The sequence below is a fragment of the Phyllostomus discolor genome, chromosome 13 (genome assembly GCF_004126475.2).
Source record: "Phyllostomus discolor isolate MPI-MPIP mPhyDis1 chromosome 13, mPhyDis1.pri.v3, whole genome shotgun sequence".
Lineage (NCBI taxonomy): Eukaryota > Metazoa > Chordata > Mammalia > Chiroptera > Phyllostomidae > Phyllostomus > Phyllostomus discolor.
Window position 1 is genome coordinate 51,790,952 of NC_040915.2, and position 114,352 is coordinate 51,905,303.

At 45.4% G+C, this 114,352-nt stretch overlaps 1 protein-coding gene and 2 pseudogenes across 1 annotated transcript; 1 reads left to right on the plus strand and 2 right to left on the minus strand.

Moving 5' to 3' along the window:
* Positions 1-21,613: 21,613 nt before the first annotated feature.
* Positions 21,614-93,844, minus strand: SPPL3 (signal peptide peptidase like 3). Its single transcript, XM_028528636.2, has 11 exons — positions 93,305-93,844; positions 59,425-59,502; positions 49,254-49,342; positions 40,917-41,036; positions 40,109-40,187; positions 39,120-39,232; positions 31,226-31,332; positions 30,709-30,872; positions 29,821-30,020; positions 28,444-28,553; positions 21,614-22,805 (listed from the first exon to the last, which is right to left on the minus strand). The coding sequence occupies exons 1-11, from the start codon at positions 93,325-93,327 to the stop codon at positions 22,734-22,736; spliced, it is 1,155 nt and encodes a 384-aa protein (XP_028384437.2). The 5' UTR covers positions 93,328-93,844; the 3' UTR covers positions 21,614-22,733.
* On the minus strand, positions 49,352-51,735 carry LOC114509388 (annotated as a pseudogene).
* Positions 60,781-75,901, plus strand: LOC114509391 (annotated as a pseudogene).
* Positions 93,845-114,352: the final 20,508 nt, after the last annotated feature.

Sequence of the window (114,352 nt, forward strand, 5' to 3'; positions counted from 1 at the left end):
TGCGCACAGTGGGCCAGCGCCGTGTCTGTGAGCGAGGGCCCGTGCGGGAGGGCTGGCTTTGCGCCGTGGCGCCTCTGCAGCCGCAGCCCTCGCGCTTCATCTCTGTGGCCCAGAGAGGCGAGTGCAGAGAAGACAGGACAAAGAGAGCAAGCCCAGATTCCCAAGGAGGTGGGCACTGCCCTCTACGGAGCAGGAAGGGCAGGGTCATTGACCTGTCGTTGCTGTGAGGTCTCTGGAGGGGAAGACAATGGAGAGGTGACCCTTGTGGAGCCACCACCCAATGGGCACTGAACACCAGCCCTCACTGCGTGTGGGTTTCCGTGCCCGGCCTGGTGCTGCCGCCCCTCGTCCCCCTTACTCCCACCCCCACCCCCTGGGGCCTTGGCCGACTCCTCTGAGGTCAGCCATTTGCCCTGGAGGTCCGGAGTGGCTCCTGTGGGCTGCTGCCATTGGCCCCTCAAGGCCCAGGAGCTTTCCAAAAGGATGGTGGGCCTGAAGCCTTCTGGACCACCAAGCCAGGAGAGGCCTGGCCCTGAGCAGGGAGAGCTGGGTTCCAGCCTGGCTGTGTCCTGCCTGGGACTAAAGCTCAGTTTGGGCTCCCTCTGCTTCCCTCTGCGCCTCAAAGTCCCCTCCCGCTCCACGCTACCGGAAAGAATGCCCCAAAGGTGGCTGCAGCCTCGCACCTGTTCCCTCACCTTCCTCGGGGCCAGGGGGCCCCATGGAGCCACCTGGACACTCCCTCTCCGACGTTTTTGGGGTCAGGCACTCAGGAAGTGACCTTCATCTGCTCCCAGGTGAGGTGGGTCAAACCTGGCTGCTCCTGGGGAGAAGCTCTGAAGGCCTCCCAGCTTACCTGGAGCGGGAGGAGGCTCGGTTCACCCAGCCTCCAGCTGCCCACTCCACCCGCTCAGGGCTGCACGCTGCAAGGCTGCCCTTGACCTCGGCGGGACCAGAAACCCCGGCAGGCAGTGCCCCCACGCCTAAGCAAAGGCCCCCTTGCAAGAGGCTCCCTTGGCACAAACTCCGGGGCCAGCACCTGGCCTTGGGAGCCCTGGAGGGGGCATGGAGGGCGGAGGGCCCCGCAGGGCAGAGAGGAGCTCCTTGCGGGAACTGAGGTCCTGATTTCCACCACCTGCAGGCAGGCAGGCGCCCACGAGCTGGTGGAGCGGGGCACCGTGCACAGGTGAGGTAGTTTGAGAATGAGACACGGCCCTGTGGTCGGACGGACTTAGCTCCCTGCTGGCTCCAGAGGTCCGGCGGCGCCAGGGCAGCAGGCCAAAGGCTGTGCCTCCTCCCGCTCCAGGTAAGCACCTTGCTGACACCCTCTGTGGGGCTCCTGGGGTCCCCTGTCCCCGCCCTGGGCTCAGGTGCTAGCGGAAGGGGCAGGGAGCTGGGTGGGCTTCAGGGCTTCCTCGCCACCCCCCCACCCCGGGCAGCAACCAGGTTTGACCCACCTCACCTGGGAGCAAATGGAGGCCTGTCGCTGCCCGGGTCCCTGACAGGTGGCTCCGTGAGGCCTGCGGGCCCAGAGGAGGGTGAGGGGGGGGGTTGTATGCAAGGATGCCAGGAAGAAACAGAGGGGTTTGTGAACTTTGCCTTGATTCCCACTTCTCCTTGAGAAGAAGGAGGTTGAGGTGGGGGTGGGGCTCTCATGTGGAAGAACGCAGGTTATAAAAATGGGACCGCGGAGTCTGAGGAAGGCCCTGTGTCGGGGTGCAGGGACACAGGGATAGAGACCGCTTTTCTGAGACTTGAAGCTTATACCGTTTTGGAGGTTCTCTCTGCTGCGAGGGGGAAAAGGAGCTCCGGGCAACGCCACCAGGCGCAGGAGCTGCAGCCACAATAGCGGGCTTGACCCCCGCTTCTGCGAGCACTTCAGTGATCCCCCCCCCCCACCCCGCACCCCGCACTGTCGCTTCTTCGCAAACCGGAAGTCTGTGCCCGTTTGACCTTGACTCTCCATGCGCCCCCCGCCCCGCCATCCCTAGGCCTTGGCAACCGCCCCGCCTCCGTCCGTCGCTACGCAGCTGACGCCTGGGAACCTCCTGTAAGTGACGACTCGACATTTTTCCTTTTGTGATTGGTTTATTGCACTCGGCATCGAGTCCTCAGCGTTCGTCCATATTGTTGCTTGTCTCAGAATTTCCTCCTTTTTTAGGGCTGAATAATATATCTTTAGAAACATATAACACATTTTGTTTATTCACTCATCTGTCGGATTTTTGGCTTGTTTCTGCTTTTTCAGTATTGTGAATAACGCTGCCATGAACACGGGTGTATGAATATCTGTTTGAACCCTGTCTTCCCATTCTTTGGGGTTTATACCCAGAGGTAAAATTGCTGGATCACATAGCAATTCTATAGTTAACTTTTTGAGGAATCGCTGTCCTGTTTTCCATAGCGGCTACACCGTGTTACATTCCTACCAGGAATGTACAAGGGTTCCAGTTTCTCGACATCCTCTCCAACACTGGTTATTTTGTCTGTTTGTTTTTTAATAATAGCCATCCTACTTGTGGTTTATCGCTATGGTTTGGATTCACATTTCCTTAATGACTGAGGATATTGATCATCTTTTCATGTGCTTATTGGTCGTTTGTATATCTTCTTTGCAGAAATGCCTATTCAGGTCCTTTGCTTATTTTTGAATTTGGTTGCTTGGGTTTTGGGTGTTTTGTTTTTTTTTTCAATTGAGTTATAAGAGTGATTTGTATATTCTGGGTATTAACTCATAATCAGAGATGTGATTTGTAAATATTTTCTTCCATTCTGTGGGGTGTCTTTTTGCTCTGTTGATAATTAGCTTGTTAATATTCAAGTAGGATTTGTGCATATGCATTCCTGAGTATGATTGATCTATAAAGTTCTCATGTTTTATTCTGTCCTGGTGTCAGGGTTATGTCATCGTTGGAGAAGAGTTAAGCCATTTCCAACTTTTTACGTGCTCTGGAATAGTTTATTTAGCAATAGAATTTCTTTAAAGAACTTTCAATAAAACCATCTGGGCTTGATACCGTATTTTTCCGTTGAAAAAACGAACTATAACCAGTATGGTCCACACATTTGAAGTGTACAGCTCTCTGCATTTTTCCACACGACTACGCTCAAATAACCAGCATCCAGGTAAGAGTCCAGAACATCCCCAGCGCGCCCCAGGGCTCCCTGGTGCCTCCAGAGCTGTCAGTAGCCTCCCAGGCAACCACCATTCTCATCCCTATCGTCACGGATTGGTTCTGTCTGCTTTCAAGGTGCGTAGAATTCAGTGGTTCGATATGAACCCCCTGGAGTCTAACTCTTTCCACTCAGTGTGTATGTGTCTCTGAGATTTACTTGTGATATTGAATTATGGTCAGTAGTTCATTCTTTCTTTATGGCTATATATTCATTTTAATAATATGCCATGGTCCTGGCCAGCAGCTTAGCTGGTTAGAGTGTCATCCCAATATGGTAAGGTTGTAGGTTCGATCCCTGCCTGGTCAGGCCACATACAAGAGCCAACCAGTGGATGCATGCATACGTGGAAAAACAAATTGCTGTTCTCTCTCTCTCTCTCCAGTAAATAAAATAATAATAATAATAGCGTGCCACAATCTATTTACCCATTCTACTGTTGCTGGGTTTGGGGGTTGTTTCCAGCCTTTGTGTGTGTTGTAACTGAAGCCAAAGCAAATGTCCTTGCCTGAGCCACGCGTGGGACACAAGTGCTCAGTTCTGTTGGGTGCAGGCCGGGGACTGGAACCACCGGCCACAGGGTGCACGACACTCAGTAGCTGCCGCCCAGCATCCCCCCCAGCGGCCGCACCATTCACCCTCCTGCCCACTGTGACAGAGGGCTCCGGCCGCTCCGCAGCCTCACAGACACTTGTTGTAAGATGCCTTTTTTTTAAGGATGGGGGCAGGTCATCTTTTTAAACTCAGTTTTAAAACATTTTTTTTTTTGCCTGGGGGCAGGTCATTTTTTTAAACTCAGTTTTAAAACTTTTTTTTTTTTTTTTGCCCTGACTGGTGTGGCTCAGTGTGTTGTGCATCGTCCCACAAAGCAAAAGGTCACTGGCTTGATTCCCGGTCAGGGCCCATGTCTGAGTTGTGGGTTCGGTCCCCGGTCAGGGCGTGTATGATGAGAAGCAAGACTGATGTTTCTCTCTCATGTTACAGTTTCTCTCCCTCTCTCTCTGCCCCCAAAAGCCCATCATTTACATTAGGGCTCATTCACTCTTGGTGGTGTACATTCTGTGGGTTTGGACAGATGTATAACAGCATGTGTCCACCATTATAGTCTCATTCAGAGTACTTTCATGCACGGCAGATTCTCAACTGCTTTTTCTATTCGTTCTAGACGTAGTGGTCTGTTCCGGTTCCTTTTTTTCTGCCTTCTCTAGGATCAAGTGTGTTAATTTATGTCTTCCTAGAAAACAGACCCCTTAAGTGTGATCTTAAATTTCATCAGCACAGGCCTTCTAGGTTTTTGGATGTAATGCTTTTATTTTATATTCATTTTCCCCTCAATTTAAGATGTACAAAGATGAAATAGTGTTGCAAGGCTGTAACCAAACCCCCAGTCCCCTGCCTCCTCCTTCTCGCTTCCCCAGACTCTTCCAGTTTTTACACATTTTCGCTCTTTAAAAATAAGTTAGTGCCGAGATTATATATGTATGTTATTTATTCTGTTTCTTTACTTACAACTTTTAGGTTCTGTATGTTTATGTCCCAGTTAAAAATGCTGAGATGCGCCCTGGCTGGCGTAGCTCAGTGGATTGAGCATGGGCTGCGAATCAAAGTGTCGCAGGTTCGATTCCCAGTCAGGGCACATGTCTGGGTTGCAGGCCACGGCCCCCAGCAACCACACATTGATGTTTCTCTCTCTCTCTTTCTCTCCCTTCCCTCTCTAAAAATAAATAAATAAAATCTTAAAATAAAAAAAAAAAGGCTGAGATGCTAGCGTTCCTTCCCCAGCCCGTTCTCCCACCTCCTCTCCCTCCACAGGCTCAGTCTAGCTGTGTCACCATTTCCGTCCTGGTCAGGATTTGGTGTTGACCTTATTGTGACGATGTCCCTATTGTCACAGCTGAGGCATGAGTAGTTCCCCCCCCCCCCCGCCACGATGTTTTCTTTCCTGGACTTGGGTGAGTGCCTCATCTTCTGTTTAGTTCCGAGTGCCTACCACTTGTTCCCCCAGTCTCGCCGAACAGTGAAGAAAAACTCTTCTGATTCCATTTTCTGCCTGTTCACGCACACACATGCCCTGTAGGTTCCGCCCCTCCGGAAGGCTGCCTGTCGGTCCCGGACCTTCAAGAAGCAGCACCCCAAGATGAGATTAAAGGTGCAAGGCTTTTTTTAGGGGGAAACACCTGTGCAAGGGAACGTGAGGGAGCCACTTCAGGCTGGGAGGGCCGTCAGACTGAGATGTGACGGCACCTGTGGAACAGAGCAGAGGTCAAGGTCGGAGGGAAGCGCCCTAGTCGGCCGTGCTGCCTAAGGAAGTTTTTGCCAAGGCGTCAGGGACTCCTCAAGCCCCCTTGGCGGTCAGAGGAGTCCTGGGCCTCCCAGGAACCGGCCTGCCTCAGTGTCCCCATTTCTTGTGCCCTCGGCTGGGAGACACTGTGACTTACCAAGCCCAGCAGCCCGGGGCTCTGGGTCAATTACAGGCTGAGATGCTGGAGGTCAGCCAGGCACGTTTTCCGTTCTGTCTCTCCACACAGGTTTGGGGAGCAGGGACCCCCAAGGGCACTTAGGAGGTTAAAAGGACAGGGGCCAAGGAGGGCCTGACAGGGTGGGCGTGGGGTGGAGGACTCGGTGGGCTGGAGCACGGGCAGTGTCATTCACATGGAGAGGGACAGGATCGATCATTAGAGGTGGTGGTCAGGGAGAGCACCAGACGGGTCTCAGCAGGAAGGAGCTTTTTTTTTTTTACTCACATCTCCCCCCGCAACCGACCTCATGGTTAGGGGCTGAAAGGAAACGCGCGGTTATTCAATAACATTTCTGTTTCTGTCAGTTTCCTGTCTTGCGTTTTTGCTTATACAGTTCCATGTGTTTGTCCCTGAAGGCTCCTAACAAGGCCAGATCTTAATATTTTAATTTCTAGTGACCGAAGTGACGACTGAAGACGTTGTCACGAAGTGTTCAAAATTTCTGGCGGGCCCTGTGTTTGGCCCTGAGCTGCGCTCCCCTCTCTGAAAGGAACCCCAGGTCGCAGTCGGGGTTGGATCCGTAAAAAAACTCAGTGGGGACTGGGCTCCTCAACTTCACAAAACTTTCGTTGTGCTTCCTACTTTTTACCAAAGTTGGGCTTGGTTGGATGCGGAATATCATGTCCTTGTTTCTTATAGTGCACATCTTCTTCGTGTATCTTTCCTCAAGCATTTACTTGGGAAGTTCCCGCATCACTTCTAAGTGGTTGGATTCATCGCCTCTTTCACACGATCCATTTTTACACTTCCTTCTCGTTTTCCGTACTCCTCACCTTTGGCTGTGATGTCTTCCCCTGGGTAACTTGGAAAACTAAGACATTCTTCGTTCTTCCAGTTGCTGTCTTTACCTTTAAATAATATGCTTAGGCCCCTGTCTCCAGTTTCTGCTCCCCAGAAATGGGGGGCTGGGAGGGGCTATGACCGTCTCCCAGAAGGGGGCACAGAGCATGAGCTTCTGCTTCTCGCCTCGCCTTCCGCGCACGCCTCCGCGGGCCTGTCCCTGGATTTTGTCCCCGCCGATTGTTACGGCATCACGTATCCTCCTTCGGGAGTGATGACAAGCTACCCCGTTTCAGGACCTTAACCCCCTTCCGAGGGAAAGAGGAGCAGGTGCGGCTGTCTCGCTCCCCTTCACCGCAGGAGGGCGTGTCTGGGGCGCGGAGCGCTCGCCCGGCCTGGCCCGCCCCGGGGAAGCACGGCCCGGGAGCCCGGCTGTCGGCGGCCCGGAGTCGGTGGTCACCAACCGCAGGGACTTCCCTGGGGACAGGACCCCACCTGGTGTACACGCAGTGGCCCCGGGGGCTGTTTCCCACTGCTTGGCAAAATTTTCTTTTAGTAAAGTTTTTTTTTTTTTTAATTACTTCATGCAGACACAAATTTAAAAACACACACAGAAAAGAAGCGCCCGTGCCCTGACCGTGAGCTGACTGCGTTCCACGAAGTGAAAGGCCGCGGGTTCCATTCCCGATCGGGGCACATGCCTGGGGGCAGTCCCTGGTCGGGGGCTGTGCGAGAGGCAACCGCCGGATCTTTCTTTCTCCCTCCCTGCCCCTCTCTCTAAAACCAAATAAATAAAACCTGAAAAGAAAAGCAAGGCCGTGCTCACAGTGACATCAGTCTAACTTCCTGCCCTGCTTCCCCGCGGAGCGGCGACGGTCACCCGTCCCTCTACCTCCCCACAGACGCCTGGGCGAGGGCCGTGGCTTCTGTTGGCGTCACGCTCCCATAAACAGGCCCATCTGTCCCGCCTGTGCGGCACGCACTCGCCCGTGAACGCGGATCTGCAGGGACACCTGATCTCACTTCTTACAGATCTGCCTCCTGCTCGTGAATAGCCTCCCGGTGTTTGCTGGCGTGGGTGTGCCACCCTGGACCGCCACACACGGCACCCTTGGCCCCAGGTGAACACGCCGTGTGTGGGTTTCATTGCCCTTCTTCTCTTCCGGGCCCCAGAGCAAGCCCGAGTGGCTGGCGCGGGCAGCTCTGCCTGGAATTCTCAGCAGATGCAAGTCAGACCTTATTCTATCTTCCACGTTTCTTAGCTTCTTTTTTTAAAATTAAATATTTCCATCTCTTGTCTCTATGCACTACACTTTGGATAATTTCCTCAGCTCTCTGCAGGTGTAGTAATTCAGCTCCATTTAGTGAGTCCATTATTTACAGTCTTTTGTCATTATTGTTTTAGAATTTGTGAATTTATTTTTATAGCTAAAAGACTTTAAGGAGAATTACAAGCACAGACATATATAAGATAAAAAATCTGACAGTGTCGCTTACACAGTTGATTAAAGCAATAGTTTGAAGCATCATGAGCAAAATTCATCCCTGCACGCTCCGGAACATGGATTTCTGAATCACCATTTTTTCCCCTCAAATTCCTGTTTTCTGCTGATTTCTTTCGATATTAAGTAGGATGCTGGTTTTAGGGTTTTTTTGGAAAGGCACATCATCCTATTGAGTTCCTTTCTGTTGCTCATTTGCTGATTTTTATGATGAATGGATATTAGATTTTATGAAATGCCTTTTCTGCATGTTTTTTTTCTTTTCTATTCTGTTAATATGAATGACATTGATTGGTGTTTAAAAGTTAATCCAAACTTGTATTCATGAAACAAACCCCATTTGGCAATGATGTATTATCCTTCTTATATGTTGTTGGGCTCAATTTGCTAAAATTTTGAGATTTTCTGTGTCTGCATTCACGAGGGTACTGTACTGGTCTGTGGTTTTCTTATACCGTCTGTCCAGCCTGGGCGTCAGAAATGCTGCCCCCTACAGGAAGCATTTTCGTTTTTCTGGGAAAAACTTGGAGATTCAGTAATATTTCCCAAGTATCTGGCAGCATTCACCACTGAAGACATCTAGGCCCGGAGTTCTCTTTGTGGGAGGGTTTTAAACTGTAAATCCAATTTAATAGATCTAGGACTGTTTGGGTTATCTGCTACCTCTTCATTGAACTTTGGGAGTTTTTGTCTTTCAAGGAATTTTCCCATTTCAATTAAATTCCCATATGTATTGGTATAAGGTTTTTCATAATATTCTACTATGGATATTATATATACACACGTGCAGATTCTGTATGTATAGCTTTCTATACATACAGTGATTCTGTATGTATAGCTTTCTATACATACAGAATCTGTGGTGCATCCCTACTCTAATTCCTGATATTGGTAATATGTCTTTTCCCTCTTAATCAGTTTGGTTAAATGTTTATGAATTTTATCAATCTCAGAGAATCAGCTTTTGGTCTAATTAACTTTTCTCTAGTATATTCCTATATTTGATTTCATTGCTATTGGCTGTTACCTTTGTTATTTCCTCTTGTGCTTACTCGGTGTTGATCTGGCTTCCCTAGTCTAGTTTATTAAGGTAGAAAGCTAGGTAATTTATTTGAGACTTTTCTGCATTTCAAACATGAGCAATTAATATTACAAATTCCCACTTGGCCCTGCCTTGGCAGGACCCCACACATTTGACAAGACTTGTTTCCATTTTCTTTCCATTCAGAACAGTTTTCTTCCAGGGGGGTGGGGTGTGTGTGTGTGTGTGTGTGTGTGTGTGTGTGTGTGTGATTTCCCCCCTTGTGATCCAATGGGTTATTTACAAGTTCCTTGTTTAGTTTCCAAATATTGGAGGACTTTTTGGATCTTTGTGACTTTTAATTTAATTTCACTGTGGTAGAAGACGTACTTTCTATTATTTAAGTCCTTTTTCATTTAGTGACTTGTTTTATGGCTCAGAATATGGTCTATCTTGGTAAATGTTCTTTGTGCCCTCAAAAGGAATATGTATTCTGTTGTTGGTTGAAATGTCCTATAAATATTCATTAGGGTCAAGGTGGTTGATTATGTTATTTAAATCTCCTATGTCCTTGTTTTCTAGTTATTTGGTCTGTAAGTTCCTGAGAGAGGGATACTGAAATCTCAAATATAATTGTAGGTTGGACTATTTTTCTCTTGTATCTATCAGTTTCTGCTTCATGTACTTAGAAGTTTATTGTTAGCTACATAGACATTTAGGATTAATGTGTACTTCTGATAAATCATCCATTTTATTATTATTGCTGAATGATCTGTTTTATTCTCGGTAATCATCCTTGCTCTGAAATCTACTCTGATATTAACACGGCCACTGCAGGAGCAGGACCTATCCCCCCCACCCCCACCGTTACTCTGTTACTCTTCATCTCTCACTTAACCCTTGCAGTCTGTTTCTCATAATTGGGCCTCGATTTAAAAGTCCCACCTGAGAATCTCTGCCTTGCAGCTGGGGTGTTTGGAGCATTTCAATTCAACGTGGTCGTGGATACGTTTGGTTTTAACTCTCCCATCTCCTGCAGTTTGTTTTCGGTTTCTCTCCTCTCTTCTTTGTTTCCTTCCTTCTCCTGAGTCATTTTTATAATTCCATTTTATCTCCTTCCTTGGCTTGTTTTCTTATTTTAGTGGTTACTCTAGGATTCACAGTATACTTCTTTCACTTGTCACAGTTCACGTTCAAGTAATATTGCACCTCTTCACACACACACACACGAATGTTAAAACGACGTATCGATATGCCCGCCCCTCCAGACTGTGTGTGATCACTGCCGGACATTTTACTTCTATATATTATGGGGCCCACATCTCATTGCTTTTACTTAAAACAGTCAGTTACCTTTAAAAAAGATGTAAAGTATAAAAGTTTTAAAATACTTACTTAAATATTTGTGGTTTCTGGTGTCCCTCGTTCCCGGGGAAGCAGATACCACTTCTGTCTGGTGTCATCATCCTGCCCGAAGACATTCCTTTAACATCTCTTATAGTGCCAGCCTAAAAATGATGAATTCCCTCCGCTTTTGCGTGTCTGAGCCGAAGATGCCTTTATTTCACCTTCCATTTTCTTATTTTTAATTTTTGTCTATGTAGAGTATGCATGGCATCATATTTATCATTGTCACTATTCCTAAGTATACAGCTCATCGGCATTAAGTATACTCACAACGTTGTGTCATCATCACCTCTGCACACACCCAGAACTTTTCCATCACCCCAGAAAAAATCTGTCCTCGTTAAAAATACCCTTTCTCCTGTCCCTCCTCCCACCACTGATGGCCTCCGGTCCACTTTCCGTCTCTATGAACTGGCCTATTTCGGGTCCCTCATGTAAGTGAAATCACACACTGTGTGTCTTCTTCTGTCTGGCTCATTTCATTTAGTATGTTTTCAAGGTTCATCCGTGTTGTAGCATGTATTAAAATTTCATTCCTTTCTATGGATGAGTAATATTCCATTGTGTGTATTGGGTTGGCCAAAAAGTCCATTTAGTTTTTCCCATAAAATAATAGACACGTTTTTCATTTTCACCAATAACTTTATCGATTTGGATATTTTGGGTATGTTGGCCACCTCCTGCTATTGGCTTCCAGTGGGTAGAGGCCAGGGCTGCTGCTAAACATCTTCCAGTGCATCAGACAGCCCCACAACAAAGGATTATTTGGCCAAAATGTCAACAGCACCAAGAAACTTTGCAAACTACTTTTGACACATTAGATCAGCCATCGCATCTTCTCCCTACACTGAGCAAATCATTTTTTGCATTTCAGTTGTGTTTTTATCTTTTAAAAATAATAAACATAATATGCTGAAAATGTGGAATATCTTCTTCCATCTTCAATATTAAAATGGCTGCACAAAAATTCACCAATTTTTAAAAAAGATTTTATTTATTTATTTTTAGAGAGGGAAGGGAGGGAGATAGAGAAACATCAATGTGCGGTTGCTGGGGGTCATGGCCTGCAACCCAGGCATGTACCCTGACTGGGAATCGAACCTGCGACACTTTTGTTCGCAGCCCACGCTCAAAACTCACCAATTTTGGTAAGTTTTTTTAAAATGCACGCTGATACGTCAGCTGTCACAATACAATCTAACAAAGTAGTTTCTGATGATGTTTAAGACAACTAAGTGCTAGAAGAGCCGTCTTACAGAAAAAAAAATGAAATTTTTGGCTAACTCAACACATTCTTAACTTGAAAAATACACTTTGTTTATGGGAAGGGAGGGAGAAAGGGAGAGGGAGGGGAACACAGATAGGCTGCCTCTTGCCCCCAGTGGGGGATCCAACCTGCAGCTCAGGCATGTGCCCTGACTGGGAGTCGAACGGGCGACCTTTCTGTTTGCAGGATAACACCCAGCCCCCTGAGCCACACCAGTCAGGGCCACATCCTTAACTTTGATAGCCCACCTGGAGTCAGTATTTTACCGCATCACAAAAATACAAAAATATTGCAACTGTGTAAGTCCACTCACCCCACCCACCCACGTTTTATACCATAGTTGTTGTTACAGGAATCACATCTTCATATGTTACCAGCCCCACTACGCAATGTTAACATTTTTGCTCAGTGATAGGTACATTAAAGAAATTAAGAGAAAAGTCTTTCATATTGGATCTACGGATTCACTGTTGCCAGCTGTATTAGTTACCTATTGCTACATAACAAACTACCCTGTAACTCAGTGACTTGAAAGAACAACGAGCATTTATCGTCTTCCACAGTTTCTGTGAAGCAGGGATCAGCACTGGCCTAGCTGGGTGGTCCTGGCTTGTGGTGTCTTGTGAGATTTCTGTCAAAATATTGGCTGGGGCTGCAGTCATTTGAAGGCTTGACTTGGGGGTTCTGCTTCCAAGAACTCCCACATGGCAGCAATTTGATGCTGGCTGTTGGTTGGCAAGAGACCTCAGTTCCTCCCCACGTGAGCCTCTCCATACGGCAGCTTGAGTGTCCACATGATGTGGCGTTTAACTCCCCCCCTGCTGTGAGTGGTCCACAAAATTAAGATGGAAATGCCATTTTCCTTTTTGTAAATTGAGATACAATTCACATACCCCAAAAATTCAGCCTTAAAAAGTATACAGTTCAGGCCCTGGCTGGTGTGGCTCAGTGGATTGAGCGCCAGCCTGCAAACCAAAGGGTCACTGGTTTCATTCCCAGTCTAGAGCACATGCCTGGGTTGCAGGCCAGGTCTCCAGTAGGGGGCGCACGAGAGGCAACCACACACTGATGTTTCTCTCCCTCTCTTTCTCACTCCCTTCCCCTCTGTCTATAAATAAATAAATAAAATCTTTTAAAAAAAGTATACAGTTCAGTGGTTCTTTTTAAATATCCACCAAGTTGTGAAACCATTTAATTCCCAAGTACTTTCATCATTCCCCCAAAAACTGCATGATTTTCATTGACATTTCCCCGATGACTAACGTTGCAAAGCATCTTTTCATGTGCTTACTGACCACTTACATATCTACTCTGGAAAAATATTACAATCTTTTGCCTATTTAAACCAGCGAGTTATTGTTGAGTCGTAAGAGTTCTTCATGTATTCTAGATTGTAAATCCTCATCAGATACATGACTTACAAATAATTTCTCCCCTTCTTTGGGCTGTCTTTTCACTTTCTTGATTGTGGTCTTTGATGGAGTCTAGTGGATGACTAGACTTCAAACCTTGGTTTGAATATCCAACCTAGGATATCCAACCTAGTTGGATAACTAGACTTTCTTCTTTGGTTGCTTGTGCCTTAGGTGTTATAGCTAAGAAACTTTGGCATGACCGACGGTTACGAAGATGTCACACACCTACGGCAGTATCTGCTGTAACGTGGCCTTGGGAACCACGCGCTGTCCCTTCAGACTCCCGTGGCCACTCAGACCAGTCTGAGGCAGGGTGGGAGGGCGCCGCCTGCAGGGCATAACAAGTGTTGGAAGGCGTCACCGAGGACCATTTCCAAACGACTTCTTCTTCGCTGGTCGTCTTACCGCTTCCTGTAAATCCGAATTCCCGTTTGGTGTCCCTTCCCTTGGGCCTGAAGAACTTTCAGCAAGGCCCGTCCTGCCAGTCCGCAGCTGGCGGGTCCTGTTGAGTTCATGTGAGCACGGCGCTCGGAGGATGTGTGCACCGGAGGCAGAGTTCTGGGTCGACATGTTTTACTTCCACGCCTCTAGGGATGTCATTACCTTGTCTCCTAGTCTCTCTGCTTTCTGATGAGGAGCTTGCCGTATTCATACAATTATGTTGTCATTCTCCTATGTAATGTGTCACTTTTACCTTGCTGCTTTCCAGGTTTGCTATTTTTAGTTTCTCCTAGTTTGCCTATGGAGTTCCAGGGTGTGGTTCTCTTTGTGTTTATCCTGCTTGCAGTTTGCTGTGATTCTTGACCTTCTCCCGACTTCGGAAACATGCGGCCATTATTCTCCCCACGCCCCTAAAAAATGCCTTCCTAATTCTTTCCCTCCCCTCTTTCTGGGATTATAATTATGTACATTAGACGGTTTGACATTGTCCCACAAGTCAATGAAGCTCTGATAATTTTTCAATCTTTTTTTCCTCCCCATTCTTCAGTGGAGGTGGTTATTGCTGTATTTCAGGGCTTGGGAAACTCTGGTTGCCCCTCCCCCCACCCCTGCCCCCACTGAATCCGCCAATGCCCCAGCGTTTCCATCTGCTCTCAGGGGGCAGTGGCAGCGCCAATGGGTCGTGAGGAGACCCATGACCCATAAGGCCAGGGGTATTTACTGATTCTTTACTGAGGAGGATTTCAACCCCGTTTTTCAAGCTTAGTTATTCTTTAATCTGTCACCTTCCAAGTGCTATTAACCCATCTATCGAGTTTACTTCGGGTATTGTTTTTTTCAGTTCTAGAATATTTTTTTAATAGAGATCATTTTTTAAAAGATTTTATTTATTTTTAGAGAGGGAAGGGAGGGAGAAAAAGAGAAACATCAATGTGCAGTTGCTGGGGGCTGTGACCTGCAGCCCAGGCACGTGCCCTGACTGGGAATCGAACCTGCGACACTTTGGTTCGCAGCCCCCGCTCAATCCACTGAGCTACACCAGCCAGGGCTTCAGTTCTAGAATCTTTATTTCATTCTTTCAGTTACTGTTTCTCTGCTGCCAATTCGGATGTGTTCTTTCGTGCTAAGCAGTTTTCCTTTATGGTCTTGGAGCATAATGTAATAGTTGCTTTAAAATCCTGAGCGTTGATTCTAACATCAGGGTCATTTCAAAGTCAGCTTCCATTACTTGCCTTTTCTTTCGAGTATGGATCAGGTTTTCTTGCCAGCAGTTAATTTGGCTGCACTCAGACCTAAAACCTATTCCCTATGGTGGGTGGCAGCTGAAATTTATTTATTTTTAAATCTGGTTGAACTCTGACCTGTGTATTTAGGGACCACAGATTTGAGCTGAGCTTATCTACAGAAGGTAGGGTCCCCTCTTTTTTTTCTGGGATTTATCCTCTTACTTTTTAGGTGCTGGGGTCATTCCGAACCCTTCCCTGTGGCTTTTGAAGCCAGTACGGTTGCAGGTCTAAGAGCTCCGTCTGGGGCCACATGGGGCCTGTCCTCAGGCAAAAGCCATGAAACCGAGCACTCATTGGTGCCCTCCCGTCCAACTGTTGGCTCCCCTCGGCCTCCTCCTCGGGACTCTGGCCGCTCTCTCCACCGTAACACAGTTGTCTTACGTGTTTTGTTGAGAATTTGCAGTTGTCACTTGTGGACTGGCCGGCGGGTGGGGCTCCCTTCCCCAGGAGCTGCAGAACCCTCTCTCCGTTGCCTTTCAGGAGACATTTTTATCTATCGAGTTGCTTTTTAGCAGGAGGGCTGCTCTGACTCTCAGCCCATCGTTGCTGGAGGTCAGAACGGGCGTTGACAGCTGATTTCACGGCGCGCTGCTTTGTGACAACAGTGGGGGGTCATGATTTTGACACTGACATCTGGTCGCTGCGAGCACCTCAGGGAGAGTCTGTTTGGTCTTGGCCGGCCAGGAGGCGTGAGTCCCGGTGAGCAGTCCCATTGCCACAGTGTCACCAGGACGAGGGTCTCTGTGTGCACCTCTGGACAGCCGGGCCAGCATGGGGCTCAGGCAGCCAAACTCCAGCGCTCCCCTGCCTCCCAACCCAGTCGGCTGGCCCCCATGTCCCAAGGGACAGCGTGGTCCTCCCCTGAGTGCGCAGACTCCCTCCCTGCCGGTTAAGCTGACTGAGTCATGTTTACAAAACCCGGGTGTGGTGACTGGCTTCTGACAACCTGGGCAGTAAGCTCGGGCTCTGGAGGCAGGCAGACCTGGGGCGAGCGAGCTGACCTTGAAACTTGGCTTTCTGGTCGCCTGTACAACGATCCTGCGTGGACCATCCCAGGAACTTTTGTTACTGACCCGAGATGACTGACCACCGCTTTGGCCCACCACGGGGATGCCCACTGGGCCTGGCAAGACCAGGGTTGAGGCTGTGCCAACCCCCTTTATCTGCTCTGGGCAGTGACCGGACTTCAAACGTTTTGGCGCTCGCAGGCCGGTGGTGAGCCATCCCGGAGTGCTTAACGGCTGTGCTCTGAGGGTGAGGTCTGCCTGTGACTCCGTGGTGAGCAGGAAGTACAGTGGTCAAGGTCGCAGGCCAGTTGGTTTCGGGGCCCAGGGAGCGCTTCGGCAAACTGGTAATGGTAGCACCTGGGTGAGGTGTGCCGACACCCGGGCACCACCGCGGAGGCTCTCTCCGCCAGCTTCCCCCGGACGGGCCGCCCATCCTAGCCCCCTGAGCTCTCTTCGGGTCCTAGCTGTTCGCTCCTTCCCCTTGCTCGGTGTTATCCTCAAATATAAGCGTGGCGGTCAAGTTCTCAGCTGTGTTGTCAAGAGGAAGGGCTGGGCCATGGGCAAAGGCCAGGGCTGTACTTCCTAGTAACTGTGAGACCATATCCACCCCCCCCCCCCACCCTGCCCCTCTGGGGTGGGGCCGTTCAAGCAATTATCAGTCTGCTTCATCAGCAATGACAGCAGCTCGGAGCCCGCATTCCCCTCCGCCCCGTCGGGCTCCCGTCTGGCTCCCGCCCCTCTCCCGTCCAGCGGGCTGACCTGGGCCAGGAGGCCGAGAACGCCCCTGCTCTCTGTTTTAACCTGTGCTGGGAGTCCGGCCCACTGGGTCTTTGGATCCGACAGTACCCGAGAAAAACCCGAAGGCTGAGAACGTAGGCCCTTGGATGGCCCACAGGCAGCAGGCCATGACCGGCAGCAGGCAGGCCTCTCACGTGCACAGGGTGAAGGGAGGCCGAGGTGGCACTCATCACGGAAGAGACGCGAACGCATGGAAGTGTCGTCACTCGTCCACCTGTGAAACCGGGTCGGAGGCTGATGTGGCGCTGAGCGAGCTGTTCAGGATCCACCAGGTGGGACCTGCTCCGGCCCAGTGACCCTCAAGGGCACCTCCGGGGCCTCTCTGCCTTGTTCTGGGGTCAGTGCTTGCTGCGAGCACTCTGCTCGCTCCCAGCTGCAAACCGTCGTCACTGGCCCAAGCAGGCCTGCGGACGCCGGCTGGAGGAAGGCCCTCGGGGCACTGGGAGGTGGCTGCTGGGACCTGGCCAGGGCGAGGCCCCAGCGGCCGGGCCCTTCCCCGAGGGTCTGCGGCAGTGGGGGTGGACGTGCAGACACGGGAAACCCCTGCACAGGCTTGCCCACCATTCATTCCCCCTTCGTACCAAGTCCTTCAAGTGTGTGAGGACAAGGTCAGGACCCTGGACTGGCCGAGGCTTATGGTGAAAGATCCTGGTCTGACTGAAGACCCACTTGCTTTGGAAGCCTGGACGGGGATTCAGGTGCCAGCCCTCCCTCCCTTCGGCCCTGAGGGGTGGGACGACCACCACGGCCCTCAGGGAGGAACTGGAGGTATTACAGAAGCTGTGGTCCTCTGACCAAGGCGAGTGTGCACATCTGCTTAAACCGGATTATTTTCATTGTACTCCGACTCCGTGGAGACCGGCAGACAGTGTGCAGAGCACTCGGAGATGCAGACGACCAGTCAGTGCAATGTGGGCAGGACCTAACCTTCACTTAGTGCTTTGGATAAGCCTCCTTCATCCCCACTCCAGAGCAAGAAATTAAGGCTCCGAAGGGCTCTGTCACTAAGGCCAGGTCACACGGGGCTACAGGAGGTGTAAGTGCTGCCCGATGCCTTCATGCTAGACCACCCTGTTTCCCCAGGCTTCAGACCCTGCCCCGTTCTGTGGTGCGGGCTGCTCTGCTGGCCGGAACACAACTCGTCCATATTCTCCTCTTGGACCGCTCAGGTCCCAGCCCCTGGGGCCGACCCCACTCCACCGTCTGTGTCCAACGCAGCGATTCCCATCCGCTCTCCTTCCACCGGCCCAGGCCCCTCTGGCCTGCAGGTCACATCAGCAAGGCAGGGTCTGTTGGGTAAACAGCTCAGAGGCCATGGTGAGAGCCAGGCGGCAGCAGGGAGACCCACCAGGTGACAGCTAACGGCGCGGGCCTCGAGGGTGTGAGCGAGGACAGTCGGAAGGGCCAAAGCAGTGGGAAGAGGCGGGCGGGAAAGGAGGGCAGGGCGAGTGGGGTGCGGGTGTTGTCCGTCTACAGAGTCTGGGTGGGGCGGGGCCCGATGCGCTCACAGCCTCAGGGAGGGTGGCACTGCCCCCAGGGTCAAGCTGGGAGACTGGGACTCACCCCTGGGATGCTCTGTCACCTGAGAGGTCAGGGCTGGCCCTCCCAGTATGAACAAGGCCTCAGGCTCTTTTACAAAATACATAATCTCTGTTATCTTCTTTTCCATGACCAGTTACCCCCTGCATACCCACTGCCCCCAGGAAGCACCCCTCTGTGGTCTGTGCCCACAGGTCCTTTTCCTTTTTCGCTCAGTCCCTCTTCCCCCACTCCCTGCCCACTACATCACCTGTTCTCCATCTGAGTCTGTCCAGCCTTCCTTTTGAAATCTAGTTTCTCCTTCCACCACAAAGGCTGACACTTAGGCTCATGCTTTGCCCCCCCCACCCCCCCGTACAATGCTGGCACGTGGCCCCCCTCGCTGCGCTCTCCCCACCCCTGCCCTCTGGACACCCACCTCCCGTCCCGCATTCCTCACAGGGCAGCAGCCACGGCCCACAGCCTCAGCTCTCGCTCCCATTCCTTTGTCGCCCCGGGTCTCCCGAGAACCCAGGGCTCTGTGTGTCCAGCCAGCCCTCAACCTCCGCTACTTCTGGACTCTGTCCCCACTGATGGCTGGCAAGCTTTAAGGGTCTACCCAGCAGGGAACAGTCTTTTTGGAATTTAAGAGACTCCCTAGGAAAGATCCCAATTAAAGGAGCCATAAATGGAGGCTGCGCCTGCCACATGAACTTTTACCACCTCGACTGAGAACCCTGCAGCACATGCATGTGGCCGCCGCTGCAGGGCGCCTCGCCTGCTAACCCCGGGCTCTGAGCAGCGAGAGACTCCCGGTCTGTGTGACGCAGGCGTGTGTGCTTGCATATCAGTGCCGGCCTGAGTCCTCCACGGGCACCGGGCTGGCCCTGCACCAAGGGTCCGGGAACCTCGCTCTCCTGAGACACAGCATTCCCAGCCCTGCTGCTTACAGGCGGGCCGAGGCGTGGGGACAAAGCTCCGGCAACTCTCAAGTTCGATGTGGCGTCACCCAGTGACCTGGTGTGTGGGGACAACTGCCGGCTCCTCCCCACAGATCTCGAGCGTTCGTTACAGCACCTCCCGCACCGGAGCGCCGGAGCAGGGTCAGGACGGCTGGCTGTGCCGCCGGGAGCACCTGGGCCCGACACAGCTGCAGCTGGAAGGTGACCAATGACCTCAAATGGACAGGAAAGGGCTTTGAATCCCTGGGGAAAAGTCGAGGAGGAAGCAGATTCTGGCTGACGGTCAAACGGAGCGGGGAAGGTGTGCTGTGCTGGGGCAGGCTCCGCACACGTGGAGGTCAAGAGTTCAGTCCTGCAAACAGAGAGCGGTCCGCCAACTACGCAGAAATAATTTCGGGATTGGAAAGCTCTTACCTGGCTCGTCCCTCGCAGCAGAGGGCAGTGGCCCAACTTCCACGATCGGACGTGAGCCCTGCAGTACAGACCCCCCTCCTGCCCGCTGTGTCAGGGGCCGTTGTTCCGGAAGACAGCCCACTGTGGCTCTGGCATTCTTGACGGGCTCCCTTCACGCAAACACAGAACTGCGACATTCCGAGGCCGTGACGTCAGCGTCAGGCTCCACAAAACACAAGTGTCCGCGCCCAGCACTGCGTGTGGCTGGCAGCCGTGCGAGAGCTGCTGTGCACACACAGCGGATTCTATTTTTAACTTTATTGGCCAAACAGAACTCCCCTCCCTCACAGAGAACCAGGCTGCCGCCGCCTCCTCCTTTTCCGGTGCCCAGCATCCTTACCTGTGTAACCAAAGCCTGCACCGGCAGGCTCCGAAGGCGGTGCAGGCAGAGCCTGCCCTTCCCCAAGGCCCCCCCTCCCCATGCCAGTCTGAGCTGTCCCTGCACAGGGAGCCGAGATGCGCTCTTGCCCAGAAAAGGCATGAGCCGTGATAACGGCAACAGAACTGGCTTGGCTTTGGATGAACTTTGCTGTCATGTCTTCATTAGCTCAGATTAGCAAGAAGAAAGTCACTATGAACAAGAGTTCCAACATGCAGTGACTCTGGGGGAAGGACCACCTCAGACCGGAGAGGGGAGGGAGGGAGGGAGGGAGGGAGTCCATGCTGGAACTTGGTCAACGCGCCTCTCCTAATGCAAAAGACTTCTCAGAAAACCCCAATGTCGGAGTACCCGAGGAACCAGGAAAAGGAGGAGGAGGACACGGTGTCTCAGGCAGTGGAGTGGAGAGGGAAGGGGATATGGAAAGCACACACTCTCACCATGGCCCCGCCCCCCATCCCCCCCAAACAACAGGGCATGAATTCCAGAACTGGGGGCGGTTCCCGGGCGTCAGCTGGCTGCAGTTAACTTAAAAGGGGATGTTTGCAGTTCCTCTGCCCAAGTTGCAAGGACTCTGAAGACCAGCAACTTGAACCCCAGTTACATGTAGGAGCCCTTGGTGTGGGTATTTCCCACCCCCAAACCTGCACAGAAGTGAGAATAACACCAAATTATACTACTTCTGTCTGGAAACTTCGTTTTTGTATGAGAAGTCAGAACAATGAAAACAACCAACTGCAGGATGGTACTGCTGGCCATCACCACCACGCGCCTTTAATCCGAGTCCTTCCAGAAGACTCCCGCGCCGCCCCCATCGGCCATCTGCACCCTGGGGGGCCGAGGAAGCGCCGAGTGGCCAGGGAGGAGCACACCCACGTGCCTCCGGTCTCCAGCAACCCCGGAGGCTGCCTGCAGTTCTGTGGACGACAGCAGCCTCAGCTCTCCGGCATCTCGAGGGCCGACCCAGAGCTGCAGGGGGCCTGGCCCGGGGGACAGGCAGGGTCTTCTGGTGCAGACGGCAGGCAGGCGGTGACGGAAGTTCTGGTACCAACCACCAAAAGTGAAGATGAAGTGACAAAGTCTAGGAAAGTCATTTATTAAAAAACAAAAACAACCAAACAACAACAAAAAAAAACTGAACAGCCCTCAGCAGGATTTGGAGACACACAGAGGTTTGAAGAGCGCACCGTCCTGGTCGCTTGACACTCCCGATGGCGCCACGCGCACAGCCGTGAGCTCCAGCCTCCGCACCTTCTTCCAGCGACAGGAGCCGCGGCACACCCGTTTACCGCACGGGACAAGGCAGAGGCAGGCCACCGGTGTGCGGGGGAAGCCGGGACAGGGGTCCCCCTCCAGCCTCTGCTGTCGGGCGTGCGGGCCAACCCCAGGCATCTCTCTGCCTCCGAGCAGCGGGCCGCTCCCCCCCAGGCCGGGGCTGCCAGCGGACGCCACCCCCACCGGGCACCCCCAGCACACGGGCTCTGCGGCAGGGACCGAGCACGCGGTCAGACTCTGCAAGCGCCGAGCAGCTTGCTCTTCCCGCAATCCCTGCAATGCGGGGTGCATCTCAGGGGACACTTGACATTTGTCCCCTATCCCCGGGTGTCACCACAGGTAAACCAAGACTATAATCACAAGAGCAAGGACAGGATTGTGTTGTTTTTTCCTTTTTTTTTTCTTAAAGGGGTGAGGGCATGGAAAATACAGCACACCGATGAAACAAAAATGCCAAAAAAATACAAAAAAATAGAAAATAGAAAAATGTATTTACAAGTAGTACATTACTATGATCGGAAAGCACGAAGACGCCCGCTGCTATAGTACATGCATCAGCTCGAGAGGGAAGCACTCACACCCCTGCCGGGAGAAGCCTGTGCGCACGAGAGGAAGGGGCCGGGGAGGTGTCTCTCTCCATCCCTAATTTGCTACACTGATCAGAACCGAGTGGGAGTCCCCCAGAGGCCATGAGTATATCGGTACAAACACGGCACTGGCTGTTGACCGCGTGTTCGTCGTGGAGGGGGGGACGGCAGCGTATCCATACACAGGGAAGCCCGAGGGAACGGCTCTACATGCTAACGGTTACAGCAAGCCCGTCTGCTACACAGCATGATCTGAGCAGGTGGTGGGGTCTGTTTATTCATACCTATCTATGTGCGTGTGTGTGGACGTATAAAACCCGTGCCCTCGTTCACTGCCAACACAACATCTGGTGGACACGGACTCTTGACAGCAAGTCTCATGTGTACGTTGTAAGAAGTCACTCAATGTCTGTGGATTTAATAAGTCACTTCACACCACAGAAAATATTTAATAAATCCAAAAAAGGAAAGAAGAATATAACGACAGAAGAGCTTCTGTCTCAGTTCTCTGAAACTGAGTCCCCCACAGGAAACTGGTCCCAAAGTTCTTGAGGGTTCACTGAAGAAACTTCGGCTGCTAACGTTTTCCATCCTTGTAGTGTTCAAAGGCAGAGAGCGGTCCTTGCCGCTGTCAGTTTGCAGGGGCCCACCTCCGTCCCTCTCCGGTGACAGTCCGGGGCAGATCCAGAAATGCGGGGAGGGAGGAGCGCCGGGGAGGGCCCGTCCCTCCGGCGGGGGCTCCCCCTCGGCAGGGCAGGAGAGAAGGGTCCGAGCGGGTCCAGCACCTCGCTCCTGCCAACGAGCTCCCCGCACAGGCAAATGCAGTCACTCGTCAGTTCCTTAAACAGGTACGTCTCCGAGTGGCAGGCCAACTCTAGAGGAAACAAAACCAGGCGCGGACAGAACAGGACTACGACGGCCACTCCGGTCGCGCTCTGCGGCCCATCATACCTCCAGGAACCGGGAGCTGCTGGACTTGGAGTGGAAGGGCTCCGACCACATCCGCCGCAGGTCGCCCTGGGAAAGAAGGGGCTTTCCTAAGTTACGGGCTTAAACACGGGACGCGCGTACCTGCGAGTCTTCTCTGACTCTCGACCTCAGGCTGCTGCTGCAGAAAATCAAAGAACACTCAGTTTACCCCCTGAACGGCAGCCCACCGGCCTCTGAGGTCCTGACCGGAAGAGCTCGTAGGCCCCTTGAGCAGGGAAGGGCCCCTACCGGCTCTGTCCTGGTACAGGTTCTGTCGCTCACGGGTCAGGGGATCTAGGCAAGTAAACGTTCCCCTGTGTGTGTTCCCTCCTTTGTAAAATGGGAGTTGAAAACAGAAATCTTTAGAGAAGAGAATGCTCTAAGTCTAGATTTTTTATCATTCCTATTTCCAAATGTTATTTCGCTTTTTTAGATTCCACATAGAAGTGAGATTATATGGTATTTGTCCTGGTCTTATTTCACTTAACATTAACACCCCCTAGGTTCATTTTTGTTGTTGCAAATGACAAGATTTCACTTTTTTATTGCTTAATACTATCCCATTATCACACAGTTTTCTATACATTGATATACATCTTTAATCCATTTATCTATCTGTGGACACTGAGGTCGCTTCCCCGTCCTGCTGCGATGAACACAGTGGTGCACATATCTTTTTGAGTTAGGGTTTCTGTTTGCTTCAGATAAACGCACTGAAGTGGAACCACTAGACTGTATGGCAGTTCTATTTTCAATTTTTTGAGAAATCTCCACACTGTTCTGCACAGCGGCTGCACCGATTTTCGTTAGTGCCCGCAGTGTGCACTACGAGGGTTCCCTTTTCTCTGCATCCTCCCCAGCACTCGGTGTTTCCTGGGGACAGACAGCCATTCCGACGCGTGTGAGGAATTATGTCGCTGTGGCTTTAATCTGCATTTCCCCGACGATCAGTGGTGCCGAGCACCTCTGCGTATGTCTGTTGGCCACCCGTACATTTTCCCGGGAGAAACGTGTACTCAAGCCCTCAGCCTGTTTTTCAGCTGGGTTGTTAGTCGTACGAGTTCTGTATTTTGGATATTAACCCCTTATCAGGCATCTAACTGGTGACGATCTTCCCTCTTTCAGTGAGTTGTCTTTTCACTTTGTGGGTGTCCTTTGCTGTGCAAAGACATTTTAGTTTGATGTAGTCCCATCTGTTTTTTTCTTTTGTTCCTCTTGCTCAAGGACATGTATCAAAAAAAGATATTATTAAGACCAATGTCAGAGTTCACTGCCTATGTTTCTTCTAGGAGTTTTATGGTTTCAGGTCTAACATTCAAGTCTTTAATCCAGTTTGAGTTTATTTTTGTGTATGATGTAAGACAGTGGTCCAGGCCCTGGCTGGCGTAGCTCAGTGGATTGAGCACGGGCTGCGAACCAAAGTGTCACAGGTTTGATTCCCAGTCAGGGTACATGCCTGGGTTGCAGGCCATGACCCCCAGCAACCGCACATTGATGTTTTTCTCTCTCTCTCATCTCCCTCTCTAAAAATAAATAAATAAAATCTAAAAAATATATATTAAAAAAAAAGTGGTCCAATTTCACTTTGTTGCATCTATCTGTCCAGTTCACCACTTCTTTAAAGAGACTGTCTTTACCCCATTGTATATCCTTGTGTTGTTGTAGATTAAGTGACCACATAAATGGGGATTTCTGCGATCTATATAGTTCACTGGTCTGTGTTTTAAATGCCAGTACCGCGCTGTTTTGATTATTGTAGCTTTGTAATAAAATCTGATATCAGGATGCACAATACCTCCCACTTTTTCTTTCTCAAGATTTCTTTGGCTATTTGGGGTCTTTTGTGGCTCCATGTAAACTTCAGGATTAGTTCTAATTGTGAGAAGAATGTCTTTGATATTTTAATAAGGACTGCACTGAATCTGTGTGCTACTTTAGGTGGTAAGGGCATTTTAACAATATTAACCTTTTCCATCCAAAAGCAAAGTATATTATTCCATTTATTTGTACCTTGTTTAGTTTTTTTCTTCAATGCCTTATAGTTTCAGAGCATAGGTCTTTCACTTTTGTTTTTCTTTACTCTTGCTGATGCAGTTGCGAACAGGCTCTTTTCTTCCCGTGGTTCAGTGCTGATGCACAGAAGCGCAACCACTTCTGTGCACGGACTCTACATCCCGCAACACACGAAGTCACCTGTCAGTTCAGGTAGTTTCCTGGTGGAGTCTTCAGGCTCTTCTATACACAGTATCATGTCATCTGCAAACACGGAGTTTGATGTCTTCCTTCCCAATCCGGATGTCTTTCGTTTCTTCATTTTGTCTGACTGCTGTGGCTAGGACTTCCAATACTTTGTGGAACAGAGGTAATGGTGGGCATCCTGGTCTTGTTCCTGATCGCAGAGGAAAGGCTCTCAGCTTTTCACCATTGAGCATGACGTTAGCTGTCAGTCTGTATGGCCTTCATTATATTGAGAGAGACACCTATTCCTTCTTTACCCACTCTGTTGAGAGTTTTATCATCAAAGGATGTTGAATTTCGTCCAACGCACCTACTGAGATGGTCATATGGTTTTTATCCCGTATTTTGTTAACGTGATGTGGTACACTGATTTATGGATATTCAACCATCCTTGGGATGAATCTGTGTTGGTCACGATATATAATCCCTTTAATGTATTGCTGAATTTGGTTTGCTAATACTTTGTTGAAAATTTTTGTATTTGTTTACAGAGCATAATGAGCTACCATTTTATTTTGCCTTTTTTGGGGCGGGGGGGGGGGTTGTCCATGTCTTTATCTGGTTTTGGTATCAAGGTAATGCTGGCCTATAAAACGAGTTTGTAAGCATCCCCTCCTCTTCAATCTTCTGAAATAGTTTAACAAGGATAAGTATTCATTTTCTTCTCTGAATGTTTGGTACAATTCACCTCCTAAAGCCCTCTGGTTCTGGACTTTTATTTTTTTAATTACTGCTTCAATTTTATTGCTAATATTTCATAGTCCATTCAGAGCTTGCATTTCTTCCTGGTTCAGTCTTGGGAGGTTATATACTTGTGGAAATTTATCCATTTCTTTTAGATTGTCACATCTGCTGGCATAACTGTTCACAGTATTCTTTAATGGTTCTTTCTATTTCTGTGGTATCAGTTGTAACTTCTCTTTCATTTATGATTTATTTATTGAGCTTTCTTTTCGGCTTATAAACAGTTTATTTCCATGAGCTCTGGACGTCGGAAGTCTGGCACCTGGGTGCCGGCACAGCCAGGTTCTGGTGTGAACCCACATCCTGCTTCTTTTTGTCTTGGTGAGTTTGGCTAAACATTTACCTGTCTTTTCAAAGGACCAGCTCTTAGTTTTACTGATCTTTTCTACTGTGTTTTAATTTCTATTTATTTCCACCCTGGTCTTAAATTATTTCTTCTACTCACTGGGTTTTGTTTTGTCTAGTTCCTTCAGGTGTTGAGTTTAGACTGAGATTTTTGGTTTCCTGAGGAAGACCTGTATATCGCTATGAACTTCCCTCTTAGAAGTGCTCTTGGTGCACCCCATAAATTTTGAAAAACGGTTTTTATTTTCACCTTTTCCCTGTAGTTGATTTCTTGTGTTGTGCCACTGTGGTCAGAAAAGATGCTTGCTATGATTCCAGTCTTGTATTGAGACTTGATTTGTGACCTAACGTGTCATCTGTCCTGGAGAAGGTTCTATGTGCGCCTAAAAAAAAGTGTCTCTTGCAGTTCTTGGGTGAAACGTTCTATAAATGTCTACTAAGTAATCTTGTCTATGACATTTAAGGTCATTATTTCATTACTAATTTTCTGTCTGAACAATCTATCCATCGATATGAATGGGGTATTAAAATCTCCTGCCAGCCCTGATTGGTGCAGCTCAGTGGGCTGGGCGTCATCCTGCAAATGGAAGGGTCGCTGGTTTGATACCCAGTCAGGGCTCATGCCTGGGTTGTAGCCGTGCCCCCAGCCAGGATGCGCGTGCAAGAGGCAACCCACTGATGTACCTCTTTCTCTTGCTCCCCTCGCTAAAATTAAATGAAATCTTTAAAAAATCCCCTACTGTATTTTATTAATGTGAATTTCTCCCTTTATACCCACTGATAATTGCTTTGTAGGCTTAGGTGCTCCTGTGTTAGGTGCACAGATATTTACACTTATTGTATCTTCTTGGGTTACTCCTTAGTTATGTAATGTCCTTCTTTGTCTTTTCTCACCTTTTTGTTTTAAAGTTGATTTAGTCTGATGTTAAGTGTTGCTACTCCAGCTTTCTTTCAGTTTCTGTGTGCATGGAGTACCTTCCCTTTCAGTCCGCCTGCAAGTTGGAACGAGTCTCCTGTAAGCAGCACACAGATGTTTGTCTTCTGCTAAACACACTCAGCCACCCTGTGTCTTTCAACTGGAGCATTTACTCCATTTCTATTTATTGATATGTACTTATTGCCACTTTGTTAACTTTCATAGTTTGTCCTCTGTTCCTTTCTTCTTTTCTTGATCTCTTCTCTTGTGTTTTGCTGTTTTTGTTTTTTTAAGTTCCCTTCTCTTGGTTCTTTGTATATCTTTTGTAGGTCTTTGGTTACCATGAGGTTTACGTATACAGCAGTGTAGTTTAGGCTGATGGGTGTTTTAAGTTCAAGTGCATCATAACAAGACTGCGTTTTCACTCCCCTCTCCATGCTGAATGTTCTTGATGTCACATTTTAGATCTTTCTGTGTTGTGTATCTCTACACTACTTATTGTAGTTTTAATACTTTTTTTAAACCTGCATAGTGGCTTTTGTCTAATTTGCTGTATTCATTGACTACCTGGCAACACTGAGGTTTCCCCCCTTCTCCTATTGGTATTTCTGGTTATAGCCTTTCCTTTTCTACTTAAAGTCAACTCGAACATTTCTTGTAAGGCTGGTTTAATGGTGATGAAGTCCTATAGTGTTTTGCTTGTCTGGGAAACTTTTTCGCTCTCCTTCAATTCAGAATAATTTTGCCAGGTAAATTATTCTAGGTTATTGGTTCCTTTCTTGTTTTTCTGTTGCTTCCTTTAAGATCATCCCCGTAACCTCTGCCACTTTAACTGCAATGCCTTTGTGTGGGCCCCCGTGGTTCCCTGTGCTGGGAGCTCCACCTGGTTTTCTGTGCCGAGAGGGGCCCTGTGCAGAAGCGACCTCTGGGCGGGCTTTATGTGCCAGGTAGTTTTGGAAAGCCACTTGGCGGAGCAGCTACTTACAGCGCCTGCGGCCCGGAGCCCGCCTGGCAGAGCAGCCCGCCGCAGAAAGGCCAGGAGGGCGTGCCGACACCGTGCTGTTTCTGCCCGCCCCTATTCCCACTCCTATTCCCAAACTTTGATGCAGTTTAAAGAAGCTGTTAGGTGGCAACAGGGCACTGTTTTTAAGAGGAGCAGGGAGTCTCTGGAGCTGGGTTCTAGGGATTTCAGCTAATCACCCATGAGCAGGTGGTGTAGTAGCCTAACTCATTAGCATTTTCTGCCAGTGGCTGCAAGAATCTGGAAGTGCTGGAAGCAGATATATCTGCTAATATCAGGTTAGTAGAACCAAAAAACAAAACCCCAACTTCAAGATCAAGAGCTCAGGGGCTTCAGAACCACCTCCAGCAAGAAGAATACATACCAAGTCCCGGATCAATGCCAAGTTATTGCTTTCACAGGTTTATAATCCCTTCTCTCACCTTTAAATAGGCCATTGTGAGGAGTGGCAATAAGGTAAATGGCACCAAGTAGAGAAGGGCAGGCTGGGCTGCTCGGTGAATGCGAGACGCCACAGTAGCCGTGAGCAGACCTACGAGGGCAGAGAAGCGTTCGTGAGTAACTCCACGGGGCCAGCTCTGACAGAGGCTGTGTCTGCTTCCTGGACGCCTGTGCTGGCAGTCTCCACACTGTACAGATCTAATGTGACACACCCATCCAATGGGCAGGGTATAAAATGCCCAGCAAAGGACCTTTAAACATGAAACAGCACAGTTTAAAAAAGGACAAAAAAAGGACAAAAACAACCCTGACTGGTGTGGCTCAGTGGATTGAGTACAGGCCCTCGAACCAAAGGCTCGCCAGTTCAATTCCCAGTCAGGGCACATGCCTGGGTTGCGGGCCAGGTCCCCAGCTGGGGGTGCGCAAAAGGCAACCACAAATTAATGTTTCTCTCCTTTTCCCTCCCCCTCTCTAAAAATAAATGAATAAAAATCTTTATTAAAAAAAGACAAAAACACAAAACTCTAGAATTCCAAGGACCCGCGCCTGGCCCAACTCCCACCCTGTGCTCTGGTTCCCGGGTCAAGCCCCCCGCCTCAGCCCCGAGTGTGCCCGGTCTCCCTCTGTCTGCTGTCGAGTGCAATATGTGATGTCAGACGTGGAGGCAAAAGACCTGGGTTCAGCTTCAGTTCTGCTGCTTGCAGGAGCTATGTAGCCTTGGCTAAGGCATTTCTCCTTTCGGAGCCTCCCCACCTACCTGGCGGGGATTATCACCATTTGCCCGCACCACCCCCCTCCCAGTCCCGGGACTGAAATGGCCCCGTGCCTGTGACAGCGCTACGGAGTTAGGGAAGAGCTGATGTGGAGCGAGGGGCCCCTCTGCCACTCCCTTCACCACGCCCACTGCAGCTGCAGACAGGCTACCGCTAGGCCCAGCCCAACTACCGCCGTCTCTGCCTGTCAGCGAGCTGGCTAGAGAGAAAACAGCCTAAGGCGAGTCTGAGGTGACAGAACAAATGAAGGCAAACACACACAACAGCCATTCAACCCAAGCTGAAGACTGTTAATTAAGCACACAGACTGACCCACAATTATCACGTGGTAGGAGTTCTCGAATTTGGGGCCAAACCGCACTCTTACTACAACGTCCTTCGGACCGGGAACTGGGCTGGCCGGCGCAGGCAGCACCTGTCATTTCATGGGCTTGGGAAGCGCTGCCCTTTGTGGCCGGCTGTCCATCGACAGCAGCCAGTCACTGCTCCCCTTCCATCCAGCGCCTGCCGCCGGAAGACCTGGCTTAATTCCAGGGGTGGAGGGCAGCCGGAGAGGGGCCCGGACACAGGTTCTGGCTCTCTTACCTACGAAGTATCCAATGAGGGTGCAGTGAAAGTAGGAGACCTTCTGCATGCGTCCGGAGATGTTGGCGGGTCCGGAGGCGCTGCAGGAGTCGCCACTGGCCTGCTTTTTGTAGTTGTCGTAACGGAGGACGAAGCACAACAGGAGTCCGGGCATCACGATGTCTCCGATGCCCAACATGGAGAAGTGGCTGCCTGTGGAGCTGGGAGGCAGGGTCACAGGTCAGGGCTGCCGCACTCTACAGTCCCGTCCTACTCCTCCTGGGCAAGGTCTGTCAGCTCTTTGGGACGCCAAGGAACTTACCTGAATGGCAGATGGGGCTCTCTACTGGCTGAACACCAGTGTGTAAGAGTCAGACTGAAAACCACAGCGCGCTAGCAACAGAGGTCTCCCACCCAGCCCCGCCGTGCTCCGGGAGAGCACTCTCGGACGACTGCACGTGACCTGCGTAAGCACTGCCACCTCTAAGAAACGTCAAGCAATTCACTGTCACCCATTCACTGCCGAGACTTCAAATAAGCACCTAATTACTACCAGGAGTAAGAGATTAAAGCAGCATATTAATCTTTCCAAGACTATATTACTAGGGACTGTGCAATTTAGGCATTAGGACATATTTTTGCAAGTGTCTTAGAAGTACAAAGCTCCACAATCTCCTGTTATTCTCTCCAGCCAACTTCAGAGTATGTCAACAGTAGTAACGTGCTTGCTTGATAGTGTTAATCACTAATAAAGCAGCACCCGTATCACTTAGTGATAAAACTTTGCAAGCCAACATTCTCTGTAAGATACAGCTGCTGACTCCCAACCCTGCCCTGAGGCGCTGATGACAGAGACAGGTAACCAAGGCACAGGAGGGCAGTGTGTCTGGCCCGAGGCCCGGGTCCTACCTCGGGAACACCAGCTTTCCAGGCAGGGACAGGCGAGGAACGTCGCGTCCCACGTTGGGCCCCAAGTGGAGCTTCCGGGAAAGAACATCGAGAGGATTGTCAGCCGGCTGGGTGGCCACCTTCACCATGACGTTGCTGTTGAAGATGTAGGCGGAGAAAAACACCTGCCAAGTGGAGAGTCACCTTTAACAGAGGGAGCTGGAGGCAGCGTGATTTCAGCACCAGCTCTCCTGGCTCTGGAGCGCGGAGTCTCAGCATACCGCATGCTTTGAGGAGGGAATCTTCACTCCCAGGGCAGAGAACTCCGTCTGCCCGCTCCCTCTTCCGCCCTACCTGTCACACACGTCTCCCCTGTAGCACGTCTCCAGAAACGAAGGCTCAACCGCCCGCTCACCCTCTCACAAGCCAGCTGAGGGGAGTGCTCCCAGATGGGAGGCGCCCCGCTAGCCAGACGCCAGCCACTCAGACTCCAGTTCAACACGAGGGAGAGCGGCGGCTTCGGGGCAGCAGACCTTACCCAAAAGACATCGTAGATCAGGAGCCCTGAGAGAAGCAGGCAGGAGACCTTGAGGCTGGGCAGGCGGACGAAGGCGATCATGGCGACACAGAGGCCCATGGCCAGGGCTGGGGAGGAGACGGCAGTCAGTGAGCAGTGCAGGGGCATCCCCTTTCCACCAGCCACGCAGCTTATAACCCCGACGCAGTGGTTAGGTCCCCTTGAAAACCAGGCCTGTGCTCCAGTCTAAGGCCGCACATCCTAAGTACGAAGGGCCCACTTGAGCCCAGCCTGACCTCCCGGTATTTGGGGAAGTTCCTTGTCTCACACTAAGTGCTCGGCTGTGTAAGACCCAGGGGATTTTCTGTTCTGATAAAGTTCCAGACAGGCGCAGCAGGGCCTCCTGGCCTCAGTCCTCTGCGGCCCCTCATCACTGCGGATGCATCATCCCTGCTCCTTCCTTTAGTCTTAACTCACCTCCATCACATGCTCTTTTATTTACTCAGGGACACTGGTCCGACATTCATTCCTCTATCTTGCCTTATTATTTTTTTCTTGTACCTCTCAAAATCTGAGACATGATGTATCCTTTTAAACAATTTTCTCTCCTTACAACTCAAATGGAAAGTCCTCGAGGGCATGGCTGCTACACTCTGCGGCCGCTCAGATACGATCACTCTGCCTGATACAAGCTCACGTTCCTTTACGCTCTACCCAGAGGCCCTGCCCTGGGCTCCTTTCCCTGGAAAATTCATCTTCATTCTCTCTCTTTTTTAAAAAGATTTTATTTATTTATTTTTAGAGAGGGAAGGGAGGGAGAGAGAAAGAGAGAGAAAGGAACATCAATGTGCAGTTGCTGGGGGCTGTGGCCTGCAACCCAGGCATGTGCCCTGACTGGGAATCGAACCTGCGATGCTTTGGTTCGCAGCCCGCGCTCAATCCACTGAGCTATGCCAGCCAGGCTCATTCTCTTTTTTTAATAAATATTTTGTTTATTTTTAGAGAGGAGAAGGGAGAGAGAAAGAGAGGGAGAGAAACATCAATCGGTTGCCTCTCATACGCTCCCCTACTGGGGACTGAACCCGCAACCCAGGCACATGCCCTGACCAGCAATCAAACTGGCAGCCTTTCACTTTGCAGAGCAACACCCAGCCAACTGAGCCACAGCAGTCAGGACAGAAAGCCCTTCCTTAGGGAGTCTCTCCTGGCCTAACCAGATTAAGTTGTTTTCTCTGCATCCACTTATGTAACAATGTGATTATCTATATTCAAGCACTTATTCCCTAAACCAGCTGTTCCTAGTCGACAGAAACCATGGCTTGTTTTTCCTGTGGACTCCCAGCACTTGACAGAGTAGACAGTATTTGCTGAATAAATAAAAATTACGTTCTCTCAACTTCGAATTCCAAATTAGTCTAAGGAAAGTAAGAAAAGCAAGTAAAGCCACATTACAGATGTGTATCATTTTACCAGGTTTGGCAAAACGCCAAATGTATGTAACAAACCGGGAAGATACAGGCACATTTAAGAGATGGGGGTTTGGTTCCGGACCACCGCAAGGAAGTATCGCAATAAAGTTATATTCTTTTTGCTGGTGGAAGGTCCTGCTTTCAATTTGTAAAAAATGTGCCATCTGTGAAGCCCAGTAAAGCAAAGCATAATAAAACGGAGGCTATGCCTGTGTAGCAGCCTGGCACGCCCTGGGTACCTACCTGGATACATACATTCAACTAACATCTAATGAGTTCCTACCGCAGGAACTCGAACGGAAGAGAACAATAACTCCCATCCTACAACACGGGAGGACTGGAAAGACAGCAGTGGAACCACGAAGAAAGCCTGCCTCTATTCCTTCTGACCCTGTCATCAGGCGCTCACTGGGCTCTGGGGTGTGCACTTTGGAGAGATGTGGTGAAGACGTGATTCTTAACTCCACAATGATCTAGGGATGCTCCTTTTACTAGGGTCACCTTGAATTTTTTTAAATAAACTTATAAAAACAAACTGGTAAAACAAATGCAAGCCCACGTCATTTCAAATGAATATAATGAACTGTATTACTGTGTTAACGAGTTAGGGCCAATTAGGCTTTGCAAAGACAAACATCCCAGGGTGCAAAGGGATGACTGAAGCACGCTGAAGGTGTGAAGAAATGTACACTTAAGGCCGATGGTACAACCAACCCACACTTGTGTTTTAAATAACGAACTTCCCAGTATAATCGTGAGACACACGTCTGGGCACAAACACTGGCTGGGTAATGGTGTAACAAGAGGTGACCTGTTCAGTAACTTACAAGTGAACACAGAGAGTGCAAAGCACAAGGAAACAGGAAGAAATGAAAACCTGAGGTGGACAGACAAGAGGCAGGAGTGGGGGGGCAGCGGGGGTCCGAGGACTGACTGACGCTAACTGAGAGGGGTGTGGAAACCCACTGGACAGACCAGCAGAAGGGCGGGCTCCCAAGGGTCAATGCATATGCCTGCAACACATGCAGGTGACTGGTCCACGTCAGAACTTTCGTGTTCGGTCAATCCGAAACCAGCGGGAACCTTTACAGGTCCTACGGTCTGAGCATCCACTCACTGCTGTATCACCTGTCTCGTGCTCATTCTGCACACCCGGGTAGAACCCAAACATAGACAACAAACTGCCCAGTGACAGAATTTTCTGACTCTAGGCCAGCGACTCTCAACCCTTTTCACCTCATGGCACACACGAACTACTAAAATTCTGCAGCACACCAAAAAATGTCTTCTGCCTACCTGACAGACAAAATAGGTGTAATTTTGATTCATTCACACCAGAAAGCCATTGTTGTGTTGGCTGTTGTCATTTTTTTATTTGACAATGCCAGGGAACAGGGGCCAGTGCCCCTGACTAAACAGGTGTTGTGTTTTGAAAACTCTTGTTGCGGCGGATCGTTATGCCTGCTGTGGCACGCTGGCTGGAAATCACTGCTCTGGACCATGTCATTCTATTCCTAAGCTTTATTTTTATTTTTAAAAGATTTTGTTAATTTTTAGAGAAGAAAAGGGTGGGGGGAAGAGAGGAAGAGAAACATCCATGTGTGGCTGCGTCTCGCATGCCCCGCACCGGGGGACCTGGCTCACAACCCAGGAATGTGCCCTGACTGGGAATCGAACCAGCGACCCCTTTGTTCACAGGCTAGCACTCAATCCACTGAGCCACACCAGCCAGGGCTATTCCTAACCTTCCAAACAAAAACTCTGGGTTCATTTTCAACTTACCACAGTCTGTCATTATGTACACTCAACCGCGGCCATTTTGGGGCGCTAGTCTTTACTGTCACCACCTCGGTCGTGCTGGCCCACCTCCTCCCCACTGCCCTCGTGAAACGCCGTTTTGGCCTTACCCCGGGCCCCCACTCTGAGATGGATCCAGTCTGTTGTAAAGCCTCGCACCGAAGAGCGCTGAGCCCACAGGCTCGGCCTCTGCCCTCTCGCTTTGTCCTCAATTCTTCAGCCTACTGCTCTCTCCAGCCAAGTGGAGCAGCAACCTCTGTCCAAGCCAACCCGGTCTCCCCACTGTCCTCGAAGCTGTGAGACTGGACAGGCAGAATGCACGCCTTCGGCCACTTCAGAGAAGGTTCTTAATGTAAGTCTGCAGAATGGATATCCCAGATGAATACTGCCACAAGCTATGTTTTATTCCTGAAAACACTCAACTGCTCATCTAGCGTTCCTCTCTTTTTCATTCTTTCATTCATGTAACCCTGAAAAAAAAACCAAACCAAACCCTTATCTTCTCTTAGCCAAAATCAAAGGGAGACAGTAACTCTCCCTTGCTCCGTGCTGCTTGAGAAACTGCCAAGACTCTCTAACAGCTTTATTAACAATCTTACCTTTTGGTTAGATGTAAATTAAGCAACAGCGTTAGGGAAGTAAATTATTAATCTTAGCCACTTAGCTGTAGTTACTTGCAATTTATTATTGATATGATCTCCGTATCACCTTGTCTTCCACAAGCAGCAGGGCCAAGGACAAAGACAAAGACACCAAACTGAGCTTAAATGTTCTTGAAAAGGGCTATGTAACCTGCGAGGTGTTTGTTGGCTTCTAAGACCTCTAGACAGCTAAGCCCTATGGGACTAAGCACCAGAGTCTACAATTTTATAACAAAAATATCAATTGCTCAATTTCTGGCACTGAACATTTTCTAATCACAGCTTTTTCTAAGCAAGTGCTATAGAGTGAAGGGCTGGGCTAGACATCTGTTAAGACTCTTCTATTCCCCGAAATGGTCAGGGAATGCTGACTGTGAACTTGTTGGAACCATCCTTGAACATCAGGTGTGTGTGCACAAGATTCATCAGCTTTTGGCCTAATACAGCCCACCACCTATTAGTCAAAGCCTCTCAAGCAGGGGTGTCCAACCTGCAGCCCACGGGGCTGCATGCATCCCAGGATGGCTACGAACGCAGCCCAACACAAGAGTCACAAACTTACTTAAAACATTGAGATTTTTTGTGATTACACGTCGCAATGTATTTAATGTGTGGCCCAAGGCAACTCTTGTTCCAGTGCGGCCCAGAGCGCCAAAAGGTTGGACACCCCTGTAAAACTTTCCCAAATGTAAAAGGTTAATTTACCAGATGAAACAGAATAGATTTTAAAAAGCTCTAGATTGAGTTCAAGAAAACTCTGAAGCTCCTTCTTAATGTCAATGCTTCTTGTTATAACCTTGAAAATATACTTCACGCCTAGCCCTAAAACCACCGCATGCATTGTTTCCACACTAAATGAACCTCAAAGAATAGGCTTTCATTAAGAAACACTCATTTAAAAATACCCTTCCGCTCCCAAGTCCCTGCCGACCAGATGACTTCCGACTCTGCAGAGAACTCTGGTGAGACAGTCTCTCCGTCAGAGCAGTGCGCATTCAGAACATTCAAGACCGCAGCCAGAACGCCACACGTTTTGTAACAGCAGAAAACGAGTCCAACGCACGCCAGCCAGCACCCGCCAACAAACAGCAGGAAAGCTCAAAGGCTCGCTCGCTCCTTTCTCTGAGCGAGGGCTCTGCTTGTTCACTAGGTCAGCTTGCCAGTGCAAACCGGTAGGAGGAAGCTATTCTTGGACAAATAAACACTGGGAAACGACGACAGAAAATGAGGTAAAAGTCTCCTAGTTAGGGACCAGTTAAGGTTTATGGGAACCTCATCGAACAGTCAAGAAAACTTTATCATGAGGTGAATTTCACAATGGAAATGTATTTCTGGTGGCGGTCCCTGGGAAAACAGTCTGTCCTTCCCTGCCAATTTTCTACCGACTCAACAGTTCACGTAAAGAATGCTGTGGCGGAAGGCACCCTTCGGGGTGTCTTACGGAGAGCTGCCCATCCCACTTTTCCTCTAGTGAGTCTGATTAGCATATGCCCACCCTCTACCTGCAGAAGTACAATGGAGAAAATTCTGACTTGTGCTAAAATATGTTTCTGACAGCTGTTGTGAATCAGTGTACCTCGAAAAGAATGTCATCTTCCACATGCCAACCTTTTCTTTTTCAGTGACACGCTACTAGTAAATGGGTATTTTTTCTCTACACAATGCTTGGGGAGGGTAGAGATAAGAGTATCAAGAACGGACTGCTTGCTGTTTTGAGAGATACCGGATCCCCTTTTTTCGGCCAGCAGTTAGTAAACTTAAAACCCTTAGCAAAACCTGTACACAGTGATGTGTGTCTGGACACGAGTAGAGTTCCATGGAAGGAGAGCCACCGCAGTCAGCAGCAGGGTAGAGGGAACCTCGGAGCACCAGGGACTAAGAGACTTCAAGGTCCTTTAAGCATCTTCTGCCATCATGTGGGCTCAGAGTCCGCTAGCATGGAAACGAAACAGTCCTGGTCTGGTGATTATTGTTTTATATTTATTCTAGTTAAATACGTAGCACCATGTCTCATTTCACACAACATTTGCGTAGGTGAAATTAAGTGTGCCCAGTTTATATCTGTGCTATTTTTAGTTAAATCATTCTGCTGCAAAACCCAATAGTTCATCTCAGGAGAAGTCAAGCACACACACCTACCACTTTATCACTCTCAATAGCGAGTATATATAAAATAGGCCTTCCCCTTCTACCACAAGCTGGGCAAGCAACTTGTGTGACTTCAGATGTAATGTCTTGTTTCAAGTTTTTATCAATCTCCAGAAGCACTGAGGTATCAAACACTAATTCATAAGTACTGAAAGCATTGATACTCGATGTAGAAAATTTAGCAGTACAACCACTTAAAAATTTTAAATACTGTACTTCAACATACTTATTTACACAGTGTATACTCAAGTATTAAAGTGAACCATCACAGTAAATTTTATAAGGCAATGTATGACGCTACAATAAGACCAAAGCTGTCAGATCAGCAAAGGTGAGTCACTGCAGGGTCCAGACACTGGTGATCTGGACGCTGCCTCCCGTTCCGAGTCATTAAAGGTCAGTACGCGTCTACAGGACGCCCAGATCTGCAGCCACAAGGAACTGCTTTTGACTTTGAATATTTTGTACATGGCAGGCACTCCAAAAAAAAAAAAAAACCCCAAAAAACCCCACAACTATGACAACAAATGTATAAAAACAAAAGACATATTCGAAATGAATACGTTTCAAATTTTTAAGATGGTCAAATAGTAAAATCAAGAGTTGTTCTGTAAATGTCCAGTTCTATGAATTGTGACAGATCTGTGGAGCCGCCCCCCCCCCCCCCCCCCCCCCCCAGTATATGGACAAGCTGGATCGCCCCATAAAATCCCAGTGCCATTTCTTTAGAGTCACACCCCCCTCTCCATGTGGCCACTGGTGTATCTGTTCTTCACTGAAAAATATATTTAAAAACAAGTACATCATGTCTCGTATGTTAAGTGCTTTTCCTGTATGTGTTACCTTTGGTTAAAATGACATATACCACCTCGGCTGGTGTGGCTTGGGTGGAACTTCGTCCCGCAAACCAAAAGGCTGCAGGTTAGATTCCCGGTCAGGGCACACGCCTGGGTTGCAGGTTTGGTCCTTGGTCAGGGCGTATATAGGAGGCAACCAATAGATGTTTCTCTCTCACATCAATGTTTTGATGGTTTTCTCCCCCTCTCTCTCCCTACCTTCCCCTCTTTCTGGGGTCAATGAGCATGTCCTCGGGTTAAGACTAAAAGAAAGAAACAAGTTAAATATAATTTTACAGAGCTCGCGATGCATTCTACAGTTTGTTCCCTAGTAACATGCAGCTTCTTAGAGTTTTTCAATAACTATCTTGATGCGTATAAATGTCAAATTCTTCCACTGGTTAAAGTAACTTAATGAGAAAAAGAATCTCTTGAAACAGAAGGATAAGGTTTTAGCTTTCCTTAGGGTTTAAAATTTCTTTATTAATCCTATGTTATTGATTCCGGTTTGCAGGAAAAAAAGTTTAAAATCCTTTTGGTTAAACTCTATCCAATCTGACCGTGAGCAGAACATCCTTGGTTTTACACTGTCCAGAAGAGGCAAGTTCAGAGACAGTAGATTAAAGGACGACTGGGCCTGGGTGGGGGGGGAAGGGGTAGTGACTGTTAATGGGTGTGAGTTTCAGAGGGCGGGGGGTGGGGAGGGTAGAAACGCACTACAACTGATCGTGGCGATGGCTGTGCAGCTCTGTGACCATGCGAACGCCCTCTGAGGTGTGCACTTTAAGTAGGTAAGTTGTATGTGGTATGTGAACTGTATCTCAAAAAAGCTTTTATTAAAAAATATCTTAAAATGTGAGTGAAAATAATAAAAAAAACTCAATGGTACATAACACCATCTATGGATGCCTAATATGGTAATCAGAAGCAGCACGACTAACGCAGAGAGAGGAGAGGGAGGACAGAAATGTAACTCCTTACAGACGACATTAGAATTCTGACCTTTCCCACAGCAGTTACTCACCGTCCATGAGGAGCCAGTGGCCCGTGAGAACCCAGATGAGGACGAGCATGACGGACAGAGAGAACGACAGCAGCTCCGCAGCAGTGAAACGCCCACAGCAACCAAAGGAGATCCTGGAAAACACGTGACACTTACTGGACCAACAGGCAACCAAACTCGCCTGTGGCTCGTCATGACGGAGTTCATCAGGGCCCGGTTAGAGCAGCAGGCAACCATCTAGGTACCGGGACGTGAAAAACACCCAAACCTCTTCTCAGTAAACTACACAGAGCTCAGATAATTATATTTCTGAACCCATTTGATAATGTACTTTTTATCCCAAATTATCCACATAGGTATTTAGAAGTTTGAAGTGGCAATATCAATCTTCAGAGATTCTAAGTATAGGGGAAATCCTTTTCTGATGAGGAAAATTAATAATTCATTTAGCAAAGAAGAATAAATGCTTAGAAGATGTAAATCCATTTGCTTATCACTAATTCCTGGGAAAATCAGCTGCCCCAGGGCCTGGCCTCCTAAGTGCATGCAGCCTCTCCGGTGGCAAGAGACTGGTTTCCACGGAGCGACAGCTTTTGGAGGTGAGGTGTGAGCACTGGGCTTAAACCTAAGCGATTTGTTTACGTTCCGGGTTACCCAAGATGAAAGGCAAACAATGTCTGAGGCAACCACTACTTTCATACCCGATTAACTCACTACTAAAGGAACGAAAGCCTTGCTTTCAAAGGAAACTTCTCATCTTTCAATAATCTAAGTAGGAAGCAAATACAATGACTCTGACTTCCTAAGATCGGTTTATATTTCGTCTGCTATGAAAAGGTACAAAAGGAAATACTACCTTCTAGTTTTAAAAATCAAACATCTAATTTCCCAGTTTTCTGGCATTTTTTGTGCTCCAGTCAAAACAGGAAGTTCAGACTCCTAATAATGCTAGCAAGCATGAAAGAAAAACATACAAGTTTATAATTTAGAGGAAATTGCCAACTCCTTACTTGTTCTGAGGTGAACAGGGTCTTGTTAAATACTGGCACATCGGGAGAAGAAGAAAAGCAAAAGCTATCGTTGCAAGAACTACAGAGAGAAAATGTATGGTTAAACTTTGTTGTTGTGGCTTCCTGTTTAACATTATTAAAAAAATGACATAACTTATGGAACAAATCATTTCCTAGAATACTTTTCTCGACAAGTGGATACGCTCTAATTAACCAGAGAAGAAAACCATCTTCCTTTAGCACTCCAGACCACCTCTTAAAGAAACTGATTTGAAGTAGGAGGAAGCATAGGTGGTTTTCCTCCTTCTCTTCTACGGCAACAAGGAAAGACTGACAGCGGGCCAGGGGTTGTCTCCCACGGCGTCTAGCAGTCTGTCCACCTATTATACATTTCCGTCACTGCTTAGCTTCAGAACTGAGCAGAGAGCTGAGAGTGGAATCATCTCCGTTAGCTACCAATGTTTCTATTGGTGGAAACACCAGTAGAGTTTCCAATGACCACTCTGCCCAACTGGACTTCCGGTGACCTACAGCCAAAGTGACCCTATGTTGGTGTCACAGAGCTCCTGAGCTCTCAAGCCCCTGGCCCCCGGCTCTGATTACGCTGGCATGTGTGCCAGTGGTTCAAGGGTGTGGGGAGGAGAAGCCAGACTTGTGGAAAAAAAAAACAAAAACAAAAACAAAACAACAACAACAAAAAAAACTTGACAGATGGCATGATGTACAAATCTTAATTTTTAAATGATGATAAAAAAAGGTGAACATGTTTCCTTTTAGGTTAATGTTAAAAACAGAGGAATTCATTTACCTGCTGTACATATTGTAAAAACTACTTGAACTGAGTCAAAGAAGAAGAACATTACTAGGAGAGAGACAGACGCTCCAATCGGAAGGAACAGGGCCTGGGTAGAGTCAATCGTTTGGATACCTGAAAGAGAGAAAGGCACATAACTGCTTACGTAACAAGCACCACGCCATACACTGTAGATACATGAACTCATCAGAATTGGACGGTTCTGGGGAGTAGAATGTGAGATACAGATTAACGAGGCCCCCTAAATCTTTCTTTCCCAATGAGATTATGAACTCCGTGCTCTCGGTGCCTTCATTATAGTAGCTGCTCAAAGAATACTTGAATTGAGGTGCTAACCATCTGGGTAATGGGGGGCCAAAACCAAAAACAAAATCAAGAACATTCAAAGTTAGCAAAACTTCAGATTCATCTATCCGAGTGCATTTGTGGTCTTGTGTATAGGCCTGGTAAAAGAGGTAGTTTAAAGCCACGGACTAAAATTGCTGCTCACCATCTGGGGATTTACTGTACTCACGTTCCCTCTTCCCCACTGTGGCGAAGAGCTGAGGACTGACTTTGGGGGTGGGGGAAGGGGAAGAACAAAAGCATTTGAACACAGCAAATCAGAAAAACTGTGGGAACATCTTAAGGAATGAATAGGATTTAGCGTGGTGGCTCTCCATTCTCGACTGCTCATCAGAATCACCCCGGGGAGCTTAAAAAATTACAATGCCCAGGCCCAACCCCACATTAATTAAAATAAAATCTCTGGGGATTAACAGGCCCAGCTAAAAGCTCTCCATACAATTTTTATTTTGCATTCAATGCTGAGAAACATTAATAGAATATTTGGTGGAAAAGGTAAACATAACCACTGAATGAACAGATCACTAATTTTATCTTGTACGTGACCTGCTTCCAATGAACCCTGCTGAGATATCATTATGTGCATGAGAGGAACTAAAGAAGAAATTTTCATTAGCTCTGTGTGTGTCTATTTTCCCCCAATACCATACTGTTTTGATTATTGTAGCTTTGTAGAATCATCTGAAGACAGGAAGTATGTGTGATACCTCTGGGGTTTTTCTTCCCCGCTCAGGATTGCTTTGGCTGTTTGGGGCCTTTTGACACATAGACCAATGAAACAGAATGCAGAGCCCAGAAATAAACTCACATGTATATGGGCAACAAATGTGACAAAGGTGCCAAAAATATACAATGGAGAATGAACAGCTTCTTTAATCAATGGTGTTGGGAAAACTGGAAAGTTAACAAGCAACACAGAGAAACTAGACTGCTGACAGTAACACAAAAATTAACTAAAAATTAATTAAATACTTGAATATAAGACCCCAAACAATAAAATACAAAGAAGAAAACATAGGCACTAAACTTATGGATGTTGGCCTCAGGTTCTGTGAACCTGACCCCAAAGGTAAGGGAAATAAAAGGGAAAATGAATGAGTGGGACTACATCAAGCTGAAAGGTTTAAGCACAGCAAAAGAAGCCATCAACAGAAAGGCAAACAACCGAATGGGAGAAGATATTTGTAAATAATACCTATGATAAGGGGCAAATATCCAAATTATACGAAGAACTCACACAATTCATTAACAAAAAAGTAAACAACTTAACTCTGATTAAAACATGGCAGACAACCTGAACATTTTTTACAAGGAGGACAAAGATGGCCAACAGATACACAAGAAGATGCTTAACTTCACTAGCTAGAAGGGAATTGCAAATCAAAACCGCAATGAGATGCCTACCACTGCACACTTGTTAGAATGCCTGTTATCAATAAGACAAGAAATAGCCCTGGCTGGTGTGGCTCAGTGGACTAAGTGCCAGCCGGTGAACCAAAGGGTCGCCGGTTCGATTCCCAGTCAGGGCACATGCCTGGGTTGTGGGCCAGGTCCCCAGCAGGGGTGCATGAGAGGCAACCACACATTGATGTATCTCTCCCTCTCTTTCTCCCTCTTTTTCTCTCTGTCTAAAAATAAATAAATAAAATCTTTAAAATAAAAAAAAGACAAGAAATAATAAATACTGGAGAGGATGTGGAGAAAAAGGAACCCTCATACACCACTGGTGGGAATGTAAACTGCTACAGCCACTACGGAAAACTTTATGGAGGTCCCTCAAAATATTCAGACTGGAGCTACTGTAGTACCCAGCAATTCCTCTTCTGGCTAACTGCCTGAAAATTTTGAAAACATTTACTGTAAAGATATATGTACCCCTGTTGACTGCATCACTATGCACAACAGCCAGGACACGGAGACAACTGAAATGTCCCCCGAGGGATGGCTGGGTAAAGAAGATGTGGCACTAATATACAGCCATAAGAAAGGAGTAAACACTGCCATTTGTGACAACATGGACAGATCTTGAGTACTATGTATGCTACGTGAAATAAGTCAGAGAAGGACGAGAACCCAATGATTTTACTCATACGTGGGACATAAAGCAGAAAGCAACAAGTGAACAAACGGAAATGACACACTCCTGGACACAGACACCAGTATGGTGCTTACCGGCGGGGAAGAAGGGTGGGGGGAGGAGGAAGAGGGTGAATGGGTCACAGGTACGGTGACGGAAGGAGACCCGGCTGTGTGATGAGTACGCAGTGCAGTACACAGATGATGTACTACAGAGCTGGACCCCGAAGCTTATCAATTATTTACCTTAATAAGTGTATTTTTATTATAAAGAAATATTAGTAAAAGCCTCTCCACTAAATGAAGGCTATGAATAAAATATGCAACCAAGATGAACACAACCAGACACAAAAGGCTATGCAATCATGAACCAACATTTAAAACTTGCTCTTCAGCATTTAAACTTACCTGTTCCCAAGTAAGCTATTTAGAAATTTTGGTGAAATAACATATTAAATATTTTTACAAAACAAAAGTTGCTTCTCATTGGCTGGGTAGATGAGTTGAATCACTCAGGAGTGGAGCAATTCGATTCAGGAGCAACGATCTCCAGGTCAAGACAGACAAATGATCGAGACAAGGTCTGTCCCGAATCACAGAGATCCCCATTCAGCATGGCCATGAATTTGGGGGGGGGGGGGGGGGGGGGGGCGGTTTTCGTACCTTAAAGAGTGTCATGGATATTTATGAGACAAAACTATGAAATCTCTCAATTTCTCTTAGTTGTTTTTTTTTTTAAGATTTTACTTATTTTAGAAGAGGAGAGAGGGAGGGAGATAAGAGAGGGAGAAAAACATCGATCGGTTGCCTCTCACACATGCCTTATGTACCCCAACTGAGGCATGTGCCCTGACCAGGAATTGAACCGGTGACCCTTCTCTTTTCAGTACGACACCTAACCAACTGAGCTACACTGATCAGGGCTCATTTAGTTTTTGAGTGTTCTACAGCGGTTCAAAGAAGAACTAGAGGAAACTACAGAATTTCAGGTGCTTTTCACAACAGAAAACGATTTTTAAAATGAATGATTTTTATAATATGGTAAGAAACAAAGCTTTTAAAAATCTTTAAATGTTCCCTGGCTGGTGTAGCTCAGTGGATTGAACGCAGGCTGCAAACCAAAGTGTCGCAGGTTCAATTCCCAGTCAGGGCACATGCCTGGGTTGCAGGCCATGGCCCCCAGCAACCACACATTGATGTTTCTCTCTCTCTCCCTCCCTTCCCTCTCTAAAAATAAATAAATAAAATCTTTAAAAAAATCTTTAAATGTTAAAATACACCCTCTTCTCCTGTAAAGTGAAGCATCATAGTCTGCAGATTAACTACTGTATTTGTTTATAATAAATCTAAATGTTAGAAATTCATTCTGCAACCAAAGTGCAGAATGGAATACAAAGAACCCTCCCAGAGCACGAGATAGAATGCACAGACTTGTTTTTTTTTTTGAAAGCACAGGTTGTAAAGCAGGGGTACTGCACACCGGTTCAGCTAGTTTTGTAGAACAGTGCCGGGGAGAGCTTACCGGATGGCGATGTCACGAGGCCCGTTAAGCTCCTTTAGTTGCTCGCAATGTGCTACCTAAACCAAGGCACACCACTTCCACACTGCCCTCCCTAAGGGTCTGGGGGAAATGGCCCTGAAGGGGAGGAACTATTACTTAGAAATGTTAGCTAAAATCCAGTGACTTCAGAAAAAAACAGAGCAAACAGAGCAGCCATAACTGGGAGAGCTTAAATGCAGCTGCATGATCTTTAAAGCCAGAATCAACATAAGGAAAAGGCATCATGACGGAATTACAAATAATGCACAGAGACATTATTTTCAGCATTCACTGAACATGGCTACGGGCTAATCATATGTATGGCCATAAAACAGACACTGGGCAATACACCAGTGTTGCTGATAATTGTTAAGAAAGTTACTGATTTTGTACCCTCATGAGAGCAGCTTGCTTTTAAACAAAGGTTTTGACTGAACACCTATTATACAGTTGGCAACATGAGGAATTTTTAAAAGTCACTTCCAGATCTTACAAAGTTTAGAATCTAGGTGGGGAGAGAAAGATGTATATACTGCATCTCTATTAATGAAGAGAACTGCAGTAAAGGACTTCCAAATGTTATGTAATGAGGGGTGGGGGAGCTTTAACAAAACCACTTAACACAAATTAAATGAAGGACTGATGTGCCAGGGTTAAAATCTCTGTATGTGGACTTCTTGGGTCAGATGTGGTGATGAAACAGAAGTCAGAGCAAGATCAGAGAAAACCAAAGAGGCCTCTGAGGGACCCCTCTCCGTCCGAACTCTTTCCACTGTGAAACACAGCACCCGTGCGGAGAAGCGCGGAGCACAGTGAATCGTAACATAGCCAACACCGCCCAGGTAGAGAAATAGAACCTTGCTAACCTCAGGCATGTCTGTTGTGTCCCTCCTAGCCACGACTTCCTTTCTCTTTCCTCCAAAGCAGTGGTCCCCCCCAACCTTTTTGGCACCAGGGACCGGTTTGCATGGAAGACAATCTTTCCATGGACAGGGTGGGGGTGGGTGGATGGTTCGGCCATGATTCAACCGCATTACACTCAAGCTCACCTCCTGCTGCGCAGCCCCATTCCTGACAGGCCCGGACCAGTACCGGTCCACGCCCTGCTCCACAGGGTTAGCTGCCTTTTATTACACTTTCTTCTTCGCTTTACTTTATGTTTTCTATCTGAGCATGCACTTTAATAAAGTACTAATACGTGTTTATTTTGCCTGTTTTTTTAACTTACTATGGCCATGAAATTATGTAATTTTTTTTTTTTTTCCTGTCTGGTGTCTTTCACTCAACAATGCGCCACTGTGCACAGCTGTAGTTCACTCATTTTCACATCCTGATTCTTATTTATTTCGGGAGCAAGCAACTGCAGCCTTTAAGAGATCTCTCTCTCCTACTCACTTTCTCCTTCAATCAGGTCAAAACATTCTCGCCAAAGTCTTAACACTAAATTCATACCTCCCTTTTCTTAGAACTTTCCCCCTATTCCTACAATGTGATCGTCGAGGACTTCAATCTCTTTAGCCACCTACACAATCTCTTGTATTTCTCTGTTCATCTTTCAGGCTATTGTTTCTTTGATTTTTGATAAATGCATCCCCTTCTCCATGCCATCCCTTCAATCTGGAATGGTGCCTTGCTCCCTAATCAAGTACTATACTGACCTTCTCTGCAAAGGCCTTTCCTTTTGTTATGTTGATCCTGATTCTATGGGAGTGAACTGCATTCTAGTCTAATCTGTGCTTATCTTTTTGGTATCCGTGGCCCAGATTAGACACTGAAGAAATAGATTTGTTGAGGATAATTCAGCAAGCATGGGAGGGAGATTTTAGAAAATAACCATTTAAATAATCACACATTACTCTTTTAAAAATTATTTATTTTTAGTGAGAGGAAAAGGGAGGAAGAGAGGGAGAGAAACACTGATGTATGAAAGATACATCAATCAGTTGCCTCTCACGTGCCCCCAACTGGGGACCTGGCCCAAAACCCAGGCATGTGCCCTGACTGGGAACCAAACTAGTAACCCTTCCATTCGCAGGCCAGGGCTCAATCCACACCAGCCAGAACTACTATTCTTTATACACTGATTAAGAACGAGAAATTTAAAAAGTGATGTTCCAGGTAACTTCCTTCTACTTCATTGACTGACTCAACCACTTATTTGAGGATAAAAACTGTACTTATTTTTATTTCTCTTCAGTTTTTGTGATGCAATATATATAACAGATTTATAATCTGGTTTAAGTACATCATTTGTGCACATGCTATATAACACAGAACTTTTAAAGGAGTTTCAAGACTAGAAATATAAAGTGATTTGCCCTGACTGGTGTGGCTCAGTGGGTTGGGCTTCATCCCACAAACCAAAAGGTCACAGGTTCAATTCCTGGTCAGGGCACATGCCTGGGTTGCAGACCAGGTCTCTGGTTGGGGATGTTCGAGAGACAGCAGATCAATGTGTTTCTCTCACACATTGATGTTTCTCTCTCTCTCTCTTTCTCCCTCTGTTCCCTTCTCTCTAGAAATAAATAAATAAAATCTTTTTTAAAAAAAGAGTATAAAGTGATTTGGCTTAAAATGTTGATAGATGGTGAGCTGCTATGCAATAATTTAACCTGAAAATCAGATCTTGACACTGGGTTTTACCTGGTGCTGGTAATCCACTAGTACAGTGTTTTACCTCATACGAGGGCCTATGTCATAAGAAAAAACTTGTATTTAACTGATTCAACTTACTGTATTTATCATGCCCACTTACACTGCTGGAGACAACACATTTAACGGGGTGAAAGCTGGGCAAGTACAATTTCATTGATGGGATAATACAATAACTAGAGAAAATGAAACAGATATTAAGTGATCACCAATTTAACCTCCAAGATCCTCCATGATATTCTATCTAATTCTACATTAGATCCCTAGTACTTCCTCCCTGTTCAGTGGAGATGCTAACTCTGAAAGTCATGCTCGCTCTCCCTTCCGTGTGTGTTACTACGTTCCTCCCACCTGGAATGCCGAATTCTCCACCAACCCAAGTCCACTGTCTCCAGTCAAACTCAACCCTCTCTAGGAAACACAGTCCCTTACTAACCCGACCCTCTGTTGCTCACCCCCGACTTGCCTTTTTCTTTCCTCTTTGTACACGGAAGTGATGTCAAAATGACTTCCTCTCTAGTGCTGACTCTGACCTACTGATAGTAGATGTTGTTCAGAAGGATTCTGAGGCTATGCTAAAGTATCTCCTGTAGGAACAGGACGAGAATATTTTTTATGTCTGTCTTAGCATTTATGAACACCTTGGAAAGTATTTTGGTTACAATGCCCATGTGACAGCTTGGGAACTAGCTCTTACACTTTTCCATCTTTCAATATACCTACTAGATTGCCAAGTGCATGGTAAGTATCCAATATCAATTTAATTCAAAGCAATTCTCCTTGTTTCTAATTTAATTCTCTTTTTATAATAAGCATTACCAGCTTTTTATAACTATATTGAGGTACAATTTATAAAATTCACCCATTTTAAGTGGATAGCTCAATAGTTTTTTGGTGGCAAATTTACCAAGTGTGAAGCCATCACCTCAAAAAGATCCCCTCATGCCAGTTTATAGTTAATTCTTCTTCCCACCCCTGGGCCCAGGCAACCACTAATCTCCTCTCTTTCTCTATGTATTCGCCTTTTTGGACATTTTCTATAAATGGATTCCTACAACATGTATTCTTCCCTGTCTGCCTTCTTTTACTTAACACAATATTTTGAGGTTCATCCATGGCATGTACTTCATTCTTTTTAATGCTGAGTAGCATTCCATACACAGATAGACTGTATTTGTTTATTGGTTCACTAGCTTATGCATCTTTGAGTTGCTTCTACTTTTTGGCTATTATGAATAATGCTGCTGAATGTTTGCCATATAGTACACTTTTGTTTTTTTAAACGTATTCTTGTAAATTCTAAATATCAGAAGAGATACTGTGCTTAGTTTTGAAAGTACTTCAAGCAGTTATCTTTAAGAGTCAATGAATGAATTTATGATCAACACATATAAAATGATCAGCCTCAACAAAGTATTTAAATGAAGTCATAAACAAGCAGATACTAACCTATCTTGCTTATCTTTAAGAAGATAAAGAACCCTCAGTAGCAAGCTTTTAAGGCATGAGTTAAAAGCATTACACAAGGAATCAGCAGTTCAAGGAATCAGTAGTACAGATTAAAAACAAAGAATTTAACAAATTATACCAGACAGATTAGATTCTGTTACAGCACGTAAATTTTGAACCCAGCGAATTAACTGGGGTTATAGAAAGAGTCAAATTATAACAATTACATGTATGAAAGTTAATAGACATAAAGTGATAAAGTGACTTACTATTATTGCTGCTGTTGCCATTGAAAGACCCAGAAGAATTGCTACTGTCTTTCTCTTTATCTTGATTTTCGAAGTCCATATTAAGGGACCTGTGGAAAAAATTGTATAGGTTAAGTTTTAGTTTTGTTTAAGAAAAGTTAGTTAGAAAAGTCAGTAACAAAACTATTTTAAAATGCTAAGGTATCAGGAAAGAAACGAAGATCATTTTTGAACAACTCTGCAAAATAGGTCTTGCCACATTTCAAAAACAATCTACATTCCTTCCAATATGTCAGAGTTCAAGAGTTTTAAAAGCATTCCACTGTGGCTGAATCTTCCAGCACATCCTTAATTACTTCCTTATGTTATAAATACCTAGAAGGAGAAATGCTGGGTCAAAGGGCAAGCACGATTTGAGACTGTTACATACTGCACAACTGCTTCCAGAAGGGCTGGGCCAATTCTCTCGGACAGCAGTGTGTGACAGTACCTGTTCCTCTGCACCCTGCCGGCCTTCCTTCAACAACAAATGTCCATCTGCATTTCTACTCTACCTAGACTGTTCCAGGTCCAGGGGACGCAATGAAGAGTGAATTAATTTTTCAACAGGCCTGATGTTGAAAAAGAGGGAGACTGACAATAAACAAGAAAAAGTGAGTTAAATATATAGTTTATTAATAGAAAGAACTAAGGGAAAAGGGCAGGAAATGAAGAAATTAGGTGTGAAATTTTAAATAGGGTGGGCAGGGAAGGCCTCACTGGGTGTGACTTCTCAGTTAAGACCTGAAGGAAGTCGTTATTGTCAAGCTGGGGGATTATAAATGCTGTTTCATTTCAGAATTCTTCAACTCTGAACAATTTTATGAACATGAACTTGCCCACTTATTTACATAACAAATCAGTTAATTAGGTTCTTTGTAAGAAATGTAGAACACCAGTTTGTCAAGACAAAGCCCATCTGTGAGAGCAAATGGAGTGGAAGTGGCCCTGGGGCTGAGGAACAGCTTTGACTTCTGGCAGAACTGGCGATTCCACAGCCTTCCGACCACCTTTGCAGTGCTCTGTAACCTCGTGTTTCTCTTCCCTGGTGCGGAGGATCTCCCCCTCCTGGCGTCTGGGCTTGCGCAGCTGCTGCTGCTGAAGCAAGCATCAGTGAGATGCTTGGGGATTTTCACACCGCTGACACCAATTTCGGTGGAGGCTGCAATGACAAATTGCTGATGTGTTCTACACGGAGGAACTCGATGAAGGGACAGAGGTCCAGTCGCAAGCAGCAAGGCACTAATCAGCCCCTCCGGGAAAACCGGTGAGGACGATCAGAATGGTCCCGGGAGTGAGGCTGGCCCGCAGTTCTCCACATGCTGACTGAAGGGCTTCTTGCCACAGCTCGACAGCTTTTGAGGAACATCTTTAGTAGGATGGTATCTAGGCATTTTGCAAAGTTTAACCACTCAAGTACCACCATGTGGTTTTGTAACACTAGCAAGAACGTTTTCCTTTTTCTTTTCAATCCTGGATTTAGCTATGGAATACTTCCTCTTGTGCATGGCCTTTCGGGAATACATAGTTGAAGGGGAATACCTGCCAGTTCCTCTGAGGAGGACAGGGTTTTGGCTGCGGTGCGGCTTCCCCTTCTCAGGCATCTTGGCCTCGAAGTGACCCTTCTTAACCTTGCCACCAGCATCAGCCTTCCTGGCTTCAGGTTGTTTCTCCTTAGTATCCGGCTTCTCGGTTTTTTCACACGTCATCTTGCAAGATGGGAAGGAATTCATTTATTTTTTTCTTTGTGAACTACCTGTTCAAGTCCTTAGTGCAGTTCCTACATTCCTTTAAAGGAGGGGTTTGTGGGAGTCCGTATGGCGAAAAGACCTTCCTGGATGATGGAAACGCGCTGTCTCTGCAGTGACCAATGTGGTGGACATCAGCCACATGAACGCTCAAAAAAGGGGGAATACAACCGAGGCACTGAATTCTACGTTATTTAATTTTAACTAATTTGAATTTAAATAATTTGAGAGCTAAAACTATAAAACTCTTAACATGAAAACAAAGGTAAATCTTTGTGACCTTGGATTTGTTCAAGCCATTATATCATTGCTGATTTCCATTTTTATTGAGGGGGGGCACTGAAATCTTCAGCTACATTTGTGGATTTATTTCTCTTTGAAGTTCTGTCAGCTTTTGTTTCAAGCATTTTCAAGATCTTTTAATAGATGCATAAACATTTGGGATTATTGTATTTTGTTCCTTAACTGACCCCTGTTATCATTATGAAACAACCTTCTTTGTAGTAGTATTTCTTGCTCTGGAAGTTGCTTTGTCTGATATTAATACAGCCACTCCAGCTTTCTTTTCACGAGTACACGTGAAAAGATCATCTTTCCCCAATCTTTCACTTTACGTCTTTTTTTCTGGCTTTATATCTATAATATGTAATTGGATCTTGCTTTAAAAAAATCCTCACCTGGGGATATATTTATTGCTTTTGGGGGGGAAAGAGGGGTGGAAAGAGAGAAATATCAACCAGTTGCCTCTCACACACACCCTGACTGGGGACAGAACCAGCAACCTTTTGGTGTATGGGACAACCGTCCAACTGACTGACACCCAATCAGGGCTGAATCTTGCTTTTTATTTCAATCTGAAAAATCACCTTTTAATTGGGGGATATTTAAACCCATTTCATTTATGAGATTACTGCTACGATTAGGTTTGATGCTATCGTGTTGCTATTTGTTTTGTATTTGTCATGTATTTTGGGGGGTTCCCATTTATCTGCCTTTTTTGATACTGACACAGAATTTATGAATCTGTTATCTTCTTTGTTGTCTTGTTAGTTATAACTCTTAATTTCAAATGGTTGTTTGTTACAGAGTTTACAGCGTACATTTTTAACCCACACAGTCTACCTCCAAGTTACAGTATACTACTTCATGTACAGTTGAAAACTTTATAGTAGTTACATTTATTTTTCCCTCTTAACCTCTGTACTACTATTGCCATGCATTTTACCTGTTACACTGTAAACTCCATGATTTTATTTTTGTTTATACAATTATTTTAAACAGTGTTAAATAAGAAAAAAATCTTATGTTTATCAGTGTAATACCATTTCTTGATCTTCATTCCTTTGTGCAGCTCCAGACTTCCAACTGACACCATTTTTAATCTGCTTGAAGTACGCATGTGCTTTAACATTTCTCACAGTGCAAGTCAGCTGGTGATGAATTCTGCCAGGTCTTGTGTGTCTGAGTACATCTCTACCTTGTGGTCATGTTTGGAAGGTGTTTTGGCTATGGAACTCCATGTTGACAGTTTTCTTTCTGTGCCGTAAAGCTGCTGTTCCATTGTCTTGTCACTTGTACTGTGGTCAACGAGAAATCTGATGTCCATCCTTATCTTTGTCCCTGTGCACAGAATACACCTGGCCCCTGCCTCTTCTTTCCCTGGCTGCTTTTCAGATTTTCAATTTTATCACTGGTTTTGAGTAATCCGCTTATGAAGTGCCTTGGTATAGTTTTCTTCATGTTTCTTGTGCCTGGAGGTTATAGCGCTTCTTAGGTCTGTGGTTTATAGTTTCCCTTTCAAGCATGAAAAAATTTTGGCCCTTCTTTCTTCAAGGATTTTCCTGTCCCTCCCTTTTTTCTCCTTTCAGTGACTCCAGTTACCCACACATTAGGCCACTGGAGGTTGCTGTGTGATGTCTGATAGCTCAAGAATACTCTTTTCATTACCGTTTTTTGTCTTTATTTCACTTCATATAGTTTCTACTGTTATGCCTTCAACTTCATGAATCTTTTCTTCTGCAATGTCTACTTGATAATTCCATCCTGTGTATTTTTTTAATCTCAGATATTATTTTCATCTCCAGAAGTCTGATCTGGATATGGTATTTTAAAATATCTACCTCCTTTTCTGTACACGTGTAATACAATTACACTATCTGTTTTGATGTACTTCTCTGCTGATTCTAACAACTGTGTCAACTCTGGGTTGGTTTTAATTGATTATGCTCATCACTGGTTACATTTTCCTTCCTCTTTGTTTGCCAGACATTTTGAGTTTTACTCTGTCTCAATATTTTTATGTGTCTTGGCCTGGTAGCTCAGTTGTTTGGAGTGTTGTCCTGACACGCCAAGGTTGTGGGCTCAGCCGAGTCAGGGCACACAGAGGAATCAATGAATGAATGAATGAATGCACAAGTAAGTGCAACGACAAATCCATGTTTCTTTCTCTCCCTCTGCCTCCCCCTCTGCCTCCCCCTCTCCTGCCCCCTTCCTCTTTCTAAAATCAATAAAAAATAAGTTTAGGAAAATATTTTAATATTGCCACTGGCTGCTTGATTTTTAAAAAAATTTATTTATTTCTAGAGAGAGAGGGAGGGAGGGAGAAAGAGAGGGAGAGAAACATCAACGTGTGGTTGACTCTCATGTGGTCCCCATTGGGGACCTGGTCTGCAACCCAGGTATGTGCCCTGACTGGGGACTGAACCTGTAACCTTTAAGTTCACAGGCTGGCACTCAATCCACTGAGCCATACCAGCCGGGGGGATATTTTTATAATGCTATAAATCTTCCTGAGCTTTGTTCTGGGATGCTGTAAGTTATTTGGAAATAGTTTAATTTGTTCAAGCTTTGCTTCTATGATTTATTAGGCAGGTCTGAAACAGTGTTCAGTCTCAGGTAATTATTCTCTACCACTGAAGCAGGACCTTTCTGAACACCTTCCCCAATGCCACATGAATTATAAGCCTTTTCCATGCTGGCTGCTGGGAACAGGTACTTCCCCTTCAATACTCACCTTATTCTTCCCTCAGTCCTCAGTCATTCCCTCACATGCACGCACTGACCCACACTGACCAACACCCAAGGGCCCGCAGGCAGGCCTCTTTCGTATTCTACTGGATTCTAGCTGCCTCAGTCTCTCCAGACCCTCAGCTCTGTCTCCTTGACTTAGGCAATCCTTCTCCCTGTACCACAACCCAAAAACAATCTTTAATATTTAAGTTTATTTTTGACCAAAACAAAACAAAACAAAACCCTGTACAGAGATGGTTTCCAATTTTATGGCAGTTCAACTTACAATTTTCCGACTTTACAATGGTGCAAAAGTGAAACATTCAATAAAAACCAGCTGCTCTCCAGCCTCATCAGAAGACAGATATTGCTGGGCCTGTTGCTGTCACATCCCCATCAACCAGCAATGAAGTTCAAGGCTTCAACCACTCTTCAGGCCCACATTTTCAACTGTGTCTATTAATGGCACATACCCATACAAACATCCTGTTTTCACTTTCAGTACAATACTCAATAAATTACGTGAGATATTCAATGCCTGTTATAAAACAGGCTCTGTATTAGATTAGTCTGCCTCACTGCAGACTAAGTGTTCTGAGCACATTTCAGGCAGGCTAGGTAAGCTACGGGATTTGGTAGCTAGGTGCATTCATTTGTGACTTACAATGTTTTCAACTTACAATGGGGTTATCAGGATGTAACCCCATCATAAGTCAAAAAGAGTCTCTATATTTAAGGTATACAACATGATGTTTTCATACATGTATACACTGTAAAATGATCACCACAATCAAACTAATTTACATATCCACTACCTCCCGTAGTTGCCTTAGCAAATATCAAGTATACGAGACATTATTAACAACTATAGTCACTATGCTGTACATCAGGTCTCCAGAACTTATTGCTCTCATAACTGAAAGTGCGTACCGTCCCCTTTAATCCTGCATACCAGCCTTTGTTAACCACTCTTCTATTTTCTGTTACTATAAAGTGGCCTTGGGGCCCTGGTCAGTGTGGCTCAGTTGGCTGGAGTGTCATCCCGTAATGGAAAGGCTGCAGATCTGATTTCCAGTCAGGGCACATGCCTAGGCAGCCGGTTCGATCCCTGGTCCAAGCACAGAAGCAACCAATCGATGCTTCTCTCTCGAATCGATGTTTGTCTCTTTCCCCACCTCTCTCTCAAAAAGCAATTACAAGTGTTCTTGGGTAAGAACAGGAAAGGAAGGAATGGAAAGAAAGAGGGTGGACTTGGGGCAGAGGGACTGGGGACCATCTTAAGACAGCTTGAACTGTTTGCCATTTCTCAGGGTCACTGTCCTTTTCTGTCTGATTAACAGTGTCCTGCAAATCGCTGTTCCAGCTGGGGTGGTAAATCCAGTTTCTATCACTCCATCTTCCCTCCCCTCCAACTCAAGTGTCTTGCCAATAATAAGCTGCCTGAGAAATTTTAGACCAGCCTCAAATTATAATTCCTGGGTCTCACTGAAAAAGCCCCCTTTCAAGTCTTTCACTTTTCCTTCCAGTTACTGTTCGCTCCCTCGTTCAATGCCTTCCTGTAGGTCTGTCAAACTCTCTGGGGACTTACTGAAGATGAGTAATGATGCTGTGCTTCTCTGTGCAGTGGGGAAGATCAAGGAGAGACAGGTGTCAGCTCTGAGTAATACAGGATGTCTAGGAAAGCACAGCCAAGGGGTGGCAAACATAAGGCTCCTAAATCGAGGATCTGTTTGGTTTTTAGAACCTGGTTTTACTTGATACAGTTTTCCCCTCTGTACTTGAAACGTGAAGGCCCAGTGGGGAATAAGCAGACCACTTCACAAATCTTTTATCTGATATTTTATGGCCTACTTCTCTTACGGAGCTTTCTAGCTCAAAAATGGCACCACTTTTGGATCTAGTTTAGGCCACAAACCTTGAGAGTCATCCTTGACTTGTCTCGCTCATACATACTATATCCGTTCCATCAGCAATCTCGTCCTAAGTCTACTGATACCTCATTCCACCACTGCTGGCCCAGTTAAAGCCATCGTCATTTCTTGCCCGTACTAGGGCAACAGTCTCTCCCAGGTTTCCCTACTGCACCTTGCCCTCTGACCCAACAATCCATTTCCCATTAGAACACAGAATGCTCTTTCTAAAACACAAACCAGATTATGTCACCCCCTGCTCTCAACTCTGTTGAAGGCTGATTTCTCCAACTGCACATGAACATTCTCCAGGATGGACTGTATGCTAGGCCGGAAAACACAACTCAACAAATTGAAAAGGGCTGAAATCACAAAAGGTATGCATCTGACTACAGTGAAATTGAATTAGGTTGTCAAAATTCAACAACAGAAAGAATTTTGAAATACCTTCAAATATTAAGAAAGCAAGCAACACAATTATAAAAAACCTGCGTGTCAAAAGAAAAAAACCACTAGATAATTTAGAAAATATCTTGAATTGAATGAAATTAAAATATAAAATTTGTGGAATGCAGGTAAAGCAGTACTTAAGAGGAAAACTTGCTGCTTTAAATGCCTATGTTTAAAAAGAAGACAAGTTTCAAATCAATTAACTTGAGTTTCCACCTTAAGGAACTGGAAAATGAGGCACAAACTAAACCCAAAGCAAGCAGAAGAAAGGAAATAAAGACAAGTGCAGTTCAAAAATACAAAACAGAAAAAAGAAAAAAATCAATGAAACTACAAGTTGTACTAAGTAGTAAACAAAACAGAACAACAACAACAACAACAACAACAACAACAAAGAGTCTCCCCAGCCCTGGCTGCTGTGGCTCGGTGGGCTGAGCAACGTCCTGGGGACCGAAAGCTTGCTGGATCAATTCCTACCTGGGCATAGGCCTGGGATGCAGGCCAGATCCCCAGATGCGGACATGTAAGTGGCAACTGACGGGTGTTTCCCTCTCTCCCTCCTCTCTCTCTAAAAATAAATTAAACATTAAAAAAAAAAATCTTCCCAGACTTTAGATGGCTTCACTGGTGAGTTCTTCATATATGCATATTTAAAGACAAAATACCACAATTTTAATATAATCTTTTTCAGAAAACAGAAGAGGAGGAAACACAAACGTATTCAACAAGGGCGACTTCAATGTATAATTAAAGGCATCGTGACTTCCTTTTTTGCAGAAAACACACCACTGGAGTATGGAAGACGTGAGGTGCTGGACCAAGGCCCTAACCCCTGGGTTCCAATTCAGACCTCATTACCAATGAGCTGTGCAATCTTTACCAAGTTACCACAGCTTGTTTAACTTCAGTTTCCTCATCTGTAAAATAAGGAAGTTCATCAGAGAAATTTTTTCCGTTAATGTAATTCTTTGGTATACTTATAGCATAAAATTTTGTTTAAAACCTGCATCATCCTAGATTGGTATAATCGACCTATAAAACAGTACAACAACATCCAGTAACAGCCAGTTTATACTCTCTGAAGTCTTTCAAGTTTTGGATATTTAACTTATATAATTCAACCAAATGCAAAAGAACATGTAAAAAGATGGTCACCTTGACAACCCACATGTCCAACAAGAGTGGAATAAGATATTAATGCAAAGAAATATCAAATTACAAAAAAAATTAGTATGTCAATGATTGTGGAAAATGTCAGGTGAAAATAATCAGAATATAAATGATTTAAATTGTGAAAATGTATGCAGCATGTAAGTATATGCCACACAAAAGGTCACATGTACTGATGAAAGTACAAATAATGTCATTTAGTTTTAATGTGGGTGAGATGCTGCAGGAACTTAACTCTTGTTTACATGAATTTACCCTACAATAAAACCGGCTTTGTTATACTTCATTAAGGCATTTCACTTAAAGTTGCAGAGCCCGCTGATGACATAACATGAGGATTTACTGTAGAATTAGGGTTGTGAGTCTAAAGATTTTTTACAATTACCAAATTCTGCCCTGATTGGGTGTGGCTCAGGTGGTTGGAGCATCATCCCATACACCAAAAGGTTGTGGGTTCCATTCCTGGTCAGGACACACACCTAGGTTGCTAGTTTGATCCCCAGTCAGGGTGCACACAGGAGGCAACTGATCAGTTTCCCTCTCCCTCCCTCTCTCCCTCTCCTTCCCTCCCTCAAATCAATAAACATATCACCAGGAAAGGATTGAAAAAATAAAAAATAAAATTACCAAGTCTTTTGAAATGCTGCCATAGTATATATGCAAAGAGAAAAAGATTAGAAACTTGTCCAAAAGATAGCAATACAAAATATCAAGATTATGTGATAAGGTTCTAAGTGGCTCTGGCTTGATTATTACTTCCTAAGAGTTATTATGAATCTAGGGCTATCAATACAAGACTCAACAATTAAAACTTTTATCAGTTGATGCTGGAATTACCAACAGTACTGCACTTGTTCTAATCAGTGGTGAGATGAAGCCTGTGATTCTGCTAAGTACCCATTATGATCCAGATATAATACTGGACAGTTCAACATCCTTATGCCATTTCATTTATCACCATCACTCCCTTTCAAGTTCTCAATTTAAAATTTCTCATGTGGCCTTCATTTTTAAATGCATCAGCCACAAAACTATTTGAGTTATACAATCACTAAAGTTTCTTTCAAGAAAGGATAGTGAAAAAGGGGGGGAAGTGCCCAGCTCCCTATTCCTGTGGCCGCCTGCTGGGGCAAGGACCTCAAGAGGATCCAGTTTCAGCATTCCCAAGGTCAACAGAGGAAAATACTTGGTAAATGCTAATGTCCATAATTCTAGTAACAGTAAGTTGAACCAAAAACTATTTCTATACGTCAAAAACCCGAGCAACTTCATATGGCTCAACCTATGTCAATGCCTCCGCATCACGAAAAATGCTGTGTTGTTCCCTTTGAGACTGCAGAGTCACTGTCAAGGCGTCTCCCCTTAACCTTCCCGATGAGTGTGCTTATGAGAGTCATTATTTCAGAACCAGAATTTAAGCAATGTATGTTTCCATTAAAATGCCAAAGTCACCCTGGCTGGTGTGGTTCAGTGGACTGAGCACAGGATCAATTCCCAGGCAAGACACACACCTGGGTTGCAGGCCAGGTCCCCAGTTGGGGGCATCAGGAGGCAACCGATCTATGTATTTCTCACACATCGATGTTTCTCTCTCTCTCTCCCTCTCTCCCTCCCTCCCTCCCTCCCTCCCTCTCTCCTCCCTTCCTTCCCTTCTCTCAAAATAAATAAATAAAAATTGCCAAAGTCATACAACCAAAACCAAGAGTATTTTAACAGCAGCCTCTTTAAAGAATAAGTATCAGAATTATCCCATTTTAACTACTTCCTGTCAAACTCAGGTTTCCCTTCACACAGCAGTATGTTCTGGCACTGACACTTGGGCGAACACCTCCCACCAATGCTAGTCCCACGCTGAGCGCACCTTACCTGAAACTACCGTAGACTATCAGCAGAATGGAAATCAGAAAGGTAGACACTTGACTGGAATCCACCAGGGAATAAGCCCTAGAGAAATAGAAGGAAAAAAGTGAATCACATGGCAGCAAGTCCTCATGGAGTTTACAGTCTAATAAAGATCTACAAACCCCAGTGTCTTTATTTCATCTTTAATATGAAAAAGCTATAAATTAGCACTAACAAAGTAACAGTGAAAATGAGATATGTTGGTTTTCACAGCTATTATTAATTAGCACTCACAGGATGTTGAATGATAATTTAAAAATTCCACTTCTATAGGACATACAATACACACTTGTAACATCCACACCCAGTATCTACCAATTCCGTAGCAATGATAAAAAGTCTGAGTGACCAAACTTTTGTCAGCTTACACTTGAATGACCAATATTGTTTCACTGGCTTTACAGTGACGCAGTGAAGCTTCTCTCTCCTGAATTCCATTTCCATTCTTGTGACTGCCTACTGGTTCTCTCCACCTCGGGGTCCCACAGAAGTTCTTCAAAGCCAACAGGTCTGAAACTAAAGTCCTTGTTCTTCCTTTCATACCTGGTCTTCTCCAGGAATGGTAGGTATCATGATTCCCTCAGGTGTCAACGCCAGAAATCTGCTGCGTTCTTGACACCCCTTCTCTTACATCCCACACTTAACAGTGAGGCCTGCAACCTCCACACCGCCCACCCCCTAGTTCTCTCAATCCTACTGCCAGTTCCTCAGCTCCCTTGCATGGCCTGACTACCAGAACTCACTACCCATCAGTTTGTTAGGGATTTTCCTACATAAATTTGTGTTCATTTCAGCAAATATGCGATGATGCCTCTGTGCCAGACAGACACACTGCCAGCCAGTGGGGATGTAACAACAAATAAGACTGTCTTGGCCCCTGCCTGAAATGTCTTTTCTAAACAAATAAAATTTCATTTGAAGGGATTAAAAAACAAAAAATTAACATAAGCAAGTGAATATAAGTGTAAAAATGTTATAAAGGGGAGAAAGACAATTACAGGATACTAAAGTGTATTAGGTAGATCCTAGCCCGAAACTGGGTTGGGGGGTGCTTTCCTTAGGGAGGTAGATGAATGAGAGACACAATAAATTAAGTAAGACTTGGTGATTGTCTGTGGGGGGAGGAGAGGAATCCTAGGTTTCTGCAGAGCAGCTTGCGGATGGCTGGAGCAGGTTAAAAATTAGGTTTCAGGTGTTGAGACAGTTGGAGGTCACCTGTGTTGAAGACTGCTGAGAGGTCAAGTATGATGAGAACTACAGTGTCTACTGAATTTATTTAATGGGAAGTCACGGGTAACCTTAGCAAACACAGTCTTAGTGATGGAGATGGGAGTCAGACTGGCACTGGCTGCGAAGTTGAAGGTAAGGAAATGGAGACAGGTGTTTGAAAAGTGTAGGGAAGAGAACAGCCGCTGGAGGGAAACAAGGATAAGGGAGAGCCTACATTTTTTTAAACATAGGAGATACTCAACCCCCTTTTTTGTGTGCTGACTGGAAATGATCCCAGTGAAGTGGGAAAGAATAATGAATGGAGAGGAGACATTTCCTTTTATCTGCCTAAGAACAGGATACATAATAAAATGTCACGATAAGGTATTTTGGTCTAGAATGTCTTTTTATCTTTAGTTGTTAGAGATATATAACTGAAGTATTATGGGTGAAATTATATGATTTAAGGTTTGCTTTAAAGTATTCCGGGAGGGAGAGGAAGGCGGGGTAAAAGGGATAAATGCATTTAAAAAAGGCAAAATTGTTTTTAAGTATTGAAGCTGGAAATATAGGTACACGGGAGTTCATTATATTCTTGCTTTTTTTTATTTTGAAAACTTACATAATAAAAAGGTTGAAAAAGCAAAACCTTTTTGCACGGCAAAGTCTGGAGACAGTGACATAATTAAAAGCATGAGAGAAGAGACTTGACTTTGGGTGGTGAACACACAATGCAATATACAGATGACGTACTGGAGAGTGTACACATGAAACCTGTGTAATTTTATTAACCAATGTCACCCCAATAAATTCAATGAAAATTTTTTTAAAAGAAAGCACATCAGTAGCTGAATAAAGGAAAGTCTGTAGATGATGCAGACAGGGCTTATCCACCAAGAGATACCTCAGACAGTACATTTCATGCATTAGGAAAACTGATCCAATCCATTTATATTTTTCTTGCTTTGACATATTCTTTGCACAAATCTTTCTAAAATCTGAAAACAAATGACCTCTGTTCAGAAGAAACATACTCTCAATTATAAAAAAAACAAAAACAAAAAACAACAAACCCTGGGCCCTGGCTGGTTGCTCAGTTAGTTGGAGGGTCTCCCGTACACCAAAACGCTGCAGGTGTGGTCCCTGGGCAGGGCACGGACCGGGAAGCAACTGATCATCAGTGTTTCTCTCCCACACTCCCCCCTTTCCCTACTTTCCCTCTCTCTAAAATCAATGAAAACATACCCTCAGATGAGGATTTAAAAAATGAGGGGGAGGTCATATGGTCACATGGCACAAAATCTGAAGCACATAAAAAGGTGCACAGGGAGAACGCTCACCGGGCCTCCATCCGTGTTAGAGAGCCACTCTGTTAGTTTCTGTGGAGCCTTCGGGAGTGAAAATGTAAGCATGCGATTTCTCACCGTTCTTACTACAAAGGGTAGAGTATTAAATACTCAGCTCTGTACTCCCCCAACCCTGCCTTTTAGTGCAGAGCCTAGGCACCTTCCTGTATCAATATGTGGACAAACTTTTTTCTTTAAACACTTGCATAATATTCCATTCTGTAGGTACACCAGGTTTTTTGTTTTTTTAAACAAATCTCTTAGATGGACACTGTGGTTGTTTCCAGAAATTCTGTAACAATCAATTTTAAAATAAAGAGACTTGTAAATCTGTCTGCATTACACACATGAGATTACATATCTTTGTAGAATTAAGTTCCCTAAAATTGAGACTGCTGGACTGAGGAGGAACGAGCAATCTGACAGATGTAGCCCGACCACGCCCCCCCCAGAGGTTAAATCTTTTCACCTCGCATCTGTAGTGGGTCAAGTTCTAGTTTTCCAGTCTTGTCAACAGTGAGCACTGCCCAACTTTTGAATTTTTACCAATGTGATAGATGAAAATTGGTATCTCAATATGGTTTTCATTTGTATTAATTTTCTAGTGTCATTTAAAAATAAAAATTAATTAAAGATTGAGCAGCTTTTCATATGGTTAAGGGCTAGTAGGCATTCTGAAAAGCAATTAAAAATTTTTTCCAGACTCCAGAGCTATAAAAACATAAGCAGCCTGTGTCCCCCCGAGGAACTCTGGCTGGTGTTTTTACTTGAATGACCTGGCCTTTTTGTACCTTTGTATTCTCACATACAGTGTCATCACCTTCCCAAATTTGGTTGTATTACGGTCTAATACTAGTGTTTATTCTTCACTTGAAGAGACTCTGGAGACTCGTGGCTTAAGACTTCTAAAAGTCTCACATGCATTTTTGTGACAACTGCTCGCCCTCCTTCATAGATCCTCTGTACGTGTTGCTCTCTGGGGTGAGGGCTTGACGGTGTGCAAAATACCTTACGAAGAGGCTGATCAGGCTACCAGGTCTCATCACCATATCCTGGCAGTAAGCACGCTACCCCCTGTAGAAAGAACTAAATGCACGGTTTCAGAAGAAAGTGTTCTGATGTTTAATAGTTTCTTCTAGACTAAACAGGTGTTTTTGTTTTTATTTTCCAAGTAAATCGATACAAGAAAATCAGGTTAAAGCTGACTTCTAATGCAAACTGTATGAAATATCACATAATTAGAAGTTAGAACTTATTTCATGGTATTATTTGGATTTCCATATATTTTCAATTCTAACTACCATTATGGAAGTTTTACAAAAAGTCCTCGTAAGAAAAAAAATTTCCTGGAAAATACAGAACATGGATTAAAATTAATTTTAATCACTTTCAATTTTCATTTTTTAAAAATTCCAAAAGTAATTAAGTTCATTGTAAAAATTCCAATAACAGTAATTATAAAAAACAAAAGTACAAGTGCCTCCTCTCTGCACTCCCACTTCCTACAGACACTGTTTACAGTCAGGTGTATGCATCCTACCATATGAATTATGCCTACAGAATGTACACCATAAAAAAATGGAAACACACCTGTTCTTCTATAACTTGCTCTTTTTAAAAACTTAACTATGTAGCCCTGGCTGGTGTGGCTCAGTGGATTGAGTGCTGACCTGTGAACCAAAGTGTTGCCGGTTTGAATCCCAGTCTAGGGCACATGCCTGGGTTGTGGGCCAGGTCTCCAGTAGGGGGTGTGTATGAGGCAACAACACTTTGATGTTTCTCTCCCTCTCTTTTTCCCTCCCTTCCCCTCCTTCAAATAAATTAATTAAAAAAAATTAAGACATGGAAGACTTGACAATATAAGAATGCACTTTTTTTATATACAGAGAAATCTTTTAGGTTCAATGAACAAAACTTGAACATGAACATTGTCTAGTAATTCTGTCTGTATTAATAATAGCAGTATCTACCAATGCTTCACACTTTTCCATCAAACTTAACCTTCTGAACTAAGAGGGTAGATTGTTGGTGTCTAACTTCAATAGAAACAAATGGATTTGGAGAAGATGGGAACATTTCTATTGTCTTTTTATCAAAGGCAAACCATGGAATCCCACAGGTCAAGACGGTGTGCGTCTCATGCCACTGACCATTCAAAGCCCCTGTGAAAATAACATTAGAAAGAACTGCACCTTGTGCTCTGGCAGATGGACTCTGACAACCCCTTCTGGCCCCCAGGGATTATAAAAACGCTGACGTGGTATATAATATTACATTTGAAGTGTATATAAAAATCATTTTTGGAAAAGAACATCTGCTTAACAAATGTGAACTTATTAGTACATTTTGTTACTAACACCAAATGGGTTAGAATATTTTGCTATCCTAAAACAACTTTATAATGTGGTTTTTCTTTGAGAAAAATTTACCAGGGAAAAAATTTACTTTCTGCCACTTAAAAATTCTCTAAGTTTAGGGACTTATTGGCATAGATGCCTTATATTTTATGAATCACTGAAGTCGATTTCATTAGAGGTTGCCTGTGTTAACATAAGTAGAAGTACATGCACTTTACTACTGAGTCTTTAAAAAACCCTGGAAACAGAAGGAACTACTCACTGTGAGCTGATGATAAGCCTAGGATGTACTTAGAAACACTAGCTCTCTCTCTCACATTAGTTGTGTTAATTAGCCAGTAAATAATCTGCTGGGTCATACTGTATATTAATCAACAGGAAGAGATAATTTCAAAAATAGCAAAGGTCAAATTTGAATGGAACATGAATTCAAATGAATTATAGAGTATGCTGTCCAACATGAAGCCACTAGTCCCATGTGCCTATTTAAATTAAATAAAATTAAAAATTCAGTTCCTCAGTCACATCAGTTGGATTTCAGGTGTTCCACAGCTGGTGGCTACTGCGCTGAGGACCAGATAAAGAACATCTCCATCACTGCATAAAGTTCCAGTGACTGCACCGACACACACATATAGACAGCAGCCCCCCAAACAACACAGGTGTCCACTGCACATGTCCACTTGAACATTTTTCAATAAATGCACAGTCGACTATATCCAGGGGTTGCAAATCTGTAGAGTCAACTAACCACAAATCACAAAGAGTAGATAGTTTCAATCCAAGGCTGGGCGCCCCACCATGTATTGCTGTATGTATGCACTGCCATTCACTATTGTGTATGAGGGACTCATCACCTGTGGATTCTGGTATCTGCAGGGTGGTCCTGGAACCAATCCCCTGCGGATACTGAGAACAACTGAAACTACACATGACTTTTCCGCTGCATGCTCGGTGTGGGGGAGGAACTGCCCCCCTAGGCCCTGTGTAGCACTCAAGTCAACTGCAGATAGAGACCCATGTTATAGTTCAAAAACGGGAGTGCTGGGCCCAGACTGGTGTGGCTCAGTGGGTTGGGCATCATTCCGCAAACTGAAAGGTCAAAGGTTGCCCGTTAGATTTCCAGCCAGCACACATCTGGGCTGTGGGCCAGATCCCTGGTTAGGGTTAGGGGCGTGGGAGAGGCAACTGATGGATGTTTCTCTCCCTCTTCTCCTCTCTCTAAAAATAAATGGGGAAAAATAAATAAATAAAACCAACTGGAGTGTTGGGATTTTGCTGGTGGTAATAGCAACAATATCTAACATTTTACTGACCATTTAATTTTTACCACCGTTCCATGAGGTTAAGTCATCCATGTCCACAACCCCTTATCCAAATATTTACCTTGAGAATTAATGTTTCAGAATTCAACATTTTTTGCATTCAACAAAGAAAAACACTTCATTTGGGTCTGGAGCAGTACTTTATAACCAAATATTAGTATTTCTGTAGTGAAGCATCTGAATAATCATACTAGGGAAGATAAATTAAGGTTATAAATATCCTCGTATCAGTTTATGTCAGGTTTGCTTCCAAATAAAGAGCAGAAATACTCTGATTGTGCAGAGTGGCTGGTTTGGAGAATTGTGGACTTGCATGGTGGTCATCACCATGTCTGAGATAAGGAGTCGGGTACAGTTCTGAACAGGGGCAGCCTAACTCCAGAGCCTCCCAAGTTAACCTCCTCAGCTGCCCCAAACCGGATGACAGTCTCAGAGTGCGGAGGCTCCACTTCCTGCCTTTAATTACACTCCGACCAGCCGGCTGATTTCTCCTGGGCAAGCCTGGTCATCTTTCTGGTCCCTGGAAAACTCTCTGTGGGCCTAGATGAACATGGAGGCCCAACTATTGTTTTAAGATTCTAGGTTTTTACATTGTGTTTTTCTTATGAAAAAAATAGAGATATTACCAGAAATATCCTTTTACAAATAACTGTCTTTCACTGGGCTGATGACTGGCATGTCATTAGCACGGACAAAGATGACACTGTTCCCAGGCTACTGAAAATGCAATCAATTTTCTTCTTTTAATCACCCAATATGGACAGACTTAAAAGTGATTTATGTAAAACCTATACTGGACCTGCAGAAATAGATACAGGTAAGCCATTATAGGGGTACAGTCTCTGCTTGATTTAACAACGCAGGTAATTTTTTTAAAAGATTTTATTTATTTTAGAGGGGAAGGGAGGGAGAGAAACATTGATCAGATGGTTCTCACACACCTCTTGGGGACCTAGCCCCCACCCCAGGCATGTGCCCCGACTGGGGATCGAAATGGTGACCTTTCAGTTTGCAGGCCAGCACTCAATCCACTGAGTCACACCAGCCAGGGCAACATGGGGACATTTTTTTAAAATTTGGCCATTGCTGGGGTCCAACCCACAAGCTCCTTCTTTTCTCTACAAGCACATAAAAATAAGCATTCAGCTGTTTCAAAAACGTCTAAAGGTTTCCACTGCTAATTATGACGGTGAAGAGGAAGGCCTGGCCCATACCTCTCTCTCTTCTTTGGTTTGACCACACAAAGAAGTGAAGACTCATCGACACTTGGAAAGCAAACAGAGATCCTAGCATTTTACTACAGACTGGGGTCCGGGCTCTGGGGTAACACTAGAAGAAGGTAGGCAGGAAGGGAAAGGTATTCTAAGAAAAAGGGTAGACAGTCTGGCCGGTTTTAGAAGATCAAAGCCCAGATCTGATTTATTTCACAGCCTCCTCCCTATCCTACACTCCTGACTCAAACCATCAACAGAAATGTGTCTTCTCTCAGGCTCTCTTACTGAGGTGTGTGTGTTTCCAGATATTCCAAGTGCACATTAAAAAGAGAACGACACTACGCTCTGAAGTAAAGGAATTCTCAGTAAAAGGCAAAAAGAAACTAAACACATGCATTTGAGACCATACCAAAATCAGGTTAGCCAAATGTACTAAAACAGACTTGATGGCTTTACTAGTGGTATATGAGCACAGGTCACCAGTTCAGCTGAAATACTGTATGTGGTCACTACAAAAGGCACTAATTCTTTAACTGGATTGGCCAAACAGTCTGTTTAGTTTTTCCCATAAAATAAAAGATACGTGTTTCCTTTTCACCAATAACTTTACTAATTTGGATATTGTTAAGTATGTTGGTTCTCCCCGTGGTATAATGCTGATTGTTCTCAATGTCTCGATTTGATCACTCTCAACTTCAACTGGTCTACCCAACCATGAAGCACTGTCCAAAGAGAAATCTCCAGGATAAAACTTCACAAACCACTTTTGACACGTTTAGTCAGTCACAAGCGTCTTCTCCGTATACTGCACAAATGCCTTTTTGCATTTCAGTTGCATTTTTACCTTTCTTGAAATAATAAAAGCATAATATGCCAAAAATGTTGCATATTTCCTTTTATCTTCAATATTAAAATGGCCACACAAAAATTCACCAATTTCGATGTATTTTTTTAAATGCGTGTTGATATGACAGCTGTCACAATACAATCTAACAAAATGGTTTCAAATGACATTAAAGACAACTAAGCACTACTAGCGTCATCTTATGGAAAAAAACAAATGAACTTTTTGGCCAATCCGATACATTCCCCCAAGCTTTAATAGAACAAAGATGAAGCTACCAGAAATTTCTCACATATACAACATTATTGATTCTACACCCTAAGATTCTTAGAACCACACTGGATTTTAGTAAGTGCTCTAAAATCAAATATCTATTTCTAGCTGCTTTACCAGCAAGTGCTTATAACACATATCCTGCTAAAAATCATGCCAAACCGAGACACAGCGAGCACTGTTCCATACCGTGTTCTGTGTGCCAGCCTTCCAGCCATACAATGACGGCATTCTTGTCCACCCCACAAACCAAGCGACTGCTATTCCCACTTTGCACAAACACTGCCCTAGACCAGCACTTCGTGAACTTTTTGGTCTTGAGACCACTTAAGCCCTTAAAATAGAAGACCTTTAAGAGCTTTTGTTCCTTTGGGTTAGAGGTATGATATTTATCTTCTTAGAAATCAAAGTATTTAGCCACAAAGTCATTTAAACACAATAAAACCATCGCATGTGAACATAAATAACAATTTAAAAAGAAAGTAGCTATTTTCCAAAACAGAAAAGAATTTAGAGAGATGAAGAGTGTTCCTTACTTTTCTGTAAATCTCTTTAACTTCTGGCTTAAATAGAATATAGCCCAATTCTCATTCTCTGCTTCTGCATTCACTCTGCTGCCATGCCTTGTTCTGGCTGAACTCTACAGGGAAATGGGCAGAGGGAAGGATCGGCCTTCCACAAATGGGCAAAGAGGGGGGATTTTAGTAACCTTTTCTTTTTTTTATCCTCGCCAGAGAACATGCTTATTGATTTTAGAGAGGGGAAGGGAGGGAGAAAGAGAGGGAGTGAAACGTCGATCAGTTGTTCTTGTACATACCCCAACTGGGAACTGAACCTGCAAACCGGGCATGTGCCCTGACCAGGAATTGAACCGGCAACCTCCCTCTTTGTAGAATGACATCCAACCAACTGAGCCACACTGGTCAGGGCTTAAATTCATTTTTAAAAAGACAGGCCAAAGCTCAAGGGCAATGTGGTCAAAAACATTTTTTCACAAATTTTTCATTTGTTAAATCCAAAATAATAAAGTTTTATTAAAGTAACAATGGAAAATTTATACTATAATCAAGCCAATTACTTATTTAGGTTGAAAAAAATTGTAATACACTGAAAAGGAAGTTGTCATAAAAGTCCCCAATTCAGTGAACTAATTTGCTATAAAAAAGACCTGAAATATTCAAGAGTAATATTTTGAGGATTATAAAATATTAAATCACATCTACTTATTGAGGATCTTAAAGGAGTCTGGTTTGTGAGAGGAAAAAAGCATGAAGGGGGAAAATCCAAGAGGAATACCAGTCACTACCTTCACCCTCTGGGAAGAGGGCACGGGTACATAGAATAGTATCAGCAGAACCAGGGCTCTCTTGTGTCAACAGAATCACAGAGAGAGTAACTGAAGGATTATGTCGTTTAGTGACTGGGTTAAAATACTGTGGACCCGGATTCTAGATTTGTCTGTAGGATTTTATCTGCTGGAATTTTAATCTCATTTAAAATCTCTACTTTTATTAGTGGAGTAAAATCATAAAAATGATACAATATTTTTGAAAAATCAATCAGGTAAAAACTACTCTGTGCAGATGAAGGTGCAGAAGAGAAGGGACTTGTGGGAACTGAACAGTATTCTTACAGGCATGAAGTGACAAAGCCTGGGCTAATCAGAAATGGAAACAGGCGTTAATAATACAGTTATTAACTACATTTTGAAAGAAAAACCAACGAGAGCTCGTGACACACTGGACAAAGGAAATGAAGGAGGGACAAGAATCAAAATTTCTTTTTTCTTTTTTCTTAAAGATTTTATTTATTTATTTTTAGAGAGGGAAGGGAGGGAGAAAGAGAGAGAGAAACATCAATGTGCGGTTGCTGGGGGCTATGGCCTGCAACCCAGGCATGTGCCCTGACTGGGAATCAAACCTGCGATGCTTTGGTTCGCAGCTGGCGCTCAATCCACTGAGCTACGCCAACCAGGGCAGAATCAAAATTTCTATGAATGGGATGAACGCTGAGCTGACCACCTAGCCTGCTAACAGTGGTGGGCACACGACAGGGCACCAAAATCCCAACTCAGGTAGCTCATATATGCAGCAGAGGCAGCTGGGTGTCATACCCCAAGGCAGAGTCCTCTGAACACAGACCACCGCCACACAGACGAATGCTCACCTAATCAACCCGCCCCAAAGCACCAGCAGTCACAGCAACATCCAGGCGCTCCACGTTCCCAACGTGGAACTGAGATGCTCTGCTGTCGACATTAAAAGCCCTCCCATCTCACAGAGCATGGACTCCACGCTGGAACGACTCCATCCTTTGACAGTGAAAATATGAGGGTGCAGAGGCAAACCCCACATTGCTGTCTATGCCATGGGTCATGGGCTGGGCAGCGGAGGGCAAAGGGGGAAAAACTGGGACAACGTAATGGAATAACAATAAATTTTTTTTAAAAAATAAAATCTTTATTAAAAAAAAAGAGGGTACATTTCCACACTCAGCATTTGATCTCTGGTTTCATTTTTCCCAAATAGCTGAGAGCTGAGAGCTGAGAGCTGAGGAAGCCACCATGGATTCCCACTGGAAGCTTTTCTTCCGAAGGGAGAGAGCCAGTCCCATTTCCTCCTGCGGTACTGTCACCTGGAAACCAAAAGTCTCAGCTGACACGACGTTTCAGGGCTGGTCTGATTCCTAGGAAACTACCTCAGCACAGATCAAAGCATAAAAATCACCAGCAGCACTTGCCCGCATACCACCAACCTTCTGAAATCTCAAAATGTGAATTTCTAAAGAAGTTATAGCTGCTTAGTTTAACTGACCATGTTATAGATGTAGAGTGCCGTGTTACATGCTTTAAGCAAATTAGCTCATTTAATACTCAAAATAACCCTGTGACAAAATTATCATTATTGCCATTCCTATTTTATACATATGAAGTTATATTTATGATAACGTTCATAAAAACAGGAGATAGCAGTGTATCTTACAAAGACGCAAGCACCAAGCACCTAAAATTTCGTTTGAGTGACAAATATTTAGGCAGTATACTAAGGTGTGTGACCTTTAATTAATCCCCAGAAGACTATGAGGAGGAAAAAAACAGGCTTTCTGAATGCGGCAGGTTGTCAGACACAGACTCCGGGGCAGTGCACACAGACACACTTACTTTTCCCCAACAGCACTCCAGAAAGGCAAGCGAGACTCTGCCGTGGACCCTGCTGGATAGCTCTTCAGCGTACACACTTCCTTCCTCTGTGGGCAGAACCCCGACTTGGACGGGACTATTCCCAGCTCTAGCTCATCCCAAATCCTGACCAAAGATGACACACGATCCGAGGTGGACCATTCAGGACCAGCAGCATCTGACGGGGCCTTCTGTTTACGCCATCAGTGAACCCGGACTTTTCAGTCCTAAAAACACCTCACTATTATGAATACTTAAACCACTGGGCTTTATGTTCTGTTATTTGCATCCAAACATTCAACTAACAAAATTTTTACAGTGGTCAAGGAGCAAATGTGAAATTAGATTTAAAGGCATTACCTTACCAAAGTACCTAGCCATCATTCCAAGAAACCTGACAGACTCAAAAATCCTCATGAGATTTCCTCAACTCACCTTAAATGTAAGTCTTTCTCTTTCAATAATCAAAAGTGGAAAATAGCATAGTATCACTAGTATCATGGCTAAACTGTCCCCCCCCCCCGCCCCCCGTATGTAGACATATCTGACACATTTCAAGCCCTGGCTGGTGTAGCTCAGTGGATTAATGCCAGCCCGTGAACCAAAGGGTCGCAGGTTCAATTCCCAGTCAGGGCACAGGCCTGGGTTACAGGTCAGGCCCCCAGTAGGGGGTATGCAACAGGCAACCACACATTGATGTGTCCCTCTCTTTCTCCCTCCACCTCTCTCTAAAAAGAAATAAATAAAATCTTTAAAAAAAAAGGCATTCGGTGCCTGAAGGAATAACAAAACAAGACCCTTCCCTATGATGTCTATACGAGACCCACTTCAGATCAAAAGACACACACAAACTGAAAGGGATGGACAAGGATATTTTGTTGGGGGGGGAGAAAAACTGGGGCAGCAATACTTGTATCAGACAAAATAGACTTTGAAACAAAGGCTATAACAAGAGACAAAGAAGAACCCAGCAATTCAGCTTCTGGGTATTTATCTGAAGAAACCCAAAACACTAAATCAAAAAGTAATATACATCCATTATGTCTGTTGCAGCATTACTTACAACAGCCCAGCTATGGAAGCAACCTAAGTGTCTAACAAGGGGAGAACCGATACATAACTGGTATACATATATGTACAATGGAGTATTACTGACAGACAACAAAGAATGAAATCTTGCCATCTGCAACACAGGTGGGCCTAGAGGTATTATGCTAAGTGATATAAGACAGAGAAAGATAAATGCCTTATGATTTCACTTGTATGTGGAATCTAAGAAACAAAATAAATGGACAAGCAGAACAGAAACAGACTCCTAGATACAGAGGACATTTTGACTGCTTGGGGAAATGGGAGGACAAGATGAAGGGACTGAATATAACTAGGCAGCTACAGAAAAGTCACGGGGATGTACAGCACAACACAGGGAATATAGTCAGTACTACTGTGATCACTGTGTGTGGTGTCAGGTGGGTGCTAGATTTATCGGGGGAGTCCCTTTGGAAGTTACACAATTGCCTAACCACTTTCTTATACACCTGAAACTAATACATATGTAAACTGTAATTAAAAACTAAAAATTAACAGAAAACAAAAACAAAGTGGGACTCTGAACCAAAATAATTAAGAAGTACTGAATCAGAAATAAATGACTGTATGAATCAGAAATTCTGAAATATGAAACAAATTGTGTTAACTGGCCAAGTCCCAGTCTGTGCTTTATACAATTAACCCAATGTTACAGAAGCAAGAATCCCTTGTTATCTAAATCTATTCAGTTTCCGAGTTTGGAAAATGAGAGGCCAGACACCAGTGATTACTGACTTTCCTTTGGTCAATCTTACTATATGACTACCTAGCAATTACAACTTCTTTATTCAAGCAAAATACACATCAACATAATATACCTTCTGCTTTTATTACTAATCAGTAGCCTGAATCACAGAACTATTTTGGCTTGCCTATTTAAATGTGCACCTGTACTACTAGACAATTAAAGCAAAATACAATGATTATTATGTCCCAGGCTTCTATCATGCCCCAGTACTATCTCAGTATCAATTGTAAATCTAGGGATCTGCAGGCTGAATTAATTTTGTTCACCAACACAGAATGTCTGCATCTCCTCTGGCAGACTATAGCAGTGCGGATAGAAAATGAAGCACAGCTATAAACTAGGAGGGCAAAAAGAAAAGAAATGCTCAATTTTTGAAATGATGGGTCAGAAACACACACTGGAAGTTGATATTTTTAGGTAGTGTAAGAAGAGAGAAAAGAGCCATAAAAGTCCCCCAAGGATCTACTTGATTGATAAAAGTAACAGTGCCAACAAGACACCACAAAAACATCTACAAACAAATGTAAGAAACTCTCGTCCTTCTCAACTTAAGATAGTGGCAGATTATTATACTACACACCAAGAAGTTATGAAGGGCAGAGAGGAAGCTTACTGAGAGCTTATAAGATGTTCCTGTAAAAATGTTCCTGAATAAATTACTTTTCAAAAATAGTGGAAAGGGGAAAATACAATACTGAAGACAGAGCTCTAACGAACAGAAATAGTGGAAAAGCACCAAGAAGGCATTTTTTCAAGTACAGAAGAAAAAGACCTGCTTGGTCAATTATTTGGAAACTGCAGGAGGCAGTAACACACACACACACACAAACCTCAACTATGAGTCTTACACTATTTCCTGCTTGAAATATATTCAATTGCAGCCTCAAACATCCTCAGGAGCACAGCTACAGGAAGGACACTGCCTGTGCTCCCTTCACCAGCATCTGCACAGTGACGGATCACAGCCCTCCTGATGCGTGCCTGGGTCTACAGGCAGGAGGTACACATACATAAACTATACAGTGACATTTCTTTGGATGTGCATTAGGGACAAACTGTATGTTTGTTGGCCTGTTCTTTCTTAGAACACAGTTACCTACTGTAACACCTATTTTTGATATCCCTTGTGATTTAAGAGTTGTCTCCTTCCAGTGATATAATCACTGTCTCCTTCCTCACTTCTCTCCTTGGCCCATTCATATTTACTGCAATGAAATGCTCTTGTACAGATCACGAGTGACTGTCAGAGTCAATGTCCCTGTTGTTCTTATTTAACTTGAATTCTCAGTAGCATTTGTCAGTTTCCATCCTCCTTGAAATGTTCAACTTTCGGTTTCTCTAGAGAGAAAGCTGTCCTGTAGACAAAGTAAATGCAGTCACATACAACTCATCTATGGTAAAGCAACTGTCCTTTTGAATCGACTCAAAGTAGGCCTGGGGGTATAAGTTGACCCTCACGTCCAAAAAGCTACTTGCCTGGACTGTTGGGTAATTTTACAGGCTGCTTCCGTTCTTTACCAAGTTAGGCTGCTTGAGATTTGATACAAGAAAGAACGCAAACTTGAGTGGCACTTCCCATAAGAGTGTTACGAGAGAACTGCTCCAGGTATTGTTAAAGATGCCAAGCAAACTCTTCCCTTGAGCGAGTAGTGTCTTAACATTTAAAGAAAATTAAACAGGTTTCTTTTTTAATGCTCGACTTCTCAGAGCTCATAATATGCTAATTCAAGCTATGAATTTCCAAGAGAGGGATTTAATATGCAGCTTTTCTCAAGCTTTCTTGATTAAAGGTTCCCTTTATTCTCAGAAAACTATTAATGGCAAAGAGCCCTCTTCGGAGTCGAAAATACCTGTGTCCAAATTCTAGCTCTGCCGCTTGTTAACTATATAATTTTGGATCAGTAATCAGCTCAGTTTTCGTTCCTGGGATTAATATTCCTACCTGATTGTCTTTTAACCTAATTGTTTGTTAAGGTAGCCATACCCAAAAGCTCACACCTTTGGACTGAATGAATATTGGAGGGCAAAATGAAAAGTAAGTAAGTTAGTTGGATCAAGATACATTATTAAGTGAAAAAAGCAAGATACAGGACCATAGTGTGTACACTACACTATCATTCTATTAAAAAGGGATCACACAAAAGAATGAAGTTGACACCACATTTTAAGTAACGGACTTAACAGATTGAAGTCATAAACGTTTAAGAGTTAAAGCTATAAAGCTATTTTCTGGTGGCAGCTCTCCGTCAGAGAAGGCCCGTAGGCAGCAACCAGGGTACCAAGCCAAAAAGGCATGATCCTAAAGCCCCAATTCCACAAGGCCTGGAGGTGGGGCGTTTGCACGTGGTTTCACCAGCCTGTGTGGAAGATCTACAGAAGCAAGGCCCAGCATGTCAGACCCATCCAGACCAGAGCGAGATACCCCCACAGGGAGGTACCTACCACACCACAGCCAGAAGGGGTTGCACCATCCACCAGAGGGGACCATAGGGATTTCAGTGGATCCACAGAGGTGGAACAAGTCCACCGAGGCCCCGCAGGGCAACGGGCAGCGGCTGAAGGAGAACTGCTCCAAGCTTATCCTCTTCCCCAGGAGACCCTCGGCCCCCAAGAAGGGAGACAGCTCTGCTGAAGAACTCAGGCTGGCCACCCAGCTGACAGGACCAGCCATGCCCACGTGGAACGTCTACAAGAAGTAGAAAGCCAGGGTCACCACAGAGAAGAACTTTAAGGTGTTCGCCAGTCTTCTCGTGGCCTGCACCAATGCCCAGCTCATTGGCATCTTGGCAAAAAGGCCAAGGAAGCTGCAGGACAGGGTGCTGAGAAGATGAAAGTGCTGTTGGCAACTTGTGATTTAAAATAAAAACAAACAAACAAAAAAACACACTATGAAGCTCTTAGAAGAAAATATAAGGTAAAAGCTGTGATACTCGATTTGGCAAGGTGTTCTTGGATATTATGCCAAAAGCACAGACAATGAACAAAAATAAATAAATTGAGACCTCATTAAAATTAGAAGCTTCTGTGTACAACGGAAGGTGATGATGGCTATACAACAACATGAATGTACTTAATGCCATGAACTGTACATTTAAAAATGGTTAAATGAATTAAACAAGATGTATTAAAGTGTCTTTAAAAAAAAAACCCCAAAAAAACAGTTAAGTGGGAATTTTTGTTTTGGATATTTTACTAGAATAAAAAATAGAGGATTATACAAAAATATGTGCTTTCATACTTGCATCTCTAGAAGGATACAGAGAAAGCTGGTTACATTTTCTTGGGGAGGAATCAGGAATGAACACAATATAACAAAGAGGGGTTGAATACAGTAGTCTGCTAAAAACACCAAAAGCTGATGTGTGATATACTTAATGATATGAAAATCTACTTAATATTTTAACATTTAATATTTTGATGTAGTTCTATATAGTACATAGAAAGAGCGGATAACAATGTACTATTGACCATTTAATGTTACTTGCTCGTGTGCACACACCCCAGAAAGAGTCTCAAAGGTGACGTCAGACATCACTGAAGAAAGAAGGGACTAATTCAATAAAAGACACTGGCATAACTAGATTCCTAATTCATCCATAAAAAAACTTCATTCTAGATGTGTTATTTTAATCTAAATCTACCTTAATTTAGACTAAATTCTATATTTACCCTAGGTTCCAAACTTAAAAACTTGTGTGTGTAAGGCAAAGTATAACCCCAACCCACCATTCCTATTTACAGGGGAAAAAATTGGAGAATACCTTTGAGACTCAGGCTGGAAGAAGATTTCTTATGACACAGAAGTACTCACAATGAAAGAGATGGATAGATTCAGCCCTAGGTAGAAACCCTAGGAAAACTCTTAAATATGAACACCAGCAATATGTACAAGAATGTTCACAACAGAACTCTTTGAAATAGCCCCAAATTGGAAACCAAAATATCCATCAACAGTATAAATAAATTACAGTAAACATATTCACAGGACGGAGTATTCTACAACAGTAGAAATGAGTGCAACAGCTGGGACAAATCCTGGAAACAACACTGATTGAAAAAGCAAATTACAAAATTTGAAAGAGCAAATTATAAAAGACAATATATACCATCTTCATGAACATTCAACTTTGTAAAAAGTAAAGCCAAACTAAAAAACAAAATTAAAGCAAAACTAAAAAATATGCTGTATAGTAAAACAAAAAATGTAGTAAACATAAACTTAGTTTAAAGCTTAGTTTTAACTTAGTTTAAAAATGTAGTAAACGTAAACTTCCCTTTTAAAAAGCAGGGGATAATGACGGTGTCTCCCTGGGAGGGGGACAGAAGCAGAACCGGGAATCGGGGAGCACACAGGGAAGCTTCCCCCGTCCCGGAAACCCTACAGCTCTTTAGTTCATCGGTGAAGTTCATGAGTGTGTGTTCATAACTTACATACACAAAACATATTCTCTGTAGATGTTAAATATCACATAAAAATAAAAACACAGCATGAAACTCTGTTTTTATGTAAAAGACGATCTGTAGTTTCTGTATCTATACTTCCCAAGAGGATAACAAAATGTTACCATGAATTTTCCAGATAAGTTAAATTTTAGGGAATTATAATTTTTAAAATTATTCCTTATGCAGGATTTCTGATTTTCAACAATTTTTTGTGTAATTAAAAAAAAAATCAATAATCAGCTCCAGCTGGTGTGGCTCAGTGGACTGAGTGCCAGTCTGCAAACCAAAAGGTCGCCAGTTCAATTCCCAGTGAAGGGACACGCCTGGGTTGTGGGCCAGGTCCTCAGTAGGGGGTGCACGAGAGGCAACCACACACTGGTGCTTCCCTCTTTTTCTCCCTCCCTTCCCCTCTCTCTAAAATGAATAAATAAAAATCTTTAAAAATAAATCAAGTATATAAAACAATCACAAGTATACATGTATTTTTCAAAGAACTGAAAGATATGCAACAAATTTAACAAGGATCTCTGGGGGTTGGTGGGATTCTGAGTGGTTTTCTTTTCTTTTTGTGTTTATCTATATTTTCCAAAATTGCACCAATAAAATATGTACTAAAGTTCCACAATCTTTTGGTATCCAGCTTCCCCCCGCCCCAGAATCCTGTTGTTTTTGTTTTTGTTTTTTCTTTTAGAAAGGCAACACTCTGCCTTTAGGTGGTGTTACAATTACTTAACATTCCCAGCAGGGTCTCAGGCAGCACCCGGTAATCAAACACAAATATTTCTGCAGTAAAACAAAGAGTCACACTAAGTGGAATAAACAGGTACTATAAAAAAACGTCTCGTCAGTTAAGAGCTTCTGTTTTTGCCACCAGAAGAACTCCAACTTAGGTTTTACCATCAAAGGAGTGGAATTATTTAGTTCACAGGACCAAAGAAGAAGTGAAGCTTCCAATTCTGTCCCCACCGGTCCAGCCAGCTTGGAGCTTAGTCACTGCAGACTGTGCACTCAGTTGGGAACAGGCAGAACAGCCCTTGAATTAGTATTTTATCATTCCCAAAATTCAAAACATTTCAGACTCAACAAACTCAACAAAAGATACTGAAAGAGTATCTTTTAGTAAGGTTAAGGCTTTCGAACACATTTCAAAAAATGAAGAAGTTACTAGTATAGGATAGATGGAAACTAAGGGAAAAAAATGGAGTTAATTATTTGGAAATTATCAAAATCATAATGTATATCAAAAACTCAACAAAGCCAGCGAATAAGCTGTTGACCCAAAAGAAAGTATTACTCACTGTATTCTTTCACTCCGTAATTGAAGGATTTCACATAGCCTTCAAATTCAAATTTACTTGCAAATGGGCCCTCGGTCCACACTATCACAAATTCCACAAGTTCGAAGATGAATGCTGTAGGATGTACTATGTAAATTCAGTAACGACCCTTGTTCTCCTGGTCAGAGAATTCCATTAATAGACCCACCCCAACACAATCCAAAAGCACATGAATATTTCATTTAAAATAACTTCAGGTCAGTGGTCAGAAAACCAGAACAATAGCCGATGAAACATTTGTGAGCATATTAAGGCATCCAATAGTCAGTGACACTTAAGGCAATGATCAAATCTGGTGAAAATATTTGTGTCTAAATATGCAGGTCCCCATATCGAGTGTCACAGGGATACCGGTCAGTTTTCTCCCTATCCCTAACCCATCCTCTGAGGTAATGATCTAGAAATGATAATAGACATTAGAGATCACAATTCAATTGTCTTCAGGGGCCAGGTAAATAATATAAACTAGGGATGTATAAGTTCACTGTACAACAATAGAAAGTGGTAGGAACTGAGGCAAATTAGAAAATGTAAGCTGTGAGTAAAGGCAGTTAACTGTTAAGGCAATTTTGACCAAATTCAGTCCCTCTAGCACTGGCTGGTGTAGCTCAGTGGACTGAGTGCTGGCCTGTGAACTAAAAGGTTGCCAGCTTGATTTCCAGTCGGGGCACATGCCTGTGGGCTGGGTCCCCGGCTGGAGGTGGGCAGGAAGCAACCAAATCGATTTACCCCTTGTGCATTGATGCTTCTCTTCCTTTCTTTCTCCCTCCCTTCCCCTCTCTCTGAAAATAAGTATCTTTAAAATAAAAAATCAAATGACTGACTGGGACACCGTCTATACAATGGCCCACTGACATCTTCCTCTTGAAGTTATATTAATTACATTTGCTGGCATCTGACACAGGAAATGCCAGCAGTCTCTAACAACACTGTAAACTCCTGGAACAGAGAGGATCCTGTTATTATAGTGAAGCCCAGTGAGGCACAGTCATTCATTCATTCGTTACACAGATCAAATCTACAACCTTATTCTAACTAAGAAAACTATGTGGTTAGACAGTACAAGTAGCATATAACTGGTAAGTACAGGCCAAAGCAGACCCTGAACATCTGGAACAATTAGAATTAAGGACCAAACAATAGCAGTCCCAACAGATTTCTTCCATCTGCTAAGAACTACAGAACTTGGTAACGAAGCCAATTTTTTTCTCCTCTTAACCTCTACTCATCACCAACAAATCTGAGCTGTAAGGAGCTTACTTCCCTGTTCCCCTCTGAAGACCCTTTTCTATATTTTTTTAAAAAGGGCAGTTCAAACATAAAATTTAAAGAACAGCAATACAGGTGGAACAAGCACTTGTCTGTTTTTACTAAAGATAAACAGATCATACATACATGTGAACAGAAGCTCTTAGACCTCCAGGACGGTGTTATTCAATTCAATATGGTAGCTGTTGGTCACATATGGCTACTGAGTTCTTCAAATGTGGCTAGTCTAAACTGAGGAGACACTGTACTTAACAAATTATGTAGCCCTGGCTGGGTAGCTCGGTTGGTTAGGGCATCATCCCAATATGCCAAGGTTGTTAAATCCCCAGTGAAGGCACATGCAAGAATAGATCAAAAAATTATGAATATATAAACAGGTGGAATAACAAATCGATGTTTCTTTCTCTTTCCCCATCTTTCTCTAAAATCAATAAATGTTTAAGAAGAAATACTTTTTCTTCTTAAACATTTATTTTATTTATTTTTAGAGAGGGGGAAGGAAGGGAGAAAGAGAGGGAGAGAAACATCAATGTGCGGTTGCCCCTCGCATGCCCCCTTCTAGGGACCCAGGCATGTGCCCTGATTGGGAATTGAACCAGTGACCCTTAGGTTCACAGGCCAGCACTCAATCCACTGAGCCACACCAGCCAGGACAGAAATACTTAAAAAACAAACAAACAAATAAAAAAAACCCAACTATTATAAAATACTGTGTTAACAATTTTTGTATTGATTACATGCAATCAGTGACACAATATTTTTCATATACTGGGCTACATAAACTATATTAAAATTAATTTCACCTATTTCTTTTTACTTTTTAATGTGGCTACTAGAAAACTTTAAAGTCATATGTGCCTTTCATTCTATTCCTATTATACACAATACTACTGCAGAAAAGGTCACACTTTACAACTACCTGTATTTTTTGGACCATAAGATGCACCTAGGTTTTTGAGGAAAACATGAAAAAATTTTTTGAAGCAAAAAATGTGGTAAAATATTTAATAACATAAATATCATAATATTTCACCAATGTAAATGTAAACACAACTCAACAGCAGTATTAACAACCATTATTCTTCCCAAATTGGGGGGAGGGCAGAGGAGGGGAGCGTGTTTTATAGTCCGAAAAATACAGGAGTTCCTCTAGTGACTACCTTCTTGGCAAAGAAGAGATATGGAGGGCCACTTCCTCCCCTGCCCCCAACACCCACAAAAAGAAACAAAAACTTCAATCATTAAGCCAGCCACAATCTCAGGACTAAAAATAATGCAGCAAGTTGCCAGAGTAATTTGGTCATTCACTTACCCAAAGGGAAGGAACTAGTTTAACAATTACCTGAGGCTAATTTCTTCCTAATAATGCCAACATGTAAAAGAAATAAGGAATAGCCTCACCCTGACCGGTATGGCTCAGCTGGTTGGAGCAATGTTCCATAACCAAAGGTTTCGGGTTCGATTCCCAGTCAGGGCACACACCTAAGTTGAGAGTAGGCTCCCTAGTCAGGGCAGGGATCCTACAAACCAATCTACTATTTTAAACCAATGCCTCTTTCTGTATAAACCCTTAAGTATAAACATTCCATATACAAAACACACACACACTAGGATGGCTTTAATAAAAAACACAAACAATGACAAATGGAGAAATTGCTTGTGGGAATATAAAATGTTACAGTCGTTTTGGCAAACAGTTTGGCAGTTCTTCAAAACATTAGCACGGTGAAATCCAATGAGCCAGCAGTTCCACTCTGAGGGAAATGAAAACACACATCTGCACAAAAACCTGCACATGTATGTTAACAGCAGCACTGGTCATCACAGCCAAAAAAATAAAAACGACCCAAGCAAACATCCATCGATGTTCAGTGAATGGAAAACATGCAGTGTGGGCTATCCATGCTTGGGAATATTACTCAGCAATAAAAAGGGACAATGCACTAACACATGCTACGACACGGATGAACTTGAAGAATTCACCTAAATGAAAGAAGTCAAAAGACCACATATTGTTATTCCATTATAGGACATAGACGAAGAATCCAAAAGTATGTTAGTGGCTGCCAGGGGTTGAAGTAAAGGGGGAAAGGGAGTAATTATTTGCTAATGGGTATAGAATTTCTTTGGGGATGAAAAAATGTTCTAAAATTGACTGTGGTGATGGCTGCAAAACTCTGTGAATGCACTAAAAACCATACTGGATTGTACACTTTAAATGAGTGACTTGTGTAAGTTTGAGATTTATATCTCAAAAAGCTATTTAAATATAAGACATTATGGGTCTCCTGCAGGAGAATGAGAGAGACAATGAATTTGGTTTGGAGGTACCTTTGAGCTTGCAGAGGAGACACTATAAGCAAAGCTCACCCACCCGAGTTAAAACTTCTATGGACAAGAAGTTATCTTTGAACCATGGCCAAGTGGCTTAGCTGGAGCATCTTCTGGCATACCAAAAGGTTGCAGGTTCGATCCCTGGTCTGCCCACGTACGGGATACAACCAATCATTGTTTCTCTGACTCTCCCTACCTCTTTCTCTAAAATTAAAAAACATGCCCTCAGGTAAGGAATGAAAAAAAAAAAAAAAAGGCAGCTAGCATTGAAATTAAATGGTGGCAGACATGTCCAAGGAGTACTGGGAGATTTGATCCCTTTATGAATCTTGTGACAGATGAATGTGTGGAGATGGCAACTAGTGGGCAACAGAATACTGGAATGGTGGCAATGTGAATAAATAGTTCCTCACGTTAGAAGCCTTGGAACTAATACAAAGAATGACTGTGTTCACCTGGGAAATCAACTGCTTCCACATGTCCCCTCTCCACAGCACCTGTTTTACTACAACATAAACATCAAATTGTGTAGCCCTGGCTGGTGTAGCTCAGTGGATAGAGCGTGGACCTGAGAACCAAAGGGTCGCTGGTTCCATTCCCAGTCAGGGCCCATGCCTGGGCTGTGGGCCAGAGCCCTGGGGGAGGATGGGCAGGGGTGGGGGGCAGTCACACACTGATGTTTCTCTCCCTCTCTCTCCCCTTCCTTTCCTCTCTCCCTAAAAGTGAATAAATAAAATCTTTTTTAGAAAATTGAATTGTATACATTTTCACATGGAACTTTTGTTAAAAAAACTTGTAGTGGTCAAAAAAAAAAAAATATATATATATATAAAATTAGAGCCCTGGTAGGGTGGCAAGGTTGGTTGAAGCGTCATCCCCAGCACCAAAGGTTGGCAGGTTTGATTCCCCATCAGGGTACATGCCTGGGTTGGGAGTTTGATCCCTGGTCCAGGGTTGGGGCATATATGCGAGGCAACAGATTTTGATGTTTCTCTCTCACATGGATGTCTGTCTGTCTCTCTCCCCCTCACTCCCCCCTCTCTAAAATCAAAGCATGTTTCCTCAGGTGAAGATGTAATAAGTAAACAAACAAACAAACAAACAAGCATACACTGGGCCAACAACTTTTTCAGTTGCCCCTTTTTGAATAATTACTAAAAAAGAGACAAGAAATAGTTTTTAAAAGTGTTTTAGAAAGAGGAAAAATATGAAGGCAAAACAAGTTTGTTTTTAAAAAACTAGCTTTATAAACAAAAACTTAAACACAAAGAATATGAATTTCTGAAATAACAGAGAAAACGTCAAATTGCTCAGAAACTAATTTCCATGTAGTTTAATAGCTCATGCTTCAAAGGAAGTTTCCTGCAAAATATTTTCATTTGAGTATGTTACAGACATTTTTCCCAGAAAACCGTTTTTGCTAATTGCAAAAAAAAAAAAAAAAAAGAAAGAAAGAAAGAAAGAAAGAAAAGAAAGAAAGAAAGAAAGAAAAGAAAAAGCAGTTTGTTCATGGGCCCTGACTGGGAATGGAACCAGCGACCCTTTGGTTCTCAGGTCCACGCTCTATCCACTGAGCTACACCAGCCAGGGCTACACAATTTGATGTTTATGTTGTAGTAAAACAGGTGCTGTGGAGAGGGGACACGTGGAAGCAGTTGATTTAACAAACACCTGTTCAGGAGATGAAGTGCAAGTACATTGGTAGCAGTCAGGCCGAGGTCAAGGTGGAGACAGAGGCTGGTGATAAATGAAGTCTACTCTAAAGGGCCTATAGTCCTTTGTAGATGGTACCCTTAGGCGTGCAGTTACAGGCTGAGCCACTTTCTTCCTCTAAATGCTGTACAACTATTAGGATATTATGCAAATTGGGCCATAACACTCGACCCACCCAACTTAACAGTAACAATTTTACCTTGTCTTTTCTTCAAAGAACAAACAGATGTTAGGTGAGTATTTTCTCCTCTATGTGCCCTGGCATATTTTTAGGGAGACAATCTATTAAAAAATCCAATATCTAGCAAATTTCACAACCAAAATATTCTTTTTTAAAAAATCTGAGCGCCTACTATGTGTAAGTCCTTGCACCGTGAAATTAATGACTGATCCTATCCTTACAGAGTTAAAGGTGGGAAGACAGCCACATAAATACATTCGACACAAAATCAGAAAACCGGAAGTGCTGCCCTATGACAGGATTAGATAAAGCACTATCAGAAGAGTACTCTACTCCCCTTGGGCCAATACAAAAGGTGAATCTTGAAAGTCAAGTAAGGCTTAACATACTGAGAGATTTGGAAGAAAGGCCAACCAGGTATACGAGTCAGCTTAAATGAAAAAGGGAAACAGAGGCCCTGGCTGGCATAGCTCAGTGGATTGAGCACGGGCTGGGAACCAAAGTGTCCCAGGTTCGATTCCCAGCCAGGGTACATTCCTGGGTTGCAGGCCATAACCCCCAGCAACGGCACATTGATGTTTTTCTCTCTCTCTCTCTCCCTTCCCTCTCTAAAAAAAATAAAATAAATCAATAAAATCTTTTAAAAAATTATCTGTTAAAAAAAAAAAAGGGAAACAGTGATTAGCCAAGTGTGGCCGAAGTATTCTAAAGAAAATCTGGAGAAGTAAGGTTACAAGGCCAGGTTGTTTTGCAAGTCAGACCAAAGCGGTTGGATGTCATAGCACAAGCAATTTAAAAAACCCAAGGACATCCAAATGCAATACAATCAGAACCAGTGGCGATGTAAAGATCAAAGTGTACACACCAAGCATTCATTCCCCATTAAGTTCTCTTCACAACTCATGACAAATCTATGATTTGTTTTAGTAAAAAGTAATAATCTCTAAACTTAAACTAGAGCTAAAAAGAAAGTCTCTTTCAAAGATTAATTTCTCCTCCTCACTGGCTTCAAATACACAATTCTCTCCGTCATTAGGAAAGAAACAAGGACCCTTATGACCCCGGTGTCTGTATCAACCGTCCTCTCTCCTTTCTGTCTTCCACACCTCGCTTCTCAAACAATGGCAAGTACGATAAAAAGGACTCCTGGATTTCTTCATTACCCAGCCTTACTTTGGCTTTCGCCCTCACAACTGATCTTTATTAGTGCACTTTCAGTAATGACTTCCTTTGTAAATTCGATAGCCTGTATTTTCTTCTCTTTGAACTCTGCAGCTTTTTACATTCCTGCCCCTAAAAATTCTGTGCTTTTTCTTTCAACACCATTGCACTTTCCTAATTACCCTACCTCTGATGGGGCTTCCCTAGACTCTTCTTTCTCCCATTTTTCAATGGTTACTTCCTATACTCAACCTCCCGTCTTCCATTTCCTCCTCTCTACACACTCCCTCTTGGTTAAGTGACCTTATCTCAAATCTTTACCTCTAGGCTAGACTAGCTGGGGCCCCCATGGCATATCTGTAATAAGGCTAGATTGAGCACCTAGGGAAAAGTTATGTCTGAAATGTTTTTAAGGTCTTAGATCTAAATATTTTTAAGGTATCAGTGCTTGCAATAATCAATGGTATGGTTAAAAAATTCATTCTCTAAAACTAACTTTTACTTCTACCAGTAGTCTTTTGCAAGCATTTTTGAGAAATGAATATAAATTTCTAGAAGTTTATAAAGTCAATGCATATAGTCAGTTTTTTTTAAGATTTTATTTATTTATTTTTAGAGAGGGAAGGGAGGGAGAAAGAGAGAGAGAAACATCAACGTGCGGTTGCTGGGGGCTGTGGCCTGCAACCCAGGCATGTGCCCTGACAGGGAATTGAACCTGTGATGCTTTGGTTCGCAGCCTGTACTCAATCCACTGAGCTATTCCAGCCAGGGCTGCATATAGTCAAAGTTTTAAAAGTCAAGGGTAGCAGGTAAATCCAGAAGATTTAGTCAAATCAGGAAGGTCAAACTAGACAACTCTGGGCAAAAATTAAGACAAGGAAACAATACAAAGTTAAGCACTGAAGTTAGGTCAAAATGTCTATATAACCAGGTACTTTGCTACCCATGTCCTAGTTAGGTCGAAAGTGAAGCCCAAGCCTGAGGCCCTCAGATAAAGGGAAATGGGTGGGTGTGTCTGGCAGACTTGGTGTGGAGTAAGAAAACAGATAAGAAACTGCTAACAACAGCCTCTCCTTAGGCCTCCTAAGGTGGAAAAATTTCCTGTGCATTCCAAAGAAAACCCGGAGAACATTAGGATTATGTACACCAGTGCTCTTTCCTCATTTGGGTAACTTTTGGGGGAAATTACCTTCAAAACATCAAAACAAAAGTATCTTATGAAAAAAATTAGCCTTTATTAAACCCATGGTATTTTGTTTTACGGAATGCAGCAATGGACAAAGAGACTTATGACTATAAGGAGATGACTTTATTACATTTCACAGACAACACTGTAACTCAATGACAATTTACAAAAGCATTTCTATTGCTTCTTATATGGCATTATTTGAACATGTTAACAGAACTCTCACTAGAATGGACATGTCAAAGTTTAAGTGCTGGTTGAATTGTGAACAAGAAGAATCACTGCTTCAGTGAGGAACTCTAGCTAGAACCTATCTAGCTCTAACAATGCAGAGAACAAATAGCTTGCTTCCATACTGTACTTCAGAATACAAAGCATTCTCCATCCAGCATCCACTGACTCCTCACAATCACCCTGTGGAGTAGGACGGGCGTAGCCATTGTACAAAACACAACACTGGGACTAAGACAAGACGAGCTCACGATCAGAGATGACAATCACCCTCAACTACAGATATCCTGATTCCAAGAAACCAGAACAGAATCATTCTCATATCTCAATAGTTCAAATAAAAATGTAATGAGCAGCAGTGGCAAAGTTAAACACTTTTTAGAATTCAGAAGTGTATAAACAACTAGAGCACACCTTTACTTTAGTGTACTTTTTTTCAAGATTTCATTTGCTTATTTTTAGAGAAGGGGAAGGGAGGGAGAAAGAGAGGGAGAGAAACATTCAATGAGTGGTTGCCTCTCACATGTCCCCAACTGGGGACCTACCAGGCCAGCAACCCAGGCACATGCCTTGAGTGGGAATCGAACCAGAGACCCTTTGGTTTGCAGGCTGGCGGCACTCAATCCACTGAGCCACACCAGCCAGGGCACTTTATAAAATATCCTTTAGTGGTTCTTCACTATCAACACTAGAACTTCAAAACAGAGATTATCAGATTTTCCTACCAGGTTAGGGTGAAAACCCACAAAGAAATGGGATTTTCTACTAGGTCTCTATTAGGCTATATTCATTAGTCTAATATCTTAAAAATATTTTCAAACCTAACTTTTTCATAGCAACCCAATCTAGTCTTATCACAACAAGTATTGTGTCTGTTTTGTTTTAAGCTGTGGCCTTAGACCTACTGACAAAATCTGAGAGGTAACAATTCATTGCAAGGATCGCAGGGACTGAGTGTAGATTTTTTCCTACGAAACTGAATTTGGTCGCCTGGAGCCCTTCTAGACACCTCAGAGATTACAATTCCAAGAAGAGGAGCACTTTGCCTCTGACTCTTAAGTGAGGATTAGAAAATATGCTACAACTACTCAAAGTTGTGTTTCTTGATTTACACACTCAACAAATAAAACTCATATTTTCCTTTAATTCCTAAGAAGGGGCCATGAAACTTCAGAAACTATGGTACAGAATTTTAAAAATCAGATTATCCTTATGGCTCCATTGTCAGGAATATCAGTCACATGTCTCAGATGCCAAATGTAGCCAACTGAAATAAAACAGCATTTGCTTACTCTTCTCAGGGCACCCGCTGGCTCTTTATGAGGAGGTGTGATGGAGCAGATGAGAATGATAAAACTAAGTAAGTTATTAATGTTGAAGTCAAGTGCAATTACACAGCACATAACACCTCACAATTCGGTGGCATTCATCTCTAAAATAAATGATCACAGAAAAGTCTATTTAGAAAAATGCATGAATGTTGGGCATTTTAATTCATAGTACTACTTGACAAACTACAGACTGATATTGTTATAAACACTCCAACTTTTTCCCCCTAAAGGCTTTATAAGAAACACTGAGGAAAATTATTTCAATACAAATTCATGCTCTTAGCTTTGGCTAATTTTAGTTTGAATCACACATTGCCAAAACATTATCATAGCACTTTAACTATAGGCAAAACATGTTCTAAAAATAATGAGCAAATCTAAAGTCTATAATTTGCTAGACAAACATTTTCCACTAGTCTTTCTCCGAAAAACTTCCACCAGAAGCAATGATCACACAATCAGATATGATTACCACAGACACAGTGCAATAATGACAGACAACAATAACCTGAAAGTAGAAGTGACTTCCATTAGTTCTAAAGGAATTATTTTTATTTTCAGGGTTAGTGCCGTCTGCAAGTACATGACAGGACAGTTCCCATTATCACAATATATCACCTCCGTATAACGCAATCCTTAGATTAGATTGTAGGATAGGCAGCCCAGGGGCAAGCATTCTCATTCACTGGAAAGACTACTAAAACAAAAAGAATCTTTTAAAAAAATTGATTTATTGATTTTACACAGAGAGGGAGGGAGGGAAGGGGGGAGAGGAGGGGGCGGAGAGGGGGGTGGAGAGGGAGAGAGGGGTGGGATGGGCGGGGGGGGGGAGAGGGGGGAGAAAGGGGGGAGAGAGAGAGAGAATGTCAATTTGCTGTTCCACTTATTTGTGCATTCACTGTTGCTTCTTGTATGTGCCCTGACTGGGTATCGAACCTGTGATCTTGGTGTATCCAGACAATGCTTTAACAAACTGAGATACCCAGCCAGTGCCTAAAACAGAAAGAATCTTATTCTTCTAGTTTGTTTACTGTCTGTCATCCTCTCAGACACAGAGAAGATCAGACCATGAAGAGCCTTACTAAGGAGTTTGGGTTTTATTCTACATGTAGCCAAAGGCCACTGTAGAGTTCTAAGCGAAGGACTGATATGATCTGACCGGCATTGTCAGGCCACTGAGGAGAATGGCCATTGTGTGGAGAATGGAGGGAACCCGGTGAGGAGAGTAACAGGACCTCAGGCAAAAGAGGGGAGTACTGGCAGGCTGTGGAAATGGAAGAGACAGGCTCAATGTCAGTCTTGGTGTCACAGCCTTGACTTTGAACCTGTTTTCTTTATACCCTTGGGTAAGTTACTTCAACTCTTTGAGCCTCAGTTTCCTTATAGTGCAATGCTCACAAAGTCCTTAGCACATAAAGAAACTCAATAAATTATTACACTACTTTGGTAACAAAACTCATTTGCATGAGGTTCACATACATTAACTTCTTTTTCTTCCTAAACCAACATTAAACCTAAAATCAGTAATTTTCAGCAAGGCTCTAGTGCAGCTATGTACAAGTGCTGCATTGACTCCTTAAAGAGACAGGTTCCTGTTTCTCACAGAAGTTACACTAAAACAACTGCTCATAAATATACATTGAACAAGGTGTTTTTCTCAAATTAATATAAGTCTACTTGGCACCTTCCATTTGTTTTCACATGCCTTCTTTCATTTCCTCAGTATTTAAGAGCAAAAAGAACACAAACAGCCCTGGCTGGAGTGGCTCAGTAGACTGAGTGCCAGCCTGTGAACCCAAAGGTCCTGGGTTCGATTCCCAGTCAGGGCACATGCCTGGGTTGAGGGCCAGGTCCCCAGTAGGAGGTGTGCCTGAGGCAACTGATCAACGTTTCTCTTCTTTCTCCCTTCTTCCCCCCTAAAAATAAATAAAATCTTTTTTTTAAAAAAAAAAAAAAAAAAAAAAAAAGAACACAAGCAGAATCTTGTAGTTAAACCGTAGAAAAGACTGTGGTGTTTGTTACCAATTATTTTAATTTCTTCTGTTGATAGCTTTTATTTAAAACTTAGTATTAAGGGATGGCATTCCTCATCCTTACAGCACTGAGACACCAGAAAACTAAATTACCAAAAGCTCTCTTTTATAAGTACGTGGATTATAAATATCTATCTGTAGCTTCCCTTATGCTTAATTATTCCTTCAACAAAGGATGAACCACGCTAAAAATCTACTACCACTCAATCACTCAGTATGTACTAAGGAGGAGCTATGGGCAAGACAATATGCTAGGCACTACAAGAGGGCAAAGATTAATGTAATAACATCCTTCTCCTCCTGGAGTTTACAAACCACTGAGGAGATTAGGTGCTCACAGGTGAAAAGGGAGAAGTGATGCAGACAGAACTACAGGTATTAAAAATAAAGAGATCAGCCCTGGCGGGTGTGGCTCAGTGGGTTGAGTGTCGGCCTACAAACCATATGGTCCCTGGTTTGAGTCCCAGTCAGGGCACATGCCTGGTTGCAGGCCAGGTCCCCAGGAGAGGGTGCATGAGAGGCAACCACACATTGATGTTTCTCTCCCTCTCTCCCTCCCCCTCCCCAAAAAACTAAATGAATAAAATCTTTAAAAAATTTTTTTTTGTTGGGGTGGTCAGAAAATGCTTCACAGCTAGGGGAATTTGAGCAGGACCCTTGGGTAACAGGATTCTGACAGAATTTGCTAGGAAGAAAGCAACCGCAAGAGACCAAGAAGCAGCATGAACTTATGTTTAGGGGCTTTTTTAAAAATAAAAAATTAAAATCTGTAAAAGTATACAGAATAAAATCATGAACCTACATGTACTCATCACTGAGATTCAACAATTATAAACTCATGATCAATTTTTTAAAAATGTTTATTTACTGATTTCAGAGAAGGGGGAAAGGAGAGACAGGGAAACATTGGTTTGTTGTTCCACTGATTTATGCATTCACTGGTTGATTCCTCCATGTGCCTGTCCACACCACCCTCTCACGATGATGTAAGAACTTTCATCTCAAAACATGCTAAAGCTACATGTGAGAGGCTAAGCATTGTGATTTCAAGGAGCTGTGAAGCAAATGAAGGGAGCTGAGCGGGAAAGAAATACGGTAGTAGGACAATGCTTGCAAACTGTCAAATTCCACAAAATACTCCCCCGCCCCTCTGTATGGCCATCCAACATCCTACAGAGGTAGTGTGTAGCCAACCTACTTGGTAAGACACTCTCACTGTTCCTATTTCTTGGCCACTGAGTTTACTCTGTCAACCACTCGAGGCCCCTACACAGCACAGTGAAAACAGAAGCGCAGCCCTCACGACTCTCCGCTGGGCCACCGTGAGTGAGTTACCACCGGACAGGAGCACCTTCACCTTGGTTTCTTACTCAACCCATGAAACGCTCCAACTGCAATCTTGTGTTCCGTGTCACCTGCTGCTGAGAGGCAGCTCACTGTCGCTGAAAACTATCAAATTAGTTCACACTTTTTTTAAACACATACGCAGTCACAACTGTTTGAAGATTTTAATTCTTCTTTAGCATTACTTTCTTTCAATATGCAGTTACCTTCTTGAGATTGTACACACATTACTTAAGTTCATTTTTCAGTTATCCCCTTTAACCAGCAATCCTTTCCCTACTCCGAGACACAAGTTCTTGACTCGCTGACCCCAGCCACCACCAGTCACTCACTCAGTTTAGACCTTCTACCTCAAACCAGTCTTTATTTTCAGATATGACCCATTTCTTTGCTGTTTCCCTAAGATAATTATAACATAGTAAAATACAGCACTTCAGTTTGTCATGTGCTTTGTAGTTACCCATTTAAACCTTACAGCCTATGAAAAGGGTAATTCCTCTATTTAGCCACACGAAAAAGAAATGGAGAACTTAGTATCTTGTCTAGTTATAAAGCAAGTTAGTGGTGAACCGGACCTCCAAGCCAAGTCTTCCAACTCCAAACGCCAAGTTCTTCTCCCTCAATGATGCTCCTCTCTAAGAAGGGGAAACCTACCGGTCAGTCCCAAACCACATTTGCTTCAAAGAGTAAACCACCTTTGAACAATCTACCATCATCCCTTTTCTTGCTTCCTCGCCCTCCAACTTCCACTCTTCACGGATACCATCGCCATTCTCTTAAACCCTCCTGCAAATATTCCACCTGTGCGTGCTGAACGGGGGCCTCTCAACTCCCCTTCCCCGAACCCCGGTTGGCACTCCCTTCTCAGGGTAGGTATGTTCTCACTTCGTAAACTATGGTACACAGTACTCTTCTCAGTCCTTAATAAGCTATTTAACAACTTTTTAAGTGCCATGAAAATAGACATAACTTGCAGATCCTCCGTCTCCACACCTGACCCAGGGCGCCACGCCACTCTGAACTCTGAAGAACAGAGTACCAACCTTTAACAGATTCTGCCCATGCCCCCACGATCGCCGATTTCCTTCCCATAAGCTGGTTATCCAAAGTGGCTCCCTTTCCGATGTCTTCATCAGGGACTCCCTCCATGGTTCCCAAGACGCGCTCTCTCCCTTCACTCCCCATCCCAGCGCTAAGCAGCAGTCCCAGGTGAGGCGGCTCCTCCCTGCTCACAACTTCCAAGTTCGGCCTCATCACCTGTTCTTCTCACTCAGCCCAGTGGCCCACCTTTGCCCGGGGCCCGCTTCTCTCCACCCTTTCCATTCCTCCTGCCCAGGAGCCACACGCTCAAGACAGTTCCTGGGTGTTCATGGGATTCAACTTCCCATCCGTGGGCTTCCCGCCCCTGGGGTCCTGCTTCCCTTTACCATCACCTGCTCCGCCCAAGACCAGATGACATCCGCCGCGGCCAGTGCCTCCTCCTCCTCCATCCCCCTTCTCGGACTCCGGGTCCCCAGCCGCACCGCCGCCCCGGAGCACCAGCCGCCCCCTCTGGTGGGAACGAGGGGGGCGTGCACCCCGACACGCGGCCCCCCCAACACGCACCTGTTCCTCCGCCTCTTCCCCCCCCGGCCGGCCGCGCCGGCGTCCCGACCCCCACCCTCGCCGCGCCCCTGCTTCCCGAAGCCCGGCACTCACCACGAGTAGGTCTGCTCCGCCATGGCGCTGACTCTCAAGGGCTCCGCCGCAGGCTCTGGCCCGGCCCGGCGGCAGGGGAACGAACGTGCAGCGGGCTCGCTCGGGCCGCGAGCGGAAGGCGCGGCCGCGGCCCGGCGCTCGCTCCCTCGCTCGCACGGCGGGCGGGCCGAGAAGGCGGCGGGCAGGAAGAGGCCGGGCTCCGAGGCGGTCCCGCTCCTTGGGCCCCGGGGCGGGGCGGGCTCCGCTCTCGGCCTCCTTCACCGGCGGCGGCGACGGCGGCTCCGCTGCGGCTCTAAACCCAACATGGCGGCGGCGGCGGCGCTGAGAACAAGGGGGCCCCGGGGCGGGCGGACGGCAAGGGGGCCCCGCGCTCAGTGCGCGCAGGGCCGCGGGAGCGCCGCGCTCGGGCGGCGGCGGCGACGGCGGCCGGGGGACATGGTCGGCGGGCGGAGGTGACGGCAGCGGCGGCGGCAGCAGAGGGGGGCGCTAAGCGGTGAGGCGAGGCCGCTCGGCTTACACCCGCGGAGGGAAGGAGAGGAGGGGGCGGGGGCCAGCCCTGGCCCAGCGCGAGTCACGTGCCCAAAACACGCTCACGTGACTCGCGCGCCCCGCCCCTCGCGCCGGCCCATGCGCGGAGACGTCGGTTCTTCGGTTCGAGGCGACTGTTGCTCGCCCAGCTCGTGGGGGTTGGGCCGTCTTCTGCTGCCTGGTGTCACCCCTTCCCCACACGGAGCCATCGACTCAGCCCCCCTTCCTTTCCCCTTCCCTTCCCCTTTCCAAGGCTACTGCAGCCAGCCAATCAGGAGCCGCGATGAGCGTCCGTTGGCTGCCACTCAGCCGTCATCCGTCAGTCAACGGCTTGCTGGCCACAGGTCCCTAACTGTCAGTCAACTGCCAGTCCTCGAGCAGAGCGCCGCACCCCTTCGTTTGTTCGTTGGTTCGGTTTATGCCAGTAAATATTCAGAGCATCCAAACTTATTGTGCCTAGACTCTGTACGAAGTCCTGGGGGCGAGGGGGCAAGTCAAATACCCCATACTTGCTTTCATTTGCTCAATCAGGTTATTTATTGGGTGCCAACTATCAACTCATTTTGCTGTACCTCTTCCCTCTGAGAGCTTACAGTCTAGAGGAACAGACATAGTCTAAGCTGACAAAATAAATGAAGATAGTTTCAGACGCTGCTAAGTTTCATGAAGATGATAACACCAAGTAATAGGACAGAGAATGTGTCGGGGTGAGGGCTATTTTTTATCAGGTGGTCAAGGAAGGTCTCTCGCTGAGTAGGTGATGTTTGAGCTGACACCTGAAGGATGAGAAGGAGCTGGCCATGCAGGAGCAAAAAGCTCAGGGAAACTGCCCATCTGGAGTACTGGAGGTAGGCACAAGAATAAATATACTAGAGCTAGACCAGAGGCCAACAGAGTGAACCTGGGGCTTAGGGGGAGAGAACAGGGAGGGATGAATTGCACTCCAGGGCACTGGGGAATCCTTCTCCAGGAATGCATGAGGCCGAGGCTTACCAGGAGAGAAGGCCTTCTAGGAAGAGAGCACTGCATGAGGCAAGGCCCAAAGATAGGAAGGTTCAGAGTGAACTTGTATCCAGGAGTGGGGGTGGATGATTTGTGCTGGGCAGTGTGGAGAGAAGAGGCTAAATAGGTGCATTGAGGACAGACTTGGAAGCGCCTAGCCAGTTACTGTGTTGGTGAATGAAAATGATCAGTGCAGCTGCAGGTTTCAGAAGCATGCTAGGGCAACAGATAAACTAGCCCCCTGGACCCCCAGGCTCCACGTGGAGCAGAACCCACACACCTGAAACCAGCATACTCAACCTCCTCTGCAGCTTGTCCAATTTTGGGCCGGGATCTAGCTCTGCTCCAGTTTCCCAGGGCCTGCCCAGGCTTACGGGGAACACCACACCCTGAATCTATCTCCAAATGGATCAGCTGGCCATTGCCCATACATCTGCTGCTCGCCTGTTCCCCTAGGGGAATCCTTTAATGAGAAAGCCAAATACACTTTTCCTTCAGAAGCAATCTCTCCTTCCTCCTTCCTCCAGTGCCCAGTGCCAGGACGAGTCAGGTTCAACATATTTCCTGAAGCTCTACCAGAGACCCCTGGGAAAGAGCCAGCTGATAAGATCAAAGTCTCCAGAGAATGTTGAGGCAGGGCCCCAAGAAATCACCAAAGTGTCAGAGACCCTCTCCTGAGCATTCACAGAAAAATACCAGCCTGCAAATGTCTGCTTAGCCATAAACGGCACTGGATGTGGGGATATCATGGGGAAACGGGAAGGCAAGGAACCTAAATTCTTGACATTAACTTAGCTCTTACGACTTTGCCAAGCGCTTTTACAGAATTTCAGCTGTACCCTTGAACATGACACAGTCATTCTGAGTCTCGAAGGGGCAGGAATGAGTCTTCAGACCCCATGGGAAAAGCCAAAAGCTGTTGGTACCCTGTGGCTTTAGGAGGTGTCGAAGCTCCTTCTCTGGAGAGCTAAGAACAAAACAGACCAGACAGGTCGCTAATGAAACAAAAAGACACACTGAACCCCCAGGCAATTCACTTGGGCTTCAGTTCCAGTGAGTCACAGAAGGCAAAGCCAAGTGAAAAGTTGGTAGTAGGTGGATGGATGGGACAGGAGATAGAGAGGAAAGTCGAGGCCTCCTCACGGGCAAAGGGACCACTCTTGGCACTGAGAAAAATCTGGTGGAAGGAAGAAGGCAGAAGGGGTCTGAGGGAAGAAGGTACAGTGTCAGAAATGAGAACAAAGATTTTTCTCCTCTTCATCTAAACAATAGGCTCTCCAAGTATCTCTTGGGAAAACAAATAAATGCACACTGTACAAGAAGCCAGATAGCTCTGGCTGGTGTGGCTCAGTGGATTGAGTGCCAGCCTGCAAACCAAAGTGTCTCCAGTTTGATTCCCAGTCAGGGCACATGCTGGGGTTGTGGGCAGGGTCCCCAGTCGGGGGTACGCAAGAGGCAACCACACATTTAGGTTTCTCTCCCTCTCTTCCCCTCTCTCTAAAAACAAATAAATAACATCTTTAAAAAAAAAAAAGGAGCTGACTGCATTTGGCAGGAGTGGGAAAGTGTCCAGGCCACAGAAATCCATGTCCACGGTCACAGGAAGACAGAGTGTGAGCCCAGAGACTGGTGGCTGGTGCATCTCAGGCTAAGGTTGCCCACATGTAGAAAGCACCTCCAGGTCTTGCTCCGGATCTCTGCAAGCTTCTAAAGCCCCCTCAGAAGGCCAGGCTGAAACAAATCTTAAGTCTATGGGGTCGACTGGAGGCAGCCCAGCCTTGGGCACTCAGAGTGACTTTCAGTCCCTCCATCAGCAGCACTCAGCTCCAAGCTGCATCAGTCCCGGGTGTATCTGTGGTACCTCTGGGCCTCAGTTGGTGAGTCAGGCGTGCTTGGCAGGAGATAAAGGCATTGCCCCCCCTTGGCCCCACAGGTGAGAGGGCCACTGCTTGTGCAATGTTTGTTAAAAGAGACAATGGAAGTTCCTCTAATTATCACAAAGGTAATTATAGGATCGCTCCTTCTACCAAGTGTGTCTCAGAGACTTGGGGCGTCTCCCCAGGACGCGTCATCTGCCTTAGGCACAGACTCGGGGGAACAGGCATTGCCAGGTCTGGCTGGGCTGCCTGGGTTCTGCTTCTGAGAGGGTCAAAGGCTCAGGTCTGACAGGTCCCCAGCTGTCCCTCCTGTCCTTTTCTCACCTCTGTCCTCCATGTCCCGATACCCCCATATGCACACACAGGCACTCCATGGTGAACTGCTTGCAGCTTCCCAGTGGGCTCGTGGTCTTTTTTGCTTTCAGACCTGTGACCAAGCCCAGGAGCCATTCCTATTGCCTTTAACTGCTGCTCATAATTCTGAGGCATGGCTTCCAGGAAGTCTGGCTTGACCAAACCTAGGCCGGTTAGGTACTCCTCCCCTGTACTCCCACGGACCCCTGAATTTACACTTAGCACCAGGAACTGTCACGGCCTGTTTACTTGTCATTCTCTCCCACTGGATTGCGAAGGCCTCGTGGAAAGGACTGTCCGTGGCTTGTTGCCAATTACATCTTCAGTGCCCAGAGCAGAACTTACAGTAGAAGCTCGAAGATTGTGGAACGAATGCTTGAGTGAGCAAGAAGGCGAACCCGTTTTCAGGACAACTGGTTCCGCCTGATATTCCCATGAGCACATCCTTTATCTTCTATTCAGCCTAGCCTCGCCCATCCCCCTGCAACTCCCTCCCCGACTGAGAAAGAAAATCGCTAAGGGTAGAGAAATCTCTGTCAGAGACATAATGGGAAGACCAGATCCAAAATCAGGTACATGGTCAGCTTATTGGGCATGAGGTCACTTATACAGTCTTTGATCGTGGGTTTTTTAATTAGAATGCATTGTAATTAGAATGGCTAGTTCATTGATATTTGATGTAATAATGATGGATGTGTTTAAGATTAGTTCTACCATCTTGCTATTTGCTTTCTACTAGTTCCATCTTTTTTGTTGCTGTTCTTCTGTTCCTCCCCTCCTGCCTTATTTTAGGTTAGTTGAATAATTTTTTGTATTGCATTTTAATTTCTCTATTGACTTTTTTTAGATATACCTACGCTCCTTGAATTGTGTTTGTGCAGTTGCTCTAGTGATTACAACACGAATCTTTAACTTATCTCAATCTACTGAAAATTAATATTGCACTAATTCATATGAAATATAGGAACTTCACAAAAGTATAGCTCTTCTTATTCCCACTCTCACCAGGGTGCCATTGTTATCATATAAGTTATATCCATCTATGTTGCAATCCCCATGATACAAGGTTATAATTTTGGCCTTTAAACAGTCACATGTCTCTTAAAGAAATCAAGAGAAGAAAACACACACATATATAAAGCTTTTATAGCTCTGATTGGTGTGGCTCAGTGGATTGAGTGCTGGCCTGCGAACCAAAGGGTCACTGGTTCGATTCCTAGTCAGGGCATGTGTCTGGGTTGTAGGCCAGGTCCCCAGTAGCGGATGCATAAGAGGCAACCACACATTGATGTTTCTCTTCTTCTCTTTCTTCCTCCCTTTCTCTAAAAAACAAATAAAATCTTTTTTAAAAAATAAGGTTTTGCCCTGTCTGGCATAGCTCAGTGGATTGAGTGCTGGCTGTGAACCAAAGTGTTGCAGGTTCGATTCCCAGTCAGAGGACATGCCTGGGTTGCAGGTAATGACCCCCAGAAACCTCACACTGACGTTTCTCTCTCTCTCTCTCTCTCTCTCTCTCTCTCTCCCTCCCTCTCTTCCCTCTCTAAAAATAAATAAGATCTTTAAAAAAACAATAAGGTTTTTACATTCACTCACATATTTACCATTTCAAGTGGTTTTCATTCCTTCCTAGAGGTCTGAATGTCCATTTGGTGTCATTTCCCTTCAGCCAGGTGAATGTCCTTCAACATTTCTCATAATGCAGGTGTGCCAGTGAAAATTCAGTTTTTGTTTATCTGAAAATGTGTCTATTTCACCTTCGTGTTTGAAGCACATCTTCACCGGGTGCGGAAATGTGGTTCGAGAGGGTTTTATTCCTTTCCACACTTTAAAACATTGGTCTATTAGGTGCTGGCCTCCATTGTTTGCAATGAGAAGTCAGCTGTCATTTGTGTCCTAGTTCCTCTGTTTATGACGTCATTTTTCTTTGGCTATTTTCGAGATCCTCCTCTTTATCTTCTGATCTCAGCATTTTGACTATGCTGTACTAGGTGTGGTTTTCTTTCTTTCTTTCTTTCTTTCTTTCTTTCTTTCAATCCTCACCCAAGGTCATACCTACTGGCTTCAGAGAGAGGGGAAGGGACGGAGAGAGAGGGAGAGAAACATTGATGTGCAAGAGAAACATCAATCAGTTGCCAGTTGCTCCCTGCAAGCCTGCAACCAGGGACCTAGCCTACAACCCAGGCATGTGCCCATGACCGGGAATCCGACCAGCAACCCCTCGGCTCGAGGCATGACGCCTAACGCACCGAGCCACACCAGTCAGGGCCACTGAACTTTTTGAATCGGTAAATTCATCTGTGATGAAACTTGATGAATCATCAGCAAATATTTATTTTAATGTTTTTATGCCCCATTCTCCCCCCTTTCTGTCACTGCACTTGAATTACATATGATATGTGGATCTACTAATGTTGTCCCGCGGGTCCACGAGGTTCCACCTAATTTTTTCAGTTATGGTTTTTTTTTCCTCTCTGGTCTTCAGAATGAGTCATTTCTATTGATCTATCTCCAAATTCACTGACTTTTCTTTTCCCACCTTCCTTCATTCCATTAAACATGTCAGGTTTATTTTCCATTTCAGTTATAGTACTTTTTAGTTCTTTAAATTCCATTTGGCTCTTTTTTATAGTTTCCATTTCTCTGCTGAGAAATTGATTTTGTTCCTTCCTTATGACTATACTTTCCTTTAAGGCCTTGAAAATGTTTATACGAGTTGCTTTAAAATCCTTGATGCTAATTCCAATGTACAAGTTGTCATCTTCGAGAATGAGTTTTGAGTGGGAGTTGGTTTTCTGTGCCTTCACATCTAGCACTTGTGTGTGTGTGTGTGTGTGCGTGTGTGTGAGCGCGCTAGACATCATCAATGATATATTGGAGGAAACTTGGATTCTAATATGTTCCTCTCAGGATGTGATGTTGATCTTGTTCAAGGCGGCAATTAACTTGGCTGAACTCAAACCCTAAACCTTGTTTTCCTTATAAAGGGCAGCGGCTGAAATTTTCAATCGGGTCTTCAACTCCCTGCTGCTGATTTCACCGGTGCCTCCTGGACCTATACGTAATTCAGTAACTAGCCAAGGCCTGGACGTAGCCTTGTACACACAGCTCGGAACTTGTCTCCTTCACAGCTCATTTCTTTCTGGGATCTCCTTAAACTCCAAGGAATGTGCTCGGAATTCCAAACTCTTGACACTTCCAACTAGTAAGTCCAGTGATTTCTCAGCATCCCCGCTTCCCAGGCAGATGAGAGAGCGCCTCGGGCAAAAAGTCACAAGAATGCAAATTGGATCCACTGCAGCTCCTGTCTTTCCGGTGGCACTGACTTCCCGCCCAGCTTTGCCTGCCGTTGGATGTTCTCCCAGTGCTGTCAAATAACTGGGGAGTTTTGTTGTTGTTGTTGTTGTTGTTCAGATTTTATAATTCTACTTGGAGGTAGGGTTCTTCTTACCAAGCTACTCCGTCATCACTGCCTCTTATGTACTTTCATCCTTTCATTCCCTAGAGCACCCCCTGAAGGTCACCATAACCAGACCCCATTTTTTAAGCTGAGGAAACAGAGGCTTTCAAAAGGGAAGCCATTCGCCCAAAGTCACACACTGAGATCGTGGTTGAGCCAGGACCTGAACCCAGCCAGGTGATATCAGCCTATCCTTGCTGGACCTGACAAGCATTCCTAAACAGCTTCAGGGTGGTTTGGATTGCAGCCCACTAGACACTGGTCAGGGAGGGAAGGGTTTCAGAGCCCTCGAGACCCACATTCAGCCAGAGCAGTAATTTTCAACCCACGGCCTCAGAGTCACTTGAGAAGCTATGGAAAGCAGAGATCCTAGGCCCCATCTACTGGATCGGTATTTCTAGTGTTATGGACGAGGCATCCATGCTTTACACCATTTCCCGATTATTCTGACGCCCAGTCGGGGATGAAAACCACCAGTCTTCCTCTGTCGCCTGAAGCTCGGGATTCTCACGTTTCCATCAGGCTTCACCCGGGTAGTGACGTCAGTGCTGAGGTTTAGGCTGTGGGCTCCGGAGCCACGCTGACAGCCACATAGCGCATCTTGGTTCCGTCACTAGTTAGCTGCATGGCCTCGGGCCGGCGGCCCCACCTCTCTGAGCTTCCTGCTTCGTCCTCTTTCAAATGGAGATGGCGAGCAAGCACACCAGCCTCACAGGCTGTCATCATCAGCATGTGAAGCATTTAGCACAGTGCCTGACCCTCTAGAAATAGTACCTACCGGTCTTGTGACCACGCTCTCCCTCAGCACGTCTGTGGTCACGGCCTCTCTTGTATTTCCGATCTAAATCTAGCTAGCTTCTAGAGTTAAACTATACCTATGTCTTCTAAGGTATTTCAACAACCCCCTCTCCCAAAAGTTAACCACCTCTATCCTTGCAACCTGAACCGAGTCCCTCTGCCCTAGTGCAGGAAGCATTTTACCTTGTGCTCCAAGCCTGGGAGAACTTCTTAGGAGTGACTAAGAAGACACCCTCGGCGTCAGGTTGTGCCCCTTCTTGCCTGCAAGTTGGACCTTGTGGGCCCCACCTTCCGTAAAGCCCTGAGTGGCAACTTTGAATGCCAGAATGGGGTGCGAAAATCAGGAGACCGGACGCAAATTGTTACAGCTGATCGCCTGGGTTGCTGCGAGTCAGGCCTGAGTCAGAGCTCCCGGAGCGGAACCCAGGCCTGACCGAGAGGACCCAGGAAAGGCAAGTTCCCTCAACCCATTTCTGGACACTGGTGGGCAGCTTGCGGGGAGCTTGGCCCCTGTCTGGCAGACTTGCCTTCAGGATTCCTCCCCGGGGAACCTTTCCCGGGGAACCTTTCCCGCGGACCTAGAGCGTGCCCCAAGGTGACTAGGCATGGCCGCAGCCGCTCTGCCGGGCAGAGCACTCATGCAGCCTCCAGGTCCGTCTGGCGTCTGGGTTTCGGTGAACACTGAGGACCAGAGGGGTCCCCAGAGCTGGGACAAGCTCCGGGGAAGGAAGGGAAGAGGACCCCCTATTTATCGGGGGCCCTCTGTGTGCCAGATGCTGCACATTCTTTCCCTTACCTCATTCACTGTAATGGCATCTGTTTTCCTCACCACTGAATCCCCAATGCCTAGCGCAAGAGATACTCGGTAAATATTTAATCATGATAACAGTGAAATGGCTACCATTTATTGAGTGCTTATTACATGCCAGGCACTGTTCAAAGTGCTTTCTGTTTCTTTTTCTTTTTGTTTTTAATCTTCACCTGAGGACATTTTTTTTTTTTAAATTGCATTTCGAGAGAGAGGAAGGGAGAGAAGGAAAGAGAGAGAGAGAAACATCAATTGGTTGCCTTCTCCTACGTGTCCCAACCAGGGATGGAACCCGAAGCCTGAGTATATGCCCTGACTGGAATCGAACCCGCCACCGTTTGGTTTATGGGATGATGCTCCAACCAAGCCACACTGGCCAAGGCCTCTTTCTGAATTCACACAATATTTACTGGGTTTAGAAATCCGATAACCCTGTGAGGCCCGACTCTTCATTCCTGTTTTACAGAAGAGGAACCCGAAACACACCAAAGGGACGGAGCTGGTGGAAGGGCAGACAGTGGGGTCAGGCTTTGAATCCAGGGCCGTGTGGCGCCCCCAGAAGCGGAAGGGAGGGTCTGGGTTTGAGTGAATGAGACAGGGGCACAAAGGCAGGAATCAGGTGGACTTGGAAGGAGGCACCTCCGAGGAAGCAGGAGCGGAGGCTGGTGGAGGAGTGGTGGGGGCCGCTGCCAGCCAGCTGCCTCTTAGAATGAGTGCTTCAGATGCTGAGAGACTGTCTCCAGCCACTCGCCAGAGAAATGCTGACATCACGCCCACAGGGCCACACCCCCTTCCCACAGGAAGAAGCAAAATGAAGCTTAAATTTCCCCATGGCCACTGAGGGGCCTGCAGGTTTGAGGGGTGTGGCTGCTGCCTCAGTCATCACAAGCTCCATTCCCTGGAGCGTCTCTCCGGTCAGGTTCTCTCCTGGAGGCCTAGCGTGGGGGCAGTGTGTGTGTTTGTGTGTGTGCAGGGGGTGTGGCAGGCGCAGCCTGCCATGAGTCACAGGTGACACTCCTCCCCTGCAGCCAGGGCCCACCTGAGCAGGTAGGAACACAGCACACACCCATGCACTCAGCCTCATTCCAAGGTGGGATCGCTGGGGTGGTCTTGCCGAAGGGGCCGAGAAGCTGACCTGCCCTCCTGGGTTAATCATTCGGTGGCCCTGATTTCTCAGGTGGGACAGGGGGCCCCAACAAGGCAAAGCCTGGGAGTGGTGCCCAGGAAACTGTGCCCTCTGCCCCTATGACCCCAATAACCAAGCCTGCCCTGGGCACTCCCACGCAGCTCAGCCACTCAGCCACACTACCCCGTTTTCTTGATAACACACAGCTCTATCAGTTTACCCTGACCTGTCTGATCCCTGGCGTGTTATCCTCCTCGTTGCCCCGAAGCCCTTGCCTGCAGCCGTTCACTGTACGCCTGGGACCCAGCGGGACACAGAGCAGGTGCTGAATAGGTGCAGGTGAGCCACAAATGTAATGGGACCACGGGTACAGCCACACCTACAGCCTTGGTGTTCCAAGCCCCTCCAGGTGGGCGAGCAGGACGTCCTGTCTTGGACGTGGGTACGCCTCACCAAGTTGTTGGTGGTGTTCTGGGTTCTAACAGGGGCTGTGGCTCTCTCTCTGAGGTCCTGGCTGCTTGCAGACCCGAGGCCCTCTCTCTGCCCGTCGTCTGTGCAGCTCAGCCACTCGCCCAGGGCCAGCCTCGCCCTGGGGCCTGCCTGACTGGGCCTTTGCTGACCCTTCCACCTGGCCAGCCCCCTGCAGCGTTTGCTGCTGAGCTCCTTCAGAGAGGGGGATCCCTTGGCAGAGCTGTGGGAGCCCCGAGTGAACCCTTTCTTGTCTTCGCACCACGGCCTTCTCCATCCACGAGCACACAAGGCCTACGTAGGGAGGAAGGGCGAACGCAGCCTCAGACCGTTCCTGGGACACCACCGCTCTCCCCAACCTCCGGGCCCGGCCCTCGGTCAGGCCCCGTCTACCAGGCCTGTCTTTCTTCTGCGACTTTCTCGGAGGCCCCTTCCCTGCCTTTATGTGGCTTCCGCTGCCCCTGCCAAGCCTGTCAGGCTGGTTTGAACCTGTCTGAATTCCAAGTCCCGACCTGTGGACAGGGCTTTCCCAAGAAGTCCATGGATCCCATGCAAATCAGGGGGGATGGCTGACCACATTTCAGGGAGTGTCATGCCCAACCCCCCATACCTAATGCTCCATAGGTATTCAGGGATCGGTCTATTTCTAGCCCAAGGGGCCCAAGGTGGGTGGGGGGGGGAGCGGACAGCGGCACCATGGCCTGATTGCCTAGCCCTGGCTCAGCCAAAACATCCTACCCCGGGATCTCTGCTCAGTGATGAAGAAGCTGGGGAACGACAAGAATGTTCATTTTCTTTCTTTTTTTAAAAAAACATTTCTGTAGTTTTTTTTAAAGATTTTATTTATTTTTATTATTTTTTTTTAGAGAGGAAAGGGAAGGAGAAAGAGAGAGAGAAACATCCATGTGCGGTTGCTGGGGTTCATGGCCTGCAACCCAGGCATGTACCCTGACTGGGAATCGAACCTGTGACACTTTGGTTCACAGCCCGCGCTCAATCCACTGAGCTACGCCAGCCAGGGCTAGAGAATGTTCATTTTCTAAGCACCCACTATGAGCCGAGCGTCCTGCCGGGCCCTTCCAAATTTAAGATCTCCCAATCGCCTAAACCTGTAATACACTTTTAGTGAACACCCACCCTGGGTCACACTTTACCGGCGTTCTGTTTTTGACAACGTTCTTGTGAACTATTATTTCTGTTTCAGAGTTCAGGAGACTCAGGGTCCGAGAGGGTGAGGGGCTTGCCCAGGGTTATCTGGCTAGGAAATGACCCCCAGTTCTGGGATCATCTCACCCTGCCACATTCTGTCCCCCCTTTTGGCCTTAAAAGACACACGCTCGAGGAAAATAGGCATGAACTGCAACACACTACTCACCTAAACCAGGGGTGCAAACTCCAGCGAGTCCAGGACCCAAGGAGGGCATTTCCATGGATGAAGCCGCCCACGTGTAACACAACAGGGATGAGTGGAGACTGTGGATAACTGGAACACCTATGTCAGGGCCTGGTAGCCAGTAGATCCTTAATATTTTTGGAATGAGTATGTTATATGGTACATATCAAATATTACATGTAAAATGACTTGTAAAATAAGGGGGAAAAAAGCATACCTAACAATTACCGGAGGTTACTATGTGCCAGGTCCTAAGTTGACCATTTTTATGCGCCCTGAGATCTCTATGAATCCTCACAAATCCTCATTATACAGATGAGGAAACTGAGGCTGAGGGAACGTGTCATGTGCCCAGGGTCACAGCTAGAACAAGGCAGAAGCAGAATCGGAACTTAGCAGAGGCCTGAGGCTGGAACAGCCCCGGAAGTGAACTGGGGACAGAGTTGGACTCCAGAAGCGGTGGCGCTGAGGCGCGGTCACGGAGGGGAAGAACGCTGCGCTCGTGCAGGGCCGTGTTGTTAGATAGCTGGCGTGGGCCAGGTGGGGTCCGGGTTTTACCTGGGGACGCTGAAGCCACGCGGAGAGGGCTACAGGTCCCGGCATGTGGACATGTCATGTTGCACTCGGGTTACAAGGTACTGGAAAGTGCTGAGGCAGCAGCTGGGAGCCTCTTAGACTCACCTCCCCCAGTCTATCCAGAGGCCCAGGGTGGGGGGCATGCTTCTTGCAGAAGGACACCAATGAGCCATCGGGTGCGGACTTCTGAACCTGAGACTCTCTGATGCCCAGCGCCGTGCAATCTCCCCATTCTCTGAGAAGCACAGACTGCGGAGCCCGCAGCTCCTGGATGTGGGCTCCACCCTTGCTACCGACTCTGCTCGTCCCCCAAGAATATGTTTAAGGGAAGTAGGGGCCCATGCAGGGCTATTCCCTGCCCCTCTCTGTCCTCCCAAGTAACCCATCTTCAAAACACATCCCAAACTTAGCCATTTTCCTCCACTAGGCCCAAGTCACCCTTTCCCTCCTCCACCTCCTAGTCATTAAGATGCAATTCACATTAGCTAAGGTTCTCCAGGGAAACAGAACCAATGGGTTATAGATACAGATGTGTGGAGATAGAGTTATTATTACAGGACTTGATTCACGGGGTGATGGAGGCTGAGAAGTCTCATGATCTGCCACCTGCAAGCTGGAGGGCCAGGCGAGCCCGTGGGGTCGTTCCGTCTGAGCCTGAAGACCTGAGAACCAGGGGTGCTGGTGGCGTAAGCTCCACTCTGGGTTGAAAAGCCTGAAAAGCAGGTGCGCCGATGCCCAAGGGCGGGAGGAGATAGATGGCTCAGCTCAAGCACAAAAAGCAAACACACACTCCCTCTGCCAGTTTGTTCCATTGAGACCCTCAACAGATGGGACGGTGCCCACCTGCACTGAGGAAGCACACAGCTTTGTTCAGCCCACCCATCCAAGTACAGATCTCCTCTGGAACCGCACCCCACTGAGGACACACCTAGAAGCAATCTTTTACCAGCTATCTGGGCATAGTCAAGTCAAAACATAAAATTAAATATCCCAACATACCAAAAAAAAATTCACTCTTTTAAAGCGCACAAAATTCAGTGGTTTTGAGCAGAGACACCGGCTTGTGAAACCAACACCACATTATAATTCCAAATCATTTTCATCACTCCCAAGTGCCATTCCCCATGAGCGGTCACTCCCCAGCCCCGCTCTCTCTTCCCCAGCCCTTGGCAACCTCTAACCTACTTCCTGTCTCTATGGAGTTAGCTATTCCGGACATTTCCCATAAATGGAATCAAGCAACATGTGGTCTTTTGTGTCTGACTTCTTTCACTCAGCATCACGTTTGCAAGGCCCCTCCACCTTGTAGCACGGGTCAGAACTTCATTCTTCTTTATGGCTGAGTCTTCCATTGTATGGCTATACCACATTTTATTTGTATACTCATCAGCGGATGGCCATTTGGGTTGCTTCCACCTTTTGGCCGTTATGAACAATGCCACTATGAACATTTGTATAGCTTTTGTGTGAACACCATTACTTCTTGCCTGGACCAGACCGCCAATCTCCTCGCTGACGTCCAACCTCCTGCCCTTGGCTCCCAAGGGTCCATTCTTCCTACAGCAGGAAGAGGAAGCCTTTGAAAAGAGAAGTTAGGTCATGCCTCTGCTCTGTTCTAAACCTCCGGCGGCTCCCCGTTACCCTGGGGAGAACGCTGGAGACCCAGCGCAGTCTCCTCCCAGCCTCCAGCCCGGCAGTGACCCACAGCCAGCCATCTGCACTTGTGCTCAGTTCCTCAAACCAGCTGCGCTCCTTCCCACTTCCATGCTAGGGGGTTTGTCTTGAAGCAGCATTTTAGTAGCTACTGGTGCCCTGCCCAGATCCCTTTCCCTTTCCTGAGCTCGGCAGCCGTTCTCAGCCTAATAGGTGCTCCCTTCCCCCAGAGAACTGCCCCCATCCAAGGTGGAGGGGGTTATGACACCCCCTGCCACTCCCCCACCCCAGAGCTTGCAGTAGATGACTGATTTAGGGACACAAATGGCTGGCCCTCCCGCCTCGAGGTGGGACAGTTCTAAAGTACAATTTAGATCCCAGAGCACCGTGGCCCCTGCCATGGACGATCAGGCCACAGCTAGACCTTACCAGCCCCTTACCTGCCCTATCCCGCTTCTCCCGCTCCTTCAGCACATCCCACGCACCTGTGTCAGACCTGGCCGAAGATGATGACATTTTACATGAGATGGAAAAGCTGTCCAGGTCAAGATCAAACATTTTCCCTCCCAACTTCTGCTGAGGAAACGGGTGGGGAGGAAGGCCAGGAGCTCCCCCAAGCCCTCTCTGGCCCTGACCCTGTGGCCGGGGTCCCCATCAGTGCTCCCAAAGGACCACGCATGTCCCCTTGTACCCTGCATGCTTTGCTTCTTTGTATGACTGTCGACTATGTCTCCCTACTTGATCTTAAGCTGTCTAAGGGCACGAACCACATCTGCCTCATTTTCTACCTCATCCTCATTCCCTGGCACCTTGGCGAAGGGTGCTCCTTGCCGCACTTATTATAAAACCACGAGATTGGAAACGATCTAAATGTCCGTGAAAGGGGAATGACTAAGTAATTCACGGACCATCTCTACAATTGAATACTCTATACCCATTTTAAAAGAAACAGCCCTGGCTGGTGTGGCTCAATGGACTGAGTACCAGCCTATGAACTGGAGAGTCACTGGTTCGATTCCCAGTCAGGGCACATGCCTGGGTTGTGGGTCAGGTGGGGGCATTTGAGAGGTATCTCATGGATGTTTCTTTTACGTGTTGATGTTTCTCTCCCTCTCTTTCTCCTTCCCTCCCCTCTCTCTAAAAATAAATCGATACAATTAAAAAACAAAACCAAAAACAAACCACGGGTCGGCTGAGCTTGCTTAACCCAGCATCGCTTGATTTCATAGGTTCACATGCAGCCACCACCTCGGGGGCCTGCTTTCCCGACAACGCCTTACAGCGAGGTCAGGAAGTCAGCGAAAGCTCGGGGCAGCATCCAGTCGTCAGCCAGCTCCTTGGGACACAGCACAGGGCAGTAGAAAGAGCGTGGGACTGATTTAGCGATATGTATTTCCAGAGTCTAAAAAACATGCAAATGCTTGACCTAGAAATTCCATCGCTGAGAATTCGTCCTAAAGGGACAGTTAAGGATTACGCATAAAGGGTTAGCTGTAAGGATATTCACTGAAGGATCGCTTATGACAGTGGGCGGGGGGCGGGGGGTCGGGGGGAGAAACTGCCTCAGTAATGGGAGACCGACTAAGTGAATTAGGCTGCATTCACACAAAACATTTACGTGTTCCTTATGCAATTCTGAAAAATTGTTTGCAGAGGGAACGAAAAGAGCGGCCCTCGCTGGTGTAGCTCAGTTGGTTGGAGCGTTGTCCTGTAAACCAGAAGGTCTCAGGTTCAATTCCCAGTCAGGGCACAAACGTAAGGTTACCGGTTTGGTCCTAGGTTGGGACACCTCTCTCTCTCTTTCTTTCTCTCTCTCTCCTTTCCCTTCACTCTAAAATCAATAAATATGTTTTTGGGTGAGGATAAAAAATCTTTTTTAAAAAATATTTTATTTAATTTATTTTCAGAGAGAGGGGAAGGGAGGAAGGAAGGAAGGGAGGGTGAAATGAAGGGAGAGAAACATCGATGTGCCAGAGATACATCAGTTGGTTGTCTCTCACACACCCCCAACTGGGGACCTGGCCTGCAACCCAGGCATGTGCCCTGACTGGGAATCGAACCGATGACCTTTCAATTCACAGGCTGGCACTCAATCTACTGAGCCATACCAGCTGGGGTTTGTTTGTTTGTTTTAAGAGCAAATGAAAGGGATGTCTAGTGTCAGGCAAATCTTGGTTTGAATTCCTGCTCTACTCCTTATTAGCAGCATGACCTCCATCTACTTAATTCACCTTTCTGGGCCTCCATTTCCTCATCTATAAAATGGGTATACTACCAAATGATATAATGCCAAATATATAAATGATATACTACCAAATATCCTGTGTTAGCTTTGGTAACAAATAACCACAAAAATCTCACGGGCTTAACACAACAAAGGCCTGTGTGTCTCTCCGGCGAACTCTGCTGCAGGCGCTGCTGGTTAGGGAGGCTTTCTGGCGGCCTTCTTCCAACTCACGGACTCGGAGACCAGGTTCCTTTCCATCCAAAGGCTCCATCATCTTAAACTCCGAGCTCCCTTCCGCGTGGACATGACAGAGAGCAGGGAGGACTGGAAGGGGTGTTGAATGGCCAGGCCTGGCAGAGTGGTGCATCCTTCCTGCCCACACTCTGTTGGCAGCACCAGTCGTGTGGCCCTTTCTAGGTACGAGCGGGCTGGGAAGTGCAGTCTAGCCAGTGCCCTGGAGGGGAGACGGTCTTGTCTTGGACACACGCCTCCCAGGGCTCCTCTGAATGAATGAGTGAACTGCCAGACGGTGGCAGATAGTGAGCACTCAAATGCACCAGCCGCCTTCTCCTCCTTCCCTTCCCTTTATGACCGATTCCGTTATAGATGTGACTTCCCCATCTCTTCAAAAACCGATGTCCTCCTGGAAAGCATGGTGTGAACTGAGCCCAGGTGTTTATGCTTGGTGGGGGAGAGGGTGGGGCAGATTAGGAGGCAGGGTGGCCGCTTAGAGGAGCCCTGGAGAAGAGATCCTCTGTTCCATCTCTCCTCGCCCATCTCCTCCCAAGAATCCTTTAAAGAGAGGAACGTCTGAGCATGCCTCTCTCTTCCACTTACAACCTTTGGTCGCTCCCCACGGCTTTATGGGCCAGGTCTCAACTTCTCACCCCTGCAGGGAATGGTCCGGCTTGTCTATCCAGCCTCCTCTCTCCCACCCCTTTCTGGCTTCCTGTACAATGCCCACACTTCTTCAGTTTCCAGAATGTGCCTCGCTACGGTCTGCCTCCAGGTTTTCCGCGCCACCTTCCACTCCACACCCCTCTTTGCTCACCCACCACTTCCTCAGGAAAGTCCCTCTCTCTGACTCCCCAGTCTGGATTGCGTTCCGCGGTTTGAGTTTCTCTGTTTGTGGGACGCTCCCTGCTTTTCGTCCAAGGTGGTGATCAAATGTTGTAGTTGAATATCAGTCTCTCCCACCATACTGTAAGCTCGGAAGTGTTGGGTCGTATCTGCTTCGTTTACCACTGTGCCCAGCGCTTTCTTTCCCTCATCGGTGAGATGGAAATGAGAGCTGTTATGGACTGAACGTCTGTGCCCCCACAAATTCATAACTCACATGTTCTTTTTTGAAGATTTTATTTATTTTATCTTCAGAGAGAGGGGAAGAGAGGGAGAGAAACATCAATGTGTGGTTGCCTCTCGCTCACCCACTACTGGGGACTTGGCCTGCAACCCAGGCATGTGCCCTGACTGGGAATCGAACCAGCGACCCTTTGGTTCACAGGCCAGCGCTCGATCCACTGAGCCACACATGCCAGGGCCACAAACCGACATTTGTGAAGTCCTAGTATATGGTATTTGGAGACAGGGCCCTTATGGAAGTACTTACAGTTAAGTGAGGTTATGAAGTGCGGTACTAATCGAGGAAGGTTGGTGTCCTTAGCAGAAGAGACAGCAGAGAGCTTTCGCTCTCTCGCTCTCTCTCTTCCTCCCCTCTCCCTTCTCTCTCCCAGTGCACACAGAGGTCATGTGAGCCCACAGTGAGAAGGCTGCTACCTACCAGCCAAAAACAGAGGGCTCAGAATGAAACCTACCTTTCAGGTGCCTTGACCTTGGACTTCTACCCTCCAGAACTGTAAGAAATAAAATTTCTGTTATTTGAGCCACTCTGTCAATATTTGCTATGGCAGCCCACATGAATAAAGACACAACAGGACTCATCTAAATTGTTTTTTCAGGACCAATAGTGAATACCCACAAAGCACTTTAAGCTGTGCCCGGCATGCCCTGTTAACTGTTAAGATTGTCACATACCACATGTAAGTACTTGTGGAATGAATAAACAAATCCATTTTGCAAGTTGAAGTTGTTACGGATCGGGTTCCTTAAAGGGAACTCCCCTGCATTATTATCCCAGTATATTCAGACATAGGCGAATTCCTTAAAGAGGGACTTTATAAAAACCAAAAACAATGGATTTCTAACAAGCAGCTGTTCGTCTCTCTCTTTTTCTTCCTCCCAGAATGTCCACCAGAGGGCTCCTTGAGCTCTTTCCATCCCAAACACTGCTGGCCGCTGGAAATCACCCCCGCGGTAGGCAGGAACAGAAAGTTGAGTTTCGTCCAAGGGTTTACTCCGTGAAAGTAAACAGAGCTAATGCAATCACAGGTGTGACCGGGTGGGGAAAAACCCTCGGGCCGGGGTGAGAAGAAGCAGTGTGGCATCTTGGTTTCACTGGTCCTTGGACGGAGTCTTGGTGACATCTCCGACCCTCAGTGTCCCCATCCAGAAAACGGAGCTGTTCCTACCAGGCATACAGAGTTGCTGGGAGGGCCAAATGAGAGCATTTTTTAATGCTCTTCGATGCAAGGAAGGAATTTCTCTAGGTGGCAGATAGGCTAACACAGTGCTGCTAATTCCAAAGACTGTCTTTAGTTGTCCGTAGCCGTAACAAACAGCTGTGGGGATACAGCTCTGCTCTAGGTTCCGCCCAAAGATTCTTTTGCCCAGTTTCAATATTGCATCAATTTGAGGAATAAGACATACGAGGCAGTTTCTCAGGGATGGCAGCTCTCCCTCCACTTTCAAAGGGCTCCATTTATAGTATTATTTGTTTTGAATAAGCTGTAGGTAGAAGAAGGATGAGACTTGCAGGAGTCTCAGCCTTTAATTCAGTTCTGACAGTAACTGCGCGGGATTAGCACGGCCCCGGCTGGTGTGGATGAAAAAAAAGTTCTATGGAAAGTACCCTCACTGGGTCACCTGACCATAAATTCCTAACTGGGCAGGTCGTGGTGGGTACTCACTTCCCAGGCCTGTAACTGCTTCAGTGGAAGGTTTTAAAACAGCCCTGTCCCTTGTTCTCGCATATCTAAGTTTAACGTACCTTTGAACCGCCAGAAGGAATGTCCCTTGGAAGGCGTATTAACCGTCAAGAGAACATGTAACTTTGTTATGTATCCTGTCACCCAGTTTCCACCTTGCTTTTTCTCCGGTTGTCCTTATGTCCCTTCCTGAATGCATAAAAGAAGCCACAAAAACTGTTATTCCTTGGCGATCTTGCTCCCTGGCATATGTTGTCAGTTTGGCTCAAATACATTTTTTAAAAATATATTTTGTTGATTATGCTATTACAGTTGTCCCATTCCCCCCTCCCTTTATTCCCCTCCACCCTGCACACTCCCTCCTACCTGCATTCCTCCCCTTTAGTTCAAGTCCATGGGTCATACATACAAGTCCTTTGGCTTCTACATTTCCTGTACTATTCTTAACCTTACCCTGTCTATTTTCTACCTACTATTTATGTTACTTATTCTCTGCACCTTTTTCCCCCTCTGTCCCCCTCCCAATCCCTTGCTGATAACCCTCCATGTGATCTCCATTTGTGTAGTTCTGTTCCTATTCTAGTTCTTTGCTTAGTTTGTTTTTGTTTGTTTGTTTGTTTTTAGGTTCAGTTGTTAATAACTGTGAGTTTATTGTCATTTTACTATTCATATTTTTATCTTCTCTTTCTTAGATAAATCCCTTTAACATTTCATATAATAAGGGCTTGGTGATGATTAACTCCTTTAACTTGACCTTACTTGGGAAGCACTTTATCTGTCCTTGCATTCTAAATGAAAGCTTTGCTGAATAGAGCAATCTTGGATGTAGGTTCTTGCTTTTCATGACTTGGAATACTTCTTTACAGCCCCTTCTTGCTTGTAAGGTTTCTTTTGAGAAATCAGCTGACAGTCTTAGGGGCACTCCTTTGTAGGTAACTCTCTCCTTTTCTCTTACTGCTTTTAAGATGCTCTCATCTTTAATCTTGGGTAACTTAATGATGATGTGCCTTGGCGTGTGCTTCCTTGGGTCCAACTTCTTTGGGACTCTGAACTTCCTGGACTTCCTGAAGATCCATTTCCTTTGCCAGTTTGGGGACATTCTCCTTCATTATGTTGTCAAAAAGCTTTCAATTTCTTGGTCTTCCTCTTCTCTTTCTGGCAACCCTATGATTTGGATGTTGGAATGTTTAAAGTAATCGCAAAGGTTCCTAAGCCTCTCTTCATTTTTCTGAGTTCTTATTTCTTCATTCTGTTCTGGTTGAATGTTTCTTTCTTCCTTCTGCTTTGAACTGTTGATTTGAGTCCGCGTTTTCTTCCCTTCACTTATGGTTCCCTGTACATTTTCCTTTATTTCACTTAGCATAGCCTTCATTTTTTCATCTAATTTGCAACCATATTCAACCAAACCCGTGAGCATCCTGATTACCAGTGTTTTGAACTGTGCATCTGACAGGTTGGCTATCTCTTGGTCGCTTAGTTGTAGTTTTTCTGACACTTTGGTCTGTTCTTTCATTTGGGCCATTTTTTTTTGTCTTGGGCACCTGTTACATGGTAAGGGGCAGAGCCTTAGGTCTTCACCAGGGTAGCACAACCCATATCACTGGGTTGTGATGTTGTATGTGGGGATGGGGTCCGAGAGAAAATAATGCCACTAGCTCAGCTCTCAGCCGGCTTTCAGTCACTTCCCCCACTACCCACAATCAAACTGGGCCCTTCCGGCGCTGACTCCCCTGTGGG

Coding starts and splice junctions, on each gene's coding strand:
- SPPL3 (XM_028528636.2), bottom strand. CDS start 93,327: ATGGCGGAGCAGACCTACTCGTG. Junction 40,188..40,916: donor TTTTACAATATGTACAGCAG/GTAAATGAATTC, acceptor TTCTCTCTGTAG/TTCTTGCAACGATAGCTTTT. Junction 30,021..30,708: donor GGAAAGCTGGTGTTCCCGAG/GTAGGACCCGGG, acceptor CCTGCCTCCCAG/CTCCACAGGCAGCCACTTCT.